The sequence below is a fragment of the Falco peregrinus genome, chromosome 6, assembly GCF_023634155.1.
Source record: "Falco peregrinus isolate bFalPer1 chromosome 6, bFalPer1.pri, whole genome shotgun sequence".
Classification (NCBI taxonomy): domain Eukaryota; kingdom Metazoa; phylum Chordata; class Aves; order Falconiformes; family Falconidae; genus Falco; species Falco peregrinus.
In genome coordinates, this window is record NC_073726.1 from 79389205 (window position 1) to 79491176 (window position 101972).

Consider the following 101972-nt stretch of genomic DNA (forward strand, 5'->3'; position numbering starts at 1 on the left):
TGTTGTTAGCACTGCCAGATCCTCCCTTTTGAGTCAGAGATTGCAGGGGGAGAGGAGAAAGGGTTTTTATACTTTTTTGGTAACTTTCTGTTCTAGATCAAAGCCTGAAACCTCAGCTTGCAGCCCCTCAGCTTGCTACAAACAATCCCACTCTTACTACAGTTGCTCTAGAAAAACCTTTCTGTATGTTTGACAGCTCATTGTATCCAAATAAATCTTATGTCATCAACCTGTACGCAATGAAGGAATCAGGTGAGTATCCAGCATTATGCCTTTCTGGAAGATAACTACATCATGTGGCTATTGCAAGCAATTCTTCACAATATGATGGGAGTGGGTCTGAACGGGAGCACAGAGAAAAATTTGTAGATGTAAGTTATGTGCCAGCTGAGCCTCTGGCCTCTGTTTTCTCTAGGGTATTATAAAATATATAAGTAACTGTAGTATTTCAATGGGACTGATTAATGATAGCAAGTGTTAGTACTATGCTAGCTGACCCAGTATGTGTGAAGCAGCACTATCAGCTACAAATATTTGCCCAAATCTTGCTAATGAAACCAAGTGGTCCACAGTCCAATACCTTATCTTTGTCTAAATGTCAATGCCTTGTATAAAAGCCTGAATTCCCCTAAGTAAACCTGCTGAGAGAAACCCGGTAATTGCTGCAGTTTGCTTCATAGTTAGGGTTGCCAGCCTGTGGAAGGACTACCTTTATTTTTCTGTAGACAAAGGCAAGCCATGCTAGACTTGCAGTCAAAGATGCCTGGCTCATAGGTTCATTCATAAAATGAATTTGATAACTGCTTGGCAATGAAACATTGCTGGCAGTGACCAAGAGCTGCTTTCTCTGTTCCCTGCTGTTCTGGCAGACTCTTTTGAATGCCAGCTAGAGCTACTCCATAAGCTGACAGAAATAACTTACTTCCCTATATCATGCCTTCTACCCTGAAGGCTCTATGCAGCCTCCTTTTCTGAGAGGCACAGAGAAGACATCTTGAGGGGGCAGTAGAGAAATCGGCCAATAAATGAAACAGTCTTAAAACTTTCACTGCTGATTGTTGCCACTTTGGGTAAGGTGGAAGGAGGAGGCCTTGGATGAGTAGATGTCATAACAGAGACACCATCCCATACAGCTAATATAGGCACCAGTGAATGCACAAAGTTCTGAGACACATTCCATGGCCGAAGTGCACATCTTTGTATGCCTAAAACAGGCTGTAAGTGTGTTATAATTAAAAGGCTGTTGATACCTAGTTATACCTGCAATTACGATATTTTGTGTTAGAAATTACATCAACCACCCATCTTCAGATTCTCTGGCAAAAGTTCCTACACAGATGGGTGAATCCCTACAAAAGGGGGTTATATGCGGAGAAATCTGCTGCTTTTAAGGCAAGCAGATGAAACCTTGTTACTTGGCAGACTGGGAGGAATTTTGTTTGGATTTGTCTCTGGTCTGCAGAGAAACACATTGGTTCACCCTTGGATGTCTCCTGGAGCAGGGAGAAGGAAAACTTAAGAGAAGTTAATTTTCTTAACACTTTATCTTCAGATCTGCTGGTAAGGAAATGTGTCAGCCTGCTACAAAGCCAAGAGTCTAGCAAATTTCTGAAGAAGTAATGGAACTTTTAGCTCTGATCTTGTTAATGTCATTATCAGACTTGATCTACCTAGTAAAGTTAAAAAAAAAAAAAACCAAACAAAACCCAACCAAACACGCACACACTCACCCCAGAGAAAAAAAAAAAACAACCATAAAACGAACTTGCTTATTTTTAGTTTTAAGCTCTTACTTGCTTACCAGAGCCAAGCTGAGTTACTGGAGACCTAACTGCGACAAGTGTTACAATTTTGGGAAGCAAGCCTAAGAATAGAGCATGTCTTAGCTAGTATTTTCTTTCATGTTGTTGACTCCCATTGAAGAGAGGGGTGTCAGAGCTCAACTAACTTGAGCACTGACCCTTAAGTTTTATTTCTAACCTTTGCTAGAAACTTCTCCCTTTTAAAACAGGTTTAATTTTGCATTGGATAATAGCTAAAAACTTCTCATGACCAAGCAGTTGCAAGAACTCTGCTCCAGAAGCACAGCAGAATGCTTCCAAACCGAAGTAGTTCCTAGTGCATCACAGCTTTGGGAAAACTAGCATTCCTTTACTGCTGACAGCACTGAACACCTACCTGGAGGGGGCTCCCCCAGAAAAAACTTCAACCTGCGGTTGCAGAATTTGGGAACACCTCTTTGAACTTGTGCTTTGGCTTTGCAGCAGGAAAGGTTTGAGAGCTGCAATTGAGCTTTCAAACTATGCTGTAGGGCTGGGTACAGATTTACACTTTGCTTGAAGCAGTGAGGACTTTCAGACTTCCTGAGGCATGCTGTCTGGAAGCAGGAACATGCCTGGATGGCCAGAAATGTAGGTACTGCATTTGTTTACGCAGCCTCTACACACTGGTCTGTGTACTGTGTAGTTCTGGGAGGTCCAGCTGCTGTGTGACCAGAGGTCTAAGGGTTTCTGCTCTAGGAGACAGGAGAGTTGTGACTCTAGAGGAATTCTGCCTTGGTTATGGTATCAAATCTGAGATGGCAGGATTTACTGAATGTTTACTGGAACCCTATGTGGCATGGAGGAAGAGCAGCCTTTGTGACCCTACTCAATCAGATTCTTCTTGGAAAAAAAGGAATTTTGGGAGGGTGACTTCTAAAAAGTCTTGCTCTGTGATACGCTGTGGATCCTTCACAGTTTCTGAGGGACAAGTGTAAAGAGCTTCATCAACAAATAAGAAGGAGGGGGTAGGATCACTACACAGCCAAACTGGTAGCAGATTTTTTGTTTCCCTTTTGAGTGTTTTGGGGTAGTTGCCAAATAAACTCGGTGAATGGGAAGAACTGAACTAGGTCTAACAACCTTGTTAAAAAGCATTTCTCCTGCAGCAAGTGTGATAAGCTCCCTGGTGACTGATAACAGGAGCAAACCACTCGACAGCACCTTCCAACAAACAAGCGGGGGGCAGCTTGGACCTTACAAGGCTGCCTTGTTCAATGTACCCAGTTGCACGTCGCCTCCTAAGCTTGCTGATGTAGGAGATGTCAACAAAGTTTCCGATGTCCTGAAACAATACCTCTTCAGAATTGGGGATGATGGGACTTGTTTGTATGACCCAAACTTCCTAGCTGTCTGTAACCCACCTCTTGCACCAGACACGACATACAGGTATAATTCTTATTTCTTACAAGGTGATTGCTACTCTTAAAACACAATAGGAAGCAATGTTGAGCCTGTTATGTTCCTTTGTTATGGTGTGACGTGAATTACCAGTCCCTAACTGAAATGCTTTATTGCAAGGGGAGTTAGGAAGATTGCTTGCCTTTGGTCTAGCACCCTGAAGATGGTGCTCTAACAGTGGTGAGCTCCATCAGGTTAAATTCACGGATCAGTAGGAAAATTCACATAAGAACTGCTGGTTCTATACCTGTGTTGGTGGAGGCAATCTGGTAACAGCATCTGATTAGAAAGTGCTGGTAGAAAAGGATTTTCACTGGAAAGTGATGTTGAGAGTATTCACAGTGTATTTTGTGTTAGATGATTCTGCCAAGTTGCAGACATGGATCTGGCTCTGCTGGCTCTGTTTTGATGGGATTCTGCAGAACCAAAGTTCTCCTTGGTCTCCAGCTCCAAGAAGCCCCTAATGTTACTGGACTTCACAGTAAAAGCCAGGTGGCTTGCATACTTGTTTGACCCCTGTTGTCTGGGGAAGCTGGCCATCTGGGGAATTTGGGTACCCTGACAGTTGTTACCCAATACACTTGTTTTGCTGTTGCCAGATATTTAAAAGCTGTAGTAAAAACGGCAGTCACACAGAGCCACATCTGCTCTGGAAACCTGATGTTCTTCTGAAATGAAATACTATGGGCCCTTAGTTTTGCAAAAACTGTCTTGCATCTTCTGTCTCTTCAGGACATTTCTGATAACTCAGACTATTGTGGAATGGAAACTTAATTTCTTTGCCAAATCTCATGTCTCTTCAATAATCTCCTCTAGGAAGGAAGGTGGCAAAGATCTCTATTGTTGGACAAAATCTTCAACTTCCCTATGGAAATCAAAACCACTCATTGTCCTAAATAAAGAGACCCTTCACAACAGGGAATAGCAAGCTTGAAAGAACTGTTGGAAAGCTATAATCTGCCAAGGCGCACAAGAACAAAGTGCAAACTGTGCACAACATAGGATAGAATGTTTTTCCATTATTAATTCTATTTGTTCTTTATAAGGTCTCTGGAAATAGTCAGTTATCTTTGACAACCTCCATCTAATGCTTTGACAAAACCTGAAGTCTGACCAGCTAATCCAGTAGCTTAAAAATGCTAGTAGGGAAGCTCAAATTTGAAATGTCTAATCTAACACTTTTCTCCCACAGGTTTAAATATGTGTTGCTAGACAGCACTGAAGGTATTGTGAAAGACCAGACTCTCTGGTCTGATCCAATCAAAACCAGAAGAGGTAAGTCTGTGGCTTTGCTCAGATCTTCTGAGTATCTGTGCTTGCCTTAGGACACTATATGAGTAATACCTAGTCCTTTCTTAAAGTTTTAACAATTTTGTCAGCCTATCAATATTGGAGTAGCAGGCTTAAAATATGGAATAATTCTCTACTTTTGTGTATTTCAGAACAGTTCTTTTAGTAAAGATAAAGTTTGTACATGCAGTTTCAAATTTGAGGTGTGTCATGGTATGTGGTTCTGCTGACATTTCTTAGTAGTACAGGTACTTGTCATATTAGCTAACCTGCCGAGGAAAACTTATAGACCCTAAATGCTGACACTGATTCTTAAAACTGTTTCCCATAAATTGTGTTTCCCGTAAATCATCTAAGACTTCAGGTATAGACATAGTCATTTGGCCTTCCCTAAATCACCAGTTTTCTCCTATTTGGTAGGGGTGTTCATGGTCAAAAATAGATCATAGGAACATTCTTTCCATGTTTTTTCTAGTTAAACTTCCCTTGAAAATTGATACCTGGCCTGGTCGAAGGAGCGGAGACATGATTGTCATTACATCAATCCTGAGTGTTCTTGTGTTCCTTCTGCTTGCTGGCTTTCTTGCCTCTATATCCTCTGCTCTCAGGTAAGTACTGCTATACCCTACAACTTCCAGTAAGAGTACCTAAGCCCTCAGTCATCAGTCTTCTTCCCTATGGCTCCAAGACACTGTTGCTGGTCTTGTTTGAGATGACAGACCAGATGGTGCCCTCCAAATTTGGAAGTTTGTAATGGGAAAAAGACTACTTTATCATAATCTCCCCTAAGACCAACAGGTCTTGTAATTATTACACAGGTTTAAGCTTACTAGCTGCTAGACTTCAGTAAGGACTACTGGGAAAAAAACCAGCATTGTCGCACATACTTAAAGCTTGTGTATTCTTTCTTACATATTGCAGCTTTCCATCTGCTCAGGAGTTTGGAAACTGTCTCAAGGTGTGCAGGCATTTGTAAAGATTAAATAGTGTCCTAATAAATGCCTTGATTTTCATTTATTTGCTTCCTCCCCAGGAGAAGCAAGTTACCCCTTTCAATTAATAAGTGAGACTTTGCTGGAGCTGTGTAACTCAACTAGTCTGTGCATATTTCCTGGTCTTCTGTGCCTCCTGCCCTGGGAAATCAATGAGGCCTGACTGATTGTTAAACTGAACTTCTGGAGGGAATGAACTAAATTTTAGAAACGGTGGGTGTCAGGGCTGCTAACACCCACTTCTTTCATTCACTTGAAAATGATGCAAGTGCTGTGTATTCATTCAGGTCTGCCAGGCTCTCCTGGATTAAAGGTGTGGAAAGCAAAAACTGCATTGCAAATTATTATTTTTAAAAAATAATCTATGGGCTTCTCTGATACTAAATTATTTAAGTAGCAATCAGCCTTTACAAAATGTTGTGACAGTAGGCTCCACTCAGTCTCTACTGGAACTTAATAAAGCCTTTCACTTGCCCACCAGGGGACCAGAAGATTCTTCTGCAGAGACAAGGTGTGTGTCTCAGACTATTCAACAAAGTGAACAGAGGCCACAGTTAAGCTCTGAGTGAACAACCTGATTCAAGCGAAGGGTGGAAATGCAATTGAATTGCTACATGTGCTAGACCTATGGGACTGTCTCTTCTACTCAACACTAGTTTAAACAAGCTACAGAATGCAACCAGCCAACTGAAGATGAATTGCATGGATGAAATAAGGACAACTTTTTTTGTCTTGTAGTACATGATATCTTGTCTTGTCCTAATGAGATCTGATTTAGTTAATTGCCTTGTATAGCACATATCAAATGCCCAAAGAATCTTCATGAGATCCTTCAGCGGTGTGATCAGAGGTTGTCTAGTATATTCATCTGGAGTAAGCACTACTGCAGGCCTCTCATCTGCTTCTCATGAACAGATGAACCTGATATAGCTATTCCTGTCTCAACCTTTTTCTATAGTAACTGATGAAGAATAAAGAAAAACAGGTTGCTTTAGGAAAAGATGTTCTGAGGGAAAACTAGGGATTGAAAGGTAGACAACAGGGAGCTACTGCTGCTTCCTCAGGACTTTAGTGATTCTTTCTATTATAAGATTTCCCTTTTTTCCTCTCCTTCCCTAAAAGAAAGCAAGCAAGATCAAATTGTCCTGTATGTACCAAAGTAATTCTGATCTCAAATACTTAAATACCCTCAAACAGCTTTGCAGGAATGAAAATTAACAAAATCGTTTCAAAGAAGGCATTCTTTCAGAGATCCATACAACTTGTTGGTAGGCTAGTGAAGGGAAGATATTGCTCTAGTGGGACACATGAGTATATTCACTGTTGTCAGCCTTAGCCTCATTTCTGACCTTTACCTTGGGCAGCTGCAAGCCAGCACTCCACATATTAGCATCTAGACTGGTGAGGTTTTTTAAGCTATCTCAGTTGGTGATTAGAAATAAATCTTTGCCCCAGGATTGAGTTATGTACTGCTTTTTTCCATTGATGCCAACTTCCATATACAGTTTTGTGTCTACAAAAGACTTGAAGATCCAACTTCAAAGCTGTACCTTATTCCTGTTGCATATGTACAAGTAACTGTCCTATTGCAGCAAGCACTTCTGCTAAGCACAGAGCTGTCACTGGTTGTTATTGATGTTTTCCTACTTTATCAGCATATTTGTTAAACTGTCTCAAATAATAAAGGATTCTGTTTTAACATAGGTAGTTCACTATCACTGTCATGACTGGATGATCTTGCACTGATACTTATTTTAGGAAGTGGGAATTATTCCCTACAGAGTATGATAAAAGCTTTGTGTGAAGTCAAACACTGTCAGGATGGAACGTTGAGATGTAGCTTGGTGATTGCAAAATTTGCTATTTTAAACTTCAGGACTTAGGCCCAAGAAATTTGTACACAAGCCCCCAGCGTCTGGGTATTCTAACTACAACATGTTAAATCTTGCCTACTCTGCCCTGGTTTCAGCTACGCAAGGGCTGGTAGGGGGGAGGGAGAAAGCACTTCAAGGGAGAGATGGTGCTGAAGTACCTGGAATGATATTTTTTTTTCTGGGTTTTGGCTATTGGTGCCTTCCCTGTGATTTTCTGCCATACAAGTGGCTCCAAATGCCATTCTGAGGTGCTTTTTCATTCATGTATTGAGTACTAACTTGGAAGCAATGGATATTTGAAGAAAAAGGGAGTATGAATTGTAGGTGTGCAGTGCTGAACATGAGAGTACATAACAGATCCTTGGGGTGTTTTCTTCCTTTATAAAGCCGATGTAGTACTTCATTGCTGTAGAGGGTTCTAACTCCTCGCTCTGACCCAGTGGAGAAACAGGCTATCTAACAGTAGGATTAGTAAAATTAATGAAGCCAAATAAAGTATCCTTTCAACTGCAGACAGTCAATACATTATATTAGGTGACATATCAGTTAATTCTGTTACTGGAATAAGTTCTTCTTCATTTTGTTTAAAGAAGTTGCTTGAGTCTATGTCAGCATGTATAGCTATCGTTTAAAATGTGGCACTAGAATAATCCAATCTGTTTTCTGCCAGTATCTATTAAGACATTCACATCAATCTGTTTGTCTCTCACTCAGCATATAACTTGTTTTAGTCAGTTTAATCCTGCTAATGGGCCTAGTTGAATAGCTTGTATTTCTTCTTGTGCTTCTCTGAAGTCTTTCATTTAAAAGATCTTCACTTTATTTTCTTTATGGAAAAAATCAAAATTGATTGTTTTCAGGTGTTTTTTTTTTATTCCCTCCACCCAAATGAAGCAGAACTGTCTCAGTTGCTGTTACATTGCCATGATACAAGCTTTGGGTTTTTCACTAGTTTTTCAAAACATCCCCGGTGTTCATAAAGTTTGTGTGAAGAAGAATATTGTCTTTCACCAGCTTCAGATCTCAGGACAATTGTTTCTCAAAGAAAGAGAAAGGAAGAGAAACTTTTAACATATTGTGATTTTTATCAAAATTTCCTATTTAAATATTTGGTTGAAAATCTCAACTCAAACTCCTTTTTCTATACAGCCCTGCTTTTAGACAGGGAGACCTACACTTGGAGCAGCTTTAACTTTTCATAAGTTCTTACATGTCAGCACCCACTTGTTATGCTGTGAACTGTATTTCAGAACTGTGCCCAGTCAAAACAGTCATGATAAATACCAGAAGAGGGTCATAACTGCTTTTGCCTCTCCATTTGGTATTTCCATTGATCTAAATACTGACTTCTTTCTGCTCTACTTTGGACTCCTAGTTGAAGAAAGGGTATGGAAATTCCTGTTTGGAGCCTATCAGAGGTATGACTAACAGCATTTCTTTAGTACACAGACTTAAGAAACAGAGAGGTTGGGGGCCACTGCTTCATATTTGAAGGAATGAGGATGTAAAAAGAACACATTAGGCTTTTGCAGAAGTTGTTGCCAACCCTGTCTGGTTTTGTTTAGATATGCCTTTCAGTCAGCCTGCCACACTGAAGGAAGGAATATGTACAGATAAAAAGTTTCTGAACCTTATGTATTTACATTAAAAGCATTAACAGAAGTGAGACAAAACTGAAAAGTGATATTTGCTGGGTGTTTTCTAGGTATTGTTCATCTATTCCTAGTTGTTGTCTTGGGCACTGATGATAGTTATCATTCCATTAATGACCCTGCAAAATGTATTGAAAATGCTGATTGCAAGTGGCTATGTGGTAGAAAATAAAGATAAAAATCACATCTACAGAGAGTCCAGGAACAGTTGCTGAAGTCCTGCTTACATTTAAGACTTCAAGGTTGTGCTTAGGTTTTTGCCAACGTTACACATGATGGTTGTGAACAAGTTGAACTTGAGATCTCTTTTCAAGAGAAGCTTTAGGACAACTTTGAGCCATGCCTGCTGGTCTGCACTGAGGTGAATGTAACCCTAATAGCAGTATGTTGCCAAGAGTATAGTTGTATACTCCATTTCTGGTATCTTTTACTTGGGTCCTGGTATTTCTCTGCGCACAAAGTGATAAGACAAACTGTGCTGTGGAAAAACTAGTGCTGGGATGAAGTTATTGTACATATTTTTACCTGTAGTCTAAGTTAAGATTCAAATGCCTGGTCTCCAGGACTGAAAACCAAATTACATTCAATTCCTTTTACATCATTCACTCCAGCATGCTCTCAGCTGAGGTCCTAGCAGAAACACTGCTTTAGGCCTCTTTAGCAGGTAGACTGACTGCTACAGTTGAAAGCTAAGGTTGTCCACTAGCAGTTATGTGACTCAACTTTGTGGAGATGCCTGAGCTTGGATGTGGAAGGAAAGTGGGACAAAGAGTGAGAGCTAGACAAGATTTCTGTGGTTTGTTCGGTCCTAGGGCTGTCTGCTGCTGAAACGTGGCTGTGCAAGTCTTGAGTTGACTCCTTTCTGAGCCAAATATAACTTTTGTGAGGCATTTTATAAGCATATTGTTAAACTGTAGTATACTGAATAAAAATAACTTTTTAATGGGGGGTAAATGAGCACAGATGGTGAAGACATGAATATGGAGTGATGTTATGTTGCATTTCTTGGAAATGGGTGTGTTCCTAAAGATGATGCCCTCTGCATTTTCAAACCAAGTCTCTTCAGCTCTATTTTCACTAGGACAAATGCATAATTAATACATGGGCAGGGTGAGGGAAGAGGTCATTTCATTCAGAACTACTTGTCTTTTATTCAGTAAGTGATTCTGCAGATTATTTAATCGAAAGGTCATAGTAATGTTAGAGACTTAAAAAAACCCACCTTCTTAGATAAAGGAAGTAGCTCATTTGTTTGTAACAGGTGATATTTTGGTGCAGGCTACAGAAAACCAGCATTCTCAGAAGCTCCTGGTAAGAAACTCCATATTATACTCTCATTTCTATGACAACTGGGCTGGCAACCTGGCAGATGCAATATTTAGTACTCTCTTTCAGATAAGTTGGAACATATAGCATTCAGTTGTTTGGATGCTGAAAGAACCATGACCAGTTCTGTCTGGACATTGATCTCGAGAGTGCTAGTTGTCATAAGCCAAAACGCTGCCAGAAACTAGCCCAACAGCATGGGCAACCATGGGGCAAATCACAGGTCCATAACTTGATCCTGCTTATTAATGATTATTAACTAGGAACTAATAATAATTAATAACTAATGATTTATTAACTAACTAACAAATAAAGTCAGTATGAGCTAAATCAACATCTTACAGGCTGCACCACAGCTTCTACTCAGCTTAGATCAAATACAGAGGCCTTCTAGTAGTCAAATTTCTCTTTTCTGGATGCCTTTGTTCACAGTCAATAGCCTCTATATCTAAATTGTAAAGCCCAGCTACAGCCTGTTCATGCTGAGGTGATACCAATACCCACCCACTCTTCCCATCTTTCATTTCTGCAGGGGAAAAAACCCTTATTCTCAGAGGGCTCCAGTGTGCCTTGCCAGTTCTTCAGTCTGTGGGGTGAGAAACTGAGCGTGAGCATGTCCTGCCTCATGGCGTAAACGTAGCCAGAAAGAGAAGAGCTGTGGAACAATGTAGAAAGAAGGCAAGAGCTGGAGGACTTCATGAGCTCAAGACATCCCATGCCCCAGGAAGCTGCAGACCCAGGACAGTGAAGAGCATGACTGGAGGGTGAGCACTGACAAAAAAGCACAGAAGTCCTGAACGGCTTCTGCACTTGGGCAAGCTTGCTCCAAAGGGTTGATATGGAGAGGCTGAACTTGCAAAGCACGTGCACACACACAGTACACACATATATATATGTATGTATGTAGCAAACTTTTCTATCACAGTAGAGTTCCATTAGAACTCTGTACTGTAATTGTTTTAGAGACAATAGAAATTGGTTTTGGTTAAATACTTCATTGATCTAACATTTTTCCCCAGACATGTAAGAGCTTACCTGCAGGCAATATATTACATTGGCTTGATTATACAGACATGAAAACTAACTTAGTAAATCCAATGTGATATCTTGATGAAAGGAGTCTTGGATCAATTTACATCTAATTTTACTAAAATAACATTGACTCCCTGCTGCATTGACTGAGTCTAACCTTACTGAACTTAATTTCCGTGGCTGATGTAATTCATCTAAATACATACCTTCAGCTAAACTGCAATGAGGCTGAATACACAAGTATTTAAATGCATGTAAAACCTTGTATTTAAATTTTTAAGTACCATTTATATTCTTACACTGAGACATAAAACCAAAAAAGGTAGTTTTGAAACCCACTGCACCTTCTTTAATGTCTTGTAGTTTTGGGTTGTTGGGTTTTTGGGGGGTTTAGGGGTAAGTTTCACATAGGATGGGTTACTTGAAGGGCAAGAGCAAGGTCAGTGAGTGCTGCTCTGCTTTTTGTTATTAGATGCTTACTGTTGTTTGGTTTAATTGTAGCAATATTTCATGAAAGTAAAAAAACACCCCAAACAACAACAAAAAAACCAACCAAGGAGCCAAACGATTATTTCTTTTCAGATAGCAGGAACTGCAAACATAAAAGAACTGGTTTTGGAAATAATACAGTGTGAAGAATAGTGAATCATGGAGGTAGCACAAAGAGTTAGAAACAATGCAAACTGGATAGCAAAGATATGCAATTTATGAAGTGTGTGCAGTGACAGTGTTTACCTCAATTTTCCTTATGGAAGAGGTGAGTTATATCAAATCTCTAGGCCTAAGATGAACAGATTTAACTAATGTCCTCCAGAGCATAATATAAAGCTCACTATTAATTGAGTTATTAATATGGGAGAAGGCACAGCTTCTAATTTTTTGAGAAGTAGTATTTCTGACAGTAATAGACTGGACTTTGCATCTCAGCATCTATATGCATGATGTACAATAGCCAACTAAGAGCCTACAATCCTGGGCGTGTACCCTTTGACATTCTATTTATAGCCTTGAGTCAGAGACCGTCATCTTCAGCCTAATAGATTCAAGTCTGATACTTCATATCAGTAGGACCATTTACAATATACTGTAGTGGTCTCAGATATTTGATCTTCAGAGTAGCTGAACATCAGTTATTCTGCTGACCCAGCTCTGCGGGCTTCTTACTAACATGAGTCTCAGGCCTCAGCCCATTTTCAGATCCAGACTTACAGCTATACTGTAGATGACCTGAGGAGCTGCCTGCTTCTTATGCCAAATTACAGTGCCATTTTATCTCTTAAACGTTCTGTGTCCATTACAACTTGAAATATTTTGGCTAAGGCTACTTACACTTTTCACATAACTGATTAGTTTTCACCTAGACTAGTTTTTACTACTTGTAGATCTGATTTCAGTGACTAGAATTTATTTTGATCTTTTAACAGTTGCATTTGCGTCTCAAAAGCTTCTATGATCTCAAGGAGGAAAGATGCTAAATAATTTTTGCAGAAGAAAGCAATGTTGAAAATTGTTACGGTGATGCCTGAGTGCATAAAATAGTAACATAACAAGCCTCTGCAAAATTCTGTAATAACTTCCATATAATGTATTATCTATAATTAAGCAGAAATTATAGAAATGGCCCTCAACTTCAACTGACCATTCTCAATTGAATTCTATTCTCAATTGAACTCATGAAAGGTCCATTGAATTGAATGGGACCTCACATGTTTAAGCACAAACAGACTATTCCTTTGGAGTTGATCCAAAGTCTACTGAATTAATATAAAAAAACATTCTGTATATATGCAGCGGACTTAAAATTAATCTCTCTCTTTTTTTTATCTCTCAGGAAATGAACTTTTACAATACCTAAAAATTAGCTTTAAAAAGTGATTGGTGATTACCTTCATAAAGTGACAACGGTAAATCAAGGTGCATGGCAACCCGCAATAACAAATAAGAAAGAATTATGATAATAGAAATGTAGCTGTAGTTCTCAGATAACCCATACTGAGGAAAAAGATGCTCTTCCAACCTATATCGGGGAAAAAGGTTTGCAGCACTCCATGGAATGTGCTGACTGATTCAAAAGCAATAAATACAATGCAAATGTAGCTTACACTTTTGCTGAAATAAGGAAACCAAAACAACAACCCACAAACTATACACCTGAAATACATTAACAATGATCTATTAGCAAAGTTCTTTTGTATGTCTTGTATTTACTGATAACATTATTTACAATTTACTATTTCACTACTCAGATTCTCACAAGGCATTCACATTTTTAGCTGAAAAATGCACAATAATCTTTTTATGGTCGTGATAAATTATGTTGTTTGGCCTTTCAACAAATGCAAATTCTTTTCCTACCTCTCCCACTCCATCTTCCTTCTCTCCCCAACTCTCACCCCGGCCATTACTTTGGGTGTCAAATAAAAGTCAGTGATATTCTTAACCTAAAGATAACAACAAATATATTCTAATGCAAATTGCAATGACAACTGAATCTTCATTGAAAGGAAGACTGTTCTTTCATTTTTAAAAAAAGAGATTCAAATTAGTTGCTTGTAAAGATGAATTATTAAAGAAGCCAAAACCACATCATAAAATGTTTAGTAAGAAATTTTTAATACTTTCTATGTACTTTCCGGGTTCAGATAGACCTGCTCTATACTTGAGAGTTACACCCATGTTAAAATGGGCTATGATTTTATTTATTTATTTATTAAATCCTGTGAAAGCACATTTACAAGCAAAAGACCTTGTGTGGACATAACTGCATATTCACACTGCAGGTGACCCCAGTCAGTACCCTAGGAAGCATACTTGCTATGTTTGGGAGAGTATGAGAGTATTTTGGAAAGCAGTGACTGAGAAGCAGCTTTGACAAGCACTGTATCCCAGCTGATAGCATCTGCTGTAGCAGAAAGCTTGGCAAAGGCATGGGTGAAGCAGAAGTTGGCTGTTATTACAAATCTTAGATATAGGCACATTTTTAAAATATAGTATAGCAATCACCTGAACTCTCCTACAATGCAGCCAAACCACAAGTTATGGGTCAGTCTTAGCTACCTATGACAAGTCTCAATACTGCCTTCTACCTGATGAAAAAAAGATTAAGATTAATCTTGAAGTATTCAGATAAGTTATTTGCTTGGTGGTGAGGGCTGGGAGACCCATCCAAAGACAAAGGTACAGCTGGCACCTATTATGCTGATCTGGAATCAGAGAAGTGGTTTAGCTATGGATGGCGAAGGTTTACTTGCATGTCACATGAAAAACGTGGTCCACTCTGGTGAATCAGTGTGCATTTTAGAGTCTGCAGAGAGGAAGGTGCATTCTCTATTTGTGAGACTCACCCAACATTCAGGTGTGGGAGATCCTAGAACAGCGATTTGGACCTGACAGACCCATGTAGGACCATGGTGTCCGTGCCAACAGATGGAGCCAGCATGTTGCCTGCTGGGGTGCAGCTTTGTGCATCTGGAGCCCAGACACCTGCCCTGGGTGGTGTGACTGCTGCCACGAAGCAGAGGTTTTGCAGTGTTGGTGCTGAATATAGGAGGGCAGGAATGTTGCAACAGTTCTCACTCTGTATAAAACCTAGGCCCAAGCTCCACTGTTTGATGGTTTAGTCACTTTAAAATTGCCACTGTTAAAATATGTGACTTCGCTGAAAAAACTGCAAAGCTGATGAAAAGAGAAGGCTTTCTCCTACAGAAGGCAAACACAAATAGGGCACAGGAAAAGAAAAATAACCTAAGGTAAGCCAACAAGATTATTATAGGAACGTATATGCAATGACATAAGGAAAACTTTTTTTTTTTTTTTCCATGAGGGGGTTAAACACTGGGAGAGGTGCCCAGAGAATTTGTGGATTCTCTATCTTTGGACATATTCAAAACTTGACTGGCAAGATCATAAGCAATCTGACATAGTTATGCTTTGAGTGATGGGCTAGATGATCTCCAGAGGCCTCTTCCAACCTATGTTTTATGATATTACACTGTTTACATGAGCTGAGGAGCTGTCTGCTTCTTGTGCCAAATTACACTATCATTTAATGTCTTAAATGTTTTGTGTCCATTACAACTTGAAATATTTTGGCTGAGGCTACTTAAACTTTTCACGTAACTGATTAGTTTTCACCTAGAGTAGTTTTTACTGCTTGTAGATCCTGTAGACCAGGAACCAAATGTGTATTGTTTTTGTAACACTGAAATAAACTATTCACAAATGCACAATTATACAGTTAAATATGGTGTGCATAGAATACATAAGCTATACAGTAGAGTTGCCACACATATAAACTATAATACAAAGTGTATCCTCCAAACAATTATTATCACAACACAATAGGTTTTACTTTCTCTGAAGACCATCTGACATGCCTCAGCTGCAGGGTGTTATGCCAAGCAGTGCTTAAAACATCCTAGAAGTCATAAAGCACTTTGCACAGAATTCATCTCTAAAGACAGTTGTTTCTGCTTGAGTACACAGTTACAGTTCCTAGGAACTATTAAGATACACAAGGCATCAAGAGTTGAACTACTTGTGTATATACTGTTGCCCTTATTTGCACTGTGCAACATTTAAGAGATCCACTTCGTAAAAACAAGAGCTCATTGTGCTATCTGTCCTGCAAACAGAGAGCAAATCTGGCTCAGACTGTAGGATGGCCCTGTGCCACTTTGATAGCACAGAATCTGTTCCACACAACAGAGGAAAAGCTCCAGATCCCATACATGGAAAAGCCTGACCTTTGCAGACTGCTGTCCTTTTATACACCAGGTTATTAGTAGGGAATTAAATAACATAAATGGAACATAGGATTCCCCGTATACTATTCAAGATACTTCACCCCAGGGTGAAAAAGATATTTGCTTGAAGGTAAACATTTTTATCATACATTTTATTACTTCAAGCCCATATATTCATATTTTTTTTACTCCTCCACTCTGTTTGAAACCTTAGGTATTGCAGATGCCTGGTACATTCCCAATGTTATGCACCATTTTCTAAGAAATAGAATATTAATGCCATTATTTCCAAAGACTTACCTACATTGAGCACCAAACCATCTATAGCTGAAACAGTGTATATTGTTCCAGTTACAAAGCCTCCTGGGCACTCATCCTGTAAGTCCCAGATTTGCACCTAGAGAAGCAGTGGGCTCTGGGAGAATTTTAAAACCCCTTCCAAGCCATTGGAAAACAGACAAACCAGGAAAATTGTAGAATACATTTAGAGAATAAGATAAAACTCCAGGAGACATTTAAATTTTTTACTGGTAGCATTCTAGTTTGATTTGATAAATTATACCCTGCATCTTCTGCATGCATTAACTGTACCAAGCTTGCTCATGTACAGCAGAAGCCCATGTATTATCGTACATATTTTCATACATATGTATGTACATACTATCTATTATTATTGATGATCTGAATATAGGAGTCAGGTAAAATATCTCACTTCCTTTCTGGCAGAAGTTTCTTCACAAGTAATCTGCAATTGCTACAATGCCTCTGTTCTGTGGGCTATCTTTTTTCTAATAGCACTGATAAAAACATGTACGGTTAAGGTTTCCCACCACTTCCCATTAAAGGACCCGGTCTTTAGCTACTTCCCAACATCTAACCATTCCAGCTGATACTTTGCAATAGGCAAAAAAAAAAAAAAATACTCCAGAAAATAGACTTAAACACATTTTCCAAGACCAAGGCTAAGCAAAACCATTTTTGTCTGTCTTTTTTTTCCTTGAGTGCTTGTACCACTCGTGTTTTCTTTCAGGAGACTGAAATTTCATGTGAGAAAGAGAGGAGAAAAGGCACAGTGTATGTGTACAGTAGCAATTACCTTGCTTCTTGTCTTCATGAAAGCAAATCATAACAAGCTAAAACATATTTAAATATATCTTTATGTGGGAAGGCTAAGCAAGCCCCCAGACAGACCTAGCAATCTCCCATCCTGTTGTGCAGCTCTGCTCTCACCTTTGAAGTGCCCCCTCTCCAAAATGGGGAAGGAAGAGCCAGCTGGAGACACCAGAGGGACAGCAAAGTCGGCCAGGGGCAGGGGCAGTATGGCTGTCACCTATAGCACTGGGCACAACAAACCCAGCAGCCCAGGGGCTGAAGGCAAGGCAGAGCCTCTGCGGGCCTCACACCCGGCTGCTGCATAACCAGCTTCCACTTGACAGTATTGGGGAGTGTGTGTGTCTCTCTTTTTCAGGTGTTTGGGATAAAACAGGGCTGAATATACAGATGTGTCTTGGAGAACTGGCATGAGGCAGAGCTCGGGGGCTGCAGGGGCGGCTGGCGGGGTGGCAGGGACCCTGGTTCCCAGGCAAGAAGGGACAGCTGAGGCAAGATGGCGCTGCTGCAGCTGCAAGGGAGGAGGGAAGATGTCTCCTCAGGGCTGCCACCACCCTGGCGGCAGGCTGGGGTGTGGGTGCTGGTTCTCAGGCAGACCAGTACAGACACGGTGAGGGGACTAATCTCAAAGAACGCAGTTTTCTCCATTAATAAGACAAACACCCCCAGCTACTCACCGCTCTCTAGCTTGCTGAGGTGGCCGAGCCCATCCTGGCAGGAGAAGGGCTGAGTTTCCTGGAGCGCAGGTAAGAGAGCTGTGCAGGCCAGCCCAGCCGCAGGAGGCAGCTGTGGTGGCAGGGCAGGCAAGCTCCGGGTCCGCAAGTGTCCCCTAGCCCAGCTCGGCCACCAAGGCCCTGGCAGTGCCCCTGAGGGGCTGGCTGCTGTGGGGAACACCTCAGGGCCACCATGCCTGCTTACGGCCTTCAGCTGGCAGCCAGGGGCCACCATGGCTGAAAAAGCACCACAGAACAGCTGAGCCCCACTGGGGCAAGTGGTCTCTGCCAATGCCTGGGCCAGAAGGTTAACTGCACCTTTATTTTTCAGCTTGACCACTTGAGGAAAGAGGTCGGCTCCTCCAGCAGCTCTTGAACCTGCTGGGCACTTCCAGCCTAAATAAAGTGTGGTGGTCTCCAAGATTATTACGATTCCAGTTAATTAGCAGCCGTGGCAGCAGCTGGGCAGAGGTAAGTGCCCTGCTGTGGGGAAGACAGGCAGAAACTGTTGCGTCTCCCTCGGCAGCAGAAGCAGCATGAATCTGGCGTTAAACCAGTGGCCGCACTCCTGTAACTAGTCATTGGAAAGCCAGTAACATATAGGAGAGCGGGTTTGTTAGTTCTGCTGATTAAGAAGTAGTTTCTTGTGATTTATTTCCATTTGGTGAAAGAAAAACCCAGTGTTTCATTGCCCTGTGGGATGCAGTGGTAGCTGCTTTCTTTTGCTTTCAGAGGATTTGCAGGCAGGTGGTTGCATGGAAGGGTTGGATGGGCCATGAGGTGTTGTTCAGCCTGATTGCCCAGCTGAAGCCATGGCAGGGGTGGTGGTGGCCTCGGTGGCCCAGCTGCAGTGTGTGCTGCTCCTTTAGACAGGGAGACGGCTCATGGCTGTGAAAGCCTGGCTCCCGCCTGCCGCAGGTGTCTGTGGGCCTTGTCCTGTGTGGGCTGTGAGTGAGCCATGAGGGTGTCTCGCCTCAGGAGCACAGCTGGGAGGCTGCCCTTCCCTGCAAGGGTTGCTCAAGGGCTGAAGTTACACCTGCCAGGTTTCCTAGGGGTGATCTTGTCTTGGTAGCTATGTGACTGCAGAGGAGGGAGGAAACCATTCGGTTTATGTGTCTCAAGGGGAGAAGTGCATAATGGGAGAGTCAGGAGGAGGTAAGGGCAATGCAGCCTGCTGAAGTGGATAGATAGGTGAAGCCATGCTGACGGGAAGAATGTAGAGTGATTGTGAATGGGATTTACAGAGCAAACAATTAGACAATAGGAAGAAAGGGAAGTTGAAATGTGTTGTGCACTGTAACTAAGATGGGAAGAAACAATGAACAAGGGTGACAGAGGAGAAGAGGGGAGAGTAAGATCTAGCTGTCCGTATGTAAAACAGGAGGGACTCTGTGACTGTGATGGAAGCAGATGCCCATGATGAGCAATGAGCCTTGCAAAGAAACAGCAGGTCTGACAGGGAGCCAAGATGCTCAAGGAAAAGGGGGATGTTTGGCACAAAGAGTCAGAAAAGGGACAAAGTAGTACTGCACCTTGTTGTGCAAGGGAAAGACAAAAGTAGGGTAAGTGCTGAGGAATAAGGAAAGAGGAAACTAAATGTGACCTGGCAAGGAAACTATGTTGAATATACTGAGAATCCACGACTTTCTCAAAATGAGATTATGGCTTACTGGGTAAGGAAATCAAGATTGTTACAGGAAGAATGAGAAACATAGAAGGAACTAGGATCAAAGGATCAACTTGGGATAGAGGCAGTACTCTAACAGACAGGCAGGAACAGAATGGAGGTGGTGCTGTGTGTATAAAATTGGAAATACAGAATATAAAATGCTACCCTGACAAACCTGAACAGGAGCCCAGGGTTCCTGAATCTCCACATTCCTCTGCTGTTCCTGGTATCCATGAAACTCACAGGGAAAGAGCTCCACCCATTACAAGTATCTGCATATGTTAACTTTTCTCCTATTATCAGTACCTTTCATCACTTAAGTGACAAAGGTCCTTGAATTGCTTCTAAGGTCTCTAGTCCTAAAACCACATAGTGGAATTGCGTCTGTCTTTTGCTAACTTTACACTCGCAACAGTGTTAAAAGAATGCTATGGCTGCAAAGTCAGGTTAGTTCAGAATGGAAATCTGCATTATGGGTATTTCTGCAATATTAATTTAGCATCTTACTTACAGGTGTTATGGTACTGTCTCAAATTAAGCAGTCACAGATTATTTCTTCCGCATGCTTCCGTCTCTGTGGCTGAATCAGGCCTGTATGCCAGGTACCACCACTGCTTTGCATCAAAGAAGGAATGAAAAGAAAATGACAGCCTCAAAGTTCAGGCAGTCCATTCCTACTCAGGAGGTAGATTTAGTCTCTTCAGCTGTCATAGAGTTCTTGCACTAATCTGGACAAAAATGCCTCAACAAATTTTTTTAGTGTGATCAGTAGTACTTCATAGTAGTAGTCCTGGTTTGGACAAATACTTGGCACTCCTAGCTACTGCTGTAGTCAGTGGAAACCATGCTTTGAATATTCAATATTAAATGCAAAATATTAGAAAACCCCCAATTCTAGTAATTTAAAAATAGGCAACCAAATCAATAAATATTTTTTATTTTAATTTCTACATGCATCATTTTTTCTCTCATCAGTCAAATAGAAGTTTCTTCTTATCTCACAGAAAGTTTAAAAATAAACGACAAAACATTACATAAAGAGAATACTTCATTGCAAATAGCTAAATAGCTTCATCTTCAGTGATGGCTTAGAGAATATGTGCACTATATTAAGCACAAAGGTTGTACATTTGATAATAATGAAAAAAGTTTTGAAGCAACCACCATCCATCCTGTGTACTAAAAGACAGAGAGGTAGGACAAGGGAAAGAAGTATGCATTCCTATAAAGTAGCATCATAACGCAAATCCATGGTGAAGCAAATCAGGGATGCATAGACAATGTATGCTTTTATATTTCCTGACTTCTTAGCTTTTGAGCTTGAGCCTTACTGTATTGTTCTTTCAAGCGTTTTCCCAAGGGGGTTGTTTAAATTTGCTTACATTAACACATACACCTTGCAGTAGGTTTCTCCACGTTAGTCTGTAATGCTCTTCAGCTTCTAGTTAAATGATTTATTCTGCTCACTTTCAATCACTTAAATTACCCTTTTTATATTAATAATGAGTATATTTACATAATGCTTTAATTCCAAAGCATTTGAGTCAGATAGTGACTGCTATGCCCACCAGTGCAACTCAGCTTCCTACTGTTTAATAGTACAGCTAAAATATAGAACTGGACTTGCAAACACAAGGGATTCTTTCTAAACCTACTCACTATGTTCCTGTATAAAATCATAGAATGGTTTGAGCACATGGACAGGAGGTATTCAATTAAAACTACCAGAAGTTATACAGAACTGAATTATTCAAATAGGGATTTGACTAAGTTTGAAGTATTAATACTTATGTCACTGAAGTTTCTGTGTTATCAGAAGAATAGCACAGTTTTTTTATTGTTGCCTTCCTTGAATTTTATTTTCATATGGGAAAAAAACCCATCTTACTTATCTACAGGCACCAAACTCTATACATACTGGTTTTTTGGATCCCCGTGCCCAAATTCCAATTTCTGCAGCTTCTACTATGTAATAGGAACACAGCCTACAACAGGATGGCTGCAGACTGAATTTGATCTTTCTGTGATTAACAGCCTTGCATTACTACATCATACCCTAATGCCGTTCCAGGAAATATTTCTGGGATGCGTGTCTTTGCAAATAATAATAATTCTTTATAAATGTTTACTAGACAGATGTTTGTGGTGTGTATACCCTTATGCTGTCTAGTCAAGTGATAGTACAGGGTTTCTTTTTTGTTTCTACAGATGTTCTGTTGAAGAAAAAAATCAAAAGACTATTTTTTTAGTTTGCTAAGAAGTTAAAGAAAAGCCAATGGCTTGTTGTACAAAAACTCTTGAAAAGCTTTAATCACAGTGCTGGTTCACTTCCCGACACCAATTCAAATCTTAGCCTTTCATGCAGAAGTAATAGAATGCCACTGCACAGGATTTCTTCTGGCTCTGGCATCTCATGGTGTGCAGTACAAGTATTTGTTCTAGCTAGCAGCTGAGGAGATACCTAGTAAAAATGAATAATGAGCCTGAATGAGACTGACATTTTGGGAAATTCCTGTAACTCAAACCTTTTAACTATTTTATCTGTCCACAAAAAAGCAAGACTAACACCTAGGTGAAACTACCTGGAGGTATCTGAATTTTCTCACAAGGAAATTTTTCAGCCTGGAACACACTGCATAGGTAAATTGGTTTTGATATTTTAATTTTTTTTTTCCAATTTCTACTGTTAAGGGTCACTGTAAGGGATGTAGCAGGAGAAGGCAGCCATTTATTAGAAAACTGACTTTTAAAGTGTCACCCACAAACTAACTAGCATTTGCTATAATCAAGATTGCATTAGTAGAATAAACCTAACTCTACTTTTATTGTTTCTTATTAAGAATGAGGAATTCTGGAGAGAGCCACATTGAAATATAAGTCAGTATTGGAGTTGATAACTTGCACAATAAATCAATTAAAACTGGAGATTATGGAGCCTTTGATGTCTCATCTAGGTAAAGAGACTTGGAGCCAGTTAACAGAATAACAGGCTGAAAAATTATTACAGAAATTTCTTATTGTAGCATATTCTAGTAAAATATTAACACTCAAAAGCAACCTTGTAGGGTTTTTTTCTTCTGCAGAATGCAGGACCTTAGTATCATAACTTTTCAAGCATTTATGGGTTACATAGCATTCAAGCAATTAAAGCTGAGGCCTGAAGACATCACTATGATAACCCTTCCTGAACGTCTGCTTTCTGTGATATGGCATCTATGAGTTTCTGCATGACGGCCCAGATTCTCAAATGAAAAAAATACGAGGTTAAGCATCCAAATACCCCTGGGATGGGATCTGTACTCTTTATTGGAATGATAGCATACATAACAGCGAAACACTTTGTTACAACATGCATTAAATGAGATTTGTAACCGAGATCTCACACTAAAAACCCCGTACAGTATGTAACATGGGTCTCATCTGTTGCTGATGTTAATCCAAGCAAGCATAATGTAAACATGGTATAATGCTTCATTTCTCTTTAGGCATACTGCAGGGTATAAGCCATGGCAACTGGGTGGGTACAAAGAACTTTGCTTCTTAAGTAAGATTTCATTTAGCTTGCATCCCTGGACTTCAGTGCAACATTCACAGCTTCCCTTGTAGACTTGATCCTGACACTGATAGGAATTACAAATAGAGATAACCTCACCTATACCTCAAATTAGAAGTTAGGCACAGCTAAGCTACAGGGGAGATCATCTTACCAACCACCTCAAAGGAAATGTTTGTTTACTGGAAAATACATGACCTTGGGGCAGTCAATAGCATTACTGCACAAACAGTTCTGCAGCAATCATCAGCCTGCTGGATCAAACAGCCAGTGTCTGACTGGCCACCGCTGTGCAGGGTCACAGGTGCCTGTCCTCAAGGCTCCTTTTTACCGCAGTTCTCGAGAAGTCCTAGATCTTAACCTATGCTTCTCTGCTGCACTTCTGCATGCACTGCATACCAGATCCATGTGCTGGTCGCCTTTATAGCTCTCTGCTTGCCTATGGCTTGATCTGTTGGTTGTGTTTTTAAGCTTGTTAAATATATGCATAGGGAGAAGTAGCCATTGGACCACAAAAGACCAGCCATGCAGAAAAAAAACCACTTTATTACTCAGTACTGCATCTGATATGTTCCAACAAAGCAGAGTAACACTTCTAGCTTTGTTCCTATCTTATATATATTTTGTTTCTGCAAATATTTTTGCAAACATTTTCAGCATCTGGTATTTGACAACCAAGACAGACCTTTATGCCAGTTAACCAACAAGTTCTTAAAATAATATTCTCCAGGTTCATTTCTCTGGCCTAGTTACATTTTTTAACAATAGCAACTCAAGCAAAATTTGAGTATTTGCAGCTTCCTGTCTGGCTTTCTCTCTGCCCATTCTCAACAGTAATGTGCTTGATTTAAATCCATTACTTCCAGTCACTATAATGTTCCATTTCCTTTTACCTTTTTATTTCTCCCTCTTTTTTTTTCTCTTTTTTTTTTTTTTTTGGGGGGGGGGGAGGGTACTGTCATCTCTTCGGTTTTGTTTTTTCTCCTTTTCCTATTGCAGTTCTGCCTCTCCTTCAGAATGGCTTTTCTCCCTTTCACACTGCTTCACACATTGTTGCTGTTCAGAACAGATAAGGACCTATTTGACAGAGCTCCTTTGTTGTTTCTTTTTTTTTGTCAGAAAGGTGCAGAAGACAGCCTATTTAATCAAAGGAGATTCCAGGCCATTATGCTCCTTAGTTTTTCAAAGCAAACTCGTATATTCAGACTTCGTTACAAATAGTTCAAATTAAATTCAAGGTCAGAAAGACTGAGGCTAACAGAACTAATTTCCCCCAATTTACCCTTTTTAATATGTATTCTTTCCACATATAACTATACTGAAATGATTACACTTTCTATGATGCTAGTGTTACTGGACTCTAGAAAATGGATTTTAGTTATAGGAATGTATTATTAGTTATTAAATCAGTAACTATTAATTTAATAATGGTTAGTTATTTGAATATTTTAATGGTGGGCACAGGGGGAGGGATTTTTTCCAAGAAGCTGTAACTTACCATCTTTTCCCTGCCTGATTGAAAGCATAGGACAGCAGCAGCAAACTGTACACATTGAAGGATCCTGACTGCAATTCAGTGTGAGACACAGGAGCAAAGTAATGCAGAACTTGCATGCACTTACACTCAGTTAAATAAAAGTTGACCGTAGGGAGACGTTGGCATCTGTCACTGAAGACATGTTTTTCACTTGGCAGCTTTAAAAATAAGCTCTAGTGTACACTTACAGTTACATCCAGATTTATTTTACAGATCATGTCACTCTGCAGGGCTTATACACATACAGTGCTGGAAGTCAAAGACTGTCTTTGAAAATTAACCTCTATATTCAGTTATCGGTAAACTCTAAGTGAACTGACACTGGCATTTGAAAACATACTTCGAATTTCTGATAGTATCTTTCATCTTCAAAGCATTTTATAAACGATTCTGTTTACAAAAATGACAAACTTGTAAGATCCAGTCAGCTCCAAGATAGAAAAAAGTAATCACCTATCAGGGAGGAACTAGCAGTTCCACTGTGCATGTAGAAGGAATTTTATCTCAATCAACAAGGGCAAATTGGCTTCCTGCTATGAAAAAAATTAAGACATGAGTTAGCTGGCGTCCTAAAGATACCCTTCAGCAAATTCAATAAACTTTCATTACAAGTTTTACTTGTTTTCTTTCAAACCAGCAGGTTCTGGCATAATATAAACTAGGATTTACTTCATCATAACTTATTAAACAGCAAGATGTCAAAAGTAAATCAACATTACATCTCAGGGCATAAAAACACAGCTGAATAATCAAACGGATTGCCTCTTCCAGCCAAAACCAACCAGCTGCATTTCTTATCCTGATTAGATCACTTTGAGTAATATTTCCAAAGTCTGTGGGAATGCCCAAAATAAGCAACTGAATTAACGTTTTTTTAGTACACTTGGATAAACACATGATTTTACTATAACATGAGAGATAAATCTTAGGCTGAATCAAGTAGTAAGCTTCTGTAGTTATTTTATTTAAAGTATGTGTTTACCTCGCAGAGTTTCTCAGTTGTAGCAACAGTAACTTGCCTTTCTTTGTTGCTTCTTGAAAGAAACTCCTTCATGTTTCTAAACTTACAGGTTACAACACACCTCAGCATCCTCTTCTCACCATGATTTTTGCTACTGAACTTTATGCCAATTTTCCTGTAATGGCGTTTGCTTGTCTCTGTCAAATACATTTCAAATAATAACATGGAAATATATTGGAAAATAATACTTTGTTACCTCTTGTACATTTGGAAAGGTATGCTAAACCTCTTTTTTACTGTATTGTATATACTTAATTTTGTACCATATTTGATTGGAAACTATTGATAGTCTCTGTCCTTAGTGACTTTCTTAACCCCTTGCAAGAGAATCCAGAGCTCACTGTGAGTACTGTTGGGTTTCTTAAAATAATAGTTTTTGTAGTCTAAGGATATAAAAGGAGCAAGACTTACAGGAAAAGGTAGTAACTTTTATCAGACGAATTGATTCAGACTGAAAAATGGAAAAGCTGTTCAGGGCCTTTCTTCACAAGTATTTCCTCTGACATTACTTTTTAATTTAATGCAACAAAAAGAAGTGTTTTAGGTATTGTAAATCTGCAGGATATTCTGACCTTGAATCTCAAACTCAGGAAAATATTTAGCAAGTCTTTGTGACTCCTACCTACAGCTGACAAAATATTCTAAGATATTCAGCAAGTTATTTAGTAATACATTCCAACACTATTACAAGGCAGTGTCAAATGGCATTCCAAGCTGGATTTCACACACAGTTAGTGGGGATTAGGGAGAAGAATCTCACCGGATTCTTTTAAAACACAAGATCTTTGACCTTCAGGTTTACTGAACCCTAAATACCAGCATGTTAAAATACCTTGCTGACTGACAGGCAGTAGTGAAGTGTGAAAGGCAAAGAGCTAGAAGCATCGCAGAGTTTCTCTAACTCTATCGAACTCCAGTTTTCAGGTGAGACTGTAGTTACATTCCGACTTCTCCCTTCCTGTTCTCTCTGATCCTGTCCTCAATCTTTCTTATCACTATGATTCTCCAAATACTTGTTAAGCCTGTCTAGGGACACTGCAAGGTAATATAAAAAAAAATTACAAAGTGAGAAGTGATGCTCAGGGAATAGTACACAGAAAGTTCACAAGGACACAGTGTTCTTATGCAAACTGAGTTAGTGAAGTCGGTGCAGTCGACACAACTATTCTTGCCAAAAGTAACATCAGATATGGAGTAAAAACAGTGGCTTAATGTTTCATCTGCAAAACCAGCCATCCTGACCAAAATACTTCCTAAAGCGACATTTAACAAACAAAAGAGAACAGTCAAATCTATCGTATAGGCATGCAAGACCTGTGAATCCTGCGTGTGCCCCAAAACAACAGAAGTGACTGACCAGAGAAACAAAATCTTTTTGGACCTGTGTTTGGGAAGCTTATGCCAGTAAGTACTTCAAGTCTTCAAAAGTCTGTAAAATGGTACCATGGGTAGGTTTAAAAGCTTAAAATTGGAGAATGATGCATTTTCAAGACAGTTTTGCAACTGGAATTTGGGGGTACAGTTCTGCAACAGTATCCTTAGGCAGAAGGAGCAGCTTTTACACACCTGATACCCCCAGCGTTGCAAACAAAGTGGGACGCTGCTGTTAGAAAATACGGCGGGGCTGAACTAAGTGTTGTTTGTTAATGAAATGCCTTAATGAACCATGGTGAAGGGCGCTTCAGTTTTTAGGCTTTGGCTTTAAGAGATTAAAACCGGGGTGGGTGAACAAAAACGGAAACCCCTAAAAACCACGAAACAAAACCCCCAAACACCCCGCAGAGGAGGGGAGCGCTGGGTACCGGCGGTGCGGGAGTGCCCGGCGGTGCGGTACCGCTGCGGGCAGCCCCTGCCCCCCCCCGCCCGGCCCCGGCGGAGCCGCGAGGGGTACCAGCGCTACCGTCCCTTTCTGCCGTTTGCTTCGCTTTCTCCTCACCCTAAGACTTGTCTGTGTTCCTATATATTTCTATGTTATTTCCAATTCTTCTGCCATCTGCAAGTTTTCATAGCGCAGACCCCGTTAATCTTCACGTGTAGGGGCTCCCAGTCTCCTGGACGTGAAAACCGACCCTTCCTCCGTGCCGGGCGCCCTGCTCGTTCGGGCTTTCGCCTCCGAAGGGTCTCGGGGGCTTCCAAGGGCGCCCGGGCGCTGCCCGCCGCCCTTCCCGCCCCGGCCGAGGCGCGCACCGTCCCGCCTGGCACCGCCGCGCCTGCCGGGGGTGCAGACCCGCCCGCGCCGCTGCCACCCGGCCCCGGCAGCTCCGAGCCCGGCGGTTCGCGTTCCCCGAGCGGATTTCCCCTCGGGGCTGCCGCCGGTGCCAGCCGGGAACCGTTCTCGGGCGGAATCTTGCTCCTGGGGCGGCTGTTTCCAGCCGGCGGGGAAAGCTTTGGGGAGGGAGTGGTGGGGGCTCGTGCCGCCGGCCCCGCCCTGGGGAGCGCGGCGGGCGGGGCACACGCGGCCGCTCCCAGAGGTAACGGCGCCGGCGGGGCGGGGGGCACCGGGTCTGGCGCCGCCTGCGGAGCCGCCCGCCCCGGGGCGAGGAGCCGGGCCCGGCGGGGTAGGGGATGGCGGCCGCGGGGCTCGGCGCGGCTGGTAGAGCGGGGGTGGGTGTGCGCCGCCGGGCCGAGCCGCCGCTCCGGCTGCCGGTGGCCGTGGCCGCGCGGGGCGCCGTGTCCCGGGCAGCTGCGGGGCCTCCCGCCCCTCCGGCGCAGGGCAGGCCGGCAGCGCCGCCGGGGAGCGGCTTCCCTGCGCCCGCAGGTGAGGAGGAGGAAGGGGGGCAGTGCCGCCGGCTCTAGCCGTGCCCGCTCGCTGCGCCCAGTGGCGCCGGCGGGTTACCGGAGGGGGACGGCGAATAACGCAGGAGAAGCTGCTGCCCTGCGCAGCGTCACCGGCTTTTCCCCGGGAGAAGCGGCCGGCACGGGGCGGGGAAAGCGGCGGCCGCTGCCCGGTAGCGGTTTTCCTACATTAAACTGCCTGGGACAACCGTTCGGCTCGGTCACGCCGCTGACGGGCCGTGCCAGCGGCTAGAGCTCCTGTTCCGTGGGTAGAGCCTCGAACAGAACTTGCTTCTCAAGCAGGAAGAAGGGAGGAGAGGCGCGTTCGCTGTGCCGAGCCCCCCTCGCGTTGGCGGTGGGGACCCAGCGCCGCTGGGGGGCTGCGGGACCCGCCGGGCAGCAGCCGCACCGCGGCCCCGAGCGCCGGGCTGTCCCGACCCCATGCGCCGCCCGAGTGCTGGTGCCCAGGGCCTCGGGTCTTCCAGGTGTGCTCATGGGAGGAGTGTTTGTTACACCTAATAGGAGGATGTTCAGGACTGGGCACGGTTACTCGGGGCTCGGAGGCACGCGGAGATGCGAACTCCGTGGTCCGCAGCCGTTCAGCTGCTGCTTCCAGGAAGCAACTTGAAGGGGTAAAAGGAAACAATGAGGTCTAAAATGCTGGTACCGACAGCATCCTGTGGTGAGATGCTTATGAATTTTGGTAGCTTACCAAATTTGGTAACTTTTATAATTACCATTTTGGTAATTACCAAAACTTTCTTGGGGGTTCTTTCCTAAATAGTTCCTTGGGTGGGGCTGTAAGGTAATAAAAGTCTTTTTCAGAATAAATTGAACTTCCTTCGTCTGTTTTTACATTATGAACTCTTAACTTTTCCATATATAAAGGAGCCTTGTTCTCTATCGATTTTTAAACATTTTGCTTTAGATAGGTTAATCTGAATTTTGACTGTGTTAAAATCCTTCAGATGATAGTGCAGCATCTTTGTAGGATACTGTCAGCGAAGGAAGGGATGTGGAGAAAGTAAGTATTACAAGAAGAAAAGGTTTTTCCACTTGAAAAGACACCCTGGGTGCATTTGCAGAAGAGAGGCATGTGTTTTCCCCAGAAGTGCTGATGTCCCTTTATCCAAGGGTGGGGTTTTTTTGTTTTGCTCTTTTCTTTGGTGGGTTCACACCCCACCCCACCCTCTTCCCATCAAATGATCTCCAAACTTGGGCCTCTTGCTTCCAAATTAGCTGCCAGCATGTGAACCTGGATGCTGACAAGTTGCCTCGTGAGCCCTAAGGTCTGTCAGGATGCTTATTTTGCTTATTTGAGGGATTAGGGTCTGCAGTCTCCACAACCATGAACTAAGTTTTGAAGCCAAACAAAAAATACGTGCTTATAAAAACAAAACCAAGAATTAATGTAACGAAACTTGGGTATTTCTAAGTGATGATATTGTAGGCAAATTCTTTTGCCAAGATGCAGTTCTTTGTATGCTTTAGATATAATACAATATAGATGATATAGAAATAAGTTTTTATTTAAAATACTCACTGAGGGGGGGAAAAATTTCTTTCATGTTATATGGTCTGGTAGAGTAACCAGGGTCCCTCATGATTGTTATGTGTTGCAGAAGTCTGGTTTCCACAACTGATTATTATGAAAAAAACCTCAAGCAATACATTCATTTACTTGAAATGAATTAACATTTCAGTGAGTATGATAAATTTTATCTTGAATTTAGACACAAGTATATTTCAGCTGCATGAATAGCCATATCTCCGTTAGCCTTAAAATGTCAATGACTGAGCTTAAATGGAGTTGTGGCAGGTTTACACACACACTGTGTCAGCTTTGTTTCTGTCGGTGTGTTGCTTAACTGGGAAGGGACATACGGAGTCTTGATTTTAAAATACTTGGGTAAGAATAAATAGAAAATGCTAACAATAGTACATCTGGTTTTAATTTTGGCCTTTTCTAAGGTAGAAGCACTAAGAATTATTTTCCATTTTGTTTTACTTAGGGCTCAGAGATGGATTCATCAGAACGATCAACAATCAGAAGTGAGCAGAAATCCAGGTAACTTGTGTTGCAAACCATCTCTTAATGAAAATCTGTAAATACAGTGCAAGTACGTGACTGGAGATTGTGTACGAGGACAACATAATGCTTGAAAACTTAAACTAGTTTCTGGGATCATTTCATCTGCTGACCGAGTGCTTCATACCCAGTCAGGTTGTTTGTGAGGAATAAATAGTACACTTGCTGAGGGGAAACAATTTGTGCTGAATATAGCGGGAAGGCATGGGGGACTATCAGCAAAGTGTTATCTGTAGGCATTAGCCAGCAATCTTATCTACATGTTTGTTAATTGCTTTGCCTGAGGCCATTTCAAGTTAAACATTATAGTTTTAGCTAGGTAGATTGTGATGATTGTGAAATAAGAGGTGTTAAGCATCCGTGTTACCAGATTAACAGGAATTAAAAGTCTGTATAGGTAGTTTTGAAAGTCAAGGGAATTCTAAGGTTCTGTATTACTGAAGGCCTTGTTTGTGTATAGTGATTTCACTGTATGGTTTAAATGTGTTTTTGCTTCTTTGCAATGTAATCATGAAAGCCAGACTTGCTCTACAGTTTCTAGTGCTGGCTTGCACAGCGAATGCTGATACAAAACCGAACATGCCTTTGAGAGTAATTTGTGGTTAGTAACATCTGAATAGTGGGCTAGATGAGCCCTTGATCTGAATAAGTATGACTGTTCTTACGTTCATGTATCCTAAAGTGCGAATAAATGACAATAAAAGATTCTGCTTTTTTTCCCAGAAAACCGAAAATTTGTTTCTTTGAAATATTGTAACTTGTCCCCTTGAAATAGTTCTACTTACTTTCTATCAGACATAATATGTATTAGGTAAATCATTGAATAGTCCTTTGACTGCTTTTCGTAAAATTTCATTTGAGCTGGTGTTTGGCTAGCCCAGTGAACTGAAAATTGGTGATTGTTGATTTTGATCTATTAAGTGATTTGAAGTTGTTGCTGGTTTTTGGCTTAAATTACTTATGTGCACTTGTCTAAAATGGCAAAAAGACTTAAAGTATATTGTCACTTTGGGGAAGGCTGTGAACTGCGGCCAATACCATTCTTCTCCGTAGAAATGGAGAACTTGGTTCCTTGTATTTTGCACAAGCACTGACAGCTCATCTGGGCTTCCTGAGTCAGTCATGAGCTCTTCAGACAAGTTAGAAAATGCGCTGTAAACAATGAAGATTTTTGTTTTCTATTTTATAGAAAATTCTTAAAAAGTCTAATACGAAAACAGCCTCGGGACCTTCTTCTTGTAATTGGAACTGGGGTAAGTGCTGCAGTAGCCCCAGGGATCCCAGCGCTGTGCTCCTGGAGAAGCTGCATTGAGGCTGTAATTGAAGCAGCTGAACAGCTGGAGGTGCTTCATCCAGGAGATGTTGCTGAATTTCGTAAAAAAGTAATCAAAGACAGAGACCTGCTTGTGGTTGCACATGATCTCATCAGGAAAATGTCACCAGTGAGTATGTTTATAATGTCTGTTAATTTCTAACATCATTATATACTTTTGTTATCAACAAAAATTCTTTTCAGCTTTCTAGCTTGGGATTTTTCTGGTAAAAATTGAAATGTTGATGGTAATTGTATAGTATGCTGTACATTTTGGAGAGGCTAAAAAATGCTTCATTTTTAGTGTAAGTTTTTGTCATAATTAATGCAAGCAAGAGTCCTGAGCATGTTTCTTGGAACTGAAAGAGGAATTTATAGCTCTGCTGGCTAAAACTAGAGGTACCCTGAAAACACAGGTAGAGGTGACCCTACTGATATCCTGAGATCACGCAGAGTTCATCACCACTGCAGGTCACACTTCACTGAAGACAGTCTGTACATACCCAATTTCTCAGCCGCTCATCTTAGGTTCCAGAGATTTTCAGATTGTGTTAATAGGTTTGCCAGGTCTTCTGGTTGAAATAATTAGGGTGACATACTTACTGCTAAGTTGTGGGATGTGTTGAACATTTTGCAACACGTGGTGAGCTTCTCTACAGGCAAAATGTAATAATAGCCTCTCTTGGCAGGAGTCTGCATGTATGGTTAGGCTTTGTAGCAGATTTAATGATTAATACATTTAATCATTAAGGAGGAGTGGGGGAAAAAGGAAATAAAAGAAAAAAAACCTACAACCCTTTAGTATATCCCAGGCTCTGAATCCGGGGAATAATTTTAGTACACCAACTGATTTTCAGTAAGTGTATGCTTCAGTAAAAGCATAGAAACCTCACCTTTCTCGGTATGTAGTTAGGCCAGTGACGATATGGGGGTTATAAAACAGACTTTTTTTTTCTCTGTGTAATACAATTTATTGAATAGGAAGCTGGTATATTTTATAGAACTGTAACATGTTCCTGTCAGTCTTGGCAGAATCTCCGGGCAAATGCAGCCTACGCTTTTAGGAAAACGTACATTCATGTTTAGAAGTGATGAGTGAGATTTTAACTGTAGCAAAAATTTTTGGTTTACTGTAGCTGTACGACAGTGGTTTGGTTTTCTCATGGAAACTTATTTTGAGCTACATTGTGGAGGCAAGAGCACTTGAATAATTTGAGATCGGTTTTGATGGTTTTGTACATTCAGACCTTTATGCTTGGTATACTGTGTAAACCCTCTTGTAAAGAAATGCTTTGGCATTAAGTAGGCAAATGATGTGGGTTTTCTGTTGGAGGCAGTTAAAGTGGTGCACACGGTCCTTACAAAGTGTTCGTGTTTTTCTTTCTTCAGCGTACTGGGGATATGAAGCCCAACTTCTTCCAGGATTGTTTAATGGAGGTGTTTGATAATTTAGAACAACACATTCAGAATCCTGTTGTTCTGCAATCGATCCTGAGACTCATGGAGAGAGGCACAATGGTTCTGACTACAAATTATGATAATTTACTTGAAATATTTGGTCAGCAACAGGGTAAACCTATGGAATCTTTAGATTTGAAAGATAAGGATAAGGTATGATGAGAGCAGTAAATTTTTTTGACTTACCGGCTTTTAAGCTTCACTGAAAGATGTTTTCCTGTTTAAAAGTGTCAAGGTTAAAACTTCTTAGCATGTCTGTAAGCTAACAAGTAGATGCACAGACGTTTATTTTATGTGTCTTTTTATTCTGAATAATCTGGTAACAGTTACCGAAGTGAGTTTCAGTGACGCATTTACCAACCAATCCCTCCCTTGCCCCCCCAGACCCTCCCCCCCCCCCCAACTCATTTATGTGAAGTAATTGTTACAATCACAAATATTATTACATCTACCTGGTAGTTATTTTGCTGTTCCTATCTCTTCTGTCAGCATTGCTGGAACTTGCTTCTTGGCTGAATGCTTGTTTAGACCAAAAAGCCAGTGATATCTTCAGTATCAGCAATTTAGCGTAAGCTGTGTAATCAGTACCTAAAAGCATCTTTTGCTGCAGAAAAGTGCAAAAGAGTTTATTTCTGCTTTAAGTGGTTGTGTCAGTTTGGACAGCTGTGTAGTTTTGCCGAATCTCTGTTATTGTAGTATAACAAAAAATGTAACTTGCATAATTTGCTTTAGGTTCTTCAGTGGGCAAGAGGTCATATAAAATATGGAGTTCTTCACATTCATGGCTTATATACAGATCCCTGTGGAATGGTGCTAGATCCCTCGGGATATAAAGATGTTACTCAAGATCCTGAAGTTATGGTTCGTGTGATCTTTAAAATTTTTACTATGTTTTGCCAAACTATTTTATTGCAGTCACTGCATGCACATTACCTAAGGCTAGGGTTTTGCTAGATCACATAGATTAAATAATTGGGGCCCAGAAAAATGGCACTATTATTGAGAAAGCCAGCTATGCTGCTAGGGCAGTGTATGCTCTTGTATACTGCTTCTTCGTAAATCACAATCAAAATCCTCATCTGTATGTCATGGTTTTGGAGTTCTTTTTATTTATCTGATGAAAAAAACATTAACCCCAAAATATGAGAAGCCAGAATAAGGATTCATCACCGCCTGATTGCTTAGATGAATTATTTATATTTTTATGGGCTTGAGCTGTTACCAGTTCTGGATCTTGGACTTAATGTCATATTTTAGGTATTTTAAGAACTCAAACGTTTGGTCAAGAATATTAATTTTCCTTATTTACAGATTGACCTAACAGGAGCCTTATATTCTGTCATCATAATTCTTTTAATTTAAAATGTCCTTACTGGAAATACTTATGTGTGTACTTGATTTTTGTATGGTAACTTTGATTTTGAATATAATTTTTTTTGTAGAAACGGTGCTTGTGAAAGGTCAGTTTGCCCTGATTCTAAATGATATGCTTAGTTCAGTTCAATAGTGATGTCTGTTCTGCTTCTCCTTTTAAGTCTGACGTACTTTAAAAGTTCTGACCTTGACCTTTTGACTAATGAAGTAAATGGAGCTCTCGTGTGTTTGTTAACAGGAAGTCCTTCAAAATTTGTATCGAACCAAGTCTTTTTTGTTTTTGGGCTGTGGAGAGACCCTGCGTGATCAGATATTCCAAGCTCTTTTTCTTTATACAGTAAAGAACAAAGTAGATTTAGAACATTATATGTTGGTGCTTAAAGAAAATGAAGACCACTTTTTCAAGCTCCAGGCAGATATGCTGCTGCACGGAATAAAAGTAGTGTCCTATGGGGACTGCTTTAAACAATTCCCAGAGTATGTACAAGATCTGACTGCTCAAATCTGCAAGCAGAGAAGTCCAGGTAATGTGTCCTCTTTAATAAGAAAACTTTGAGTAGGTTCATAGCAGGATGTCGTGTCTGAGCAATCAGCAGCTGGTCTGAGGTGTTGACCTTACGTGTACCAAGCAGCAGGCCTGTGCAGCATCTTTGCTTATGAGTGGTGTGCAGAGTTGAACACATGACAAAATTGCAACCAGATTTCTTTCCATAAGATCTGTGGATTCTTGCAAATTTGATTTGTAATTGGGAATTTGTCGTTTTGTTAGCATTTGACTAAGATGTTTACTTTGTGTAATTTTTTGGCGTGAACTACTCCAGTGTATTACTACATTATATGAAATATGACACGTAAGTAAAAGAGACTAAAAGAATTGAAGGAGTTATCTGGTGGGATAAGCTTGTTGAGCCACGATATCTGGTTAAGCACAGAATGGGAAATTAAATCAGTACACCCACTAGTGTTTGGCTTAACACAGTTAAGGCTACAGGGGAGAAAACCTGAGTGTGAGCGTAATGTTTTGTGACAACAGAAGAGGCTGTGGAATAATACTCAATTTGTGACAGGGACTGGCATTCTGTACAAGGTGTTTTAATGCCAAAATGGGAAGTAACCCAGTAGGTTTGCTGAAGCTCCTGCGTTGACAGGGAGCTAAACTTTACTAACTAGGTCCATCTGTGTGCTTCCCCTCCCTGCTCCCTTCCATCCTGTTGTCTCTTAGCTAGTAAAATTCCTTAGCTGTAACAATGAAGAGCTTTTAATACAAAACCAGGGAAAAATAACAACTATATTTAAAGGAGAGAGATTTCGTTAACGTTTTCCAAACAAGGACGGTTCTCCTGTGGCTTATCCGGAGGACTGAGGAAAATAACTAAATGACCTTGGGAAGAATACTGTTTCACAGCTCTTTGGCTTACGATGTCAGTGAAACTGTTTTGTCTGAAATGACTCCCAAGTGGCGCATAGCAGGAACCTTCCCCTTGCCCCCTCCCTAAAAGAGAATTGCAGTTGTATGCCTGAATTATCTGGATGAATATTGCATTTAGACTGGATTAGATTTTTCGTTCCATGAAGGCTAGAAAAAATATTTAGCACAGCATCTGGGTTTTGGGAAGTTTGTCTGCAGACAAGTAAAAGTAAGTTAGGGTGCAGTTTCAGACACTGAACAAGCCTCAGCTTTCTAATTTGTTCTTTGGCGTACCACTGTTGATGGATGTGATGGATGTACTTTTAATAGTCTGCACGGTGTCTACAGCCTGTTGAGTCTGGAGTATCCAACTTACTGCAGAGCAGACCTTGATATTAAAACAGAGTGGGAGATATATTTATGTAAGTTTTAAATGGAAATGACTGCAAAGTCAGACTATAATGCTCCCCTTCTTACTCAGTGGGATTACTGGCTGGCATAACACTTGCAAGAAGAGGGACCTTACTCTGACTTCAAAATCTTGTTGATCTCAGTCAAAATCCCAAACAAAACTCTTTTCAAATGTGTGTTACTGTTGTCTACGTTGCCAAATTGTCAGATTTCATTTTTTTATGCTTATTTACACAGTCTTTTAAAAATAGCAGAAGTTTGTTAAAAGGTTTATATGAAAAAAAATGAAAAATGCAGGCCCTGATCCCGATAGGGTACCTCAGCCGCCCGGAAAAGCAGCACAGAAAACTGCAAGCAGTTTACTGAGTGCATTGAGGGCAGCTAGTACAGGCGCTGGAGGGCCCAGCCGGAGGAGAGGCGCTGCTGGACCTGTGGCTCAGTAGTGGAAAGGTCAAGAGCTGCTGCCTGAGCTGCAGCAATCATGCCCTGGTAGAATTCTCAGTCTACAGATGAAGCAGATGAAGTGGTACTATCCATTGTGTTTGAAAAGTCATGGCAGACTGGGAAAGTTCCCAGTGACTGGAAAAGAGGAACATAACCCCTATTCTTAAGGAAGACCTGGGAAACTACAGGCTGGTCAGTCTCACCTTCATGCTGAGGAAGATCATGGAGCAGATCCTCCTGGAGGTGATTGCTGACAGCCTGCATGGCTTCAACTAAAGGCAGATTGTGCCTGACTAATTTGGTGGCCGCCTCCAACAGGGTCACAGCATTGGTGGATGAGGGAAGAGTGAATGACTGATCTACCTGGACTTGAGCAAAGCATTTGTCACTGCCCTGCACGACATCCTCGTCTCTAAACTGGACAGACACAGATTTGATGGGTGGACCCCGTGGTGGATAAGGAGTTGGCTGGGTGGTCACACTCCAAGAGTTATGGTCAACAGCTTGGTGTCTGGTGAAGACCAGTGATAAATGGTGTTGCTCAGGGGTCCATATTGGGACCAGTGTTATTTACCATTTTTGTTGGTGACATGAACAGTGGGGTTGAATGCACCCTTGGCAAGTCTGCCAATGACACCAAGCTGAGTGGTGTGGTCGACACGCTGGAGGGAAGGGATGCCATCCAGAGGGACCCTGACAGGCTTGAAAGGTGGGCCCCTGTGAACCTTAGGAAGTTCAACAAGGCCAAGTGCAAGGTCCTGCACATGGATCGGGGCGATCCCAAGCACCAATACAGGCTGAATGATGAGTGGACTGAGAGCGGCCCTGAGGAGAAAGACTTGGGGTGTTGGTGAATGAGCACCTGAGCATGGCCTGACCATGTGTGCTTGCAGCCCAGAAAGCCGGCTGTGTCCTGGGCTGCAGCAAAAGAAGTGTGGCCAGCAGGTCAAGGAAGGCAATTCTCCCCCTCATGAGACCCCACTTCCCCACTTGTAGTACTGTGTTCAGCTCTGGGGCCCCAGCATAAGGACATGGACCTGTTGCAGTGCGTCCAGGGCAGGGCCACAAAGATGACCAGAGGGCTGGAGCACCTCTTCTGTGAAGACAGGCTGAGAGAGTTGGGGTTGTTCAGCCCGGAGAAGAGAAGGCTCTGGGGAGACCTTACAGCGGCCTTCCAGTGCCTGAAGGGGGCCTACAGGAAAGCTGGAGAGGGGCTTATTTATCAGGGGGTGTAGTCATGGGGCGAGGGCGCAGTTTTAAACTGAAAAGAGGTTATGCAAGGGAAAAATTCATTGCTGTGAGGATGGTGAGGCACTGGAATAGGTTTCCCAAGAGAGGCTGTGGGTGCCCCATCCCTGGAAGCATTCATGGCCAGGCTGGATGGGGCTCTGAGCAACCTGGTCTAGTGGGAGGTGTTCCTGCCCGTGGCAGGGTGGGTGGAACTAGAGGATCTTTAAGGTCCCTTCCAACCCAAACGATTCTGTGACTCTAAATATAACCTTGCTGTTTTGGCATGTTGCATGAAAGTATGAAAACTTTCTGAATGCTAACTTGTGCTGTTGGTGTCTCTTATACTTCCCTAGATGCTGATCGAGTGGACAGCACAACACTGTTGGGTAAGTAGTGTTCTTATTTTCACAGAACATTCCATAATGTATCAGAGATAAAGTCTTTTATTTACAAAGCCATTAAATGATTAATGTGCAGCACTCTGATTTAGCTCTGGAAGTCTGCTAAACAGATTGTCTTCTTACCCTCTTTCTTTCTTTCTACATATTAGCAGGTAGCTGCTGGATTTCAGCTGTCAATAAAATGATAAATGATAGAATGGAAAAGCTACAGTAAATGTATATAAAAAAATTATTAACGCTGATCAGAGTATTTAAAGATTATGAGGCCATGAGGTTTTGGCCTACATTTCCAGATGTTTGTCTGACTATTTTGAATGTCTTCCTTAAGAAGGTATAGAAGAGTGAATCTCAGGCTTAAACTTGTAGTACTGAAGGTGACTTTGGCTAAGCATTGTTCAGGTATCTTTGTGATACTTCTGTGAGTAAGCAGAGCAATAGTACATTCCGATTTATGGTGTAAAATAGCAAAACTTCCCTTTGAAACAAAGCTTGAAGTGAAAAAGATTACACTTCTAAGATATTTGTGCTGCTGCTGCAAATACCATCAAAATCCTATAGAAGTATCATTTCATTATTGCACGTGAGGGTCTTTGGCATTGCAGGAGATGAAGAACCCCCACTTTGTCACAATCAAAAAATACACACTTATCCAAGATACTTGTGGGCAGGCGTAAAGTCAGAGATTACTTCTTGTGATTCCAACTAGATTTTAAGCTTATCTGTCTTGCAGACAAGCTAATAAATCCCCTTTTCAGTAAAGTATAATTAGGCATCAATGGAGAAGAAAACAAAAACTTGAGCACAACTTATTCCAGTTCTACTTCACATAAAGCTCCTTTACTAACTTCTTAGTGCCCTCCTTACAAGTAATTTTAGTACCAGTTTTGTATTTTGGAATTTTGGATTTGTATTTTGGAATACATAGCAAGTAAAAAAAATTAAAATTGTTCCTTAACACAGATTTGTGTAATTCCCCATAAAAAGATGATCTAAATGTGTCATCAGGATGGATGTCCTGATTTTTGAAGGAGTTTTCCTTCTGTTCATTTTTACAGCCCAGTTATATTGTTTATACTTTCACCGGCAGCTCACACCAAGAACTCTGAATAAGGGATCCAGACTTCTTAAAGCAGCGTCTCACCTGTGAACTCCACAGGCATTACCACGCAAAAATGAAGAATTATTTTCTTCAAAAGATTAATTAGTAATTAATTAGCTGCTTCCTGTTTTATGTGTTAGCACCAGAACTTAGTGCTGGGGAAGAGCTTGAGATGAGCTGAAGTGGTTGCAGACTTTCAGTAGCGTTAGTGTTACAATTCAGAATCCAAATTATCCAAATTAATCCAAAAAATACAAGAACCTCAGTGAACCAGAATTGTGTTTATCTTAGTATTTGGTGCTTGTAATAAAAAGTATACAAAGCACGCGTATGTAGCAACATTAAAATATTTCTTCCCCCTGCTTCTGCCTCCACAGGAACTTCATGTGTGGACTGTGCTAAAAGGAAGTTAGGAGAAAATGGCAGTGACTCTCCTAAGAGAAGCAAGCAGTCAGATCATGATATCCCTACTATTTAATGAGGGAGAAAAAAGAACCCACCAAACCCAACCCAGAAGCTTTTTAACAGCAGGTGTTTTACATCTGCTGCCTGGAAAGTTTTGAGCTGAGTATTTCCATGGTTTTAAGTGGAACAAAAATTGTGCATTTTAGCCTTTTCTTTTCTAGAGCTGTAAATTTATAATGTATGTAAAGCTTGAGAGTCGTACTAGTCACTCTGCAGGCATTTCCATACTACTAAAACTGTATATGCAGGGTCACATAGAAGCAGGTACAAGTTTTCTCTGCCTGTGCTTCAAGCCAGTTGGACCAAGCTCTTACTGAGGTGAAGCCGCAACAGAGGTGATGTTTGAATCCGTCAAAAATGGCTTTGGGCATACCTGTGACTACCTGTTAGTTGCCTTTAATACGAAGGGGGGTTGTATTCTTTTCTCACGAGCTGATCTGCAGTTAGGCTGCTGGAGGTTGAACTTTTCAGGGGTCTGTCAGCACAAGGCTGCTTGCACGCTTCAGCTCCCTCAGCTGTTAGGAACAGGGAGTGTTGTTTCATGTTTCCAGAACCCACATCACAGTAACCTGATGATTTTACACTTCAGCTACAAGTATTTGGTTTTGTTTGTCAGTCTGTTAAGGCGTGAGATCACCTGGGGAGAAAAGGATGCACCATATGTACATGGGAGCTTGCTGACTTATTTGCAGTGTATTCCTATGGAAGTATTTTAAATGTTTAAATCATAGAATGTGCTGTCAGTTATCTCTGAAAGAAGATAATGGATAGTCTTAACACAGCAGAATTAAACCCAGTTATATCTAATTATGTATCTGTAGACAATCTCTACTGTGTAAGTTTGACTTCAGTGGAACTACTCAAGTGATTAAGGTTAGGCACTGCATTAACTGTTGGTTTTTTCTGAGGAGCTGCTACTTCACTTACCACTGAATTGTCTCAGCACTAAACTGACATAATTGCTAACACTGGTATTCTGAGATTTTCTGGTCAGCTGCCTCTCACCTCAGTGTCTGCAGGGGAGCGTGTTCAGGACTGTTCCTTGTCCTGACGCCGGCACATTCCTATCTGGCAGTCCTGGACAAGGCTGCTTCAGCCAGGCTTCTCTACTTACGTTCCCTCGTGGATTTGATCTGTTGCACCTTCTGAGATCACATCACACTATAATTAGGTTTTACAGGGGGTGGAAGCGATGGGTCTATCAGATGACCTTTCCCTCTGAATTGTGGTATATCAACCCTTCACGGCTGTGTCACAAAAACAATTTCTGCTTATTCTCCAGCATGTATGTGTGCAAAGTGAAAAGCTTAAAAGTGAAGGGCGTGCTTCTTTCTAGACTAGTAACTACCAAGATGGGTAGAGTTTCTGTGATGTGGAAGTCTCTCCCCGTTCTGAAGTAGGTGAAGGTCTGAGGAGGTTTTACTTAGGAAAGCAATCTTAAACAATGCCTGCGCACTGACTTTTGTCTCTTCAACCCCAGAAGGAAACATCCAGTTGTCTTTTATGACTGCCAGTCTGGAAACCTGGAGTTTAGTATATGATATAATTGCTATGGACCTCGTAAGTGGAAGTTCTCATGGTTTCAGCTGTGTTTTAAAAGGTAAAAATCAATAGCAACACCAGCCTGAACATAGACCATACATATCCTCTCCTTTGAGAAACTTATTTATGATACATCACTTTTGAACATCAAGTCATTTAGCATCAGGCATAGTATTATTTGTAAGACTAACCTCTGAAATTTGCTTCTCTAGTCAGTATGAATTGGCTGTTTTCAAAAGTGATCAGTCATGCTATTTTGGATGCTGATCTATCAGCTTAGAACACTTTAAATTGTTGCTTCAAGCTGTAGCAAAATTAATCAGATGAGAGGAGCTATTTATGACCCTGATTACTGCAATTATTCAAGCCCAGCCCTGAAGTTATGTAACACCTTATCCTGTGCCTGCAGTCAGATCCACATTAAGAAATCATATCCCCTCCCTTTGGCAGCAATCAACTTACACCTAGCATTGGTGATTCTTCAGTTTTGTAGACACTGTTGAACTGCAACGTGTACAACAGCCTCCCCTGACTCAAGTGCCATTTATCTGTATCCTGAAAAGCAGATGAGTAAGGCAGTGGTTATTTTAATGCCTAGCATACACAGCAAGAAGGTAGAAATGCCTAGTTTTGTTTTTCTCCCCCCCATCAAAAAATATATTTTAGTCATCTTAGGGATGAGACTGCCTTGAAGCTACCTTGGGGTTTAAAATACAGTCAAAAGGGACAGAACCTGCAACTTGTTCACTTAACAGATAAATGGAACAGACAAGTAACTAGTTTAAGGCCCTGTTCAAATTATTACCAGAGTGCTGTGAAAGAACTAACCATACAAATTGGCATGTTAAATGATGTTTGCCAATTCTGTTGTAGAGGGCTCTTTTTCTACTTCATATTTTTATAATCATAATAATAAAAACTGAAAACAAACTTGCTATTTATTATTTTATTTTGCTCAAGTAGTGTAATAAAGGTGATAGGACATCTCTGATGATGGTGTACACTTTAATAAAATATTTAAAGCCAACTATACCATTCCTGTATAGTAGCTAAAAGGTGTAGCTTTCACAATTCTTCACGCTGTTCTTTTATTTCAACCAAGTGTTCCTATCAAATGGTTGAAATAACCTCAAACCAAACCTTCTCTACTTGAAATACATAGACTGATGTGGGTCAAAGATCATTGAAAGGCACTAGAGGCTGCTCTTCTGTTTGTCATTAACACTAATGACTTCCACATATGTCAGTGGATTCTGAATTAAGGGACTGATGCCACCTCACAACTGACTGATTCTCAGAGTAAATAATTTTATAACAAAGTGTAGCAACAACCTAAGTATTTCATAAAGATGTCTACAGTGCAGGTGGGCACATTTATGTGACTGATATGTTCCTACAGGAACACATTACCTACTGCCTGCATGTCATTCCTTCCTCCTGCAGTAACCCCACACGTGCTGACATCATCCATCGTGTGCAGCAAGCACAGTATCAGCAGCATGTTACAAGGCAGATGTAGAAGCAGCATGGTGGGTGAAAGGAAGTCAGTATATGAACATAAGAAGATGTAATTTTATTAGGAACAACCACAAACCAAATAAAGCTCTTCAGCATACAGAGGTGAAGCACAAGCCAGAGGAAAGCGATTCAAGCTCCCTGAAACTGTGTTCTGTAACCAACTTCGTTAACTTTGCTTCTTAGATGAAGCATGGCTGTCAAAATAAATTTGGCTTTACTGGGACAGCTACATAATGACAATCTCAACTGCAAACTAATACACTTTTTTCCTAGGGCTGCTACCTATATGGCATCTGACTCACACCTGTTTTATTCTTTTCACTTGCGTGTGGGTAGACTACCTCAAAGGTGAAATTTTTCTAGGTTACATCGCACCTATAGAGATAACTTTACAAAAGCTTATGATGTATTTTCATAAGGTTGCAGTGGAAGATCGAAGTCTCAGGGGTGTCAAGTAAGATAATGGACAGATTCCAATATCTTATTTTAAAAACAGGAAATAATCCTATGCAAAGGCAAACAGAAGCAGTTGCAACATAGAAGAGAGATTGTAAAGGTCTTGACCAGTGATGGCATGCATCTAAACAGCGCACTGGAAATGCAGCAATACTTTTCATAAGAAAAGCAAGAGGCTTATTCTTTGTAATACTGTGCTGATGTGAATGAACCTGTAATCCTTCATCTTAAGGCAAACAAACCCCAAAACATTTGAAGAGAAAGCTTTGCAGGCTTTTACGTGCCTCAATGACAACCTCTGGCTATCCCTTGTTAACAGAACTGTATCAATGAATAACAGTTGCTTCCATCAGTATTTTAGAAACTGCTTCATTTGAAAGGTAAACATTTCAATATCAACCTCTAGTAGCCACATTCAAACGCAGATTTGTCACAGTAAGCTGTAAACATGGTTCTTGCTGTTGTCACCTGGCCCCGAAATCATCCACGCTTTATTCTGAAACAGAACTGCGACTGTGCTTCTCTGATCCATCCTGGTCATCAACGTCTGGGTACTCGGTAAGATCCAAAGTCAGCACTTGACTGAACATAACATCATCATACTGAGAAGAAGGATCACACAATTTAAAACATTTCTGTTAACTGAAATAAGCATTTCATAAATGTTTATGAGATACAATAATGAGCCTAAGTTACAAAAATGATCTTTTCAGTGAGCCAGTATCTGCACTTACTTCTGAACACAAAGTTCAAATCCAGCAACACAATTATATACAATTCACTGCAGTAACACTTAAGGTGTAAATCAGTACTTCGGCAAAACCCAGTGTCTGTTATTTAATAAAATTTGGTAATAATTGTTACCTCTGGACATACTCCAATCAATGCATCTGCTTTGGAATAAAACTCTTCCTTTAGAGAAATAACTATCATTTGGAACTGCTGATGTGCCTGTTCTCTTATGAAACTTGATACCTTTGGAAAGAAGCCAAATATTTCAGTCAGTCAGTTCTGGCAGACTTAAACCATGCTATAGTTAGGGAATGATCAGGAAAGAACTAACTAGGGTAGCTGCAGAACCCAGTAATTCAGTTCTGAAATAAGCAGGATAAAGGAGAAATAAATGGTATTAAGACAGATACTTTATATGTTCTTAAGAAAACCCCTCAGATTTGCTGCTTTTTGAAAAGGTGTATGAAAATAAATCATTCACTCCAATTAATAAAGTTACAGAAAAGGGCCAGTGCCAATGAAAAATATTTTACTTAATATAACTACAAAGGAAGGTGGAAATTCCTGAACAAGGAAAATAAGTGTGAAAAGGTTGTTACTGGCTGTATACTACAATTATCAATTCTTATGCAGACAGCAGCATTTTTTCAATGATCTGTAAAATAAAGGTACAAATACAAATTGGCAACTAAATAAATCAGTGTTCCACAATATAAATCAACTGCTGAATAAAGGAAACCCAGCACCTTTTTAATTAGACTTTTGTCTGCACAGTTATATCCATGTGATAGGTAAGTTATTTTTTTTAGTGGAAGAACTGCCTTTAGTGAGTTACAGAATTCACGTTCATTTTACAGTGTAATTACAAGTAAATTATTTGAGATCTGCTTTAGTAAATACTTAAATGGAAAGAATGCAAAGATGACGACTTGGTTCTAAGCATAAAACCTGGACACCAGTGAGTACTAGCAACATAAAGTTTTCCATATATCGTTTTTGCTCACTTGCAATATTTAATTCCTCTGTCTGAAGGTTTCGGTGCTTTCCAGCAACAACTGCATTTTACAGATACAGAAAGATACACGAAAGAGCCCAGAAGCAAGGAAACATTAGGTTAATTGTACTTGCAGATCACTGCAATTTTGCTTTTGGTCATTCTGCAACTGAAGACACTTTCCACACATGCTTAAATAATCTAACTTTCCTTTTAACTATACCGAGATAGATGTTGAAGCCAATGAAAGGAATTTTCTAGGAAACTACCATTTCGTCACCCTTTTCCTGCATTACATGGGCAGCTGCTCTCCAGGCACATTATACGTTACAGCCTGTACCACAGGTTGCCTCCTTCATATTGCTAACATGAAAAGCAGCCCCTTTCTGTCATCCTGCCCCAACTCCTCCACACTGCATCTTGTCAGGGGAGCAGCAGGCAGGAAAAAGACTGCACAAGGGCAGTAAGCCAAACAGGACGTTCTGGACAGGGGCTCTGCAGCCAGTATCCTCCTGCCTTACTGGAGATGGGCACCTCCAGCCATGGAGGTTAAAAAACAGGTAGAATCCCAGTTCAAGTTCAAAGCAGGAAGCTCAGCATAACTTCCCAGTCAGGTTAGATGTGCCCCAAGGATTCAACTAAAGGATTAACGTAGACCGCACTAAGGACATTTCAGGGTTAGCCCCTAATGTGTAATATAACCTAAGTTTAATAGCTCTCTGGCTATAAAGTGGTATTTATGGATGGTATTTTTATAAATAGACTATAAGTTCTGGTCTAATATACTTAAGCTTTCTGCATTACTGTCCTTTACTTTCTTGACTATACATCTTCAAAACATATATTACTGTTGCTGATGAGTCAAATGAAATATGGTACCTTCGAACTGTAAAAATACTACCAATTGAAGGTTATAAGCCTGGGAACCATGTGGCAACAACTGTTAATGACAGTCTTTTGTGGGCTATGAACGTGATTTTTAACTGAAGTAAACCAGATTTCAAATACGTTTGAATTTAGAAATCTAGTTGCATAAAGGAAAAATCAGCTATTCTTTGTAGCGTTTGGAAGAATGGTGCATTCTTGAAGTGGCCATCTCTTTCACCAGATATGTCAGAACAAGCCTATTCAGAAAGGCAAACTGCAGCCAAATGCCTCATTAGTGTGTCTCATTAGCTGTGTTAATGCATCATTTGTAGTCTCTATGGAAAGTTGGTAATATACTAGAAATCATGAACTTCATGGAATGTGTACGTAATCGGCAACTGCTGCATCCATAACTGCAACAGGAACTTATCTGGATGGCTAGTTTATCCATGTAACTGGCAACTTTTTTAGGCATGACCTGGGACCCCTGCCCAGCTCCAGACAGAACCATGGAGAATTCTACACTCGTATCCAAAAGACCACAGAAGTCTGCAGAGATAGGAAGTACTAATCATCTGATATAGTGCCGCTTTGATAAAAGGCAAAAATGTGAAATTCAGCATGAAACAGTAATAGCAAACAAGACAGACAGTAAAGGAAAATGTGGAGGCAGCCTGCCTAACTAAGTCATCAGCCACGATACATTTGTCTCCAGATTTACCAGTGTTCTCTGGAAGTTAGTATTTAACCAGAATACATGATCTTCAGCTGTTATATGTCAACTCACAGTGGTCCCAAGTGAAAGATTAATAACTAGAAGTGTACCCTGCTAAAAAGCTTAGATCACAGAAGTGTTCTGTGATCTGATGCGTAATCTTGTTTCTGATCATGTCATCGAGAGCCAAACCCTAAAGCCTGCTTAGTTATTTCCATTACAGTCCCATTACATCTAATCTGGTGTTGCTGAAACACACTGGACTGAGATAAAGCAAACTCAGGGCATCATCATCTGCTCAGAAGTACTGGATAACGAGCATCCCTCATGGACTTGTAGCCCAAGGAATGTTTAAGGAACTCAGGTTCAGGAAAACACTTCTCACAATGCTACACTGAGTCAGAATTCAGCCTCGGAGGTTACTATCTGGCAGGCACAAGTAGTGGAGCTTCCCCAGCTGTCTACTATAGAGGTATCCTCCAAGCAAACTCTGCTGTACTTGGCACATCACAGTTAACTCCTTTAGGAAAGGGGGGTGGGAGAGAAGTTTGGCGTTTATAAAACTGTTTTTGTTTGTTAGGCTCCACCAAGACTGACAATACTATTAATGCAATGAGAATTACAGCTTGATCTTTACATGGAAAGGAACGTTTCCACAGAAGAAAACCCAGGCACCTGCAGAGATCCTTTTGATTCTTCTCCTACATACAATCTCCTTGTATCCTCCCAGAGGCTCAAGTCTACAGCTGGCAATCTTTACTGTTTATATTCTATCATAAGTTTTTGTTACAGTGAATGATTGTTACCAAAACAGGAAAGAGAAACTGAGAGAACAGGAAGTTACTTTAATAAAGAATTCATGTGACTAGAATGACAGGAGTGATAGCCCTTAATTGGTATTAACTTAAAAATATTTAGTAGGCAAGCTAAAAATAAATACTCCAGTGATAGAATGACTCTACTTCGACATGACACTCCTTTCTACTTAGAAGTAAGGGAACTCAAAAGGCCTTAAACAGTCCAACCAAACCAGCAACTCACAAGTGACCTTCGTGTCAGACTGTACCACGTGGTCATGCAGCATGCTTTCACACTCCTGACCTATTTTTCTCAGCTTCACAGTTTGGGGACTGATTAAAACCCAGTTAGATTTCTATCAGTTTAAACCTAGCCCCAGTCTAAGATCTCATACAACCATTATTTCAGCCCTAAACCAAATATATATTTTAGAACAGGTTAAGATAGTGTAATCAATCTCTTTAGCCAAACAGCCTGTAATGAAGAGTAGTGGCCCTTCTACAAAAGATACTATATTCTTGATAAAAGGATAAGGTGAAAGGGACCAACTTACTTTATCAATGTTTGCGTTATCCAGGGCAGCATCTATCTCATCTAAAACAAAAAAAGGTGCTGGCCGAAAACTGTAGAAGACAAAACAGTGTTTCGCATTTAGATGCAAAAATGTTAATAAACATTCTGATTACTTTAGAGATTCACTTACTCCATCATAAAATTTTGATAAATAGTAATGACAGGTAAAGAATAAGGACTCCAGTAATGCTCGAATAGAGTATTACAAATGTGTTTAAAATAATTTTTTAAGTTTATCACTATCAATCTTCCTGCCGCTTACTCGGCCACATACTTGGGTAATACCATAATATTTCTTTTACCTGTGTATAGCAAACACAAGAGCCAGAGCTGCCACAGATTTTTCACCTCCTGACAAACTGTCCATTGGCATAAAGCGTTTTCCTGGGACCACACAGTTAAAGCCAATGCCTTCCAGATAAGGCTCCTCAGGATTTTCAGGACTAAGGAATGCCTGGAAATGCATAAATTTCATTATTAATAGTGACATTTATAAAATTATTAAGATGGACAGGCTTAAATAGTGACTGAGCTAGTGTTGAAGCTGGTAAGGTGGCTTCACTTGTAGGAAACACCTGTTCATCTATACCAAAGAGTAGCACTATAAAATTTCCCAGTGAATATGCCTTAATGAATCATGAGCCAGGAGGCTAGTTAACAAAACCATTTGGGAAATGGCTCTACATATTTGTTATTTACAAACTTTCAATTACTGAATAAACTTGATTTTATCACCTTTTATGTAAGTGCTCTATTTTTTATTATTAGAGTTTTAGACTTCAAAAGCAGTTTTCTTTTTTGTTCAGAAGTAAATATACTTCAAAATTACACTTTTTTGTGAAAGGTTAGTTTTACAAAACCTAGCTTTGGGCTGGATAAAGATTTTAATATAGGTAGCCTTTCTCTATATTTTATATCCTGCTTCCCAGGTCCAAAATGTAAAAAGTGTATTTTAAAGGCATGTCCATTTTACCAAATCATTAAAAAGCATGATTGATAAGCTAATTGGTACATGGTTTATTTTTCTCCATTGAAGAGACAATAAAACAATGCAGTCTCTTCCCCTCTACCCAAGCGGATACAGACAAAAACTTCCTTAGTTGACACTCATTTCAAATGACTCCTCTCAGATCACAGACACAGTGGAAGAAAAAGAAAATGAAACATAACTTTTAATTTGATTTAAAATAATTTCTGTGGTACATAGTCCTGGAAGTAATAGCACCTGCAGCATCTTTGTTTTGTGGGAAGGATGCATATTTTCTTCCTTTTCTCTGCCAAGAATGCCTGTCATTGTTACTACAATGTTCTTCAGGCTGTAACCATGTGAGAGTTGCATTGCGAGACTTCTATGCCACTGCATGTATCTATGCAAAAGGAATATGTATGGACACTGTGGCTTACTAGGGTACATCAATTCCTTGCATATCAAGATATGAAAGGAATGACATTCCTTTCTCCACAGAAGAGGAATGAAAGAGAACTGGTGGTGAATAATGAATCTGTGTCTGTGCAATTTCTTAAGCAGTAGTTTCTTTTAAAGTACTGTAATACACAATGTGCTGATGAAATAAATTTTAGTGAGCCATACATTCAGTGCACAAATGTTCTGAGTCTACGTCTGGAAGTTAAACTAACTCGATCTATCAAAGCTTCTCTTTCCTTGACTAGATAGTAAAGTATTATTAATATATTAAGAAAAATTAAGATTTTTTCATGTTACAAATTGTTAAGGTTGCTTAAAAGGCAGCTGTCCAAGCTGCACCTTAGGCCACTTCCTCTGATGGCAAACCTCAGAGCTAACCCTTTCCCTTAGCTCACCAGAACAATCACCACACAGAGCAAGCACTTCCCTTCAGTGCAATTGGACCAGCTTCCTTTAGCTGCTATGTTAGTAACTAGCAGGCAGTTTTAGCTTCTCAGCTGATCACAGGATAATCTCTTGACCACAGGTTACAAATCAAGGCAGAGCATCACAGGCCACAGAAAGACAGCACCCAACTAACTACTTCCAGCAATGACCCTGGAAAATACTGGTTGCTACAGAGGGATTCAAATTCAAGACCTTCCTGATATTTAGCCTAGGGAAGAAGGTATATGCCCAGTAATCATGAAGAAATGCGTTATTATTTATATTTGTAAAATTATTTCTACTTTATTATTTGAAGATATTTTTTTTTTTTTTTAAGTATTTACTGAGTATCTGACTCAGGGAAAACACAAACTCTGAAGTTTAAGACAGACAAGAGTTCAAGCCTGAGCCTTTTAAACATTCAACCATCTACAGAATTTGATGTAACCAAAGCATTTGGAAGTTTCCTCTTTACTTTTGGCGTTAATACTGGAACACTAGTGAAGATTAAGACAATTGTGAGAGTTTTTCTACAGGTTTCTTAAAAGTTGCAAACATATTGAGTCTGTCCTATTAAAGTGTTTATTTAAGTGGGGTATAAGAAGCTTCAAAACCTCATATAAACACTAGCATTGAAATAGTGATTTATGATTTTTAGTTTTATTTATACTAATGATTAAGTGTTTTTAACTACTTATTATTGGTATCACCAGGTCTGTAAACCAATGTTATTTTTAAATTGAAGTACCTGAATGTATTTCACATTTGTGTCATGATAATTTCAGGTCTGCTAAACACAAACTAAGTAGTTCCCAATTTTGTTAACACTGTAGACCACATTTCTCTGTCTAATGTCAAGCGTGCTTTGGCACATTATATACCTATTATATACCTATTCCTCCTAACCCTAACATTCCAAAGTCTTCATTATTGTGTGATTTTCTTCTTCAGGACTGAAGCTGTCTTTGGAAACACACAAGTATTAGTAAGTTCTCTTATTCTAGATAAAGCATCCAGTAGACCTTTTAAGTTGAGCACCTAAGAACATGACGCACCTGGGCACTACTGTTTCTGCAAAGTTTCTTGTAGATCTGATCAATAGCTAAGGAGGCATGCTCAAAGCACTGGTTGAAAAGCTCGTATCTTTTTTTCTTCACCAGTTCAAATTCTTGCTTGTATATTCTGGCCTCCTTTTTGCTGGTCTCAAAAGCTATTAAAAAAATTACTTAAAATTACCCCTTCATAAGCCTCTAAGCAAATACACAGAAAAAATATATATTGTGTACCATAACAAACAAAGGAAAATATTTATTGCATGAAAAGGTTCTAATGCACATACAAGGAGCATACCAGTATTATGAATTTCCTTCCAGATTTCAAATGGAGGCCCCAAAACCTGAAAAACTAGGATGTATTCAGATTTGCCCTATGCCACGTTCATCTGGAGCAATGAACAAAATACCTCTCCTAATTCCTTCTGTAAGCTGGACAGCCTTAAGCAGCACCAGTTTTTATATGTTACAGCTTCAGAACTCCTTGGTTTGCTTAATACATTGTTGGTGTCTGCAATGCTCTTTGAGGACACCAATAATTTTGCAGTAATGCTCGTGACTGAGTTCTGGACAACATATGTATGTTATTTCAATTATTTAAGAAAAAAATATTTTATGATTATAGTCAGTAATTTTTAGAAAGTAAAAATACTTTATAATGTCATTTGGCCACGAAGTATCCTTCCAATCATTCAAACTGTATTTCAATACCCTACAGCAAAGTATATGTTAATAGAAGTGCTTACATATAATTAAGAAGACAACTGAAGATAAATACGCGAGTACAAAAAATGCCTTAATATCTGAAAGCAGCAAAGCCAGCAGGACCAACCCCAGAAAGAGGAATTGCAATTAAGGTGAAAAGTGTCAAAGTCACAGAAGAGATTAATATGAAAACCTCAGTGTTACCATCTACTGATTCTTGGAACTTTTCCCGAGCCATCTGCAATTTCTCTACTGCTCTCAGGTTTGGAGCAGCTGTCTTCATTAAAGTATTCTCTTTAGATTTTATTTCCTGCTGCATCTGGATCAGATGATCCTCTATATCTTTATCAGAATCTAGGTCCTAAAGAAAAAAAATAAAATTACTAAAGCAATAAAACTTGCTTTTAGGCCAGGACATTTCAACATGTATGACAGACTCTTATGGTTTCTGGAAGAAGTACCCCACTCATCTAATAGCTTTAACTGGAGACACAGCAAAACACAAAACCCCACCCAGTCTTAGCTCTCAGAATAAATTTACTAGGTCCTAAGATATTCTTCCACAAGACCCCTAGAAAACAAACAAATTGCCTTCAGTCTAGAAGTCTGGGTTAAAATGCAACACAGGAGGGGGACTGGCTGGCTTCACTACTTGATTTGTAAGGAAAACCTTCTTCTTGATGAATTCTTCAAGACATGTTATGACTGATTCGTACCTTGCTTTGCACCTAGCCTCTGACATTTAATTATTTTCCTTATGATTAAAGAGGAAAAAAATTACTACAAAGAAGTACTAAGAAAACATGACCTAACAGACTGTTACAGAGGGAAGTACGGTAAGTCTCAGTTTCTGAAATACTACAGAAAGCGGTACAGTCTCCCTGGTAGCCAGTAACTGGTTTCAAGAGTTTTGAGTCATAACATATAGTGTTGGAACTTAAAGGCAGAAGATAAAGGACGAAGGAAAAGTCAGAGCTGTATTTACTATTTCATCATTCTATTTTTACGGTTTAGGCAAGCTTTAAATTGAACTTAAGTTATATGGGAAATTGACCTATCCAGAACCCGTTAGTGCTATATATGATTGCAAAACCAAACCACACGTACACACTTGCTTAACAGTATTTTTAATAAGTTTCATTTCAAGACGAGGGTGAAGAATAAATATTTTCAACAAATAAGATTTTAAATAAAAATAAAAAACTCATTCTCTAATAATTTCAAACAAACAAACAAAAAATACCTTCAGGTCTTCTGCTAGGCTGCTGTAGTCTATCTGAATTGCCTCTTCCCTTTCAAAGATACCTGATGTAGTCCGAGTGTCTTCCGTTTCAGTTCCTAGCTATAAATATGAAGGATATTCCGGTTCAGAAATGACAGTAAACTTAAAACTGTTAAAACAATACAGCAAAAGGATATAAAATGAGGAGACAGTGGTAACACGGCATGAAGTAAACTTATTCCATAGCTCCTCCCCTAACCAAAATGGAGTTAACATTTAGTGAAGTTCTATTTAAAGTCTAATTAAAAAATGCACTGCTTAAATGAAGATGAAAACATCTGTTAATTTCAGTTTGAAGCAAAGAGGAAAACAGCAGTAGTTTATTTGTAATATATTTAGAACAATGTGCATACTGTATATATACAGATTGGAAAGATTTACATTACAAGTCCTTCAAAACCATAGCTCTTTTCTTTTGTAGCAGTGGAGAAAGTTAATTTCTCCTCACAAAAGATATGCTGCAGAAAGAGGGATGACAGAAAACTAATGAGGGTCAACCCTCTGACAGCAGGTGTATATCTATTTTAGCCTCTTCATGGTTTTAGATTTTAGACAGAATTTGTATTATCAATGATTAACCAAATATTATCTCAATCCATATACACACCATATTTATTTACATTTCTGCACTGGCCCCTGTGTGTCCTCTGACATATCTGTATGTAGAATATTCCTTCATACCAGTTTTCTTATACCACAAGAATTTTACATTATTTCACTGGAATACATTTCAATCACAAGGAAAAATACTTGCAAACAATATTTGTCTATGAAAGTAAACAAAAAATCCTTCTCTTAAATGGACGAGGCCCAATCACATTAAAATGTTTTATTTATTTTAACATTACTAGGCAAGACAAACAGTCCTGTAAGGAAAACCAAGTATTTTTAAATTCAAGAATTTCTGAACAATTGCTCCTCCGTGATATCCATCTTCTATAAACATTTAAAGTACCTCTACTTCACTGATGTCATCCAGTGATCCAGACAGGAGCTTTATTTTCAAGTCCTGCACCTTGCATTCAAGAAGCATATTATGTTGTCTTAATCTTTTCTCTTCCAGGGAGGTTTCTATAGCTGTAGCTTCCTTTTGTAATTTTGTAGTTTCCCTACATACACAAAAGGCACAAAAAAACCTGAAGAGCAGAAGCATCACTGCCAGTAACATCCACAGTCATACAGCATGAAAAAGTTACCAAGAACAAAGAGGGTTTTTTCCTCTACAATCCCCATCAAACATAAAAGGAAGGTGGTACTTAACTTCTTCCACCCCTTAATTCTCCCAAATTACTCAAGAGGGAGCCGAGAACCACACACCATTTTAATACAGAATAGCAGAGAGCGAGCTTGCGTGCTTAACTCTTAATTCTATCGCAAGGTAAATGCTAGCAGTGCAGATATAGTTTCAGAATGTTGCCAAGTTCACACTACAGTATGTACATCCACCTTTCCTAACTGCTACTACATTCTGTTCAGCTCTGCTGAACATGTATGGAGATTTGATCCTTTTAAAGTTTAACCAAGTATCTTTTACCGTTACTCTTCTTGAAATACGCCTTCATTCTTTGCAACTAATTCCTTTGATAGCATCAAGTTGCTAAATAAGGCAGACACATAACAGTCTTATACTGTTAAAATTCCACATTATAAAATGTGTTTATATAAATTAGTTATATATATATAAACTAATTTATATAAAATTCCACAACTTCCCCTAGCCATACTGTGCCAACATGTCACGTTTTTTAAACATAAAGAAGATGCCTGATTAAGAGACACTAAACATATCAATAACAAGCAAGCATAAGAAAACTGAAGCATAAACTGTCTCCAAAGAGAACAGGAAGGACAAAGTAGTGTCCTAATATTAATTTAAGATATTCACCACTCAAAAGGCCTGGAAGAAAGGAGAACATTGAAATCAGAAAAAAAGAATAAGAATTCTTATTATTGGAATCAACTGTGCAACTCAAAAACATGAAACTACCAGCAAACTTAATAGGCCCCCCCATCAAGTTGCAAGCCAATACATACTTATCAGATATCACAAGATGACCCAAAACTAGGTAGATAAACCATACAGAATAACACCATCTTATTATGAGATGGCTCTCATGAAATAATCTTGTTCACGCTACTTTTGGGAACCACTTACTGCATTAGAAATACTTTTTGACTAATGCATACTATAAGTGCAAATTACCATTTCTCTAATTAATCTTTCACAGGAAAGCAAAACAAGAGAAATTCAAACATCTGATCACTAAACTACTTCTAAATATTATCACGTTAATTGTCTTCCCAGCAGTACAATTAGTAATTACCTATTAAGAGTTAACAATGTCTTTCTAAAGTCTTCAACTTCATTTTGGGTTTTTATAACCTTAGATTTATGAGCACTTAATCTATCCTTAAGATGTTGCTGCTCCTCCACAATTTCATTCACTTTTTCTAGCAGCTTTTCTTCATCCTGCATAGAAATATTTACATTTGTAACCTTTCATGGTAAACCTTGATATAGAGCCTTTATTATAGAAAGAGTTAAAGTTTAAACCTGCTTTAATACATCCAAATGTGTTACAGCACAAAATCTGAAAGGCACTGGGAAAACAACCCGTCTTACACATAGGAAGATCCAGACATTTCGTACACATATGTACAGCCAGCTCTGGATTTGTGACTGTACCGGACTAAACTATAAAGCCACCAAACAAGGCAGGGACCCTAGGACACCTAAGATCTGTAGGCTACTCCCTATTCCTCAGTTGTTCCCCTAGCCCTCCAAGAAGGATCCCATCTGCTGTACATCTACAACATATTTAGCAACACCTCAGGTAACTTGAAATCCTTTTGAAAGTAATGTTCATTAAAGGTAAATCCTGAGGTACTCTGCAGAGAGTAAAGAATCTGTGGAGATACTCTTGAGGAGTCTTCCCTTACAGAACCCATACCACTGCTAAATCACTAGATATCAGGTGCCAGAATATAGTAAACCTAACACTACATGCATGAAGACATGGTCCTTAAGAGCCTAGTATTATGGCAACCCAATTAAGGCCTACTGTTGTTGCAGTATCCAAATAATCTTCAGAATTTAAAACAATCAATCCTTCTCCAGGACAAAAATATCTGATTTTGCTCGAAGTTGTATTTCAGAAGAATTATCCATACAGGCATGAAGTCAGACATGCACGAAACCATGTCTGACTAAACATCTATTGTTTTTTCCTCAGTATCAGGAATGTATGTTTTCTAATGTTAAAACACAGAGTTCAAATGATGCAAATGTTTTTTTCTGCCTACTCCAGGGCAGTTCTACATTTCACTTTTGTTTTTTATTTAAAGCACTATTATACATCTTCTCTCCTTCACTTTCCACCATAAGCATAGTTTATTTAACAAGCAACATTAACGTAATAAAAAAGCTAGTTATGAATAGATAACACTATGAAGGAAGAACCCATTCATATTATTTCAACTAAAAATCTGAATTAGTTTTCATAGAATTATTTAAAGTCTATTAGTAGCTGTGAAGCACCTTAAAGATGCAAAGTACCAGGAGTTGTATGCTATTACTCATAAAACTTTCTAATGAATCTCAACCACATGCTACTAGTTTTATCTGTAGTCATATGCTGCCTTGTCATAAGCTGAACACAACACCGTACATACAGTAATCCCAATTTTAATTTTTAGTAAGCATCCTAATATGATAGGTTATTCCAAAGTTAGTGTGAAAATATGCAACTCCATTTTTCTAACATTTACAACGTCAGCACTGAATTAAGCCCTAGAAGAATTACTCAACAGCATCAACTAAGTTTATTCAAAATTTTAATTCAGTGCATTCTTCCCTCTCAGTCCCATATATATGTATATATCACAGTTACCTTCTGTAGCCCAATAATTGCAGCTTCATCTTTATGAATGCTCTCTCTCAACTTGTTGACTACGTTTGTTAATTTTTGTAGATGTTCACGATTATATTCCAGCTGAAAGTTTAGTCGTGTCTTCTGATTTTCAAACTCCAGTCTAGTCGAAGTACAGTATTTCAAACCAACACTTACAAAGCAGACTAGTAACTGTGAAGCTATTACAATATGTATCTAAATAGTCAAAGTGAAAACATAAAAATGCTATATTCTATGTGAACACAAAAATTCACAGACGTTTGGATCATTGATTCCACTACACCACATCCTGTGGATATACCAGAGGTTACAAAAACACAGTGATAATAGTTAAATAAATACAATATAAAGACACATCATGGGCACTCTCAATATGGCAAGTGATATTAAAAATGCAAGTATCTCAGTATGAATGATATACCTGTAAATGATGTGGATATGAGCTGGGGAAAAGCTGCACTGATGCCATAGATTCATTCAGTGCCTGCGCCCCCCTGCTCAGCCTCCGCAAACCTCCTAGTCAGTTGCCATGTATGTTTATCTGAGTATTATAAAAAACCCATCTTAGTTGGGAGATGGCAATTAAGAAGCATGAGACCAGAGCTTTTTAAGCCATAATCAGGCTTACTTATCTCTCAACTGAGACCCGTATTTGTTTGCAGGGGTACAATGCCAGAAACTTCTTCATATGCTGCTGTGACCAAGGACTGAAGTAAAACTAAACGGCTGTTTAAAGAAAGGTACCCTCTCAGCTGTTACTGTCTGCCTCTGAACTTTGAGCTTCCCAAAATGACTTACTAACACTGCACCTGTTCTGGCAAAAGCACTGGCATAACACCAGCTCCAGACTCTTAGACCTGGGCAAGAGGGCACCACAGCATAGGCTTACAGGATGGCAAGTTAGAGCACAAGCAAGGCCAAGGCCATATGTGCAGTGTAGCATAAGGTCATGCAAAAAACTCCTCTTTTCGTTGTTCTGACTTTACACTTCACCAGACTTCAGTTCTCACAAACATAAATAAACGATTGAATCACTTCAGCCAGCAGGTGCTTTAACTGCAACTGAACACACCGTACTACTACCTCATTGCAGCCCTAGCCAAACACATACATTTGGACTAGTTTCTGAAAACCAGAGTGTCTTAGCAGCTGAAGAGATGACTGAAAAGAAAACTGAGCTCAGTGCTAGCTATTACACTAGTTCATGTAGAAAAGGTGTATTTTCTATAAAGTCAGGAAATGCACAAACTATCATCTGCCTGAAAATTCCTGTAGTACAAGGAGATAGTTCATTTTAACATCCTTGTTAAGACATGCATTTGCGGTCCTGTGACATGTGCCTGTTTGAAGGGAATACCAGCTAACGTTGCCTGTTGAGAAAATTAAGACCCTGTTTTCCTTAACAGCATGTCCCTATACCAAATCACCGCATCTTACACCCAGTTCTCTTTCAAGATTTTTGATACACGAGTTACTCATCCATCCTCAGTCTGCGAGCCATTTTTCAACATGGAGTTTAGAAAACTATTCTTTGCTTGATTCTTTTACAACAATGCTACTAAACCAGTAAATTTTATCTTTCAAGTTTGTTGCAAAATGTCACTGACTATAATTGTGTAATAAACTCAAACCATAGCAGTGCAACTGCTAAATATTACCACTGAAAGGATTATAACCTTCTACAGTCTTATAGGGTTTTTGTGGTATTTCCTATGATGGCGTTACTTGTTTACCAGCATGCCAAATCTAATACAAACCACTACTTTACATTTCAGTTACAAGTATCACCTTTCCTTATCGATCTTCTCTTGTTGTCTCACATGTTCTTGTTCATATACACGAATGTTTTCTATACCGATTTCTTCACAGAATTCCCGGAAAACAGCATCTTCAGCCTTTGAAAAAAGAGAAGCGGAGCAAATAATGTTTATGCTATTTTGCAACTCATAGAAGTAAAACATTTAGACAATCATTTCATGCTACAGGCTGGATTTTCATGGTACTTTAAGAAACAGCAAACTGAACTACTGAGAAATAATCTATATACTTTAATTTTCAAATAACACTTTCAGTACACTGCCAGATACAAGGCATATGATCTGCAAAAGTTAACTCTGATCTAAATGCTTCTTGTCTGTTGTTCCCAGTCAACTGAAGAAGAGAAAGCTGAATGGGATACATGACGCTAATTGGATACATCAGGCTTCTTTGTGTAGTTCCATTCTTCATTTTAATCCCTTCAAGCAATCCATAAATATTAAGTACTATGTTCCATTTATAGCAAAGTCACAAGAAAAAAATACACTACAGAATCTCTCATTTCCTATTTTATATATATGTTAGTATACACTAACAGAAGTTTCAGCCAAAACCAGTCCTAAGAGTTTAATGACAAATTTAAGCAGGCAAATTGTAGGCATAGTGTATATGGCAAGACTAAACAATGAAACAGCAACAGCCTACAGCATTTAAAAGGAAATCCAATGGACTGAACAAAATTTTAAGAGAACTTTACTCAAAACTCAGTGGGTTTTATATTGTTTTGGTACAGAGGCTTGTTTAACCAGGTTTCAAATACTACATGAAATCAAGTTATACTATTCAACTAACACTATTCTTTGGAAACCGATGACCAGCCTCCATTTGGGTTTTGTATTTTTGTCAGGTTTTTTTTTTGTTTGTTTGTTTGTTTGTTTTTCACAGAAAAAGTAAAAGAAAAGTTCCTTGGATCTGGAATTCTTATAGCATAAGCATCAATGACTTTCTTAGTGTTTGCAGATGACAGACATCTGCACTCTCTCACGCCTGCACCACAAGCAAGACAGAGGACATACAACAATTTTGGCTTCTTTTTATGTGCAGAATTCCAGTCAGAGATTAATCCAAGATAGACTGATAAGAATGGGTCAAAGGCCAGGAACAAAATTATACATGTACTATACACCTCAAGTAACTACAAATAGTTGCGAGGAAACTCTCTAAGAGTCTATATTCACGCAAGCATCTAGGTGCAGGGCTGCAAATTTTCCAGATAAAACTACAGCACCACTTTTCCATAGTCTGTATCAGATTTGTTTGGCAAGAGTAGAAACAAAGGCAGTTTCCAGAGAGAAGTAGAGATGAGAAGTTTCTGTAGTGGAACAGCATAAGCTGTCATGACTATGACAGAAGGCATTACCTCATTAATTTTTTTCTGAAATTCTTCTATTTTTTCTTTTCTTTGTGCTATTACTTCATTCAGCATATCATGCTGAGACTCAATATTTACCAGTTCACTTTCCAATTTTGATTTTTCCTAGATAGAAATGACAAAGATGGTATTTTTTCATAATAGGATGGTCAACTTTCTAGAAATTCAGACAGTTCTGTTCAAGATAGTACATAATGTTTTTAATTGGAAAAATACAGTTTATCTTCTCAAGTGCCACTTACCCACTATTATTGGCGATTTGCATGCAATGATTACCATTTTAATAGGCAGAAAAGCAAATTACTTAAGTATTGTTTAAAGTGCATTCTGACTTACAGACTTCTGAAGGTTACTAAATGATAACCCAAGCTTACCAGAAATACAAATTTAAGGTTTTTTCTATTTTAGATTTTATGTAGATTACTTTGTAGTCTTGTTTTTTATATTTTATTAATTTCTCAGTAATAACTGCTGCATGTAAAACACAATTAAAAAAACTACATAAGGAAGCAGTATTTACTTCATCAGTAATTACAGCTTAGGTAAAAAGATTACAATTATTAAACATGAAAGCTATAAAGGTTTAGTACTATACCATGTAGAGTTTAGCAAGATGTTTCTTCTTAATAAGCTCTAGTTCACTCTGTGAATATTTAAGTCGTGTCTGAGTTCCATGGCACTGAGCATGCAACTGCTTCAAGTCAGTCTCCTTACGTTTGATCTTCATTAAGTCCTAGCAAAACATTACAATGGGAGAAAAAGCATTTTGAACAAAAAGTGACTTATTTGGAAATTACTCATTTTTCAGATTGACACACTACATAAAGCTAGCCTCACTGATGTAGGCTGCATTCAAGGTAAACGCTGATAGCACCAGTCATATTCAACAGTAATTTTGTAACATGTATTTCTTAAAACAAAGCATATGCTTGTAAATTCCTAATCTCCTACTCTATCTCTCTTCTAAAGTAACTAGAGGGATGACAAATTTAACACAGATTTTGGTCTGTGCAAATATTTTCACGTTGACAGAATGTATAATCCTTTTCACTAAAAGCCTTCAGGTACTTTGAACAGCTCTTTTTCCTTGAAGGAATTTTTATCAATAGTGTTATCCTGGTTCACTACCTCTGTAATATGTGAGCCAACCTGCCAGCCAGCTATGGAAAAAGACCCACAGTTGATTATTATTAAATAGAAGGCAAAACCCAGCTATTATATCCTGTCTGCATCTTCTAGCTTTAAAAATCACCCTTTTAGAAAATCACCTTCCCATAGCCAAATTAGACACAACTTTTATCCCTTTATGTCTTCTGCAGTTAAGTGCTTTAAAACAAACCTACCTTTAACTCATTAATCAAGCTATCTCTTTGTTCTTTCATTTTATTTATTTCTTTATCGTCCCAACATCTAGCCTTAGCTCTTAAATCACTTGATCCTCCAGAAATCACTCCAGATTTCAAAAATAAAGTTCCATCAAGAGCCACTGTCTGAAAGGCAAAAAAAAAAAAATAATTAACCCCCAAAAAATCTGAAGACAAAAGCAGCCAAAATATCCCATGAGCTAGTGCACCAAGATACGGCAGCTAAACAAGCAACAAGCACATTTTAGTTGAACTCCAATTTTTCTCCTGTTCCAAACCTGCTAATATGAGCTACATGAAGCCACAAAACCCCTGTTGTTTCTTGGCACTAGTCACATTTTGGTATTACAACTGATCAGAAAAAGCAGATGAATTGTCCAATTTCCCTGTATGTCGGAAATAACATGAGACATTTGTGGACACACTGGCAACTCAGAAGGTTATGTCTGGCTCAGTAGAGCAAATGAAGCTATGCAATAATGAAATAAAACAGCTTGTTTGTAAACAAAGTGTAAATTTTAATAAAGAACACAAGTGGTTTTGTGACTTGATTCCATGTAAATGTGGTTTCATGCTCACCTTCAACTTTTTTTTGCTTTTTTAATTAAAGCTGTTTTAATCAAGATTTTAAAAGGTGTACTAAGCGCACAAAAGGGCGCCACGGACTGTCTACAGCGAGAGATATGGAACAGAAGAACAAACTGCAGGAAGAGACAGAGAGGCTTCCAGTCCTCAACACAGCTGACATCTACAACTAAGAGATGGTCAGATATTTTGAAGAATTTTTGAAAGCATTTCTTCGTAGAAAAGCTAGCAAAATTAAGTCTGTACTTTTTAAATCTGACAGTTTTACGAACAGGATTATCCTTCCTCCTCTTCATTACAAGGTCCATACCAAGAAACATTTGGACACTATCTTCTGATTTGCCTCCTTTTCCCAGGAGATCACTTAACATACTACCGTACAGAGGAAAACATAACCATGGGAAATATCTGGGGGTTTATTTATGTGAGAACAGACTAGACAGTGTAACAGCATTCTGTGTTTATCTGCAATGCTTCATGGGATGTTAACAGAAGAATTATTTAAATGGCATCAAATACGTAACTGCAATGAAAAACATATTCAACAAAATTAATCCTCTTACTTTCAACCTTTCTGGTCCATCAAATGCTATTTGTTTTGCTTCTTTAATTGTTTCGCAGACCAAGCCATTCCCACTCACAAATTGAATCACTTTTTTCAGTGGAGGAAATGGAGTTTGTACAACATCCACCATCATTTTAGCTCCTTTTATCTCTCGTAACTTTTCATTGATTGGTTTAACCTGTAAAGCAAGTAAGGCAGTGTTTAGAATCAGTTTTGTAATAGCAAAGCATGTCCAAGTCTGAGTGGTCTGGGGACAGGACATAACTGGGGTCTTGGTCACTGCAAGACTAGAAACAGATCTGGTTTTCATGTTCCACATATACTACAGTCCTTAAATCTGTAAAATCTAAATTCCACTGTGCATGAAATGCAAGTACACTAATGCATGTAGCATGGGGAATAAACAAGATGAGTTAAACATTTGTGTGCAGCTGCAGGGCTACAATCTTCTCAGGATCAGGGAGACATGGCAGGATGGCTCCCACAACTGGAGCGTTGCAATGGAGAGATACCGGTTCTTTAGGAAGGACAGGCTGGGAAGACAAGGATGTGGAGATGCCCTATATGTGAGGAACAGCTGGAATGCAGAGCTCTGCCTGGGGAAGGATGATGAGCCAACTGAGAGGTCATGGGTAAGGACTGAAGAGAGAACTGGTAAAGGTAACATTGTAGTGGGTATCTTGCTGACCAGGAAGAACAAATAGATGAGGCCTGTCACACTCACATGCCCTGGTCCTCATGGGGTGCATGAACCACCCTGATAACGGCTACAGGGACAACACGGCAGGGCATAAGCAATTCAGGCAGTTCCTTAAGGCACTGATGGCAACTTCCTCACCCAAGTGACAGAGCAGCCCAGGGGAAGAGGTGCTCTGCTAGACCTCATACTCACTAACAAGGAAGGTCAAAAGCAGCCCAGACTGCAGTAAGCATGAGCTAGGAGAGTTCAGGATCCTGAGGGAATGGAGCAGGGCAAAAGGCAAGCTCACAACCCTGGACTTCAGGGAAACAGACTTTGGCCTCTTCAAACATGTGTTCATTACAGTCCCATGGGATAAGGCCCCAGAGTGAAGAGGGGCCCAAGAATGCTGGTTAATATTCAAGGATCACCTCCTCCAGCCTTAAGGGCAAACATCCCAATGAGAAGGCCTCCTGGCATTTTTGCCTGGCTTCCTGCATGGATACAGAAGGAGCTCCTGGCAAAACTCCCAACACAAAAAGGAAGCACGCAGAAGGTAGAGGCACAGACAGGTAACCTGAGAGAAATATAGAGGCACTGTTCAAGCATGCAGATATAGCATTAGGAAAGCCAAAGCCCAAGGAATTGAACCTGACCAGGGATGGCAAAGAAATGGCTTCTGTAAGTAAAGGTGACAAAAGGAAGACCAGGGAAAACGTGAGACTGCTGCTGAATGAGGCAGGGAACCTCATGACACGGGATACGGAAAAGACTGAGACACTGAATTCCTTATTCAGCTTGGTCTTTACTAGCAAGACTAGCCTCCAGGAATCCTGGGTTCCAGGGACCAGGGGGGAAAGCCTCAAACAAGGAAGACATACCCTTGATGGAAGGGGACCAGATCAGGGAATGCTTAAGCATGCATAAACCCTGATGTGATGCAACCACAGTGCTGAAGGAGCTAGCTGATACCATTGCAAGGCCGCTCAATAATCTTTGAATGATCGTGGCAACAGAAAAAGGTACCCAAGGATTGGAGAAAAGCCAAGTGTCACTCCCATGTTCAAAAAGGGGGAAGAGGACCCCAAGGACTACAGGACAGTCAGCTTCACCTTGAACCCTGGAAAGGCGATGGAGCAACTAATTCTACAAACAATCTCCAGGCACATGAACAACAAGAAAGTCTTGGAGGAGCAGTCAGCAGAAATCTCTCGATTCACCATGCTGGTCATACGTGACCAACCTGACAACCTTCTACAATGAAATGACTGGCCTAGTAGGTAAGGGGAGAGCAGTGGATATTGTCTACCTAGGCTTCAGTTAAGTCTTTCAACACTACCTCCCGTAAGATCCTCACAAAGAAAATTATGAAATATGGGCTGCCTGAACAGACAGTGAGGTGGACTGAGAACTGCCTGAACAGACAGGCCCACAGGCTAGTGACTGGTGGCAAAAAGTCCAGTGGGAGGCCAGTTACTAGACATGTCAGTACTGGGACCAATTTAACATCTTCATTAATTATCAGGATGACAGGGGAGAATATACCTTCAAGCAAGGTTGCTGCTGACACAACTGGGAAGAGTAGCTGGTATGCCAGGTTATCATGTTGGCATCCAGAGGGACCTCAGCAGGCTGGAGAAATGGGCCGACAGCAACCTCATAAAGTTCACCACATAAGTGTAAGGCAAAGGCAAAGGCCTTAACATGTAAACTTAAACTTAACTAAAATAAGTGAGCCAATATCAAGATTTACAAGTGTATTAACTTGCTGATGACAGAAAAAAAGAAAACAGTACTTACATCAATGTAATCTAAAGCAAGAAAAGTTTCAGGTTCAGCTCGTTCTTGTTTTAAGAAGTGAATGCAATCTCTTGCTGTTTTTTCAGTGGCAACAACAATAGCAGTCACATATCTGCTAAATACCTTGGTAACAGCAAGTTGGTATTTTTTATGAATAGGATGACATAGGTCAAGCAGTCTTCCAAACTGAAGATAAAAATACAGAGAAATAGTAGTATGTTAGAGATCAAATAGTATTTCTGCATTAAAAAATAGTGACAGTAAGAGGAAATGTGTTGGGTATCCACCAGCTGCACTCATTTACAATGGCTGTACATCAGAACAACCAGAGATGTAGTAATCAATTCAAATTGCAAAGTGTTACCTTCAAAATCTGAAGTGATTTAACTTTTTCCCCTGAGGTTACTATCACATACCTCAGTATTTTACTCATAATCTCTAGTATACACTTCTAGAAACATTCAGAGTAACAATAGCAAAAGTTAGCTAAGCATCTTTTTTGGAGATAAAGCATCTAACATCCAGTAAGATCTTTGAATGACAATAAGGTCATAGATAGGTAGAACTGTTAACTTGGAAAATGGTAGCAAGAGGCACTATTCTAGTTTCAGCCCCCCCCCCCCCCGAAAAAGAATTATGTGCTTACTTCAGCATGAAAAGAAAAAATACTGATTTTCTTGTATTTCATAGTCCAAATAATTATTCCTGTTTTGCCGTATATTGAAATACCACCTGGATAAAACTAATTAACTCTTTGTTGTGCATATTCCCTACAGATCTTTTTTCCATTTCTGTAATAATAGGTACAGCTTAGCTTTCCCTGAATGATTAAAGCTACTAATATACATTCTGAACATTATAGCCTGTGAATTCAGGCAAGAATGATTTCCTGCTTGTCGACATATAGCTACTGGTCTCCTCTTGCGTATTTACAGTTTTATCCTTATCAAATTTAAACCAATGAAAACAGGAAGACAACTGGTAAGAGCTGTATGTGGTAAGTCATCCACATTACCTCAACTGTATCATTCATGAGGTAATAATTTCCAGTAGATCAAATCACAGCCTACTACAATCTACTTTCCTACCGTTCACAAATGTTTTCCCTTTTCTGAAAAACTGAATCTGTAACAATAGCAACCTTGGCAATTAAAACTACCAATGCAGGAATGCTGCTTTGAAAATTAAATTATGAAAAGTGTCATCAGCTGCAGAATTCACTTTGCTGAACAGACAAATCCATGAAAACGCACACGTCACTCATACAGCAGAATTGCATTACTGCACAGCTTTTCAGTACCTGCAATGTCCACCAACCATTACAAGAATGTTTTAACAGAAGCTTTGAAATGGATGTAAGAACTAAACATTTAGAAGCAGTGTGTCTTTTTTTTGCCTATGAAAACCAGAAGACCAACACTAAGATTTCCTTCAGTTCTGCCTGAGTACTTAATGGCCCAGAAGATTAAATGTGTCAAGATCTTCCCATCCTGAGACTTTAATTTAGATTGTATTCAGTCATCTGAAATTAATACACCAGAGCGTTAAGCAGCAACTCGTAGGCAACTCTGTTGCCTCATATAGTAGTGTTGCGAAAACTACTGCAGGAACAGCAGTAACTGAAGCAGGTATCATTGAAACTTTCTGTAACATGATAGTTTTATGTAACCAATTTGACTTAACTAGTTTTCACTTGTTGGAAGCTGTCCCATCTGTAAGTACTCTTAAATTTGTAGCTCCTGGCACAGAGATCATCCTGAACACCATCTCTCTCCTAAGCCAGCAATGTATCACCAGTTTGATCCAGTTCTTGTAAAACAGGGATACAATGCAAAAGGAGCAAAGGAGATCCACCAATTGTCTTTTTGATTTTTTGGAGTATCTTGTTAACATGGATGAAAAAGTTCTGAGCAGCTGACAAGCAAATTTCTTTATCTCTTGAGTAAACAACAGGATCAGACACTTGCCAGATTCTGAGGAGGTTTTGCAAAAGACCAAGAAGCAAAAGAACAACTGAAAACACTTTCTTTTTTATGTTCTTATGGTAGCACTAGGAACCAGAGGCATGTCACATTCTAAACATTAAAAAACAAAGATTAGATTACTGCCTTGCACTTCTCAACTATGTATATCAAAAAGGAGTGACTATACTGAGACATACTCTGAGACCAACTATTCAGTTGTTTAGATTAATAAGTTTATTTGGAATGACTTTCCATGTTGCAGTAAATATACCTCATAAAACAATCAATGTCTGCTGATAATTCAGAATCAATACACCAAACACTTAATGGCATTACTGGACAGTAATTTAAGTAAAATACGGTAACTGATAAGAAAAGACAGACCATTTGGTAACATAATCTCATCCACCTAAGAAAAAATTGCCCTTTGGAAGAAGTATTGTTTTTGGAATAAATGGTCTCACAGCTAACCCTCCCATTCATTTTTCAAAATAAGGAAGTCAAAAATATGTTTGAGGACAAAAGAAAACAAGCCAAAAAAATAGTAGAAATCAAATACCACAAAAAATCACATAAAAGATGAAAATTATTCTTTGATACAGACAGTAATTTGTCTGTTTCTAGAAACAGAAAAAATTATGACAGTATATGCTGCTACTTTTTCAGGAATACTATTTTACCATGTACAGTCAAGAAAGCATTAAGTTTAAAAGAATATGCAAGACCATCCAGTGTAATTTAGCTGCTTACTCATTCTAAGGCAGAACTCTTAAATCTTAATTCTAAAATAACACATTTAAATGAGACCACTCATTTACCACAGAATTTGGATACATTCTTTTGAGACTTTCCAGGATTTCTGCTCTCATCTGCTGTCGCCTTCCTTCATGGTAATCAATTTTGGCATTCTGCAGTTCACCAACTATTTTATTCAATTCTTCGTTCACTTCAGCCATTCGTATTGTTGAACTTTCAATTTCCTTAGTTAGCACTTCTTCTTGCTGTTTTTTCTCTGTTAACGATTCACTTTGAATTGAAGCAAAAATAGGAAAGTTATTTACTTTTTCATTTATACAAGCTTATAGCTTACAAAATCAGTCATTCTATGGTCACAGACTAGAAAAATCATTAAAGATTTTAAGTATCTATAAGAAGCTTCTTATAGAAGTGGCATTCTATAGTATAAGCTATTCAAAATTGAGTACAAGTGAGGGTTTTTGCCTGTAAAACACACAGCTGCATTGTTTTATCCTCCATCAATAAAATGTCTGATATTATCAAACTAAGGCCTGAGAATTCTCATGCAAAGATATTACTCACTTTACATACTTAGCAATAGCACTAAGGCTCTGCCACAGTCTAGTACAACTACTTAATGGAAGCAATTCTGCATCACACCAGTCACAGTGGGTCTACTGCTCCCTGTCCATAGCCAAGCTTTATTCACTACACAGACAGTATTAAGCCAACACACACATTACAGGTGCATAGGAAAAGATAGGACGGGGGGTGGTGGGGGTGGAGTAAATCCCTAGAGATCACCTGCTCTGACCTCCTGCACAAAACATAGACTAATATCAAAGATAGTTCTGTTTACTCAATGAAGGGCTTATACACCTTCTTTCACAAAGAGTAAAAATCAGGTAAGAGACAAGACCCAGGAAGCAAGAACTGAGCTGTGCTCCCTGTAGACAGTGTAAATATTAATGCTTTCTAGAGTAGCACAACTACAGAACTGCCCTGTTCTCTTGCTCAGAATTTGTATACTAACAGACCCATACCCTACCTGTAGTGACATAATTTGCACACCTGCAAGAAATTAGAAGCAATTATAAAACTGGTTTCAAACGAAATATGGATGAGCCTTCATACTTCCCACTTTATTTTGACAAGTAACTGAAATAATTAGAAAGAATTCTAATTCTTAATATTAAAATTTTGAAGAATAGAAAAGAATTAGAAATAATTAGAAACCTGCTATATTAATTTGAAAATAGGGAATATGCAAGAAATCCACTCAGCTTTTGATTCTTTTAAACTTACATGCATATCTTGACATATTCTTCTAACTTCTCTATTCGTTTTTCATGCTCTTCTATTTGCTCCACAATCTGTTTTATGTTTTCCTATGCAATCATAAATAGAATGTGTTAAAAACAAGCCAGAGGAAAATACCTTTCATAGCAAGGTATAGGGCTCAGAACAAATACTGAGACAGATTTTCTTTGTTGGTATTTCATGCTGAAGCAATAGCATCTCTTTCTCAATAGCAGGTGACAAATTGCACCATGAATATAATAAAGGAAAATAATTTTATCAAGGCCATTACTGAATTTTTCGTGTTTGGCTACAGTTCAGCAAAAGCTTCTTCAGCACAAAGAAGCACAACACCAGTAAATAAAACAACTTAAACACTGTGTTAGTAAGTTATAGGTGTTAAAACAAAACAGGTGCTTTTCTTGGCCCGAGATTAACGGAAGGTTTTTTCCTAATAAGGACACATGAATATGCCGAGATAAGAGGTTCCACCCCAACACAACAGCATTATGCTAAAACCCAAGCAAACAGTGAAACAAGCATTTTTGATTACTCAAACTGAATAAAAATACAGTAACTAAAGCAAATAAAAAAATAGTTACCTACAGATTTTATAAAGCTTTAACTTCTGAAATCCTAGTGACCTTTTGAATAGCTCTAAGGATGACAGCCTCTTTGTGCACATGCTTCAACATTTGACTATCCTTGAGATGAAACACTTTACCCAATACCTTTTCAGAATTTCCCGTATTCTGAATTCAGCCCATTGTCTCCTATTCTATCACTGTGCACCTCTAGAAAAAGCGTGGCTCTACCTTACTCATACCCTTCCCACTAGGTAACTGCAGATAGTAGTAAGGTCTTTCCATCACCTCTCCTCCTCCAGGCTGAACAGATCCAGTTCTCCTGGTTCTCTCTCCTCGTAACCCAGGAGCTCCAGCCTACCCAGCCTGGTAGCTCTCTGCTGGACTCACTCCAGGATGTCAAGAAAGATAACTTGTACGGGGAAGCCCAGAACTGGACAGAGCATGCTAGATGTGGTCACACACATGTGGCATTGTGAGGAGTGATCACCAGACATCACCAGCACAGGTAAGTAATCTCAATTCTAAACTATGAGACATGAGTTTTTACAAACTCTCCAGTATTCCTTATTTCCTTCCTAACAGTACAATGGGACTTGCAGTTTTAGAAACACAAACAATAGATTTATTTCACTTCTAGATATTAACTAGGTTTTCCTGGTAACTAGTACTACAAAAAGAAAAAGTAGTATCATCTCAAGACCAAATGGATGTACAACTATTAACTTAGATATCATGGCAATGATTATTTTACATCCTCATACAGTAAAACACAGACTTTCCCACACAAGCAAGTTTACATGTACAAGAATAAAGTATAAGGAACTAAAACTGGTAACAACTCATCTGACAGATTTTTAATTTTCCTGAACATAAGGTCTCCTCCAAACCTCCAGTTTAACTACACAGCAAAGAAATGTGCATTGCCTTGCTAACTTCTTAGTAGGTAACAAAATTGCAAGATTATCATGATTCAAAAAAAATGAAGTGAAAACCCCAGAACATGTAATAGGGCAAGGTTTCCAGCAAAAGACAGATAGAAGTAGAAAGGACGGAAGCTCAGCTGACTATCAGAAGCATCATTGAACAATGAGATGGGAAACAGTTTTTCTGAAAGAGAACATCAGGCATGGTGACCAAGTTATAGCGAACAATGTAGGTATTTTATTGTTATGTGTTTAGATCTGCAGTGATAAAAGAAATCAGAAACAAAATGACAACAATAATGATCTGTGTTCACACCAAATACACGGCCTCTGAAATTCAATAGAGAAGTGGACACCAAGATTTTTCCAACTATACCACACTCATACACACAGCTGACCTTAAAAACATCACAACAAAAAGGTAGGTATAATAAAAATAAACTTCTAAATGGTGCGAGTATCATAAAGATATACAACAGCAGTAGAACATCTCAGAAAGAAAAACTACTCTTACAATGACAGGAACTGATTGCAGTTAAGTATATGCTCTGAGTAAATGTAAAATATCAGAGCCAAAGCTTTCAAAACCAAATCAGCGTGGGTCCACACAACCATTCTCTAATCAAATGTAGAAGTCATTTTTCTAAAGCTGCTGCAACATGAAAACTGAACTAATACTTGCAATGTATCTCCTTTGCTGATGATTTGTTTATGTCAAAGCATTTAACACATACAGACATTTATACCAGAGGGAAAGGTAAAAAAAACCCAAACCAAACTCCTCCTCCTTAAAACCTTTGATTGATACAAATACCTCAACTTCTTTTTTCTTCCTCCGGTTAAGTTTCAGCTTTTCTTGATCTCCTTTCTCCTCCCAGCAAAGTTTTTCTTGCTGCTGGGTTAGTGTAGCTACTTTCTTTCTTGCTACTTCCTTTAGCTCTTTATAGCGCTCCAACTGGAAAAGTAACAAAAAAAATAAAAATTACGTACAACAGGATCTACCCACTTTGTGGACTGACTCAATTACTAATTGCCTACTTTATCATCATCAAGATTATAAAACGCACTCAATTCTCCAGAAAACCTTTTTAGCTACTAGTTGCATTATAAGAAGTTGTATTTCATTAGAGAAAGATTCAACCCAAAGCTTACACTTCACACTTACTGCCTACAGTCTTGTTTTAGACTTCAAATGACTTATTTTTCACAGAAGTTTATAAAGTTTAAGTACTTCACAATCAATCTTAAAGTTAACACTAAGACTTTGCACAGCCCAAAATTACTGTAAGTTTTAGTCTTGCTATTTAGAATTACAGCATTCCTATGTTATCAAACATATAAAAAAATTAAAATAAAATTTTATAAGGTAAACAAACATTTCAAACCATCCTGCAAAGTTACAACTAACTGACCAAATGCCTCTAAAGCGCAAAGCGGAGAGATCCACAGACTAGAACCACCCTGCAGGTTCCCCATTAATTGGTCAAAAACTATTTTAAGGAAGAGACAATGGAGAAAAGATAACATTTTAAAAGCATTTCTGTCCATATGGTTGCAAAGGTAGCTTCTTCAAATGTGAATGCAGTGATGCAGTCCTTTCCTTCTAAGGCAACTTAAAATAGCTTTTAAGCGAGCTACCTCAGGTCTAGATTTTGATCCACAGTAGATGGTGTGTATACTACCAAGTCTTGTTTGCATTTTTCTTGTCATCTTGGGGTTTTTTTCTAATTGAAGACATATTTCTGTACCTCAGCTGAGAAGCCATTTCTCAGCAATTACCCTCTCACCACAAGATCCTACTGGGTGTTTGCTATCCTACCCTCCCACAATGTAGCATGTGGACTTCCACAAAGGGTAAAAACCCACAGACCAGAGAACCACCTAACCACATATAATTAAGTGTAGCTATAACGCTAATCCACAGATGACAATGCCTGCATACAACCCTTCTAAAGCTTCCATCAAACTCTTCTCAACTTCTTGTTCACTGAAAATTTTTTGCTTTCTCTAGTAAGGGATCTTCTCACATTGCGTCAAAGATGTACTTCACACTGTAGCAGAGATTCTTACCATTTCCAATTTCACAATTCCTAGATCTTTACACAGTTTAGAACTTCTGAGATCTGACTCCCTCCACCCCCTACCCCCCCAAGAGTGGGAGGAATCATGAGGGAGTCCCTCCTCATAATTTCTCTTCATCCAATGAAACAGACTATAAAAGCTACAGTTTTGTTTTTGTTTGAGCTCAACAGCAAAAAGATCAGTAGAAATTACATGTTATTGGTAAAACAATGGTTTCTGTCACCACCAGGGATTTTTGGACTTCACTAGTAAACAGTACTTTTTGGCCTCCCAAGTCACCTGACTTTCTCCCAGCTCAACAGCTGCTGCTCGCTGCAGTAACTCCTCTTCAACTTTCTTCTCAAATGCTGTCCATGCTTTCTCAATAACATTCAATTCTATCTCTAGTTCTTTTATGTTCTGCTTTTCCTTATCACAGGATTTCTCCTTGTCCCTTAGGGATTTTTTAGACATTTCTACTTTCTTGATTTGGTAGGAAGTGTTTTCCTTTGCTTTTACACAGAGGGATCGCTGCTGAATCAGTGATGCTTCCAGAGTCCTAAAAAAAACAAACCAACAACAAAAGCCAAACCCATACAACACATCCAAAACAACTAAACCACACCGGAAAAAAAAAAAGAAAACAAACCTCCTCTCAACCACACATGAAAATAATCAGTGGTCAACTGCAAGGTTACATACCCACAGGTGATTTTTTTTTAGTATCTACTGAAAATAGAAATTCGAAAAGTGAAGCATAACCTTATAAAAATTAATAGCAAACACTCATTTATATAATGAAGTTATTGACAACCTGGGCATAGTAGTAGAAGTGAAATCAGCATCTAAATATTACTTTACTAAACTGCTACAAACTGACTTCCATAGCACTAGGATATCACCCAACCACTTTAACAGGAAACACATGCTTGACAAGGAATTCCCAGCACAGACTGTGCTTTAACACAACTATGAAAGAATCCGATTGGAAAACATACTTAATTTGTCTTTCCATGTGCTGTTGGTCTCTGTTTAGTGCACCAAGCACACTTTTTTTGGCTCTAAATGCGTCCTCTGCTGCAGAAAGTTGCTCTTTCTTTGTACTAGCCTCCATATTCTTCTCATCCAAATTTTTTTTCAGAAAAGTAATGTTTTTTTCATTGTGATAAAGCCGGAAAAGCTGCATCTGTATCCTTTCTTCTTCCAGTTCCTTGATAAGCATCTGGTAATGTTCTGCCTACCAACATTACAAAATTTATTTATGGTTTCTAAAAAGGATTTTTAATCATTAGCCATCTAATTTCACATCTAAAGCGATATAAGATGACGTACCTGTAGCCATAATTCCAGTAATGCGCACTAACCATAAAGCTCCAACATGTAAGTCAGCACTTCATTAATTACACTGGCAAATTTACACTTTCATTTATTTAGATTTTATTATAGGTATTCCTCTATATATAATTTTAAATTATACTGTTTTTATATAGTACACCATCCTGGAAAAAAATATTAGATTAAAACCAACAGAAGTTGGTGGGTTTTTTACGAAAATCTGTACTTAAGTTCATAAAAGATGTAAGATCTGAGATCTTAACATGCAAAAAAGGAATAGCCTTGAGTTACCTCCTCTTTCTCTATCTTTGCTTGTTTGCGTTCTGCTGCAACACTTTTTTTCTTGTTATAATTAAACTGTGCATCTTCTTCTGCTTGCTGCATTTTTTTCTTCTTTCTTTCATAGTCTTCAGCATATTCCCATGAATTACTGATTTGTTCAAAAAATTGAGTTCTCTCCTTTGGCTTCTTCAGTGCAATTGATTCTACTGTTCCCTAAAGAAAAAATGGCAAATACAAAGCAGCACTGTAGATCTATATATAGATATATAGTACAGATTTCTCTCTGGATATATTTATGATTAACAGAACTGGATGGAAATACTTTTAGATTCAAACCCAAGGAAAAGTTTAGTACCAAAGGCACTATCACCTAGCCACCTCACCTAATTAAATCACTAAGTTTTAGAATGTCAGATATGGTCTATGAAAAACACCTTCAAACTTAACCAACAGGCACAAATCAGTGAGCAGTATCAGAATGACAAAGTTAAATCATTTAGCCTCTTTAGAGGAACTGAAATTGATTGTCAATGAAAAATAAACTAACACCCCCGCCCCCCCAGTATTTCAAAAGCAAACCCGCTGAAATCACTGTTATGGAAGATTACTTAACTCCTACAGTTAATGGTACAGAGTTTTTGTCCATGTATTAGCTGCTCAGATCTTCATGATCTGAAGGAGTCACAATTTTCAGTAAAGCGTAGCGAATAAGCTTTGTGGGATTTATTTTATCTGTACAGTAGACAAATGCCCACATCATAGACACTATTATCACAACAAAACTCCATCTATAAGGTTTCCATAACAGGGAAAAATCAGTTCCTCCTTGGGAAGTTTTCCTCAACAACTGCAAGGAAGATAATCCTGTGAAATACATTCATCATAAAAATATGGCATTTCTGACCTGTATCATTAAATACTTGTGAACTAATAACCCACTAGGATTTTCAATCTCTCAAGCTTAACGTAAAATCCAGTTAAAAATTTCACACATCTTGACTAATAGAAGTTTTAAGATGAAATTATCTGTTCCTATTTATAACACACTAAACGTGTTTTCTTATACACTCTGAATAATACAAGTACTTAATTTCTCCCATTTTAGCTTCTTTCTTACTAGTACTCTCATGTACACACAAACTCCATTATTTCCATTCTGTAGTCTAATCCTTGGTCAAGGTCTGGAAAAAATGTATTGGCTTGAAATTAGCTAAGGATGGCCTCTTCTCTGTTAAATAACTAACTATGTAGTCCTATGAAATAATCTCAGAAGCTTTTATCTTCCTTACAAAGTACCTTAAATGCTTACCTGAAAAATAAGAAAATTCCTAGCTTTGACAAGTATGCCTACTTTTTCAAGCTCAGCTATGTAAGTAGATCGGCTGACAGACTTATCATTGAAAAAAAAATCAGAACAACTGCCTAAAGGAGGAAAGAAAAAAAATTACTATAAAATGGCTATGCATAAAATCCATAGGAAAAGGGCTAAACTCATGGAACAATTTAACTGAACAATTTCTTCAAAGAAGAAAAGGTATTTCAACTACTCCCTTAGTCACTTCAATAATTTCATTTTTCTGTATGAAAATTCTAATTGCATACTTCCAAAAAAGGTATTGATAAATGCTTAAGCGCTTGTGCCTGCAGCAAGGTGTCAGACCTCATTTTCTAGAGCCTAAACCATCTACATATTCCAAGTGAATAAGATCAAAGTATGGAACAAAGAACATTTATTAACTACTTGCTTAATTTTTTAACTTTGCCCCAGTATGTCTTTTCACTTATAACACTTGGTTATCAAAATACCACTGAAGGACTTGAAGTATTGCAATACTAATGGGCTTAATCCACGCAAATATGAAAGAATATTAGGTGTCTGAAAAACAAAGTTGGATATTCTCCGTCTCCATTTCTTATACATCAGAAAACAGGAAGTACACCCAACAGAATCCACTACCTACCACGGATAACTCTTGAAAATGCTTTTTCCTCCCCATCTTCTTCACAATATACCATCTTCACACTAGCTGTAGAAGAAACTGGTTTTCCAACATGTGCTCCATGAATAAGATCTCGAACACTTTTAACTCGCAAATTAGATGTCTTTTCACACATCACAAAACTAACAGCATCCATTATATTAGATTTTCCTTTAAAAAAGTTTTTAAAAAAACACTTTGACATGGCAGAAAGGAGGCATTTGATTAACAATTAACTAAAAACCATATACATAAATGAAAAAGTCTTTATTAGTTCTATTTCTAATTCTGCATTTCATTAAAGAAAAAATATTGCACATAATAAATAAGTAAATTTCTAAGATGTAACACACTGGCAGCAGATAATAGGCTTGTAATAAATATCATCACAAAACTGATTTGTTATTTGTTCAGCCTTGTTGGAACAAATTTTTCTTACATAGGCATCTCTAGAGGCCATTACTTAAACTGAGCAAGCATCATACTCCTTATTTGGTAGTTTTCTTCATATAATGCAGTCAAGAAGACTTGCTGCATAAGCATTCTATTGCTTAACCAGAATTTTTCCACTATAACTCCAGTGTTCTAAAGAACACAACTACTCTCCCAGATCCATTCACCACAGCAAGAGTTCTCAGATCATACTCCCTCAGACAAAAATTCTCTTAATTGAATCCTTTTTGGTTTTCCCCTTTAGTCTTGAGCATTACTGTTGGGTTTGTTTTTTGGTTTTTTTTCCTGTCTTCAACCTTGCTACTTCTGCTGCATGTTGACTTATTCTCCAAAATAGCATAAAAGGAAGAATACTAGGGGGGAATAGACAAATGAAATATTAGAGATTAGAATAGTCACAAATTTTCTCCCTAGATTAACCTATACAATGTATACAGGTGTAACTGGAAAATTACCTGGAAAAAGTATGTATAATTTTGAGGCTTTCCAATACATACAATGGGGATTAGGGATAAAGTGACAAGAATACAAAAATAATGCTAATTGTTACTTACATTCACAGATCTCACTCCAATTAGATAAGTCAAGAAGCAACATGATCTAAAAAGTCTAAATCATAAGCTAAATCATTAACAGACTGGGGAAACTAAGACCAAATGCCAAGTCCATCTTTGCAACCTTGACCTCCTATCATATCATACTGTGGCAAATAGAAGGTAAAATCCCATTTGTTCAATGGGGCTTTCAGAAGAAGTCAATTAGATTTTCAGAAGTTCCAGCACCCACAGGATAACAATGTGGGGTCACATCTACAAACCAAGGCTCTTGTGGGCTAAAACCACAAAGCAGCTACCATCCTGCAAAGCTACTCTTTCCCAAACACGCTTACTCATGTAACAGAGACCACAGACTCAAATCAAGAAGCAGTTTTCAAGCCACAGTATTAAAGTAAAACCACCTTTATGCGATTATTGTAAGCTGAATTGCAAACCGGAGCAGCAAAGGCAAGGTGTGTTGTTTGCAAACCACTCATTCTACAAGAGCTGGAAAAAGAAGACAACTAAAAATGGAAATTCTTTCCACCACCGTACCTCTGTCCTTCCATGCTTGAAAAATCTGTACTTTCAGTTAAGAGCAAGAGCGGATCAGGCCTCCAAAACTTTGCTTGTGCTGCTGCACCCTCAGGTGCATATGAAAAAATTTTAAGCAGGCCTGTGTGACTTTTTACTTCCCCCACTCCCCCCCAAGCACTGCAATGCTATTCCTCCATAGGCAAACCTCCACAGATGGAGGTTTAACTTCTGGAATGGATGAGCTCTTGAGAACCTTTGGTTTCAGTGAAATTGCTGGCTTGGTTTTCCTTGCTGCTTGTATAGCACCAGAAAGTACAACATCCTCACCTGTCTGGCACAGCCATGTTGACCCTGCTTCCTGGGCCTGCACTGCTGCCATTTCTTCCCTAGCAGGCCTGTGGCCTTCACAGAACAGGCAAAGACCCCAAAACTGAAACATCAGTCCTGATAACTACAGTGGAGAAACAGAGCCACCAGCTGCCCAGTGACCCCCCTCCCTCTCCCCAGCCTGCTACCTGATCCGTTGGGCCCGATGATACAGCTGAACTTCATGAAGGGGCCGATAACCTGTTGCCCCCGCCATGACTTGAAATTCTGTATCACCAGCAGCTTCAGGTAACCCATCCCTGCAGGAGAGGCCGTTGGCTCATGCACTCCCCCACCCGATTTAAATAGCCGAAGGGCGTATGTCGCCGGTTTGCCGCCCAGAGGCGGGAGCTGCGCGGCCCCGGCCTCTCTCCCCTCAGCGGGCGACAGGCGGCGCTGCCCACGGCACGCCCTCAGCGGCCGCCCGCCTCGCGCCTGCCGCCACGTTGGGCGACAAAGGCGCGAGCGCGGAGGGGGCGGGGCGAGCGGCGAAGGGGCGGGGCGAGCGGCGAAGGGGCGGGGCGAGCGGCGAAGGGGCGGGGCGAGCGGCGAAGGGGCGGGGCGAGCGGCGAAGGGGCGGGGCGAGCGGCGAAGGGGCGGGGCTCCCGTTCCCATCGCGACCCGGTGCGTTGTTCTCCTGGCGGGCGGCTCTCTCCGGCCGCGCTTCGCTCCGGGCTGCCGCGCGCGCAGCCCCCGCGGCCGGTTGCCCTCTCGGCGCCATGAGCGGGCTGGGGCTGCAGCGAGACCTGCAGGAGGCAGCCGCCCTGGAGCGGCGGCGGCAGCGGGAGCTGCAGCGGCAGAGCCGCATCTTCAACGCGCGGGTCCGGACCATAGGGGTGAGGGCACAGCCCCCACCCGGGGCGTGGCGCAGCGGGGCGGGGTGGTGCCGTTCCCCCGCCCGGTGCGTTCTGAGGGGACGCTAAAGCGGGGACAAGCACTAGGGCAGGCCGGAGTGGGCAGCCGTGCCGGCGCGGACGGCTGAGGGGGGCGAGCCCCCTCAGCGCCTCGGCGGTGGCTGCGGGCACGGCCGGTGCCTGGGGATGGGAAGCGGGGAGAAAACGCCTTGTGGCATCTGCCAGAACAGAAGCTGCAGAAGGCTGAGGTGCTTTTAAAAAGTTGCTGGTGATAAGCGAGTTGATACTCTCTAGGCCTCGTCAAGTTATTTTTGGCAGCCATTGCCAGGTGTGTGAGAGAGCCTGAGGCGGCCTGTGTCCACTGCTGTAGGGTTCAAGGGTGTGATTTCCGATTTCCTGAACAGGACAAAAAGATAAAGCCCTATCTTGACACCCTTAACTTGTGTGGAAGTGAATGTAATATGCTTTACTTTGGGCTAAGCCAGAAGCATGCAAAGTCGGCTCATGCAACGTGGCGTAAAAATTCCAGTGTTTTTTACCTCACTGCTGATAACTTCCCTCATCTGCTTGAATCTCACTAGACAGCAGGCTTGGCCCTGTGAGCAGTTTATTGCTGAAAGGGATCCTGTATTTGGGGCCTATTTTGCATCAGGCAAAATAGGAGAGATCCATTAGGCCATATTTATGGAATTAATTGATGTGTTTGATCTTTCTTGGAGTGGGGGTCTGAATGTGAGCACCTTTCAGTCTGTGAAGGCCTATGGGGATGATAGCTTCATACTGGTGGGCTTTCTCTAGAGCCATCTATGCAGTTTGCACCCTGAATGTCAGGAAATTATGTTTTATTTTATAACAATTTAAAATTTGGATGTAGTAGTTCATTTAATCATCCTGTAATGTTTCCAAAGGCCCACATTAAGATTCTGTGTGTAGATTCTGGGAAGAGTACTGTAAGGTGAAATAAGTTTAAATTATTGTAAAGTATTCTGAGTGCTCAGTGCTGATGCATATATCACATGTTAAGTGCTGCAGCATTAACTAGCATAGAACCAAATTTAGAATTGGTGAAAATAATTCCTAACTGTTGACTTCATTGGACTGGTAGAACTGCAACAGGTATCAATTAGATCAACCTTGTCTTTAGTACAGAAATATATCTCAAGTCAGTGGAAAGATAATCTTCACTTTATCTCCAACAGTACTTTGGATTTATTCTAGCTGCTCTTATGCGAGAATCACTGTAGTTGCAGACCAAAGCAGCAGTTCCCACTTAACAAACAGGACAGGCTGCCCAGCCTGATAGAGTATCCTGACATATAGTAGCCAACAATATACCTAAGTGTCACAGCATTCTCCAAACTAGCCAGCTGCAATAAGGTCTTTTACCATCACATACCAACATACTCTTCATGCCAGTCCCGCTGCTGCCTTCTCTTAGTCTTTCCTCATTCAGGATGCACGCGCGCTCTCTCTCTTTTCTCTTGCTTCTTCCTCAACTGCTCTGTCTTCATTGGCTGCCCAGCCACTTAACAGAACCAGCCACAGCTGCACCTTATCTACATCAGCCAACCCGCTGCCCCTGAAGCCAGCCCACAGCTGTATGTTATCAATGTTAATTAACCCAGCTTCATTCCTCTACACTTAAGTGGAAGGAGCTAATAATATTTTTTTTTTTTTTAAACAGATGTGGGATGGGTATAGTAAGATGGTTCTAATTTTTTCATCAGGAGACATGTAATTTCTCGGAAGGTGTCTTTTCTAGAGCTTTAAAAATGAAATGTAAACCATAAATTCTCAGGTAATTAAATAGGTGAGAATGAAATAGCATATCAGTGTATTTTATTGAGCAGTACTGAAGTACACCATCTGAAGGTCTTTCCCAAATACCTTCAAGAACTAACTTATCAGACAGGTTTTCACAGATCCAAGCAGAGTCCATTTTAGGAATTTTGTAAATATCTTATTATCATTCAATATTCCTTATTCATTGGCTGAACAATGACTGGTGACAGAAGAGGCTGTTCTTGTGCTTTGAAGTTAGGCCAAGTCCCAAGCATTAAGAGTCAACAAATCTATATACAGATAGACTATATGAGTATTTCCAATGTGGTTTCAGATTCTTTGCATTCTCTCTCACCAGTTCAGCTGAGTGGCTGTCTCTGACAAAATTAAAAAATAAAGGCAGTTTGACTTAAAATACCATGAACCCTTAAGCAGGGATTGAGTAGTTTAAAACAAGGAGATTACACTGACTGGAAGGAGAATGGGAACGGAGTTTTTAAATTTTTTTTTCCTGATTATTACTAGTTTTAATATTACTTTTACTTCTGTGTCTGTTTCCTCATTTGAGTAATGGAAAAGATATTGCTGGCTTTGCTTACAGATTTGAGCATTTATCCTCAATAAACAAAACTAATTTCCCAAAAGAGTTCAGATGAATAGTCCAAATGAAAAATTACTTTCCATTTATATATGAACTATTATACCTAAATATAAGTAGATTAGAAATTAGCTGCTTCAAACTGTTCATAGTAGGCATTCGTTACTTTAACACTTAAACCTGTAGCTTTATGTGACTCTGGTTGTTTTAAGGAAGTATTCTTGTCAAGGGTAACCTGTTCAAATGGGAGGGAGCTGACAGCATAACTGAATTTGCACATGCAGGTCAATGCATTGCCTTAACCTGTATTATTGCTAGAAACTACTAATGGAGTCATACTGAATTTTCTTAACAGTTTCCTATAGTGATATTGAAAGCTTTGTTTCCCAAATGAGACCTCTAAATGGGTAGATATTTAATGGCCACAACATCACTGTCTTTGGACAATGATACCCTGTACAATTTGTTATGGTTTCACCCTTGTTTAAGATTTACCTCTTTGTCTGTTTGGTATAGTCAGTAGTCCTCTACAGCACTAACTCTGTATTTTCAGCCATGCCCCGTTTAGGTCTTTCTGCCTTGATCTGAATAGTTTTTAGGCAAAGACTACCAAAAGAGTTTACTAGAATTATTACTGTTTTTTGTCAAATCTTTCAAAGACAGTAAGTTGACCAGTAAAAATAATAATAATGAAAAAAGACACAAAATCCAGGTTTGTGCCTATTACTTTGGCACCTTCTGTCAACGAATTTGGGACCCGATTCTTTTGCCTAAAATGAGGTGACTGCTACCATTTGATGATACACTTTAGGGTATTATACTTAGCTCAGGTAGTACTCTCCAGGGATATGAATATTCTGTACCATATCTGTCAGCTCATGGTAGATGTCTGCGTGTATCTCAGATGGCACCCAGTATTGCATTTCGGCAGCTTACATGTATGCCCGTCTGTCAGATAAGACTGGAAAATTTCTGTCCATTCCCCATTATTTCTTCAACACACTTTTAGTCAACCATCTACATGTTTTTGAAATCTGAACTATTGCAACTTCCTGTCATCTTGACTGTCAGAATGCTTACCTGCTTTATAAATGGAAGCAGAACAAGAAAAAAATGACAGCTGTAATGGGGAAAACATATTCTGTGCAGTGCTGCTTTAAATGTTTACATTTATAGCTCCATTTATCATGTAAATGTAGTGTTTTGTTCTGATTTGGTGTAAGAATATACCTATCAGCATTAAAACGAAGCAAACAAACTTTAATAATGCTGTTTCTGGATTTTCTTTTTGTTACCTACATGAAATAGTGATATATATATACTCTGTTGGTAGTGGGTTTATATCTGTCTTGTACAGCTGGGAATCAATGTAGCTTGACAATGCCTGTTTTTAATCATTCAAACATAGTATCTCTTAAAGAGCTGCTTTTTTTCATTTTCATAGGTTGATAAAGATGCATTGGATGCCCAGGTCAAGGATAGGAAAATTCAGGAAGCAGCTGAAAAAGCACGAAATGAAGAACTTGGTATATTCATAGATATTATGGTATTTCTGTGAAGAGTTAAATGTAATTTACCATCTGTTTCCTGCTTTCTTTTCCCCTTCATAGGTTTCAGACTGCCGTATTTATTGTTATATGGAGCCTGTCTCCTTGAATCTTGCTATATAGGTCTACATAAACCTGTCAATCAGGATATGTATATATAAGCACAATTGTAGGCTTTTCTCTACATTCAGACATACAAATGGAATACTATGTATAGTCATGTTTATGTTCGTACATGTGCAGTGGTACAATATGTGTTTTCCTTAGTATCTTAAGGTTTATATTGACATGATTAAACTGGTATACATTTTCTAATAGGCTGGAATTTTCAGTGGTTTCTTTAAGTACATGTTGACAAATAGCATTGTTTGGAGACCTGAAGATAACAGAAGCATTTAAAAAACCTTAATTACTTAATACTGTTCTTTTCAGAAGAGAAGTGGCAAATTTGTTTGTTTGCTTTCTTGTAGAGTAAGCCCATGTTCTGTCTGGCATTCTTCAATAGAATATATAGATTCTATACATTCCTCTATAGATTATTGATGCTAGAAGCATGAGCCATGTACAACAGCCATTGCTGAGTCAGAACATGTAGCTACACAAATATTTCCATCCGTGTCCCCTAACCTCAAAACCCTTTGTGGCCCTCTGTGTTTGGAATGCTTTCTTGTGGTATCATGTGAAAAGGTCCCACAGACTGAGCTCTCTGTGGGTTTCAAGAAGAGCTGGAATGGAGCTGCCAACTTCCATGCTGTGCTTCTACGGCTGCTTGTGATTTTCCTGGCAGAATACCTGTTAGACGCTGACTCGTAGGAAACTGCCAGAAGCAATGTGTAGTCTGGCAACAGAGGAAATGATCTTTTCTTGTGGAGTATATTTAAGTGGCTGAAATGGCTAGTTTTGGGTGGGGTTTTTTTGTCATTTGTTTTTCTTTAAAACTAAATCAATTACAGGATTTTGATTAAATGGGTGAGAGCTATTAAACTGTTCTGAAAGTGTTTGTACCAACTAATTATTTCACTGCTATGGTTAGGTGAATCATTGGAACTATGAAACAACTATCTATATTCCTTTCATTGGGAGCCCGTTTTTTGTTTTTTTCTTAATAAGCAACTTAGTGTGTTTCAGTTGTAACTGTAAATTGAAAGAACTAGTATACAGTATATTTCATGTGTTACTGCAAGTTCTAATCAAATGAAACCTCGTAATTCTATAAATGTTTATTGTCTTTGTTTCACTTGCATATATTTCATTGTAACATTAATAAATAGATACCTAAAAAACTGGGAGTATTTTATGAGTAAATATTGCTAACATTAGGGTTAGTAATTAGCCATTGCTGGGCTGGTACTTATAGATCAAATACTCTTTCATAAGGTATAAAAATTTGAAGACTTATATTCTATTTATTCCTCTTAAAATTTTTATTTTCCATCTTACATGTGCACTTCTGTGCCACATGCACCTCTAAGAGTTGTATTTTCATTGTGTTTGTTTTTCTTTAGCTAATGAAATGAAGCAAAATGACAAGATCATGTGTATATTAGAAGAAAGACAGAAAAATGATATCAGAAACATAAATAAGTCTATCAGTGAATTTCAGAAGAATTTTCAGAAGCCAGAAACAAGACGTGAATTTGACCTGTCTGATCCGCAAGCCTTAAAGAAAGATAGACCTGCTCGACTTTCAGACAGTGACTCTCGATGTACTGTATCTGGCTTGCAGAAGTTTATGGGTGAAGACTTAAACTATGATCAGAGGATGAAATTTCAAAAGGAGCAGATGAGAGTGTGGTTGCTTCAGCAACAGAGAGACTGGAAGAATGCATTAGCTGATCAAAAGTTTGCAGGTACCAAGAGAAGATAGTAAGGTTCTAATCTGCTTGCTCGGCAATTCTGATAGGTTGTGTCGTTTTGACATAGCAGTATTTTAATGTATTCAGTATTTAACTCTTAGAACTACTGCAGCAGTTTTTACTTTACAAGCTCTGATGTATTTGGTATCTCACTGAAGAAATCTGTATTTAATAACTTGATGATTGTAACATCACCTAGGTTTCATTTCTGGTTCATGCCTCAAATGAGGTATTGGAGCATGCTGAAAAAACATTGGTGTTCTGCATGCTAGATGGTATGTTTACTTCATCAGACCAAATTGTCCAGACCAAATCTTTACTGTTCTGGACCATCCAGACCATCAGACCTAATCTTTACTGTTCTAGAGCAGAAAAAAATAATACTGTTTTTTCTAGTGTGGCATAAAGTATTTTTTTCTTCAGTACTTAACACTTTTCCATTTTAACTTTGTCTGACTGTTAAGACAAACATAATAAACTAATTTAATGAGTTGTCTGAAATCCCGGGAGGGAAAGCTTCAGTGGTAGGATTTGGAAATAGTTATGTAAGTCAGCCTACTGTATCTGTAGCTCCTCTCTGTCTCTCTCTTATAGTGGCTTACTCATATGACGCATTATGTCCATGAACATTGACTAAATTTCATTTTAATATAATTTAGATGATCTTTATGACAAGAATAGGATTGAACTTGACCAAAAGACTATGGAGCAACAACGAAAAGAAGAAGAAAACAGACGTGCTGTCTGTGTAGCTACTAAAGATTTCAATAGAACCCAGGTAAATTAATATTGGGTTGGTTTATTTTTTAAAAAAAGGGGAAACACAAAAGGAAAATAAGATGTGCAGAAGTACGATGAGTAATGGATATTCTCACAGAAGTTTCTTAGCAGCTAACTTCCAAGGTTGTTTCAGTAACTGGAAGATAGAATTTATTCACTTTCTCCCCTCCAAGGATCTAGCTATCCTCTGTCTGGTTACCTTCTGTCAAAATTCTTCCTCCTGGTTCTCACCTTGCTGACTGGCAGGACAGCAACAAATCCCTAATTTCTCAGGGACTTGTAGTCTGTAAACCAGGGTACAGCAAAAGCCTTCCATACTTCATTCGGGTTTTTATCAGTTCTTGGATAATCTTAGCTGTGTCTGCCTGCTTTTATTTTTGCTTGTATAGAAACATTACTGCCAGTAGCTTTTTGTCTTTATTCCCCACAACTACTGTTTTTGGCATGTTGGCTGCGTCTTTGCTGTTTCTGTACTTGTCTCTTGGTTGTTTATCAAGGATGCTTTGGAACCTATAGAAACATGTCATGAACTTTTCTCTGTCTGTCTTAGTACCATTATCTGTCATGCTCCAGTTTTTTATTTTATTGCACAATTTTTTTTTTCCACTCAGCTTATATATACAGCTCAAAGGGCTACACAGATGCTGTTAGTTTGGTTAAAGTGTATTTAGTGTGACTTAGCTTTAAATTTCTCTAGTCACATAGAAATAAGTCACATTAAAATTACCTACATCAAGTAGGCTGTCTTTTGGCTTGAGTGTATAAGTGTGCAAGTCTTAGTGTAAGTGTTGCTTGAGCCTTTCAGGGCACATTTGGCATATGATTTTGTTTATAGATAGCCCAAGGTAATTTAAAACGCTTTTCCTGCTTGAAGTCATGGCTGCTGAACAGTAACAGTATTATATATGAATAGCTGCAATAGTACCTGAAGTGGCTGGTGCGTTCAGGCTAGCAGTAGTATCCCAAATAATTGTCATACCAGTTGATTTCATGTAAAAATTCCTGAATTTGTGACAGGGTTTGGTGATGGGGTGGGAGGCTTGCGTGTGGTGTGGTTTGTAATATTTGGGCATATACATTTTACTTGACTGGCGTGCATATTAAATATACTAAAAAGTCCTGCCATAAGGCCATGATAATGGAGGCTTGGGCAACAGTCTCCTGTTAGCTCTTATTGTTCTTATTGCTGTGTTGTATAGATTGGAGTGACAGCTTGCAGCTGCGTGTCCCCCCGCCCTGTTCCCCCCTCCCAAGGTAGTTAGTTGTTTACTTTCATTTTGGGTTTATTTGTGACTGTGATACTGTTTTTAGCTTTTCTTTTGCTGAATGGTTGAGAAAAGCTCTTCTCTTTTCCTAAAATAATGTGCTGGTACAGTTGCTGCTTTTCTTTATTAAACATGCAAGCCACAGGTTTCAGGTTGCCAGGCCTTTCAGTGATGTTGTCCTTAAGTGAAAGCTATGTTACAGAGGGGTTTTCTATACAGCTTTTTCCCAAGAGTGAAAACTAGGGCATTCAGCCTGAGAATAAACTTCAGAGAAGAAATCTCTGTATCTGACCTCAAATCTGTTGAACAGGAGTCTCCAGCAGCTTCAGCAGGGTAGCTGGATTGAAGGCCTTAAGCTCTTGAGGGGTGCAGTCTCACACTACATTTTGCTCTAGACACATCTGCTCTACCTGTTGGTGGCTGCCAGGGAGAAACTCCTGTTTCCTGTTCCCTGAGTTTCATTACTTTTTTCTGCCGTGTCTCTTGCAGTTGATGTCATGATCGTGAAGCTGCAGGATGTGTTAGATCATTTCTCAAATCCGAAATAAAATCAACTAGTCTGGAATGAATGACTGCTGCACCTGACTGGGAGGAGCAAATGCACAGTCTGACATGGCCATAAAGGGAGAAAGCAAACCTACCCTTTCTAAGGCAATCCTCATTTACTGTAATTTAGATGAAGTATAATACAAGAATACATCTTCAGAGAGGAAGAAAATTCCTAGAATTAGGCTTTGGTTCAATCATTGTCTCCATGGCCATCATCTATAGTCCTTATGGTAGCCAGTATATTTAGGAGATGTAAAGAAGAAAATAATTTTTAAAAAACTAAAACACGGAAACACAAACAAAAAAACTCTTCCCTAAGTATGAGTTAACCAGGAACACCAATATTGCTTTTGTCCTTGGTATAAGGGAAGACTTCTGCTAGCTTAAACTGTCAGTTATTCCTGCTGAAATAATTTATACATCAGTAGTAATCATTTTAGTTTGGCAAGCAACACAACAGAAATGAAGGCTTCCCAGAGTCCTGCCTAAAATATCTATTTTTCACTTATTTTGATGCGATTGTGATTACACAGCAGAATCCTACTGTTTTAGAAAGAGGTTCCTCACTAAGGAAAACAACACTTGGGAATGTCCAGTTCAGCAGTACAGTGATAGGCGTACCAATTGTGTTCTTGAAATCAGAAGGATGTGTATAGCACAGGACTTGAATCCTTTCCAAGACACTTTGTAGGTAATGCTAAGAAAGTGAGTTGATGTCATTACAGAGGATCTCTAACTTAATGACCTCATATTTATAGACTTGTTAACAATATTACAGACCTTATGTCCTTAGAGTTTATTGCTGGGCATACCACAACAGCTTGATAGTTTTCCCCATAATACTGTTACTATGAGTATTTCATGGCATTATTCTGGTTCCTTATTTATGGAACTTTATGCCGTTACTGACACATTCGGAGCCAGCAGCCACATTAGCGAAACAGTTTTTCAGGCTTTGAGTAAATTACGTATTTGCATTAACTGTGGAGCCTTTTTTTCACCTGACACGAGATATCTGAGTGCCTAAACATAGAAGAATGGTAACTTTTTCATTCTTTGAAGTGTGCTGTGCAAATATCTTTTATTACTTACATCCTATTCTTGATATTCAATGTCCAGGGTCGTCAGTATTTAGCACTACATTTTCAGGCATGAGGAAACAGTACTCATACTGATTTTTAACAGACCTCGCTTAGCAGAAGTTCCTAGCTTGAATGTGCTGGATGTGCAGTTCTCTACTATGAGATAAGTATCTGTATAATACAGACAAAGGAACTGTGTTTACAGATTAATAATACTCTTTCACAAGTTCCAAAGACCCTGGATAGGTCACTTTAGTCATTTGTGAGCTTTGTGACTTGGTGATAAGGACTTCAGAAGTTGTGATGGTGGCAGTTAGTTCCTCACACACTTGAGACTTCTAAGCTTGTGAAATCCTGGCCTCATTAATGCTTCTATGTACATTTCTTCTTTTGCTTTATGACTTGCATTAACAGTGAAAGGAAGCATTTAGCAGTAGGGAAGACATAATTTGCATCACAGATCAAAATAAATGAAGGAGCATGTATTTGTGCATCTGTTTTTTCTTCCATGCAGATATAAATTGATGAATTATATCTTATTAGGGATTTGACTTGATAGGTTAAATCCAATGCATTTTCTGAGTTTAAAATCTTTCTTTTGCAGTGTCATTAATCATTGCACAGTAGTGGTACACGCATGGCTGTGCATAGAGCTGGGAGTTTCCTCCAGTAAGATTTCCAGGCAGCTCAGAAATTTTAGGCTCTCCCTCCTAACTGAGAAGGTTAGGGTTACAATGTCTGAGTACCTTTTTTTGGATCTATTTCTAGATGACAGTGGATTGACATTAATAAAGGGATCTAAATAAAAATTACACATTTTAAGCTTCAAGGCAGTAGTTATGTGAGGTCCATCCAAAATTACTTTGTTAAACGTGATTTACTCTGGAGCACTTTCAGAACTAAAAACAATTGCTTGATTCATAGTATTAATAAGCTAAACTGTGTACCCAGATATTCTTGTTCAGTGTCCCCAAAATATGGGATGATTGAAAGTCATTGGGGTTTTTGTTTTCTTTTTTTTTTGCGTGGAAATTGTAATGTAGTTCCTGTCAAGTTGTTACTGACTTTTCTGGAGGGAAAAAAAAACCCCACAAACTTGAGGGAAACACATTTTGGATTAAAAAAAATTCCTTTAAGCTTCTGGTAAAAATTGTATTCACTGATTTCAGTGAGAGGAAAAAGTGGCCTGTAATTCTTTATTTAGTTATTATTGCATGTTATGATGGCAGAGCCAGTAATTACTAGATCTGAAGTTGAAGTTTTGCCACTTGGAATTTGATCTGCTTGATCTTTTCTGTTTGTCTAAAAGTAGACATCTCTTTTCTTGCTTTAGAGTAGAGTGTACATTCCTATAGGATAGCTGGTATTTTTAAGTACGAGGCTTTCTGCATCATCTAATTTGAATTGCATCTTAGTTAATTTATAAATCTAAAAAATAAAAGAATTTATCTTTTATTCATTTGTTTGCACATCAAATATTTTTGTTACTTTAATGGAAAGCACAAGGCTGTTATCAGCCATGGAATTTATTAATCTAGGATAGTATTATTTGTTATTTCGTTCAGACCCTGACAGGTTGTTGTGCACATTTGCTTAGAACAAATAAAAGTCATTCTTTGACAGTGTCCAGGCCTGATGCTTGGGAGAACTGCTGTCACCCAGGCTCAAAGTCCATAACTACAAATGTAGAGCCAAACTCAGGTTAGCAGTTTCCTTTAAGGGTGGCATAGATCACTGTGCTTGCTGAGTGAGAATTGTTCTCCATAGCATTTACAAAGGAACAGGTTCCCACATGTATGCCTAGGTAGTTCTGTCATTCTCAGTTGTTCATATGTTCTAGCTACTCTGCCTACTATTTTTCAACTTCACCTTTTTTGCCACAGAAGACTATTTGACCTACTGTGACTTTCTTGATGCATAATCCTCCATTTTTCATTTGTCCTCATCCACTTTCTAAATTGTCTGTGTGCCAACCAGCAAACTACTAATTGGTAAGGAAAGTACACAACTGTTCTAGTTAACTCATAAAGTGAATATTCTCAAGCCAGCAGTTTTTGAACAGAGTATGAGCCAATATTGGACAAACTGGAGAAACAGATATCCACTGCTCTGTTGCAGTCAAGATAGATGTGTAAAGCTACATACATGAGAGACAGGTCTGGCAACCTGTGCTCTTTGTGCCCCGGCAAGAAGAAAGTTAACCTGTCACCTCTCCCTGTGGAAGCCAGCACTGTGCATTGTTCCAGATGGTTTAGTTTACATGTTACAAAAGAACGAGACGGGATTAAAAATGGGTGATGCATAGCATTATCATTCTACCTCTAATTAGTCTAATTTTTCTTTGGAAGGCAATTAAAGTAAAATAATAATTGCTTTCTCAAGTTTTTTAAGGGGAAAACTTCCTCTGAATAGGAGACTACGACCTTATAGTGGACTAGGAACAGTGATTTCCATAAAGAATGCATATTATGATTTCGAATACTACAAATATGTTCACATCATATGACTCAAGTTAGTATTTTTTATCAGCAAAGGGAACAGATTCCAGGCTGCATCTTCAGGCTTAACATAGGCATCTCCTGTCTATTTTGTTTTGAGTGCTTAATCATGCTCTCCATGCTCTCTATTACGTAATCTATATCAAGGCTAGTGATTCAAGATTGTAAATTTTTATCATAAATTTCTTCCATATTGTGTTTGGTTTCCAAATACCAACTGGTGTTTGCTTGTGGATTAAATGTGAAATTGTTTTTTATTTCATTCTGGCTTTTCTTATGAAGCAAAATTATTTTTTCCCCAAATTATTTGCTGTATGTGGTATAACAACATTAAAGAAATGTATACTATTAGATTTTTGATCGTAGCCAATAGGATCATGATCATAGTATTTGTATGTGATGCTGTTGACAACTGTATACAAGGTGGAAAGAAACCTGTTATGATGTATTAATTTTGTTGCATCTCTTAGTTAATACTTTCTCACGGAAAAAATATCAGTTCTCTTCTTTCACTGAATTTAGGCTGCTGAACTAGCTGAGAAAAAGAAGTTGGAAAAGGATCAAAAAATGAAAGATGACATGGATGAAATTTCCGGCCTCCTTCAAGGAAATTTACTTTCTGAAAACCCTGAACAAGCAGTCAGTTCCTTTGGTAGACATCGTGTGATCACAGATCGATGGAAGGGAATGAATCAGGATCAGCTGATGGCAATCCGTTACTCTCAACAGCAGCAAGTTCTGGAGAAACTGGTATTTAAGCTGACACATGTATTCTGTGTTTCTGGTTGTAATAGAATTGTAGACAGTGTTTGTAGAAGAAACTATTGTTTGCCCTGCACATCCCATTATAAAACTGTGTTTTCCATTGATCTGAATTTTACCAGAAATTTAATCAATCAAACTGAACACAGTGTCTCAGCTGGGAAATGTCATGGAGCAGGAGTGAGCTGGAGCCCTGGAGCTGGGCTGGGAGGAAGGTTGCTGTGGAGGCCAGGGCCAGGGCACCTGGGGGATCTTGGGGCATGGTCCATGGTGGCCTGCTGGGGGAGCAAGGTCCTGCGCAGCCCGAGACCCAGACTTCATCATGCAGTTTAGGACCTGAGATTGATTGCACAAGCTGCCTGCAAGGGATGAGCAGGAGTGGACTGCTCCGTAGGGGAAGAAGAAAGAGCCAGGAATTGAGGGTGAAAGCAGGGCCGGCTAGAGCAGTGTTCTGATGCTCAAGGGTACTTGAGCAAGACAAACAGAGCAGGTCCAGTGATCCTGTTCGTGCATATTTCATAGTCTTAAAAGCTCATGAACGTAACAGAATTTCCTTTCTACCACACGAGCCATGCTCTGGGATAGGATTACAATAGAAAATAGAAAAATGAAATAGTGCTAATAATTGCTACTCTAAAGGTCTATGAAAGCAGGCAGTCAAAATGAAGAAATTTACCCTTCCTGTGCAGTCATGAGTGTACAGGCCTAGGTATGGTGAAGTAGGAAGCTACTTTCCTCATTCAGTGCAGAGGCTGAATTCATAATGGCTAATGAATAGCCGTTCAATTATTTTTTTTAATCCATCCAATACTGTATGCTACACTATGTCTTATCCAGTGGTGTTATTAAAGCTGAAGATAGAGTTGTCATTTTACTGGCTCTCCTATGACCCTAAAGTGAACCCATTGAAGTAGTTAAGCTGGCAGAAAATGAACCCCACCAAGGAAAGTGAGGGGTTTTGCAGGCCTGGTTTCTTGAATCAGTTCAGTATGATGTCAGGCAAGAAGTAAGGAAGTGATAGTATAACAGAGACAGAGTTACAAACAATTTGGGTCTACTTATCTGGTATTGGTGGGTCAGTTATTACTCTGAGTTAGCTGTATTATAAGCCATACTGATGTCTACTAACTTCTGACCTCAAGAAGTTACAACTTTTACTAATAAGAACTTTAAAAAAAAAATAATCCCAAACCCCGATGTTTTATCTTGCTGCTCTGGGTTTTTAGAAAGACCTAGTATATCAGAGAGAAATAGTAATCTACTGAATAACTTACTTCTGCGAGGTGGCAGATCCTAATTTTCTTACCTTGTGCAGAGGTGGGAGTCTTGCTCCTTGGAAAAGTATAGCTTTCTCATCTGTGATATCTTATGCCTAATGCATGGGCTCCTACCTAGTTTGGAAGCGCTTTTTCTCCCTATTTCAGATGCTACCCCTAGTGATCACTAAAGGCAAGCGAGTTTGTTTGGATTGATTTGCCAGACTTTATATATACTGTTTCATCTTTGAATAAAGTGAAAATGAAGCATTTTTTTTCACTCCTGTAGAGAGTCAAAGAGGAAGAACACCGAAGAGATGCTGAATGGGACAGGCAAAGTACACAGGCTGCAAGGGCACAGTTAGTTTTAGAGCGGCATCAACAACGACAGGAGCGGGAACGCCGCAAAGCTTTAGATAACATAAATGCAAAGCTGTCTCAGGAGCAGAAAGCAAGGTAAGCACCAAAAGAGTTTTCTTCTTTTCAAGTCAAACTCTTTAACATTAACACAATAGATTGACTTTCAAAGAGCTTTTATACTTGTATTGTTACTTCTTTTAATACAAGTTTATACTTCTAAAAAAATAAACAATCCGGCTTAAGTGTGTTCTTCAGTACTATTTAAACAGTCTTCAAAGATAGGTTATGATTGTTACTAACTTCCATGTGTGAGTTTGTAGCTGGAGTTCTTCAAAGTGTTCTACTGACAACAGATGTTTTATGTAGATAGCAGAGAATAAATACAATTAACTATGCAGAAAATGATACTATCAAGTGTAGAACAGTACATGTTTCTTTAATTTACCTTAGTTTTCTGAAACAAAAAAGGATGATTATCAGTAGAACTTCCTGTTTCTGATAGCTCAGAGTTAAGCTAATGGCACAAATGGAGCTTTTCCATTATGTATGACAAAACTAGATGATTCTTTAGCTAACCCCCAGACGTGTCTTGGTGGAGAGGTAGAGGTGTCTGCTCTGGGAAAGGAGGAAGATAATATGTGAAGGAAAAAAAGAAGTCAAACCAAGTGATTTAGTGTTCGGTTCTTCCAGGGGTTTTTTTTCTCCTTTTTTTTCTCATCATGCGTGCATACATACATTTTGCAAAAGAACTTCCAGTACCTGATGCTTTCCTATTATGAAGGCAAAAATTCGGGATTGTATTAATTTAGGTTTTCACTGTGAGATTTTTGGAAGGTTATTTTTGGATGAAAAAAATCACGTTTGCTATATTGAGATGTGGCAGTTTTGGAGAAAAAGATCTAGTTATATTAAATTCAATTTCTAATAATTTTGAATTATATTATCAGTTATGAGTGTTTATGCATTACATCTTCTTTAGGTTTCTCAGGTTAGTTCTGTATTATAATGAGAAAACATTTACTAACTGCATCTTTTTTTTTATTTATTGCTAGGAACATTTATCTTAAAGAAGAAGCATATTCGAATTTTCCAACAGGACAGTACCATGCACAGTTTAATACAACCAGCCGATGACATTCTGGATAAATTAACTTGAAGTATACAGAAGTATGTAGGCATATTAAAATTTTTAATTGAGCAATCCTGTATTTTATCATTTTTATTCGTTCTCTACCCTGTTCAAACAGTGCACTCAAACTAAAGGATGGTCTGCTAGGCCACACCTGTTCAAAGAGGAAGGCACTGTAGTAATTCTTAAACTTGATTGTTTTTCTAAAAAGTACTAGTAGATTTAATAGTAGGTTGTTTGATTATTGTGTCTCAGACTTAACTGTAATATTTACATCATTTGTGCCTTTAGAAATCAGTTTCTGGAAGGGAATCACAATTCAAAATACGTTGTTGCTTTCTTTATACAACTTGGTCAGAGGGGAATGCTGTCTGATGTAAATCACAAGTGGTGCACACTTAGCAGATTCTGTGGGAGAGAAGAAATTTGTTTGTTGGTTTGTTTGTTTGTTTGTAGTCTGTTTTTGTTTGGTGGTTCTGGTTGTGGTTTTTTTTTGGGGGGTGTTGGCTTTGTTTTTAAAGGTAAAAAAGAGCAGCCAAGACACAAAAGCAAGCAAAGAGGAAGAAATGGACAAATTGATTCAGAAATACTGCTTTTATTTCCTGAATAGTAGGAATAGGAAGAGTAGATTTCAGTAGTTACAGAGGTGATTATAATTTGAGGCATGACACAGAAATGGATATGTGTTATAACAAGTGGGGGAAAGTAGGGGAGAAAGTATTCCTACATATACAGTCACCATTAGAAATAACAGTAAATTTAAGGGCAGTGTGCCTTTAAAGGAGAATGTGGGGAGAGTTTATAAATCTGATGGGGGTGTGTGTGTGTAAGAAATAAGCATGCACCAAACAAAATCAAGGAGAAAAATCTCAGCATGTGCAGGGTAATTCAGGGAAACAGTTTGCTTCCTGTCTTTTACAGTTACAGAATTGACTTAGCAATGGAAGAGCTAGTCAATGATATTTGGAAAATGGGCAAGTGAAAGACATGGGAAGAAAATACGAGAAGAAATGTAAGAAACTGGCTGCACCAGACAAATGGATGATGGAGGTGATTAGAAAATGAAATTCAAAAGGGAAATAGTTGACATACAGAGGACTGAAAAAAGGGTTAGAAGGCTTAATGATTTAAAAAAAGAAGAAAGAGTGAGAGATGAGTGGCTCAGCTCCAAGACCTCTGAGATTGTGAACCCGCAATAAAAATAAAGAAGCTGATTATGAGAACAGATCTTGAAGTGTGTGTAGCTTGCCAGAATCTGGGATGTAAACTTGGCATAAAAACATCCTGATGATACTAGCATGGACTCTGCAGATTTTTCTTTGTATCAGGGTAAGTGATAGCTTGGAATTCTGGTTTAACAGGGTGAAGATGACTATGCCAAGCTAAGTAGGCAAGGTGCTCAAAGAAACCAAGGTTGAGGTAAACTCTAATGAGTTATTCTCATCTTTGTGAAAATAATGAAGAATGCATGGTTCTCAAGATAGATATTAGGAGGATTTTGGGATTTTTGAAAGAAGCATTCTTTGAAAGGGAACTCTTTTCAAACAGGTTTGTCTGCTCAGGTGAAATAGGGGCTCTGGGGGATCAAGCTGATATGACTAACTACCATTTTGAACCAGGTAATAACAACAGGAGTTTGGAAAAGACCATCATGGTAATCCCTCTAGATGGAGAGGAGGAAGAAAATCAAGTAAAGAGAATATAAAAATGGGTAAAGAAGTGTCCTGGGATAGGATAACCCATAGCAAGAAGATATGTTCCAACTGGGACTAATTGTAATATAGATAGAAACTAGTTAGAAAAGCAGTGTGGCTGGAATACAGGAACTGAAGACTGTGCTGTTCAGAAAACTTGGAAGATAAAGCTGAGAGAGGCTCACACTTGCACCGTTAATGACAAGTCAGACTACAACGAAGTAAGAAGGAATGGTATTCAAGAGATTCTAATACAATAGCATTTGGAGATCTGTTTATTTCTCAGACTGGGATTCACACACGGCTGGATGTCTTTGTAGTGTTACCAAATGCTGTATTAAATTGACAATCCCAGGAGCATAGATACTTGTCTTAGATTAATTGTTGATATTTTATACCAACTTTTTGATTTTGCACTGAAACAAGCCATGTTTGCAGTAGGCATATTTCAACTGAGTAGGTGATAATAAGGGGTTGAGGTGCAGGAAGTTCTCAAACCTGTATGGCTCTATAATAAAATGTGGACTGGTATCTTCAGCTTTTGAAATGTCACTTTTAACTTTTACTGCTGAATATTGAAATAAGTATACAAGATATATTAAAAGAGCATTAATTGATTGTAGGTGCTGTTTGAAAATATTTGTTAGTTTCCATTACTGAGATCATCTTTCCTTTGTGATATTTGTAGATATTTCTAGTAATGGGAAAAAAATAAGTTCTTGAATGGATAAACTACATTTTACTAGGATTTCCTGGCTTTTCTGCTGCGAGGGCAAAGTTAAGTTTTATTTGCAGCTATTAATGAAATGTTATTAGTATTTTCTTATTATCTAATGTTGCTTTAGCAATGCTAATAAACAAATAAAAGCACTTAATGAAGGAAGCCAGGTCCGTTCTGATTTTCCTGCTGTAACTGTAGTGTTCCTTTATTTGCTTCTCATATACTCCACATTTATTTCCTGAGAATACTGTGTTTGTTCCCAGCCCTGTAATACAATAAAACTGTATTTCAGATTCCTGAAGCAACAAACTATTCTTTATGAATTAGGGAGAAATTTAATGTTAAGTCCATTCCAGCAAATTCTATGTGTGATTTCTGTCATACCATGTTGCAATTATTAATGGAGTGAAATGCCTTTCAGATGACAGCATATGGAACCAGGAGGAATTGAATATATAGCAGACATTCTACTCCACTAAAGGCTGATGATGTACTGGGAGTATGAGGAGTACTTCAGCTGATGATTTAAATAGGATAGATCCTGCTTTTTGGAAACAGGTTTATCTAAATATGAATTTATTTAAAGGTTGGTTTAGCTATTTTTTAGTTAACTTTATTAGAATAGATTATAGCTATTCTTCTGTAAGTTTCTGTTGTTACAGTCTGTGCCTATTTTTGCATGAATCTTTGAATACTTTTTTAGGACTTTAGCGTAGTTTTTGTAGGTTTAAGTACTTCTTCAAATATACTGTCCTTTTCTAAATATATTACAAGAGTTATTAAATTGGACTGCATTGCACAGCCAGATACCTTACTGATTGTCTGTACTAACTGTATTTTATGCAGTCTGCTTCAGAAAAATATTCCTTACTGCAGTTTGAATCCATAGTTCTTGACTACCAGCCAGGAGAATTGATCAAAATGTATAGAGGAGACCAGTCATGAAAAGTGAGTGCCATATGAATATATATTTGTCCAAGGTCTAGAAAAATATGCAGTAGTTACTTTACTCTCTCTGCATCAGTGATGTATTTGCACAAGTGTTTGCCAGTCAGGAGAGGAGGACATTATTGATAGAATTTTTCTTGCTGTTGATGCTCAAACTTAGAAATGTAGTGCTGCTTAGCAAAATTATAGTGAACTCTGACCTTGAGAAATATAATTCCTGTGGCTTGTTATTAGTAACCCTGATTCTTCACAGAAGAAACCACAAAAATCCTGCATGTAGAAGAAACCACAGAAAATAAATGGCAGCCACTAGACGTCATAGTAGAAATTGCACAATTGCAGTTAACAGCAAAAAATACTCATGCTCAGCTCCAAAAACTAATAGCCCTCTTCTTTCAATCCTTAGAAAGGATGGATAAGTGTAAGTAATTATTTTGTTATTATGTGATGTAATTATGCCTTTTTGCAATAATAGAGTGGAACTATTGAGTATCCAGATATACCATCATCACACCAACTTGAAGCAAAACAGTACTCAAGTATGTGTTCTGGCTTTCTTAACAGGATATTTACTGTTACAGTGGTGGTGTTTGAAATATGTTAAAAAAGAAAAGAGTACTGTAAGTACTAGCTATCTATTTATGACACAGCATTTAGAGATGGAAATTAGTTTTCATCTCTATATTCATTAAGTGCTAAATCTAGGTTCGGGATAACCAAAATTGCAGTGGCTTTATTTTTTTGGCCTACCACTATATATATGAGCATGTTATGTGTAAGTGTAGATGCATATACATGCCCATAAATGAAAGTGCAATTTTCAAAGCCATCTGTTTAGCTCCTGCTGACTTAAAAAAAAAAAAAAAATAATAAAAGACTGGGCTTCCGGAAGGATGGCCAGCAACAGAGTTCATTCCAACAGAGATCTTAAGCTTTTTTCTACAAAGAAAATGCTTTTCATTGAAAGCTTAAATGACTGAAGAAAGAAGTTCTGCTAATGCTAGCCAAGTGTTACACAGCTGGTGTAGAGCTGGGAAATGGCTTATGTCTTTGATGAACTGCATTAAGGCACAGTCTAAAGGCTCTTAGCTTTTCTATTATTGAAACCTTTGTAGAATGTATAACAGTTCTTAAAAACTAAGAGGATTACTCATGTATTGTTCAAACAGGTGCTCTCTGGTGGTGTATACCTGTGTAGTTTTGAAAGGTATATAATATGTGAAAACTTAACCCCTGAGTGGAACCAAAATTTTATCCAGTATTTCTCCCTGTTGTTTTTTGTTTTGTTCTGCCCCCCTCCCCAATGTAAGTATATTTTATATAAACAAAGAAGAGACTACATTACTGGAACCCCACTTGTTAGATTGTCCCTATAAAATTATGGAAGAAAACATGAAGGGTTAAAGACACAAACAGAGGGAAAAGCTTGTAAACTCTTTACTTTCCAGACCTATGTTACTTTCTAAGATCTGGAAATCATAGGAAATGTATCTAAGCAATCAAGAAATGGCAGTAAAGCAAAAATGCAAGAATCTTTTACAACAGATTTTAAGTTAAAAGTAAATTAAAAAATCTTTAAAGCTTTCAAAAAGCTACCAAATTAACATAAGTGCTAATATTGTTAGGAGGAAAAAGTTTCTGTTACATAATGTAGACTTCAATTTTAAAAGCTGAAGAACACTTCATTCTCATTTAAAAACTGTTCACTTACTGCACATTTTTAGTTAGCAAAATTGTGTGTGGACTTGAAAAACATTGTGTTTCCTGAAAAATGTGAACAGACAATGTGGAGTTGAGTAAACAGCAGGGTTTTTTTTCATTCCGACTTGCCACCCAGTATTAGGATGATAAGCCATTGTTAACATCTCACGTAGAATACAACTAGTTTATTGTAAGGTGATGGGGTAGAATTTCACTGATATTAGTGGCAAGGTTTGTCTTACACAAGAGAAAACAGATTTCACGCTAGTTAATTAAATCATCTGTGTTTTCAGTTACCTAACCAAGAAACAGAAAAAATAGAAAAAGAATTAAGTAAATAATAATTGACAAAATATCAGAAACAGCAAAGCATCACTGTGTGAAAATCTGAGTGAATTTACTTCTTATTTTTGCACCTTTGAGCCTCTTGAGAGGTAGTTTATGAACAAAATAGAGCAGAGGTCACTGAGGTTCTGGACACTATTGGCTGCAGCCATGATGTGAAAGTGAGAACATGTACAGCTATGTTACCGCTCTCCCAAAACATGAGAAGCAGCCTGTACCAAGCTCAAGACAATGGAAGGTGACAGTTTCTGTAACTTCTCTTTCACTCTAAATAAGTCTGCCCCTGTTATTCTGTAGTTTGCAAGGTGCATCGATTCGTTAGTATTCTGCAAAGATGTCATGGTTTGCCATGCACTTGTTACAATATTTTCCTTGCTTATTCCTGATTTAGTTGTTTATGCCTGCTAGTCTGACAAGAAATTGCGCTTTCTGCACAGGACACTTGAGAGACTTACTCTTCTTAAAATCTGGTTACTTTTTTTGAACATTTAACAGAAATCTTCAAGTTTCTGCTTGATTATATTCAAGAAACAGGTTGTGTAGAGATGGAAGAGTCACAGGCTAGCAAATGGGCATGTATTTCAAGTTACATTCGATGCTGAAATAAATTAAGCACAAAAAGTGAATAGTGTAGAAAAAGAGAGGATCTAACAGTGATGTTCTCCTGACTTAAAATTTTCTTTTCTCTTTTCCTGATAAAACTCAAGTTTTCAATTGTATACCTTGAGGAAGCAAAGGATTTTGCATCCTCACTGAAGACAAAAGCCCTTGTCATATTAAGTCTGGAATACAACATCAATTTTAAATTTAGCCTGTCTATAAATAAGCTACAGAGCTGTCAAATAATTCAGTTTATGAGCAAAGGCCCCAGAAGTAGAGTAGAAAGAAGCCTCTGTTAGACATAAGTAAGGCTGTAAAGATTTTAAAGAAATAGCACACATTTTTCTTTTCTGAGAAATGTGATTTCTGCTAAAGAAAATATATTTTGCATTTCTGTCAGATAAAACCCATATGCCCTGAAGTTAGTCACTAATCTAGCTCAACATACTAAATGCTCAGGGAAAAAGAGAGGCCTCAGCCGCCTTCTTCAATGCCTTAGTAAATCCTAGAAGACTTGTTTTATTGTCATATTTCAGTACAAAAGATCAGCTTATTAGAAAAAGCTAATGAACAATAAATGCATACCAAGATTGGCCAGCACAGCAAATAACTGCTCTCTAGTTATTCTAGTATTATTTCATAGTAAGATGGACTGTTAAAGATGCCTGTATAACAATCATTGTATTATTGTCCCAGGGTTTATTGACCTGCCTTGCTGTGTATTTAAGTGTTTGATCAGTTGCATTGTGTGTGTTCATTCATATGTTTCAGTTTACTAGAAATTTTTTTAGCTTTTGACTAGGTACTCTAGGATTAAATATTGGATTGTTGATGTTCTATTGAAGGTAAATGTAAGAGAAAGTATTTGAGTAACGCTAACATCTTGACTTAAAATCAGTTTGTACAATGGGTCTGTAGCATATGAGACTACTGTATTCTGATAGTATGATACAGTTATAGAAAAGACCTAATTAATAAATGAAATAATGATATTGCAATTTAGCCTCCAATGATGCAATTTTGCAGTATAATTCTCAGTCTCCCTCCTTTGTCACCCAACCACAAGCTGTGTGGTTTGTACAAACCTACAAGTGTGCTGACAGACTAGCTACAAAGCCACACTGAGCTGAAGTATTGAGCTGCTGCTGCATCCTTTCGCTAAATGGGATGACAAGCTTTGTACTTGCTATCTTCTCCAAGCTCA

The 101972-nt window shown here is 39.0% G+C and overlaps 4 protein-coding genes across 7 annotated transcripts in view; 3 read left to right on the forward strand and 1 right to left on the reverse strand.

Moving 5' to 3' along the window:
* The window catches only part of UPK3A (uroplakin 3A), a 24567-nt gene extending 17427 nt beyond the window's left edge, over positions 1-7140 (forward strand). Inside the window, exons 3-7 of the mRNA XM_013300714.2 lie at positions 97-252; positions 2930-3209; positions 4414-4496; positions 4987-5119; positions 5985-7140. Of these exons, the coding sequence (XP_013156168.2) occupies positions 97-252; positions 2930-3209; positions 4414-4496; positions 4987-5119; positions 5985-6072 (740 nt within the window). The 3' untranslated portion in view covers positions 6073-7140. The remainder of the gene's footprint in view (positions 1-96; positions 253-2929; positions 3210-4413; positions 4497-4986; positions 5120-5984) is intronic.
* A 19874-nt stretch (positions 7141-27014) lies between these two features.
* On the forward strand, positions 27015-42734 carry FAM118A (family with sequence similarity 118 member A). 4 transcript variants are annotated; one of them, XM_027789442.2, is made up of 8 exons: positions 27015-27139; positions 30523-30578; positions 31789-32041; positions 33301-33522; positions 34102-34230; positions 34982-35267; positions 38590-38622; positions 40114-42734. In XM_027789442.2, exons 1-8 carry the CDS (start codon positions 27134-27136, stop codon positions 40212-40214), a joined length of 1086 nt encoding a protein of 361 aa, XP_027645243.1. In that variant the 5' UTR covers positions 27015-27133; the 3' UTR covers positions 40215-42734. The 4 variants fall into 4 exon arrangements, with proteins under 4 accessions (XP_027645243.1, XP_055664738.1, XP_055664739.1 ...); XM_055808763.1 differs by lacking the exon at positions 27015-27139 and adding an exon at positions 28145-28206; XM_055808764.1 differs by lacking the exon at positions 27015-27139 and adding an exon at positions 28234-28493.
* Positions 42735-44208: 1474 nt separating this feature from the next.
* On the reverse strand, positions 44209-78699 carry SMC1B (structural maintenance of chromosomes 1B). The gene is made up of 25 exons (XM_055808762.1): positions 78591-78699; positions 76532-76720; positions 75880-75992; positions 74580-74783; positions 73952-74190; positions 73254-73512; positions 71707-71847; positions 69389-69471; positions 68164-68371; positions 65382-65567; positions 62901-63080; positions 61732-61878; positions 60984-61121; positions 60377-60493; positions 58987-59093; positions 57178-57319; positions 55612-55757; positions 54243-54396; positions 53249-53347; positions 52210-52366; positions 51304-51458; positions 48699-48850; positions 48377-48446; positions 44582-44692; positions 44209-44319 (listed from the first exon to the last, which is right to left on the reverse strand). Exons 1-25 carry the CDS (start codon positions 78697-78699, stop codon positions 44209-44211), a joined length of 3717 nt encoding a protein of 1238 aa, XP_055664737.1.
* Positions 78700-79073: 374 nt separating this feature from the next.
* Positions 79074-95174, forward strand: RIBC2 (RIB43A domain with coiled-coils 2). The gene is made up of 7 exons (XM_013300715.3): positions 79074-79277; positions 83120-83201; positions 84728-85072; positions 85738-85856; positions 91775-92002; positions 93560-93726; positions 94683-95174. The coding sequence occupies exons 1-7, from the start codon at positions 79161-79163 to the stop codon at positions 94762-94764; spliced, it is 1140 nt and encodes a 379-aa protein (XP_013156169.2). The 5' UTR covers positions 79074-79160; the 3' UTR covers positions 94765-95174.
* Positions 95175-101972: the final 6798 nt, after the last annotated feature.

What these genes read in the sequence shown, in the direction of transcription:
- SMC1B (XM_055808762.1), bottom strand. Translation starts at nt 78,699, where the DNA reads ATGGGTTACCTGAAGCTGCTGGTGATACAGAATTTCAAGTCATGGCGG. An exon ending in ATTTTCAAGAGTTATCCGTG is followed by an intron (nt 75,993 to 76,531) that starts GTAGGTAGTGGA and finishes TTCCTCCTTTAG; the next exon opens with GCAGTTGTTCTGATTTTTTT. An exon ending in CACATGGAAAGACAAATTAA is followed by an intron (nt 73,513 to 73,951) that starts GTATGTTTTCCA and finishes TGTTTTTTTTAG; the next exon opens with GACTCTGGAAGCATCACTGA.
- RIBC2 (XM_013300715.3), top strand. Translation starts at nt 79,161, where the DNA reads ATGAGCGGGCTGGGGCTGCAGCGAGACCTGCAGGAGGCAGCCGCCCTG. An exon ending in AGCACGAAATGAAGAACTTG is followed by an intron (nt 83,202 to 84,727) that starts GTATATTCATAG and finishes GTTTTTCTTTAG; the next exon opens with CTAATGAAATGAAGCAAAAT. An exon ending in AAGATTTCAATAGAACCCAG is followed by an intron (nt 85,857 to 91,774) that starts GTAAATTAATAT and finishes CACTGAATTTAG; the next exon opens with GCTGCTGAACTAGCTGAGAA.
- FAM118A (XM_005239362.4), top strand. Translation starts at nt 29,770, where the DNA reads ATGCTGACAAGTTGCCTCGTGAGCCCTAAG. An exon ending in GTTGCCTCGTGAGCCCTAAG is followed by an intron (nt 29,800 to 30,522) that starts GTCTGTCAGGAT and finishes TGTTTTACTTAG; the next exon opens with GGCTCAGAGATGGATTCATC. An exon ending in AGAAGTGAGCAGAAATCCAG is followed by an intron (nt 30,579 to 31,788) that starts GTAACTTGTGTT and finishes TCTATTTTATAG; the next exon opens with AAAATTCTTAAAAAGTCTAA.